Source organism: Fringilla coelebs (assembly GCF_963513975.1).
Source record: "Fringilla coelebs genome assembly, chromosome: 14".
In the NCBI taxonomy this organism is placed as follows: Eukaryota; Metazoa; Chordata; class Aves; order Passeriformes; family Fringillidae; genus Fringilla; species Fringilla coelebs.
Window position 1 is genome coordinate 2,942,737 of NC_140040.1, and position 143,595 is coordinate 3,086,331.

General features: G+C 44.8%; 3 protein-coding genes across 4 annotated transcripts; 1 reads left to right on the forward strand and 2 right to left on the reverse strand.

The window, feature by feature from the left end:
- Positions 1 to 52,048: 52,048 nt before the first annotated feature.
- Positions 52,049 to 60,346, reverse strand: LOC311159186 (uncharacterized protein). Its single transcript, XM_084215124.1, has 11 exons — positions 60,057 to 60,346; positions 59,231 to 59,365; positions 58,333 to 58,457; positions 57,998 to 58,066; positions 57,707 to 57,820; positions 56,879 to 56,994; positions 56,532 to 56,587; positions 55,126 to 55,178; positions 54,296 to 54,423; positions 53,587 to 53,743; positions 52,049 to 52,541 (listed from the first exon to the last, which is right to left on the reverse strand). Exons 1-11 carry the CDS (start codon positions 60,255 to 60,257, stop codon positions 52,454 to 52,456), a joined length of 1,242 nt encoding a protein of 413 aa, XP_084071250.1. The 5' UTR covers positions 60,258 to 60,346; the 3' UTR covers positions 52,049 to 52,453.
- A 4,957-nt stretch (positions 60,347 to 65,303) lies between these two features.
- ZDHHC7 (zDHHC palmitoyltransferase 7) lies at positions 65,304 to 86,349 on the forward strand. 2 transcript variants are annotated; one of them, XM_084215261.1, is made up of 8 exons: positions 65,304 to 65,444; positions 70,794 to 70,879; positions 73,104 to 73,432; positions 75,961 to 76,085; positions 80,434 to 80,530; positions 80,785 to 80,866; positions 81,992 to 82,122; positions 83,111 to 86,349. In XM_084215261.1, the coding sequence occupies exons 3-8, from the start codon at positions 73,121 to 73,123 to the stop codon at positions 83,285 to 83,287; spliced, it is 924 nt and encodes a 307-aa protein (XP_084071387.1). In that variant the 5' UTR covers positions 65,304 to 65,444; positions 70,794 to 70,879; positions 73,104 to 73,120; the 3' UTR covers positions 83,288 to 86,349. The 2 variants fall into 2 exon arrangements, with proteins under 2 accessions (XP_084071387.1, XP_084071388.1); XM_084215262.1 differs by having other exon boundaries at positions 65,440 to 65,530.
- Positions 86,350 to 88,765: 2,416 nt separating this feature from the next.
- LOC311159368 (hepatocyte nuclear factor 4-beta-like) lies at positions 88,766 to 113,372 on the reverse strand (the record flags this gene model as incomplete). The annotated part of the gene is made up of 10 exons (XM_084215415.1): positions 88,766 to 88,899; positions 90,055 to 90,168; positions 91,735 to 91,971; positions 94,701 to 94,853; positions 95,690 to 95,777; positions 96,423 to 96,578; positions 97,529 to 97,635; positions 104,801 to 104,895; positions 106,720 to 106,891; positions 113,258 to 113,372. The coding sequence occupies 10 exons, from the start codon at positions 113,370 to 113,372 to the stop codon at positions 88,766 to 88,768; spliced, it is 1,371 nt and encodes a 456-aa protein (XP_084071541.1).
- Positions 113,373 to 143,595: the final 30,223 nt, after the last annotated feature.

The window sequence follows — 143,595 nt, forward strand, 5'->3', positions numbered from 1 at the left end:
AAGGAGAGTGAAGAAATATGGTAGATTTTAGGAAAAATACACTGAGTATTTTTCCATCTTGGCCTGGCCCTGCTCAGAATGTGTGATTTTACTGGCCTATGCCAAAGGCTCATTTTTTGGGGGTTATTTTTGTTTATATAAAGGAATATATTTCACTGACAATATTGTAGCAGAGAAGGAAATCTTTTGGATGAGACACATGTGCTCAGTCACTGGGCATTACATCCTCTTCTTTTTCTTGCTTTCTATTCCTCAGCAAGCTCTGAGGGAAGCCACAACAGCCCTCATGCCAAAAACCATCTTTCCTTTTCTCTTTCCTGAGGAACTTTGAACTCTTCTCCAGGTCCTCGACAGCTCAGTCCTGTCAGAGGGGGGAAAAAAAAAAACCTTTAACAGCTTCCCCTGTGGCGTGATTGAAGGATTCTCCATTGGAAGAGGCGTCCTCAATTATCCCTCCGGGTTAATTGATTGACAGGGGCATTGTGAGCTCCCAGCTGGATGGACAAGCACCTGGATTCACCTGTGAGGGAGGAACATGGATCAGCCTGACAGCCTGAGCCCCATTAGCAGAGGAAGGGTCATTGGAGAAGCAAACTCCTGCCTTGTTCTCGCCGTGGCCGTGCCTCGCACGGTCCAACTCAAACAAATGTCCAAAGTGACATTCCAAGCATAATAAAGAGGTTTCCATATCCGTTGCACTCTCGTTGCAAAACACCCTTCAATAGAAGTGTTCAGCTAATGGAAAACCAAAATTGCTCGGGGAAAAGAAAAATAGAAAGGGAAGAAAGAAAAGGGGAAAAAAAAAAAAATCGTCGGTTTTTTCGACATCCTCTCTGCTTTCAGATGAGGAGGGAAAGGGGGATGTAGAGAAGAATGCAAAGAGCAAACATCTTAAAATGCCAACGAGGGCCTTTTGGAAGCTGATTAGAACCATTTGTGTGTGGTCAACAAAAAAAAAAAAAAAAAAAAAGAAGGGGGGAGTTTGCAGAAAATGGAAGGGAGACAACCTCTGCTCTGTTCTGAGCCACAGAACCGGTGCCAGCGTTCCTTCTGACTTTACAACTTCTTCTTGGCCTATCCTGATTAAAAATGGGGGCTGAGAGTGCTTGTTGAAAAACCTCCCAGGCTGTAATCCCAGCACGAGGGCAGAGGGAGACCTGCAGGAAATCATTCCTGGCTGTCTGGGTCACTTATCAAGCACAGCCAGCAAAGACACCCAGCCACAGCCAAAGGAAACCCAGGGACCTGCTCCTCACAAGGGAATTTTTCCTCATGTTCAGTGGGAAACAGGGAGGAGAAAACAGCCTCTGAATTACAGCTGGAGAGGGGAAAAATCCCAACCCCTCAAGATTTTCTGTTAAAAAAACTATAGGCATGGATGGAAAGAGATTTATCTACTCCAAACCCATTTTTCCTTCAGTGGTGTCTTAGGTAAAATGAAATAAACCAAAAGGATTGAATTTCACTGGGAGAATGACTGTGAGGTCTGCTGTGCAAGCCAGATTTTCCAACCATACATTTAAAAGCGGTTACTCAAGTTTGGGTAGGAGAAAAAAAAAATTTAAAAAAAAAATTAAAAAAAAAAAAAATACACTTACCCAATTTCCGAGCAGCCTGTGAATGGCGAGCTTGGGAGATGCAGAGGAACAGAGCCTGTATTTACAGCTCACTTGGGGATCTTTCCAAAGGATGATGGTGGCAGGACTGGTTTTTTGCTGCCCTCTTGACCTCCTGTGGGGGTTGTGTTTTATTTTTTGCCATCAGGGGCTTTAGAGAACATCGAATTCCTTTCCCCTTGAACGCTCCCAAGAAAAATGGGCAGCCAGGATGAGCTGCCAGAGGTCTGTGAGGTGCAAGAGCCACGAGCATTTTGAATTTTGGAGTGCCAGTGATCCACAGGCAGCTCAAACTGGAAATATCGTGCTCATGGTCAAATTAGCATCCATTATATCCACTATAAAAGCAGCAGCTGCTGACAGCACTGGAGAGGGAAACCTGAACTCCAGAAATCAAGGAATTTCACTGAGGAAGAGGGTTAGAAATGCAAGAGAGTTAAAATCTGAGATCTTGTGGAGCATCGATTTATGAGCTCCACATCAAACACGGGTGAAGGAAGAGATTTTTTTTTTTTGTGCTGTTGATTTTACCAGGCTTAAAGGAGATAATTAATTTGCCAAAACTTCAACCAAAAGATGAAGAATGAGAGGTTTGGCCTCCAGGGCTGGTGATAACAGAGTGGCTGGGTGCTGATACTGATCCAAGACTCAGACCTTACAAATGATCCATGAGTTTCTCTACATTTTTCACTAACGGTAATTCAGTGACATTGACTCAATATTGAACTAAAATATGAAATTATTATAATTAAATTATTAAATAATAATTAAATAATATAAATATTATTATTAAAAATCCTTGATGGGTGTGTGTCAATCTAGGAAAGCTCATGAAACTCCAAGAACTGGGTTTTATTTTGATCTGCTGAAGCAATTCCCCTCATGGCACCTGTGTCTCTGTGTGCAAACATTGCACTCATTTTTCTGGCTGGCTGCTTTTTTTCCCACCAAACCTGGTTTCTATATTTAACCTGACTTGCAGCAGCAGCAGCACGGATTTTGTTTTTTTACTGAATGTTTGCAGCTTTTTGGCATATCACAATCTCTTGGCACACCTAATGCTTCTAAATGGTGCTGAAATAAATCACTCCTTTGCCTTCAGAATCCAAAATGTTTTGTGACTGGAGCTGAAATAGTGCAGTTGCTATTCAGTGGTGCTTTAATGGTAGAAAACAGAGAAAAAAACCCCAAAATTTGAAAAGGAGACAGCATTCTTAACCTCTTTTCCATAACTCTGATCTTAATATATAAGAATTCAGCAATGGGGAGAAGCCAACATATCAAAAATAAGAATTGTCTTAATAAATAGAGGCAGATGGGACAAAGTTTAGCTAAAAATGGGATTTCTGAGCATGTGGGTAGTTCTGTTGTAGCCTTACATTGGGAAAGTCTTTCCTGAATTACATGGGAGTCTCAGATTTTAAGATCCCTCCTCTAACCAAGCTCCTCTAATGTCTTGCACTTGTTTCCTGAGGAGTTCTAAAAATAATCATAATGTTTGAAAATTGTCTGCTACCAGCAGAAATCCAGCAAGGAGAAATCCTCAATTTAGCAAAATGTATTGTTAATGCCTTCCTAATTCTAACAGCAGTGAAGGGAGGCACTGGATTTGCTCATGAGGAATATTTATTAACTAATTAATATTACTTTAAAAGTTTATCTGTTTATTTCCTCATTTTGGACCCTGGTGAAACATCCATTCTCCAGCACAGGAACTTTAGTTTTAATCAGAAGTGTGGGCAGAGCCTTCTGTTTGTGGAAGGATCCCCTCTCTCTGTGTGGGGTAGGTTTGCAAATTATTATTAATTATTATTCTTATTCTTATCACCATCACCATCTGATTAAAAATCCTAACCCCTACACATTGCTTCATGGAGGAAGACAGGAAAAGAGAAAACAGGGCTTCAGTTTCCTGAGTTTTCTCCATAATTCCCAGTGCTTGGGCTTTAAGAAGGATTTTCTGAGTTCTTCTGCCATTGTCCAAGAGGGCTCTGGTGAATTTGTGCTGTGGCAGGGTTCCCTTAATCAATTCTGGGAGTTTTTGTCTGAGATTACCCTTAAATTAACACCAGGTCCCTTCTTCAGCTGATAAGCAGCTCTCAGGAAGAAGGTACCAGAGCTTCTCTCCTTTTCCTCCCTCCTGAGGAAGGAAATTCCTCTTTGCTCTCTCCAAGGAAGTAACTTGATTTTTACAGCCCTAACATGGAAAACTAAAAGCTCAGAAACTTTGTTTTTCTGATTTTATTTTTATGGAGATATTTTCTCTCTCTTTTCAGCTTCATCAAAGCTGCAGCAATGCTCTGACAACCAATAACCTCTTCAAAAGGGATTTATTTTTTCCCCAGATTTTCTTGGTTTTGCTGATATGGGAGTGAGGAAAGAATTCAGCTGTATCTCTTTATCTCCACTGGAAGGAAAGAAATTAGACAGATATATTACAAGTCTTATCTTATCCCCTGTGTCTCACACATGTGTTATTGGAGGGAAATTTCAGTTCAGGGAACATGTGAAAAGTTAAAGGAGGATAAGGGTGCTCAGGGGACAGGGATGAGGTGGTGAGGAGAGTTTGGCTGCAGAGAAAATAAAAATTACTGCTGAGAAAAGGAAAGATGGAGCTGCCACTTCCACTCTTTTACCTTTTCCAGTCAAAAATAAATGCACTCTGTTTTTTCCCCTGACTTGCCAAGGGTGAAAAGGGATGCCTCTCAGCAGATCAAACTGGGGAAAAGATTTACTGCCTCAGAAATTCTGCAGCTAGGCTCACCTCTTGTCATGAACCCTCACAATGCAACATGCTGCTCTCTCATTTTTCAGTCCTTGGCTACAAAATTTAGCTTCTATTAAAGGGAGCTATTAAATACTAGAAAACAAGTTTTGTCCATTGTCATAATTCCATACCATAAAAGCCTCCACGCTTTTATATCTAAAGCAAGGCCAATACTGGAAATACTGTCAGGATTTAGATTATGGATTTATTCTGCCAGCCAGAAATACCCTAATCCATATCAATTCCCTCCCAGGCTGCAAAGTGTATCCCATACTCCAAGTTTGCTCTCCTAAGGACAGATTTCTTTGTTGCTGTTCTCTTTAAAGAGAAAAAAAATATTTTGCTAAGAGATATTGAAGTCAAGCCTCCGATGTTTTTTTGCTCACTTGCTGAGAATTCAAGAAACCTTATTACTGCTGAGCAGGGAGTGTCAGATTTAAACTGCAGGGCCGTGGAACTTTTAGAATAATTACAGACAGGAGCTTCCAAATTCACCTCCTTTTTAATTTTCTGTTGAATGTTTCCTATACTTCATATCGAATATTTCAGATAAATTATTCTGGTGATTAGAGGAAAGAGGGTGAGGAAGGGTAGAATCTATTTTAGAAATTAGGACATCACCTTCATGCCCAAACAACTTTAATGGTTTTATCTGGGGGGGAAATGCATTTCACATGAGTTCCCCTCCTTTATTGCGTTCTCTGCCGTAATGCAGAAAAACAACAGAAAAATTGGCAATTCTGTGATGAAGACAAAGAATTTTTCTGGATGAATTTTGATGAGGAAGGCTGAAGGAAATCGTTTGCTCCCAGCCAGGGCAGCAAGGGCTGAGGAAGGTTCCAGAAGCAGCAAGGGCAGGGTCGCCTTCCCCTGACCTTGTCATCTCATTAAAAGGGGGATATTCAGAATTCCATATTCAGCCCCCTGTGGACTCCTCTGGGTCTCAGCTTTCTGTCTCTGGCAGGAACTGGTACTGATGCCAACTTTTGCATTGACACAGATTGGAGTTGACACTGGCAGCGATTCTTTCCCAATAAATTTGACACCAGACACCAGAAATGTTTGCCACGAGGCGAGACTGTTCTCCAACCGCTCTCCATCCCACCAGTGCAGATCTCTCCTAAAAAAAAAATAATAAATAAATCTGTCAGCTTAACTCTCTGCAGCTTCTTTTGCTGAACAACACCTTCCTGCAAGGGGAAGTGCAGTGAGTGAGAGGTGATTGGGGAGTGCTGCCAGCCTGCAGCGGCACTCAGGGGAAGGTGTCGGCACCTGGGTGTTTACAGCCCACCTGATGCCGTGGCAAATGGGGTTCTACCGCCTGAGCCCACCCCTGGAAGCTGCCAGCTGCTGGCTGCTCGATCCCTTCTGGCTTCAGGAGCTTTAACAAGACGTTTCTGGTCTGTAATCAATGTAAACTTCCCATGCAAAATCTGGTGGAATGTCCTGATTCCTGGATAAAGCTCTCAGCGCCGCGTTTTCTCTCGAAGCACAATGTTCCCTGCTTCAGCCGTGGCTCTGGAAACGAGAGCAGCCTCCAATCTCTTTTTGCCATCTAACATGTTTTCAAACAGGATGGAGCTGGCAGGTGAGATATCAAATAGAGAGCAGCCAGCACAGCTGGAGTATTTTGGAATCAAAATGCATCCCAGAGCCTTATCGCCCTCGGCAGCGTCTCAGACCCACTCCTGTTGATACATACCCATAAGCTTTGGATTAGGTTTCTGCAAAGCCAGGAAGCTGTCAGCCTCAGCAGGACTGAGGCACAGGAGAAAAGTTATTTCCATGCATAAATCCTTCAAAACGAGCCCCTGGGTGTGTTCACACGTGTTGGTTTTAGTGTTATTGTCACTGTTAATAAGTGACCTAGTAATTAAGCAGTATTAAAAATATCTATTGGTTCTGCACTATATTTAGGCACAATTTATTGGGTCATTTGATTGGGAGACACAGTAGCTGTTTGATGGAGTTTTATTTAATATTTAACAAATTAATTTCTTTAATGTTTAACAGCATAGCCCAGCCTAGCATCATGGTGTTCACAGGTGTGCAGAGGTGAGCAAGGCACCCCTGGAAATAAAGATCCCAAATTCAGCAGTGATTCAGAAAGGAATCCAAGGAAGGGTCAGGAATACCGAGTTGTGTTTGCATTTGACTCTTGCAGGCTTTTGGGATGGGGATGGATGGTCAACAGTGTGTAACCAAAAGCCTCAGCTGCCCATGGTGTGGTACCTGTGGCTTCCCACGGGGATCAGGCTTCTCCCTGTGCCAGTGGAACCCCCAGAAATGGCTGAGTTGATGCTGTGCTCTGCCTCAGCCTCATCACACTTGACAAAGTCCCGTCCTCTCAGGCAGGTTTCTGGGAACAGGTTTGTGTTTGTGCCTCCTCCCAGGGCTCAGAGGAGTGACTGCTCCCCCAGCTCAGAGCACAGAGGCACGGAAACACCTGGAGAGCCACCAGGCTCCCCAGCAGTGATGTGTCCCCAGCACGAGCTCCTCTAACACAAAACTGACTTCTTTCTCCTGGGTCTCGAGCAAAACAAGCCAACACTGTGATGCTGTCCCCTGTCTTGACTTGAACCCAGGCCTCCCAGCTGCAAATCCAATAGCAAAGACCTGCTTTCTATTGAAAGCTGCCTAACTGGCTGCTGTTCCTGCTCCTCCAGCTGAATTTGCATTAAAGAAAGACCTGCAGTCCTTGGCATTCCCTGTCCTGCTCCACATTTAGCCTATGGAGCTGGCAGCTCTCTTAACGCCCACATCTGTCTGTGCTGGCCACAGCTGATTTATGTTTAATATCTCAAAGGCATGTGGTGCCAGTCCCACGTCGAGCTCTGGATTGTGGTGGTCCGTCTGTATTTGTTGAAATTGGGCCCAAAGAAGCTGGCTTGGAGCAGAGACTGCGAGGAATGCGAGCCAGTGGCCGTCCAGACAGCTCTGTCAGCAAGCTCAGGAAACTGGCTGAAAAATACTGGGAAGAGGCCCAGATTTCAAACAACCTGTGGAGCTCTCATGAGAACACACTGTTTTAAAACAGAAAGTTGAGTGATATTCTTAATTACAGATTTATTTTTTTTTTAAAGAAATGTTAATGATGGCCTTTGCCCTTACAGAACACGAAGCACGTTCCCCAAATTCATGGAACGAGTGCCCATCATCCTCTTGTGTGGACATTTCTTCTCTGTGCCCTGCACTGAGCATTCTTCATTCCCAGCAGAAATAAAGATCAGGACACTCTTGGGGGTCTCTCAGCTGTGGGACTTGTGGATCTTTACAGCAGCATCGGCCTTATAAAGAAATATTTGCCTCCATTTGTGACCACCACCACTGGACAGCTCAGAGCTGAGGGTGGGTTTGGCTTTTTCAAGCTGCCATCCCATAACCCAGAAAGCCACCAGCCCAAGAGTTCAGGTCCAAAGGGTTTTATCTCCTGAACTAATGAGCTCCATGGTCTTACACCAGGGACAGGATGACGTGAGCACAGAGGATTTCACTGAGCTCTGGTTTTAGGGCTCGAAATTGGGGGAATGGGGTGAAATGTAAGAGTCTGGGTTGTCTGCTGGATGATATAATGGTCCCTTTTGGTCTTAAAATATATGAATTTAGTGGAATCTGGCTCATTGAGTTGATCAGAGTTCAGCCTGGGAGAATGAAACACAGCTTTTAATCACAAAGAGGCACCTTGTGCCCTGCCTGGAGTTAAATTGCACTTAGATGCCTTCTCTTGAGAAATCTTCCTTGGGTTTTTTCCTCTTTATTTATTGGTCATGTGACTGGGTCAGCATATCTGGAGCTTGGGAAATGGCACAGATTTAATATTAGACCACAATTCGGTATATCTGTATATGCTGGGACAGTGTTCCATTGCTTTTTCAGGGCAGGAAGTGACTGTCCCATATCCTGACTTGCACAGAGCTTGCAAAAACAGGTCAGTGAAACCTCGGATTTAATTCATAGCTGGCTTGATTTTATAAGATTTTCTCTCCATTAAAAAGTACTTAGAGGATGAGTTTTACAACATTGAAAGGCACTGCTCATAAAATGTAAACTGGGAAAAATGAAAGTCAAACTTGGTAAGAGTAAAGTGTTTTATTTAATTTGAAAATATCGCATATGAATTAAAAGATTTTTTTCCCTGTATTTATAAACTGATGTTATTATTCCATATGTCAGCGCTCTACTTCTTTGAAAGTCAGTGATGACATTAGAAAGGAGAGTAAACAGAGGAAAACACATTAAAAATTAGCTCTTGATAGTGACTCAGGGTTTAATAGCATAAAGCCTTCCTTGTGATATTTGGTAGAGGCCAAAATTACGTGGCTCTGTCAAGCTGTAACTATCAGTGAGTTACACAGGAATTGTCTGTTAAATACAGACAAATACTGCTTCCTTTGGTCAGCAGCTCGGTGGCCGTGGTTTGTGCCAGCTGGCCTAGAAACTGTGAAAATTAACTTTACTGCTCAGTCCTGATTCTCTGGTAAAAGTGTGTTTGAAGAATAGGGCTGGGAGGGAAGGAGAGCATTTGGGAAGTTTCAAGTGTAATGAAAAACCAGTGAAACAGAGCCCTGGACTATTTAATATTCATATTTAGTTCGTCTTGATCCCCACAGGCTGCTGTATGGGCAGCATTAAATGCTGGCCTTGATGGAGAGCTCTGCACAATTTAACAAGCTCTGGACAAAACCTCAAATTACCAGTCCAGAACTTATAATAAGGAACTGCAAAGAACTTCTGGGGTCTGCTTCCTCTTTTTAATTACTTTGCTCCTTACTCTGCTGCTTCTGCAGGAAGTTTGTTCCAGAGCCTTTTGCTGCCAATGGAAATGCCTTGGTCTAAAGAGACCACCAAATTCAGCAAACTGGACATTAGCAGATCATTCATTTCCCCTCTAAATCCACAAATGCCTGGCTGGCCAGCATGTGCTGTGTAAGTCAATATTGCCCTTCATCCAGGGAGTTTTCCCTGCTCCCAGAATGTTTCCCTGGATGTATTCCCAGGGGACAGTGGTGTCCCTGCTCCACCTCTGCTTGGCTGAGATGAAGAGAGCAAGGTCCCTATTCCAGGGAACATCCTCATGGCTTCCCATAGAGCTCTGCCTTTTCCTCTCTTTTCCCACAAAATGGAATGGAATGGAATGGAATGGAATGGAATGGAATGGAATGGAATAGAATAGAATAGAATAGAATAGAATAGAATAGAATAGAATAGAATAGAATAGAATAGAATAGAACAGAACTGAACTCAGACTTGCAGAAATCCTCACTCTCATTCCCTCAACTTGCTATCTCTCAGTGTTAAATCTAATTTTTTTTTTTAATATTACTTCAGTCTTCAGGGTCCTCTGGTTCCATACACTGAGCCTCTTTTTCAAGGTTCAGGTCTCCAGAATAATTTGGATTTATTGTCTAATATTTTCTGAACTTTGGTGCTATGGCTCTTAAGGACACCATTTAAAATTGATCTGAAGATGGATCTTTGGAAATTGATATAAACTCCAAACCTTCCAGACAAGGGGATCAGCTCCCCTTTAGCATGTTTTGCTCTGGGTTTCCTCCTGGGTTACAATTTCCTCCCTTCTTCTCCATTTAAAACCAGTCTTCCTCTGGAGCCCAAGGTGTTGTTTAAAGAATGTAAAAAGATCAGGGAAAGGCTTTATATTAAAATTGCCTCAGATAAGCTCACATCACATTTTGCTTTTTTCTTTACCTCAGTGTCTATATTCACCCTTATTCTCTCCTTTAATTCCTGAAGTTTTCAGATGACCAGGAACAACTGCAGCTGCTCAGGTAACTCTAGCTGGAAGCATTTCTTTCTACCAGGCCATTTTTTCCACTCTTCTGGATGATGATATTTCCCTTCTGTGCCTGATTTCAGACACTGAATCCTCTGAACTTTCTTCCCCCCTCCAATGTGGGAACTTCCCACCCACTCATGAGCCCTCCAGCCTTTACCCCATGTCCTGTACACTCTTTCTTGCTGAAAACACATTCAGTGAACTTATTTAATTTTGGGAATTATGCTCAATTGCTCTCAACCCCAACACCATCCTCACTGCACAGCAAACCCACGTCATCTTTTCTGGTTCTCCCTTTATTCTCCTGGTTGAGGAACTTCTGTTGTTTATTTTAATATCCTTTGCAAGGTCTAACTCAGCTTGACTTTTGGCAGTTCTCACTTTACCCCTGTGCTTGCTGACCTCTAAAATGCAGCTTCCTTTGCAGATTCATCTCTTTTTCCACTCTTATCCCTGACAGACCCTATGGAGCGAGCCTGTGAGTTCCAAACCCTTCAGGCTTTTCCTCCCTTGTTTGCAATGTGAGTCCCACATCAGTTTTCCACTTGTGGTGCAAAGAATTTTCAAACATCCTGCAAGAACAGGTCAGCAAAAGCTTAGCTGGAGCTGCTTGCCCTAATCAGAGCCTTTCATAATCAGAGATCACTCTTTGAAATAAAATTGATCAAACAAGAAACCCTCACAGCTACAAATTCCGGGGGTTTTAATTCTGGGTTTTTCATTCCCTCTCTGTTTGGGTCAGTTCACAGTGGCTGAGGTTTTATTCTGATTCTCAATCTCTTTTTTCAGAAGATTATCTCTAAGTGCCCCCACCCCAAAAAAAAGAAGTTTAAAATGCATTTACTCTTTGTGATTTTATGGTCAAGGTATCTGCTGGTGATCGCATCCCAGGTAAAAATAGTTTGCTATTACTGATAGTGTTCATCCTCCATGTGTCTCCCATGTTCAAACAATTGCTTGTGGTATTACATGATCTAAAACCATTTCAGAAGCTTGAACAATTCTCTGAGAATTGAAGATAGGGCACTAATTTGAGCTTGAAATTGTTGTCGTGATGTCAGATAACAGGATATCCCTAAAAAACAGATCAAAGCACTGCAAGGGATGAACTGGAGTGTCAAAAAAATGAATAAATTAAACAACACTAGCACTGAACCTGGGAAGATCCTGTATTTATATAGCTGTTTACTTCCACAGGAACTTGAATATGGTTTAGAGAATAAATAAAAATACCCTTTAAATCTCTCACACACAGGGGTATAGCAAGAAGATACATAAAATTCTTGACTTCAGAGAAGTGAAGCAAAGGCTGTTTGCACTGAATGCAGGAACAACTTCCTTTCTTCCAAAAACCTTCCATGACATTTTCTGAAAGAGACTTCTATAATATTGTCTACGGGCTTATCCCTTCAAGGAGGTAAAGAAATGAAAGTTACTCATTTCTTGGGTTGCCTGAAAGCATTTTTCCAAACCATTATTTGACCAAAAATGAAAGGCTTTATTTAGTTCAGTGAGTTTTTCCAAAAGGTGTCTGCTTTGGTTGCCTTCATTTTTGATTAGGAGCTTGCAAGGTCTCTGCAATATTTCCAATGAAAACTGGGAGATGTGGGCTCTTTTAGTCATTCTGCAATTTTTTTTTGCATAATTTTGCTTTTGTGGTGGAATTTTGTAAATGCATGAGTAATTTTCAGGAAAAACAAACATTTCTTTTTCTTTTTTTTTTTATTTTTATTTTACAAACATCTCCCTGGGATAATAATGCGCCCTTGTTGAAATCTGGTACTGAAACCAGCTCCATTTTTCCTTCCCAGTGCCACCAGTTTCTCACAGAGCGTGGAACAAAAATTAGAGGAGCACGCAGCTCCTCTCCCACAGAAATGCCAAACTGCAAATGGAATGGAACAGCTGAAACTCCCAGCGAGAGGCACGAGGGCTGAGCTTGCACAATCAGGATTTCATCCTCTGGCACTATTTGTTTTAGGCTTGCAAAATCTGCACAAATATCCAGAGATTGTATTTATTCAGCACCTCCGCCACGGAAGGCCGTGGGGGCCTAGAGAATGTGTTCAGGAAGGGATTAGAGCAATTATTGGTGAAAAAATTCACCAAAAAGGGGAGTTTGGATGTAATATCTGGTTTATTTAGTTCCTGGGCTGCTGGGAGCTGGAAGGACAAAGCAGGGAAAGGATCATTCTGTTCTTGTTCTTGTTTTTAACTTCTTGTCCTTAACCAATAACTGCCTGTTACTAATAGAGCACCATGATGATGATTGTTGTGATTATTACAAATGATCCGTGTCTAATTTGAATTTGAAAAGTAACTGCATTCTGCTATAGCTCCAGATCTATTTTCTCATGTCTCTTGCAACTCTGAAGTCTTCCAATCCAGACTGGCTTTTCCAATCAAACATAATTTCATCAGGAAAAACAGATTATTTCAATAGCAGGCTGGATTGCCTCACAATCCCATTCAAAATATCTGGTACTGTTCATGGGAAATAAATCACTCAATCATTACTCAACCATGGAAGAATTTGATGGAGACCCTTCCTGATTTTGATGTCATCTAATCATTCTTGGAAGTCACCAATGAAGGACTAGATCCCACAGCTGTTAATTAACTCATTCCTTCTCTCTCATGACTCCTTTACTAATTTTCCTTCCAAGAGATGCTCTGGGGGGATTTTCTCATTGTCCATCTGGGACAGTCATGCTATCATCACTTGATTTTCAGCCTTAATTGGCTGGAGCTTGGTCTTGATGATCTCAAAGGTCTTTTCCAACCCAGGTAATTCTGCAGTTCTGCCATTCTGTAAACATTAGTATTGGTGAAATTTGTTAGGATTGTGACAAATCTCTTATTTTTTAAAAAATTCTCCTTAAGTTGGCTTTGAGAAACAGTTAAAGATGGTGGCACATGTGGCATTAGTGTCTCGTTCTTCTTTGTAGATGAGAAGTGAGTATTCAACAAGAATTAAATTCACTGAGACACAACTAGAAAGTTTCCACCAATGTTTTCTCAGTTTACTTCAATTCTTACAGTCCCTTACAAAGCAAAGTGTTTAAGGCTTTATTTAGATGCTGAAATGTGTTGGCCCAAATGATTGCAAAGTCTGATTTCCCCTTCTTAAATTCAAATGAATGCTCACAGAGGTATTTTGCATTTTTTCCCATATGGTGCTTGGACAAGCAGGCAGGGCAGCAGGACAGTTTGCTGCAGCCACAAATAAATACTGCAAAGAAGGTTCCATGCTCTGGACCCATCTTTCACAGGGGCAGAACATTTGGGGAATGGGCATTCCAGCAGATTTTGGCACCAGGAAGTAGCAACAGTGCCATGGGAGCTGCCTGGTTTTGGCAGTAACCAATTAATGAACATCAGCTTAAGATTTATTTATGCAAAGATTTCTATCTATATTAAAGCAAAAATATTTAAGAAGGCCCATTTAAAATAATGGTCTTTCATGAGCAGAACTTTGCATCATTTTTTAGTTCATTAGGATTTTTTTGGTGCTAATTGTTTGGTTAATTAGGATATTTTTAATGCAGTTATGGTAAGTTTCCTGGACCATTGCACAGGAGACATTAAACTTTGGCCTTGCTGAAAAAAGCAAATTGTTGGTCAACAAACGTGATGGCAGTGGGCTCACATATGCCATCCTTACTCAGGTGAGTTTTCTGCTGGCTCCAAAGAGAATTTTACCTTTGGAAAAGAAGAATTAAAACTTCAGGATCAGGCCTAGGGCTGGTCCCAAACAACACAAAGAGTCTTTTTGGATCACTGTCTGCTGCACTTTCCTGACACCATCAGTATTCTGCATCCCCTCTATGAAAAGAGAGAAAATCTTCCAGAAAATTAGAGATTTCTTTAATTTTTTTGGGGTCTGCTGTGCCCAAAGCATGTCAGACCAGTGGCTCTTGTGCTCTACAACCAGGCAAGGGGCACTCACTGCTTTCCTTCATTAAACTGGAGGCTTTGGTGGGCCGCTGGAAAATGAAAAAAAAAAAAAAAAATTAGGAAAGGGGCACTGGAGAGGGGAGGGCGAGCGCGTGAGAGAAGCACATGTTCACGGTGCCTGTGTATGAACAGCAAGCTTTCTGGCCTGACATTTATTGAAAAAATAGATCTTACACTGTATCCACCCATCACCTGTTGAGAAACACTGACCCCATTACAGGGGTTGGATTTACACTGGCTCTGTATAACACCCTATAAAGGAGGCCACTGGTGCAAAAGATTAAAGAATGCTGTTAAGTAAGTTGTTTTATTTCTTTTGAGACCGAAAGAAAGCTGCAAAGTGAGAGAAAGCTTTCCTGGGTTATTTACTCTTCATTACCGGGGATCTTGAAGGGCCTTGTATAAACTGCTCCAGTCGGGTCATGACAACACTTTATAAGGTGCAAATGTTGGGGTGGAGCCAGCGCTGCACTGCCGGGGAAGGGAATGGAAAGGTCCCTCCCGACCCGATGGAAAGTCGGTGCTAATAAAAGCTCAGGGCTTTGGCACGGCCTCCCAGGCACCGGGGGCCCATGAACACCAGTTTGCACCAGCAAAGTGCCCCTCTGCACACGCTGCCCTCGGTGGAGTTTTTCCAGGTGAACTTTGTAAAGTCCTGGTTGGAGCTAAAAATCTCATGTTTAAGGGCTGGGGGGAAAAGAAGGGGGAAAAAAACCCCAACGTGTTTTTTACAAGCTGCTGTGTAATGAATAGCCCATTTCAAGGAATGTGTGAGTTCCTATTAGGGCTCGGTGAATGCTGCAAAATGTTTTCAGTCAATGTGTGTCCCAGTTTTCAGACAAATGGCTTTCTGTGTGTTTGCTGCCTTCTGCTCTCTGCCTTCCCAAATCACCTGAGGGATCTCCTTCTACCTGGGAAAAGGCTGAGAGAGCTCACCTGCCTGCTGCAGTGTGGGACAGCACCGTGCCTGCCTCCCACCCCTTTTTGTTCAGTCAGCTGGGAACCTCCAGCTTTCTGGGGCCAAGCAGGCTGGAGGGTGAAACAAGGCTTCCATAGGGTCGTGAACATTGACTGAGTAGCTACATCCAAGCTGGGAGATGGAAGATTGACCAGGTGATCCAGCCACAGACTTTTGGGGTTGCATATATTGCCTTGGGACATCCTCAAAAGCTGAGGCATCTCAGATTCCACACGGGATCTGTGTGAGACCCTTTTCCTTGGGAGTGGCTGTTGGGGCCAGGGAGACTCCTGAGGAGATCCCAAATAACATTAAACAGCCACGTGTGGCTTAAGCCCTTTAATCACCCTCTGACCAAAGGCTGGAAATGTGGGGACTCCAAAAACCCCAGATGAAGCAGACAAACAGAAAAGGGATGTGTCCACTGCTCAAAAGAGGAAAATGCAAAGGAGACACAGAGGCAGGAGGTGTTTGCTGTCACCAGCCATGGTGAAGGCTCCTCAGAGCAGTGAGGACCCTGGTAAGAGGCTGTTTTGCTCAGCCCTCATTCATCACTGCCTCAGAACGAGCCCTTTGCTTTGGAGCAGATACAACCCAAAGTCCAAATTCCTTCTTCTATTTTCACGTCTGTCTGAAAAAAAAGATTTGAACCACAGCTACAGAAACGCTCTGGAGAAGTGGGAAAAGCAGCTCAGGAGCCTCTGGAGGTTCTCTGCTGGCTTTGGGATGTCTCATGTCCGAGCTATGACACGTTGCATCAGAAGGGGCACTTTAGGCAATGAGTTCCTGTTCCCCCTGTTGGCCCTGTCCCCAGGCACTCCCTGGACATGGGCAGGGATGGATGGATGGATGGATGGAAGGATGGATGGATGGATGGATGGATGGATGGATGGATGGATGGTGGATGGATGGATGGATGGATGGATGGATGGATGGTGGATGGATGGATGGATGGATGGATGGATGGATGGATGGATGATGGATGGATGGATGGATGGATGGATGGATGGATGGATGGATGGGTGGATAATGGATGGATGGATGGATGATGGATGGATGGATGGATGATGGATGGATGGATGATGGATGGATGGATGGATGGATGGATGGATGGATGGATGGATGGATAATGGATGGATGGATGGATGGATGGATGGATGGATGGATGGATGGATGGTGGATGGATGGACGGACGGACGGACGGACGGACTCTGGGCAGCAGATGTCAGGGTGTGAGAAAGTCTCCATTTATTCAGCTGGCCTTTGAGGACGCTTCTTTCTCATCCCACCCTTTCCACAACTCTGTTTGGACACTAACATGATTTTTGTGTAGGAATAATTCCTTCAGGAAACGGACTGTGAATGAGACCTTCTACGAAAAAATATATTTTTTTTTCTTTTTAGATCCTGCAGGCTGGGAATAGTCCCTTATTTCCCAGGCAGGGCTGTGAGGCTGGCATGTGCTCTGCATTTGCAGCAGGCAGAGCAGCTGCACGGGGCTCGAGGAGCTGGGCTCCTTCTGTGTGAGCAGGACTGAGCCCTGCAGGTTCAATTACCAGACCTTGGAAATGCACCAAGGCCTGACGATCCCCAGGCTTGTTTAAAGGAAGGAAGGTGGCTTTTGGAGGAGAACTGGACCTGCCAGGGTCTGAACACAGCTGGGACACACAGTGAGAGCCTGAAAAGTCTGGAACCTGTGCTCTGATGGCTGCTGAGCCAAGAAGCCCCATGGCTGGGACAATAAACAAGCAGGAGTGGGCTGTGCAGATGATTGCCTTGTCTCTGGGTTGTAAAATCCACATGCTTCCCAAGTCACAAGCTCCAGCATTTAGCTCAGAGGTCTTTAATGAAGGGCATAATCGGAAAACAGCTTCGCAAAATAAGAAGAAATGGGATTTTTATTTTAAAAAATACATCCAACAGCACTTTTCAAATTCTTAAGGGCTCATTTAGTTAAAAAATCTTTCCATATAGTAATTTCACCTAACTACCATCTTAAACTAATAAAGACCTTGGCTTCTGGGATCAAAGGCTGGTGCTTCAAACGAGGGCAAATTCCCTTGAAGTCCCAGCTCCCAAACACACAGAAGGCCAGGAAAGGTGAGCCCTAGGAGAGCTGGTGGGGGAGACAGACCCATCCCCACCCCCTTCACCTTCACCTGGAACGTGGGCATGCTCCACTCTGGCTTCCACCATCCAGATCCAGAAGAAATTCCAGGCTCTTTGCTGGCTGCTGTCAGCTGGACATTACTGCTCCCATCCTCCTCGTTAAGCCTCTGTGTTTTGGCTCCCCAGGTCAGAGTAAAACATCCTTGGTTGCTGATGGTTGAGGACTAATTTGAGGTGAAAAGTCCTGAATAAGGACTTTTCCACCCAACAACTTAAATTCCCCACTCTGGCACTGCTTCTTTTAGAAGAATCCCGTACAAAAACTGGATTTTGGGATGAATCGACCGAGCAAGAGGAAAAACTGGCTCGCCAGCTGAATTGTTGTATCTGTGAAAGCAGCAAAGGACTAGGAGGGGGCAGGCAACGAGGGAGGAACAGAAATATTCCGGGATGGCTGGGAAATGCACCATTTTTTTATTTATCGACTCTGTTTACTTTAAAACACATCCAACTGGAACGCTAGGTGCAGACATAAAAATTAAAATAGAAAACATCCTGGGCCAGCCTCTTGGAGGATGCAAATTGGCATGGGAGTTCCCATGGCTTCCAGCACAGGCTGGGAACAGCTGCACTCCCGGTGAAGGCAAATCAAGTCAACTCCACCACTGATTTTGTGAGGAGAGGGAAAGGAGGGAGAGAGGGAGATGAGGTCTCTAAGTGCTAAATTACGAGGGGCATGGTGGCTCTGAAGGAGAGCAGAAAGGAAGGGGAAGCCAAGGCAGGTCAAGGAGCACAGGTGGGCTCCAGATCCGAGCCGTGCCACGGCTTGCTGCCATTCCTGGGTGGTCCAAAGGTGTAGCCCCACCGAGGGCTCGTTGCTGTAAACCAAGCCCTCGCCTCCTGGACGTGCCATGGGCTCAGGGGAAGCGAGTTCAAGTGGGGTCAGCAGAAAGAATACGGTCGTTGAGTGGTAACAATGCGCGCAAATTACCAACAGATCGTGGAAGGCGGCCCCGGTCTGGGAAAACGCTGGAAATAGGGGGGGAAAGTACAATTAAACTTCATCTGCACCAAAGGGGATGTTGAGGGCTTGTCTGAGGTCTGTGTGATGCTCGTTGTGTGTTGTTTGTATGATGTTGGTAGGAATAATCTCATGTTTTCTCATGGTGTGGATTAATTCCTTCTGGAAGAGACAGAATGGCTGGTCCAGGCTGGGATGGAGGGCTGAGGGGCACCAAAAATGCCTTCAAATCCATGGGAGTGATTGCAAATGATCAGATCCACAACTGAAATTATGTTTTCCCTCTCCTCAACAGGCAGGAATCTCCAGGGAGACTGGAGATGCAGAAAGACACTTTTTTTCTGCGGGAGCCTGGAGTGTAAATCATGGTTTAGTCCCATCTGGGCAATTCCCTCAATTTATACATGATTTCCTTTCTCCTAGCAAGTACTTCATGCTTGCTGTGGGGTGCTGGAGAGCTTTTTCCCAGGGAATATATGGACTTTCCTGGGTTACACACCATTCCATAGGTGCAAGACTGTGAAGAACTGACACCCAAATGTTCCTTTCCCAACTGGAGCCCCTCTAGTTTTTATGTTGGAAAGGCAGCAGATAAACACTTAAAACTGAACAAAAGGTGTAAGAAATAGAATGTTTGCTTCAAAAAATCTCAAATTAAATTAGAGTCAGCTCACATTTGATCAGTTTTTCCTTTTTAACACACCTTTATTAGCTGAAGAGAAGAGCCAGGCGACTGCCTTTGCAATAATACTGTCACAGAAACATGCCCCAGTGAACTCTCTCTGAGATAACATCTTCAATAATCCTTCCACAGTTAAACAAACAGCCAGAAAGGAAAACAAGAGCGAATCCAAATATTCATTTCTCCCTAGCAGTTGTGTTTTTGGGAGTGGAATGGTTCTGGATGGAGGCTCCTACATATGGCTTAGTTAATGGGTCGTGATAGGAGCGAAAACCTTCCTAAAGAGGAATTTAAAGATGAGGGCTCAAAGAAGAGCCTTTCTTGTTGTAATTTATGGGCTGACTGCTGGCTTAAGGAATGCAAATAATCCCCAACAGACATGGCTGACATCCACTGACATCCATAGGAGATTTCTTTGGGCTGCCCAGAGAGATGAGAGAAATGCAGCAGCATCTGGTAGTGCCTTTAAGGAAGCCATGAGCTGAGGAAGCGACTCACATTTCTCTGATTTTATTAGTATTGGCCAAATCTGGGAGTTCTCACCTAGACTTTAATTGGCCAAAATGTCTCTTGAAGGCAGTTGGAATTTGCCTGGGTTAGGAGTTCCATGCCAGCTGAAAAAGGTCTTCAGGACTGAACCCCACTGCCCTTTTTCGTACCAGATGCTCTGATTAGGTGTCAAGAAGCCCCCCCAAGGCCATTCATAGCCAAGTGCAGGGCTCAAAGCTGAACAAGCACTGTGGCTGACCGGGAACAATATTTTCCCTTGCATCTGACCACGATTAGAGAGAGAAAAGACGACAGAACCATTCCTAAAAAAGCGAAGCACAAGCAAAAATTTAGATGGAGACATCGCCAGGCCTGCCAACACCATTAAGAGCACTTATTCTCCTGTTTCATCTCCATTTCTACCATTTTATGGGATTAGGGTTTGAGTTGGAAGGGACCTCAAAGCTCATCTCATTCCAACCCCCTGCCAGGTCTATCCCAGGTTTCTCCAAGCCCTGTCCAACCTGGCCTTGGGCACTTTCAGGGATCCAGGGGCAGCCACAGCTTCTCTGGGCCAGGGCCTCACCACCCTCACAGGGGAGAATTTCTTCTTAATTTTCCATAAAACAACATTTTGACTTATTTTGGTTCTGCATGTAGCAATAGTTTGGTGTCCTCCTGGAAGCCATTCTCACCTGAGATTTGGGGGCTATGGAACATGGTCAATAATGAATCCAATTTGATAAAATTTAGAAAGAAAAGGCTTTGGATGCTTTTTGGACTTGCAATGGATGTTTTTTAAGACCTTTAAAATAATGATTAGTGCGGTCTCAGCTGCACTGAGCTTATTTCACTTCAAAGCTTGACCTAAACAGCTCTTTGGTGGTTTAGACTTCAGAATCATTTATTCACCCCCTATTTTTTTCATTTCCCTATAAATTTTTGTTACAAAAACACCAATGTATGTGTTTTGATTTAAACAGCTGAAACGCTGGTTAACATTCATTACTTTAAATGGTTGAGGCTTGTTTAGCTACATGGAACTTCCCCTTTCTATGGAAAGTTGTAGGAAATTAATAAAATGGTCGTAGTTTAGGCTGTCTAAGCATATAAATATTGAGATTTGGGTGGTGGTTGTGTATGAGTGTGTAGGCGCACACAGATGGATGGATGGATGGATGGATGGATGGATGGATGGATGGATGGATGGATGGATGGATGGATGGATGTGTGGGAATGAAGAAGAACCTTGGACACACTGGGAATTTCTGAGCAGCATAACTGATAGGCCATTTTTCTTAAGAGTTTTATTGGGATTTTTTTTTTTTGGCTAAGGTGTGAAAATTGGCAGCTCGCTGCATTTTCTGATGGACTGCTGAAGATTGGCTAATTAGAAATCATGTCTAATTCCAAGTCAAACAAGCTGAGCCCACTAAATCTTCATGGGATGTTTGTCTGAAATGTTTCAGTGAGCGCTAACGTTTGCAGAAAGAACAATATTGTTGATCCATGTTCACAAGTCCAATCCACCACTTGCTATAAAGCAAAAATAGTATAAAATTCTCTTTCTGTGAGTGATCAGTCTTCACACTCCTTCCAGGCAGGAAGTAGAGCCCAAACCATACGATTTGTTTGTTATTTGTGTAAGTGGTAACACTGATTTAAGTGCAGAGCTGGCTTTTTAGCAAAGGTTGGATGGTTTATTCAGTTTCCCAGCTGGGGTGATTAACGTTAAAGGATTTCCCAAAGGCCCCAAAATTCGGTGATGCACCAGAAGCCCCCCACCCTCCTCCCCTTGTCATTCAACAGCCTCCTCTGCATTTTAACAAGCACCACACCGGGGAGGCTGAGGACAGAATTTTGGCCTCGTTTCCTCAAGCTTATTAATTTCAAAGTGCTCTTTTACTAAATACACACCGTGGGCTTCATGAATCCACATTCCAGCCCCAGAGACCGGGTAGAGAGTGAAATAATTTTCCCCAAAGATGTGATGGAAGCTCCATAACTCAAACCAGGCAAAACTGGTGAGCACGTTGGTGCAAACAGAGTTCCTTTGGCAGTCAGAGCAGAGGGCTCAGTGTGCTCTCGTGCACCATTACTCACCCTGTGGTCTGTGAGCCACTGGTGGTCCATGAGGCATCAGAACATGGCCCCAGAGATGATGGAAATGTCTTTGTTGTGTTTTTGTTTTTAATAAAAAGGCACATTCTGAAACAAAAATAAATGAAAGGGGAGAAAATGTGAGCCCAGAGCACTTAAAACTCACCCTCGTTTTTATTTGGTTATAAAGGAAAGGCCTCACAGCAGCACCACACAGGAGGAGCCTTGGATTTTACATCCTGCAGTAGTCTGTGGATTAAAGGATCGTGGAATCATGGATTATCTTGGGTTGGAAGGGACCTTAAAGATCATCTGATTTCACCTCCCTTCAGGGACACCCTCCACTGCACCAGGCTGCTGAAAAACACTCAGGCAGCATGTGAGGATGAAGACTGGAATGCCAGAAGCCTTCTCCTTTTGGGAGTGATGGCAAGCTTTCCAAATGAATAGGTGATATCATTCCTCATTCCTGTGTCCTATCAGATGTTGATTGTAACCCCATCTCCACTTTGGGATTCAAGAGCTCTGCTTTCTTCCCACCACAGCTGCCCTTCCTTGCCCTGTCACTCTACATGACTTCTTTTGCCTCTGCTTGTAGCAAAATCAGGACTGTTTTATTGAGAGTCACATTCTGCTACTGGTTTGGGGACTGACTAAACGATCCAAACCCTCTGCAAATGCCTGAGAGGCTGCTGGAAGGTCTCTTCCAATCCTGCTGCCTGAATCTCCCATCCAACACAGCCCTCAGTGAAATGAATGCTGCTGGTTGAAAGGTTTTGGGTGAAATTCTGGATTTGGTGTGCAAGGGATGGGCACCAGGAAAGATGAGGTCATTGCAAAAACCAGCTTTGACAATTTGCATTTTCCTACAAGGAGACAAAAAAAAAAATTCTTCAATTGTGACACTACCTGGATTCATAATGGCATCACAGAGGGGGTTACCCTAAAACATTTTAAGGATGACAAAAGGCTTTGAGTGAAAGCAGAGAGGGCAATTCTTTGCCTCTGAAATCAGCTAATTTTTTTTCCATGTGGAGACTGAACCCACAGAGAAAGAAACACCCTTATTTTCCCCCTGTGAACATTTTGCCAGAATATTGGGAATATCACCCATTGTCTCACTTCAGAACTGCTGGATTCCTTAGGCTTTGAACATCAGCATGACTTGAAAACGAGAGTAAAACGTCTGGGATTTCATGGCCACCATGGGGCCATGCTGAGGTGGCCTCAGAGGCCATCCACATTCCCAAGATGTGTGGTCTGTACCATGCAGGCTTGGGAATGCTCTTTGTGCTCCAAAATTTAGCCTCGAGCCTGCTTTATTTACCCTGACCATTTAAAGCACTATCTCTTTTTGAGCGTGGCCGTTTTTTACCGATTGTGGAGATCATTATTTGCACAGTTAACTGCTCTCCCTTTCGTCCTTAGCTGTTTTTCTTATATACATATGAAGTGCTTTGGATCCAGCAGAGTTCATAGAGTACAAAGACTTGTGCTGCAAAAAAATATTTGCATTTCGCTCCTATTCAAGAGAAAGGTCAATAAAATAAAGCAAGATGAGAAATCGTGGGGTGAAACGTTGGCCCCACCATAGTCAATGGGAGTCTTGCCACTGCCTTCAGTGGTGGCCAGAATTTCCCCCGTGTTGCCTCAGACATGGTGAATGACTCCTTTCTGTCCACATTTTTCAAGCCTTAGGAGGCAAATGGAACAGAAATAAATCAATATCCCAGCAGAAATGCAGATTTCACCTTGTCCTCTCTGTTTCTGAATCCATAAAACATAAATTCCGGGCAAACTTTGATCTGTGCGCGTTTGACTTCGATTTTTGTTATTCCTCCGTTTTTCAGGAAGGCTGGCTTTGCAGAGGCTGCCTGGATGGGCTCTATAGGTGGAACAACCTGAAATGCACAGCATTCTTAGAAGATGAAAGCATCCCTCATATAGATCCAGGGCTGGACAGGCTGTCTGCTGCACACAGTAACAAAGCCTGAAACCAGATTGGCCTGGTGCCTGACACAACACTCAGATCTTCCCTGTGGCTTTTTACTCCCAGGGAGAGAGAGCAAAGGAATCAGCGGGGAGACCAGTGGAAATCGTGGTTTGACAACATCAAAGAGCAGCTTGGACCCTATCCTTACAGAGAGAAAAAGGTTGCCAGGATCCCATGAGCTGGCTGACTAATAAGTGAAGTGCTGCCAACGCTCCCATTCAGGATGACTTGGGGTGACCCACTGAGTGATGGCCACTGCCAGTGGAAGAAGTTCACAGAGAAAAAGCAGGGAGATAAAGAAAGATACCCAAGCAAATGGAGGGATTTGGAATGCATAGGAGCACAGGGGGAATCTGCCTCTTGGATCAGAGCTGTCTGTGTGAGTAGTGAGGTCAGCAGCGACTCCCTGAGAGGGCATTTGCAGCTTCTGTCCCCTGACAGAGACACCGGGGTGTGGTGCCATTTGTCTTGTCCACGCTGCTCAGGGCAATGGACAACCCTGGGGGAAGGAGGAAAACACATGATTTATAAACCAGGATGGCCAGAGGTACATTTACACCAGGGCTCGCTGGGGGTCAGCCCCTGCTCGTTATTATAAATGATCTGGGGTTCCTTCATGGAGACCAAGTCCCAGGGAGGGCTGAGTGACTCGACTTGCAGGGCTGTGAGAGGCAGCAAGGACAGCTTGGGACAGCCCAGGACACCCTGGACCAGGAGAAGGGACAGGCAGTTGCTTTTGGGCAAGAAAAGATATGGTGACTGCTTTTTGGGTGAAGAATTACTCACAGTAGATAGAAAACATTTTCTAGTTCTCCAAAGTTTGAATAATCCAGAAAATGGTTGAAGAGTGTTGTAATCTTGAAGTTCATTTTCCAAAATTAGATGTTCAGAGGGATGTGATGAGCAGGGAGGCTCCTGGTCTGCTGCAAACCATTTTTCCTTCTGCTAGAGCTCAGTGGAGAACCATGGAATCATTAAGGCTAGAAAAGACCTCCAAGATCCAACCTTAGAGCTATCACCACCCTGCCAACTCAACCACAACCCTCTGTGCTGTGTCCACTCATTTTCTGAGCATTCCCAGGGATGGTGACTCCACCACTTCCCTGAGGACCCTTTTCCATTTGCTCCGTGGCTCCTGAATTTCAGCTCACTCTGAACAGCATTGCCAGACCTTGTTTTCCCCAAGCACAGCATTAACACCTAAAAAAGAGGAATTATTTTAGCCCCAGCCACACCTGTGGCAGCTGGGTCTTGTCTTTAGCTGGACCACTGGGTGACCAAAGCAATGGGGAAGGGGAGCTGCTTCCAGCTTCCCTGGATTTTTGGCAAATCACCTCCCTGTGTTTCCATACCTCAAATTTTTTGCCCTGGCTGTTTACACTGTCAGCTCTTCAGAGGGTTTTGTGTAGCACCTTCTGCAACAGGACCCTGATCTCTGCTAAAGCCTCTGAACGCCGCAGGAACACAAATAGAACGAGAGCATTTATCAAAACTTACAAAGGCAACTCTCTGTGCTTTGATTTAAAGTGTGTAAAATGAGTCTTGGAAAACATTCCTCCCGAGGAGCTGAGGATTCATTAACAGCAGGGTGGTGCTGGGAGCCCTCAGCACCCACTGATTCCCAGCAGGATTGGCTCTCACCAGGAGGGATGCAGCCAGGCACTGGGTCTCACAGGACACCACAGGTCTCCTTGCTTTCACTGGATTTGCTTTTCTGCACCAAAAAAAGAAAAAATCAAAAATTAAGGGGCACAAAATGCTGACATGTTTAAAGAGATGAGGACGGGATAGTTTAGCATCTTTGAGGCTTGACGTGCTTATGGCTAAACTTAAATCTCCTCCTGCATATTGGATTAAAAACCAATTAAAAACCACCTTCAAATCTGAAATCAATGAATCAATTTGAATGGATGAATCTCCTCGTGGATGGAGAGGCTGACCACAGGGGTCAGCTCTGTCCCTTGATTTTTCCACCACAGGCCCACAGGGAGCCACACTGATCCGTGGGGAGGTCAGGTGTTGACAGCCAAGTTCCCAAACACCATTTGGCCTGAATTTCTCTGTCAAAGCTACAGAATCATGGAATCTCACAATGGTTTGGGTTGGAAAGGACCTTAAAACTCATCTGCCGTGGGCAGGGACACCTTCCACCATCCCAGCTTTCTCCAAGCCCTGTCCAGCCTGGCCTTGGACACTTCCAGGGATGAGGCATCACAGCCTCACCTCTGCCAGGGCCTCACCACCATCACAGGAACGAATTTCTCCTCCACATCCCATCAAAATCTACCCTCTTTCATCTTAAAGCCAAGCTGGAGTTCACTGTCTCAGCTGGCTCAGATTGCAGAACACAAGAAGGGAGAATGGCTTTCCAGCTTTTAAGCCAGGATAATTTGCTTGCTTTATTTTTATTTTATTTTATTGTAAAAATGGTTTAAATCAATCAAGTCACTCTTTGGAGTTATAGACCTGCAATAAATCCTGGTCTGTTTGGACTCAATTTCCGAATAATTTTTTTTGCCAAGCACCCTAATAAAAATGGATTAATTTAAAGCTATGTGGAGAAAATATATATATAGAATTTTACAGCAGCTATTTCTTTAGCTGGACTATGCTTTTCTTGTATGCATGTTCGAATCATTAGAATGGCAATAAAAAGAACTGGTAATTGCACTGCCTGTAAAAAGTCATTAGACAGGAATGGAAATTTATAAAACCCCACAATTAATGGTAGATGAGTCCACACACACACATACACAGATGTGCTCGAGAAAGTACTAATATAGAGGATAATTTGGAATTTAGGTGAGGAAGGGGAGTTCTCTGAGGTTTAAATGAGTTATCTTCTGGCAGTCTTGAGTTGCCTAAGAGTCCTTAAAAATTAAATTCTCCCTGTACCATCACCAGACACATCCCTGCAGGAGATTCCTGGGTCAGGAGGAACGTGGGGTGTCTTGGGGTGGAAAAAAGGGTGCCCCACTCAAGTGTGGAACATCCCACCCTGCAAAACTTGCTGGATGGGAACTCCCACATCCACAGCATCTCCTAAAAGATGGATGGAGGAGTCCCAGTGAGGAGGGGCTGTGCCATTTCTCTGGCCAGCCATAAAAACAACCTGCCCTAATTTCTCAAATTAACCTTGCAATAATGATGAATGCCAGGGCTTGACATTCACTGTCCACAGTCTTGACCACTGGCTCAAAGCAGGGACAGCAAATAAACACTCCTGGCTTGGGACAATCCCTGTCTCTGCTGGGATCCTGCAGGGGCAGGTGATGGGAAACCTGGAGCAGCCTCCCCTGGCCTGGGAGAGGAAGGTGGGAGCTGAGCTACGGGTCTGGGGAAAGAAGAATGGGTGTCATCCCTGTTTGAACACTCAGCTTCCACCTCTCCAGAGAAACACGCTCAGGACGGGCAGGGATGTGCATTTCAGGGAAGCAGAGATGGGGTCCCGTCCCCTCGGGGTTACAGCACACACGGGAGGTCTGGGCTGGGCTTGATGAGTACGTGGGAAGCAAAAAGAAAATCATCCCTCCTTCACTCAACCATCACAGTGCAGAAGAATTGTTCTTAAACTTGTGCTTTAAAGGCATTGTCAGTCCTTGAGGTCAGTTATTGAATTTAAAAAGGAGAAGCAGCAGATGCTCGAAAGCTGAACAGGGGGATCATTTACATGCTCAATTCAAAGGAAATTTAACCAAAAAAAAAAAAAATCAAGCTTCAAGAAAAATAATCTCAAACAAGTGAGATTTTCTTGCCAAATTCATTCAAAGGATATTTTCCCCCTCCTATCAGCTGCTCATGTATCCAAGGACAACGATCCCTTCCCCTTTTCAGAAAAGCCTTGGACTGACATTTGTTTATAATATCTTATTAGAAATTACTAAAATATTTTCAGCATAAGACCCAGGGCACCAGCTCATCTTTCCTCGCTGCAGCAATGAGCAGCCACTAAGGCTCGACGTGTCGGGCTTCCTGTTTACATCCCCAGATGGCAAATTAATGTCTGCTCATTCCTCCCGTGGATTAATCTCCCCTTTTCCCACATCATCTGCAAATGAAGCCCAGATGGAAAGAATTAGCTCGAAATCTCCCCCTCCTCCTGCCCACCCTCCCTGAAAAAATGTTGGGAGAGGGGTTTTGGTAGCACTGATTACGCTGCAAAGTTGTTCAGCGGTTCCTTGAGTCTGTTGGAATCTCCCAGTAGGAATACAGGGTTATTCTGCTGGTGTAACACAGCACATAGACATTATGCTATCCTCTGCTCACAAGACCAGGGATGCTGAAAAGAAACCATGGGAAATGTAGAAAACAAGTAGCTCGAGACTGAGAGACACTAATCCCAGCTCAGTGAGGGCAGGGAAGAGGGTTCCCAACAGCAGACAGGGGACTAAACCTGCTCAAGCCTCCCTGAGCTCAGCCTGGTGCAGATCACCAGCTCTTGCACTGGTTTGATGTTTCTGACACTGCTCTGGCTGGATATGAGGTCCCAGTTGTGGGATTCAGCTTTTCTCTGGTCTAGAGAGGGGGTAATTGAGAGGTGTTTTAAAAACTTTTGCTTTATTTTTAGTCTTATTTGAAGGGTGAGACAATACAGATGTTATAATTCACACTGTCACAATCAGAAGCTATTTTCTAATTACAATACACTATTAGTGGTTTTGATTTATCAACTTTTACTACACCGTGTTATAAATACCTTAAAAGTAATTATCTAAAATTACCCCTTATAAATCTTACTATAATATGTACATCTTCTATAATTCTATTTCTCTAAAAATATTTAATCTATTTTTACAAAACCATCTTTTAAAACTGATTTCTATTTCCATTTCTCTACCAACAACACCTATCCTCTTCCATAACATTTCTAAATCGACATTTCTTAAATTTACATACAAATACACACCATATAAAAACTTCTAACAAATTTTAAACATTTTCTACAAATCCATTTCCCACAAGAGTCTGTATTCCTTATTTTTTGAAGGAATGCCATGTGGTGCCTTTTGTAGGCAGTGGCTCTGAAAGCTTTGGATGGATGTCCCTTGTGGCACCCTGGCCAGGTGACTGATGTCACATCAGTGCCATCAGCTGTGTCCAATTCCCACTGGAATTTAGGGAATTTATGGCACTAAAATCACCCATGGATGCCTTCCTTGCACAGCTGGGAAGGGAGGAACTGCACCATGAGCTGTGCCCGAAGGAAATGGGAGCAGGAAGGGCCATGTCCAACCCAAACCTAAGTTCTTGTGCCTCTTATTAACTGCCTTATTACCAATATTAATTGGTAATTGGTAATTAATACCAATATTAAAATATTCACACCTGCCTTACCAGCAATATTCACCCCTGTCCACGCTTCCAACACATGCCTGGATCTCTGAAGATGATGGAAAATGGCCTCAAGTTGTGCCAGTGGAGTTTCAGGTTGGATAATTAGAATAATTTCATGGCTGAAAGAGTGATTAGGCAGTGGAAGAAGCTCCTCAGGGCAGTGTTGGAGACACCACCCCTGAAAATGTTCAAAAGAGAGCAGAAGTGGCACCTGGTGACACAGTTCAGTGGGAGTGGAGGTTTCTGTTGGAATTTTGGATGATCCTGGGGGTCTTTTCCAGCCCTACTGATTCCATGATTTCATGATTCCTGGTGCCCTTTTCCATCATCCTTTGATGATGGTTGTGCTGATCCAACCTTTAAGGCTGGGGATGTCCCACAGAACGAATTTTCTGCAATCCCAATTTTTCATGACCAGCTCCTGATCATCCCTTTGGGAAAAGCCGAGGCTCTGCTTCCAGAAGGACTTTCCCACCTGACAATGGATTTTTCCCTGACTTGTGCAAACCATTGGGAAAACTCATCCAAGGGAATTAATTAATTAATTAATGGGAATTAATAATGGTCCAGCCTTGCCTTCATCCCGCTCTACTGAAAGCCAAACCACAGATACACTTATTTTAATCCTCAATTATGAAATGACTCCAAGGAGTTGCCAGCACTGGGGAACTCTGAAACATTTCAGACACGATGCCAACAATTTATTTTGAATTTATTTATTTATTTTATTTTTATTCTTTTTTCATTTTATTTGCATGCTGCCACATGCCCTGAACTGCTCCTGAACCTTCCCAAATCCCAGCAGCAGAGCAGAGTTTGGATCCCAAGTGGAAGAAATCCATGTGCCAGGGACTGAGCTGAGAGGAATTAAGCCAAGAACCTAAAAAAGTGGGTTTGGGTTTTACCCCATCATCTTCTTCCTGCAGAGGTTGGTAAATTCCATGGGGAAATGGCTCTTGAATGACCAGGAAAAGTTGGAAGATCAGCATTAATTGTAATGAAAATGACAACATTTTTAAAAGCTTTTTTACATGGGTGATTTTGGAGTTATTTGTGTTTTTAAAATTTTATTTTATGAGCATTTTAATAATTAAAAATGTTATTTCTCTGTTTGAGTGCAAGTGGTTTATGTCGAAACAATTTTTTACCTTCAGAAACACCCCGCTGTGTGGAAATAGAGAAATTCCTGTGGGCATTGAGGAAAACAGATCTGAGCTGAAAACCAAATGAAAAATGAGAAGAGAAATGAGAAAATGAAAATTATCCAAAAAATAAACATAAAACCAATTTAATAATGATCAGTGACCTTTAATGTTTTTTAAAAAAGGAGAAAATAGCTAGAAAATTATAATGTTTGCAAGAAAATTTACCATAAAAATAGTCATTTGTGTCCCACTAAACATCAAGGTAGGACCCAGTGGAGAGTTCATTATTTCCCACCCACAAATGCTTTTTAAAAAAAAGGATAATAATAATAAAAAAAAAAGACTTACAAATTCAGTCTGAGCTAATTGTTCAAGGAAACAGAGTTTCCTCCAAGACTGATAAATCCCACAGGCTGTTTCAAACAACTGGGCAGTAAATCACAGAGAAGTGCTGGGACATTATACAATGAAATCAAAGTGATTTGCAGAACCCTAAATGTTTCTTCATTACCCTTAATCCTGCACCATTAAAGTAACAAGGAACTCTGATAAGGTTTGCAGACAGTGACAAGGCAACAGGAAAATTATGGGCATTTTTATTTCAGGCATTTTCTCTTAGTGCTTTGGGTTTAAAATATAATGAAATATTGTAAATACTTTTATGAGGTTGTCATAAAAAACTGTAATGAACCTAAAACTGTGAGCTTTGTTGGAAGTTGAGAGCAGGACTGAGTCATGCTGCTACCCTGGATTTAAAAAAAAAAAAACAACCAAAAAACCTAAAAACAACAGAACATTTTATATCTTAATATGAATTTTGCATTTAGAACATTAAAAAAAAATAACAAGCCATTTCTGTTCAGTGGCAGAGGGAACATATTTAGAATATAGAGAACTAAAACCTAAGGGTTTGTAATCAATACAAAGAAGTGAAAAAATAGTTAATTCCTTAAATCCCTGATGTCATTAGGACTTTTTGGCATAATATATGATATAAATATAGGTTACACCTAACCTCTGTCAGGTGTAGACATGTACAGAATGATTTATAACCAAGGGGATATATACGATATATGATATATGATATAAATATATATATATGATGTAAATATATATATATATGATATAAATGATATAAATATAGGTTACACCAAACCTCTGTCAGGTGTAGACACGTACAGAATGATTTATAACAAAGGGGATGTTCTGGCAGGGAGCTCATCCCTGGTTTTGGTGACCTGTGTGTATGGATGGGGTGAGAACAAACATTTGCTGTGCTCACTTTATGCTGCAGAATTAATGACACCTGAGCCAACATCTGCACCTGCATGGAAGCACAGAGCCCCAGGATGGGCTGGGTTGGGAAGGACCTCAAAGATCCCCCCAGTCCATGGGCAGGGACACCTTCTGCTCCAAACCCCGGTGACCAACCCCGCCTTGGACATTCCAGGGATCCACGGCAGCCACGGCTTCTCCAACCTGTGCCATGGCCTCCCCACCCTCACAGGGAACAATTCCCTCCCAAAATCCCACCAACTCTTCCCTCTGGCTGGTTGAAGCCGTTCCCCTTTGTCCTGGCTCTCCATCCCTCGTTCCGAGTCCCTCTCCGGCCGGTTTTGTCTGAAAATGTGACACTGGAAATGTGTCAGGACACACAGGGAGCCATGGGGAGAAATCCAGAGCACCAGGCGTGGCTGGATGAAGCTGCAGGGATCACTTGCTGCTCTATTTGGGGATTTAACAGCTCCTGTTCTCTCATTTTCTCCCAGGAAATTGCTCAGCTGGGGTGACACTCATTCCCCTGAGCCCAGCCGCTCGTGCAGTGACCGAGAGCAGCTCTCCTTTCAGCTGGGCAGGATTTGAAGGTTTCTCTGTTAAAACAGAGTTTTTCAGGAGTGTGGATGATTTTCTGCATTGGCAGGGCTGCCCAGGGGGGTTTGGTGTCCCCATCCCTGGAGATGTCCCAGGAATGCCTGGAGGTGGCACTCAGGGCTCTGGGCTGGGGACAAGGTGGGGATCAGTCCCAGGTTTTCTCCAGCCTCAGTGATCCTGGGATCCTGTGCTGAGGTCTGAGCATCTCTTCCACCTCAGGGCACCTCTGACCCAGCCCTGCTGCCTGAGCAGAGCTTTACCTGCAGGGTTTATCCACCACCCACTCCCAGGGCTGGGAACACTGCTGGAATTCTTCAGGAGTGGACTGAACGGCCCCAGTGCTGGTGAGGGGTGGCTGGGAGTGCAGCTGCTGCACACAGCCATAACTCACTGCTACCACTGAGCTCGCTGCTATTTATTTACTGAGTTCAGCCAGCAGACTCCAAAGTGATTTAGATGTTCCTCCAGATAAAAACAGCAGAGTTGTCAGGGCTTTTTTGGGTTTTTTTTTTGGGTTTTTTTGACAAATCCAGCATTACATCAGCAACGGGAAGGGAGCAGGCAGAGAGGGGGAAATGGCTTGGGTGTCACTGGGCACAGTTGGGTCTTTCTGCTGAGCAAAGAGCAGGAGGTTTGACTGCTCCTCAGGCGTGCCTCTGGTTTGATTTTAGCCCAGAAAAGCAGACAGTATAGGCATGAAGGGACAGGGGAGCACACTGGTGGGATGCTGACAGTTCTCTGAGGTGCCAAGTAAAAAGAAAAATAATAAGTGAGAGCAATCAAAACAAGGCAGGCTCTGGGGAGAGGCAAAAAAATCAATTCCTAAAGGGAATAAAAAGATCACTGTCAGAGGATGACAGGAATTCCTGATATGGGGGATTTAGAATAAAGGACAGATTCCTTTTTTTCTTCTTTTACTTAAAGGCAAAATATACGTTCAATCTGATGAGCATTTTTGAACTTTGAACTCTGTGACCTTTGGAGTCTCTGAAATAAATCCTGGCCAACTCAGCAGAAATGGCAACAAACAGCAGAGCTGCTCCCTGGGGTGCCTTTGGTCACACAGCCCTGGCATCATTTGGCTGCATCCAGCAGCAGTGCTGGCAGCAGCTCCTGGGGACGGACAGACAGACAGACAGACAGTGGGCAAACTCTGCTCCCATGCCCCCAGAGCCTGGGGGTGCAAAAATCCTCGTGGATTTTTAGAGGATGATCCTGGCATTCTGGCAGGGCTGCTGGAATTAGGCTGGGGAGGCAGAGTGGGCTTTACAACAGACACCAGAAAAGTCACATTTCACCCCAGTCTGCAATTTTGGTTCCTCCTCCAGTTTGCCCAAGTGAGGTTACAGCACTGGAGGAACAACAGAGTGAGTTACACCGAGATCTACAACACCCAGAGCCATTTTACACTAGAGAAACCTTTAAACCCTGCCCAGCTGAAAGGAAAGCTGCTCCCAGTCACTGCACAAGCAGCTGGGCTCAGAGGAATGACAGTGTCACCCCAAGTGAGCAGTTTTCTGGGAGCAAAGGAGACCACAGGCCACGGTTTGGAGTGACAGGATTATTTTCTGAGCAGGGTTGGCTCCAGATGTTCAACCAACACAGGGAGGCATCGCTGCCTCAGCATCCCCAGAACCATAAATGACAGAGAGCTCCTTAAACCTCAATTTCTGCCAAAGGCTCAGCACAAGGAAAGGGAAGAGAGGGAATCACAGAGAGCAAAGCCCTCGCCTCTCCTGCTCTGATCCTGGTGGAGCAGTTCTGCCTGGAGGAAGGAAATTGTGCTCACAACATCTCCTGGGCTTTACTGCTCCTCCCTACCTGTCCCGGGGCCTCATACAGTATAAAATAGTGCCATCTACTGATGTGTGTGAGCAGCTCCTGGGTACTCAGAAAAGCTGATTTTACTGCTTCAAATGTACTCATTTTACCTGGAAAGCTGATTTTTCTATCCCTTCATCATTGTATTAACTCTCCAACCAGGACCTGCTGCTCCAAAGGTACTAAAGCAGCTGCAAACTCATCCTGGAAGAAATTATCCCAATGTTAGCAGGGCATTAAACCTGCAGGTGTCCATGGAAAGTCCCTGGTGAAAGGGCAAGGATATTGTGCAGCTCTGGATTTTCCTCTGTGGAGCACAGGGAGGTGTCCTGAGGAATGCAAAGGGGGTGAGCTGTCTTCAGCAGTGCTCAAAAGTCATGTTTTTGTGTTGTTAGATGCAGTGAAATCCTTTTTTTGGGGGGGATTTAAGACAGGAGGAAAGACCTGAAAGGAAGGACCAGATTCAGAGAGATGCAGCTTGAGGCAGTCAGGTGAGAGTCTTAGAGAGAGAGGGGGAAAAATCCTTCTTGGGGGCTGTGGAGGAGAGGATGTGACATCTGTCAATTGAGGCACTTTAGAGAGAGTCACCTCACAGAGGAAATATTTCCCTGCTGGCTTAAAAACAGGGGAAAGAGAGAGTGATTTCCCTGGTTTGGAGATCTGTGGCTGGAATCTGCCAGTGTTGATATCATTATTCTTGGATCACACCAAATTTACAGGGGAAAAATGAGACTGGCCCCAAGGGGGTAGAAACACTCAGAATATTTTCACATTTTCACTCAGAATATTTGCTCACAACTGCTCTACTCACAAAAACCAAACAGGGGAGCAAACCAGTGTGCAGGCTGGGAGAGCTGGGGGTGTTCAGCCTGAAGAAGGCTCTGGAGAGAGCTCAGAGCCCTTCCAGGGCCTCAGGGGGCTCCAGGAGAGATGGAGAGGGACTGGGGATGGAGGGGCAGGACACAGGGAATGGCTCCCACTGCCAGAGGGAGGGATGGATGGGAGATTGGGCAGGAATTCCTGGTGGTGAAGGGCTGGGATGGAATTCCCAGAGCAGCTGTGGCTGCCCCTGGATCCCTGGCAGTGCACAAGGCCAGGTTGGACACTGGGGCTGGAGCAGCCTGGGACAGTGGGATCTGTCCCTGCCTGTGCAAACCCAGGGCTCTGGGAATATTTCTGTGCCTGCTCTGGGTGCCCTGACCCCAGGGCAGCACTGACTCTGACCCTCACTCATGGAGAAAGTTTCCCAGACTCCAAGACTGGAATCCACAAAAGTGTGAAACAGATTATAGAGAGCAGTGTGGGTGTGTCACTAGGTGAGAAATTGAGGGTTTGGGGTTTTTAGTGTGTTGTGGATGGGAGCAAGGTGGAGGGCACAGGGGCTGCTTCTTCATGCTTCTTCTTCCTTCTTCTCCATGGGTTTGGGTGGCATTTTGTAATTGGGCAGAAAAGTCCCCAGTGCAGCTCTTTGGGATCAGTTATTGGGTTAAAAAGGAAAATAATTTAGGTGTCATATCTTAACTGGATAGTTTAGTCTTCAAAGACCTTGTACCAAGAGATAGCTCACCATTTTGTGCCTTGCTAATGAAAGGCTGCAGGACTCATGGTTGTGAGGCTGTTTCACTGATAAGAAATAACAAACACCTGAGTCCAAATGTGAATTACTGCCTCAAGTGCCTCCAGTGCAGACCCAGAGAAACCCCCAGTGGGGACCCCCACACCTGCCCATGGCAGGGATGGGATGGGGTGAGTTTTAGGGTTTATTCTGTTACTCTCCATGGCTGCTCCTCCACCCCAGCAGGCTGTGGCTCCCTGTCCAGAAATCCCCAATGAACCCCTGTAACTTTCCACTTGCCAGCCTCCTCCAGGAGGATGTGCCAGCTCTTGATTACAGCCCGTTATCAGATCCCAGCACCGGGATTTTCCCCTCTCCTGTTGTTTTTACGACCAGGAGAAGTTGTTACAACCTTGATTTTACAAGGCAGTGCTGGCGGCCCGGCCCGGCGGAGCGGGGTCGCTGATTGCCCTGACTTCCCTGCAGGTATAAAGCTGCTGATTTATGGCAGGGGAAATTCATATTAACCATAAATATCTTAATAAGTGGCCATCTGGGAGAGAGGGCAGGCTTTGGATCCAGCCAGGACTAATTGCTGTTTAATGGGCAGCATCTCCAGCACTGTGTAAAACAAAGCTTTTGGCAGGGGGTGTTGCTGAGGTTACAGAAAGGGCTTTTCATCTGCCATGGAAATGTGGCTGCTGCTCTCAGCTCACTGCTCCTGGCCCGTGTCCCACAGGAGATGATTGTCCCAAATTAAACACAGAGATTCAGGCCCCACGCTCAGACATCACCTGGTTTTCCATCAGCGCTGCTGTGATGCTTTAAGGTTTGTATTTTCTGTTTTTCACATTCTGTGCTGCTTTAGTGAGTGGGTCTGGGCTCACATCAGGGGATGCTGAGCTCTGTGCACAGAGCAGGGAGACAAAACAATTCCTGCTCCAGCTGGGCACCAAGGACAAATGAGCCAAATCTCAGCCCAGGAGCACAAACCCTGTGGGCTGCAGAGAGAAAAACAAGCAGGGTGGGACTGCAGGGGCTGGAGCTGGGATGGGACAATGAACTGCAAGGTGCAAATGGAGCAGAACTGATCCCAGGGAGAGACCCCGTGCCCGGCTGGGCATTTTGGGACCATTTTGGTTCATCTTGGGTTCATTTTGGGACCATTTTGGTTCATCTTGGGTTCATTTTGGGACCATTTTGGTTCATCTTGGGTTCATTTTGGGAACATTTTGGTTCACCTTGGGTTCATTTTGGGACCATTTTGGTTCATCTTGGGTTCATTTTGGGACCATTTTGGTTCATCTTGGGTTCATTTTGGGACCATTTTGGTTCATCTTGGGTTCATTTTGGGACCATTTTGGTTCATCTTGGGTTCATTTTGGGACCATTTTGGTTCATCTTGGGTTCATTTTGGGAACATTTTGGTTCACCTTGGGTTCATTTTGGGACCATTTTGGTTCATCTTGGGTGCATTTTGGGACCATTTTGGTTCACCTTGGGTTCATTTTGGGAACATTTTGGTTCATCTTGTGTTCATTTTGGGGCCATTTTGGTTCATCTTGGGACCATTTTGGTTCACCTTGGGTTCATTTTGGGACCATTTTGGTTCACCTTGGGTGCAGCCCTGGCTGGGCTCTTGTGCTGCCCCAGGTGGATCCATTGAGGAGATCCTTTGAATAAATCCTTACTTTATTCTGTAACTCTGCCCAGCCTCTGTTCCAGCTCAGCCTTCCCAAGGCACCATCTGAGCCCCTCCTCCAGGTCCCAGGTCTCCCAAAGGGATCTCACATCTCCCAACTCCAGCATGGCAGTGGAAACTCTGATAAAGGCTCTCTGATTTTGAACCTTTTGTGCCTCCCTGCTGCAGAGAGCTCACAGGTACTCACAGGTAGCGTGATGCCAAGTTGGCACAGGAGGTGGGAGGTGGGCACTGGGATCCTGTGGGTTTCTACCCAACCTTCCTGCAGAAAATGGGAATTGTGGAGACTTCTTGGATCTGTGTGACCCCTGCCCAAAAGGAGATGCTTCTCACCAGCTCCCCCATTGCTTTTTCATTCCCAGCCCAGGAGAAACCACTCTTTGGCCAATGTTTTATCCCAGATATCGACCTCCCCCTCCTCTCTTGAATCAGACTTCAAAGTCACCAAACCTCAGCAGCACTTGCACTGCAGGGGGAGATAAATGACTCCAATTCTCTTTTTTTCACACAAACCCCACAGTTTTTGGTTCACAGGGAGCTTCCATCTGTGCTGCAGCCTCTGCAGAGCCCTGAGCCAAGGGAGCCCCTCAGGGCTTACACCCAGCTAAGGCATCAATGAAAATAATAATAATAATAATAAATATAAATGAAAATAATAATAATAAACAATCTGCCTCGATGTGGGAGCTTCCCCAGGGATTTTGGGATCAGCTGAGGCCTGGCAGGCAGCACTGCTCAGGTGTGAGCTGTGTCTCCTGCCTTTCTGTTCCAGATCATGATTAGGAGAGAGTCCTGTGCAGATGTGAGTGATGAGGAGACACAGAAACAGTTCAAAGGTCTGGCCATTTCCCTGCTCAGCCAGGATATTTGATGGAGTGTAGCTGAAAACATTATTAAAGAACTCAGCTGGTTTAGCACAACTCTTCAGAGCTCTCTGAACCAAGGTGAAAACAGCTTTCTGCTGATCTTCCCTTTCCTCACTTCTGATTAATTTAAAAGCAAGAGCTATGAAATACTTGCTGTAATTTTTTTTTTTTTTTTACCTCAAATTTAGACTCAAGTTCTGGAAACAGACTACAAAAATATGGTTTGGGTTACTCATGGTACCTGAGCTATAGACACTGACAGAATTAAATCCTGGGAAAATTCCCTATTAAAGGAAAAAAAGAGAAAAAGAACGTGGAGAGCAGAACGTGGACAAGGCATCAGGTTTCTTTAAGCTAGTGGCCAAACACCAAGGAATTGGGCAGCTCTTGTGGAAGGTGACAAACACTTTATCTCCCAGCCCTGCTCCTGTTTCCCATGTGTTCCTCTCAGCTGTCCTGAGGCCAGGCAGGCTCCTGGAGGGTCCATCCCCAAACACAGCAGGGCAATAAACAAAAATTCCCTCAAGTTGCCCCTCCTGTTCCATGTCTCTTTTTTTATTGCTTGTCACTCAATCCTCACTCAGCACTCTTGACTGGAGTATCAGTACTGACACAGCAGTGTGCTGGCTGCAGATAAGTGGAAGTGTTTGGCTGTTTAAATCCCCCCAGCATCACCCAGAAGAGTTTAGCCTGTCAGAAGCTGATGGGGAAATTGCTGCATTCATCACCACGAGGTGCAGAACCAGCCTCTTCCTCAGCCACCTGGAAAAATAAACCCCAGAGCCACTGTGCCTGGCCCAAATCAGCATTTCCTGCAGGGATAGCAGTGCCTCACCCTGCAGCTCTGCTGGCTGGCACGGAGTAAAAAGCAGCTTTTTCAACTCTTCTGGATTCAGGGTGCAATGCAGGACATCAGCAAGCCCTGAGTGTGGAGACTTGTTTGTGCTGAAGAACATTTACTGTGCCAACAACCACCCCTTGGATGTCATCCTTTGGAACTGGAAGTGAGCACCTCACTCCTCTGCCTGGGATTTCTCCAGTGCACTTGAACATTTCCCTTTGGCAAGCAAAGCCACTGCGAGAGCACCAAGGAGAGAAATAAATCCCCAGTGTGGGCAGGGTCTGCTCCATGGTGTCACACTTGGGAAGAACCAATTTCTGCATTGTTTTCAGCAAAGACACTGCGAGAGCACCAAGGAGAGAAATAAAATCCCCCAGTGTGTGCAGGTTTGGTTCCATGGTGTCACACTTGTGAAAACCAATTTCTGCATTGTTTTTAGCAAAGCCACTGCGAGAGCACCAAGAGAGAAATAAAATCCCCCAGTGTGTGTTCCATGGTGTCACACTTGGGAAAAAACAATTTCTGCATTGTTTTCAGCAAAGCCACTGCGAGAGCACCAAGAAAGAAATAAATCCCCCCACGTGTGCAGGGTCTGTTCCATGGTGTCACACTTGTGCAAAACCAATTTCTGTGTTGTTTTCAGCAGCACATTCCCAGGTGTCACCTGTGAGGGTCTGGGTGCAGAGGATGCCCCAGGGGACACACACAGAGCCCATCGTGTGCTGGCACAGGGACTGGGAAGGGGAGGAGGAGGAGCTGGGACTGGGCAGGAGGGAGCTGGATTTCACAGACAGGGGAGGAGAGGTGGAGCTCCAGGTGCTGCAAGTTCCATCTTGGACATGGACCAGGCTCCACCTCAGCTGGGTTTGCTGCCCAGAAACTCTGAATATTTCCATCTCTCTTATGGCTTTGCAGCAGGACAGAAAGGGGAAAACCACCTTCCCCAGCCAAGACAGAGACTGTTCTTAGGTACATTCCCAAATCCACCTCTCAGCAGAGCTGGGGGCAGCTTTTCCACACAGTTCTCTCCACCAGCTTCTCCTCAACCCCACCCAGCTGTGCCTTCAGCTCCTCTGCAAACCTCACCACGTGTGCAGCCCTCTCCTTATTCTCCTCTTGGGAATAAATCTGACCTGAGGAATTGCAATGATAAATGAAGGAGCAGATTCACTCCTAGGGGGAGTGGGAAGGGCTCAGCTTGGCAGTGAAACACCAGGCAGGTGGCACATAAATTTCTGCTGAGTGTGGAGATGAGTGGCAGGCAGTGTCAGGGGCATTAACACCTCCCATCAGGTGTAATTATTCCAGGCTGGGGGTCGAGAGGCATTTCAAAAACTCAGAGAGGAATCAAAGCCTGGGAGGTCTGTGGGAGCCATTTCAGGAGGCTGTAAATTTTATTTTAAAAGGAAGAATTTGGAATTGCATAAACAGCCAACCTTTTCCTAACAAAGAGTTCAGAGTTTTGCATCAGCGTTTGCCAGTGATCAAATCCCTTCTTGTATTAAAATAATGGTGAAATTCAGAATTATGTGCACATTCCAGAGGGGAAAAAAACCCCTTGGTAAGATTAAACACTCACAGAGAAAGTCTCTTCCCACAGAAAAGCTCATCCCTTGAAACACAGGGAGTGGATTTTGATAAAGCCCATTTGCAGGTGCTTCATTCAGACCAATCACTCCTGTTCCAAAGAAATGTTACTCACACTACAGACATTTCCCTACTCCTGGCCACCAGGGCATTCAGAAGCAGCCAGCTCATGGAAAACTCTTCTCCCAAACAACAGGAAAAGCCAGCAGCAGGAAAAGCTCAGCTGGCAGCGAGGGGGAATTGTCTGTGCTGGATATTCCCAGCTCAGGACAGGGCTCTGCACTCCTGTTCTACACCTGCACCCAGGGCAGGGCTCAGGGCAGGCTCTCAGACCCCTCTGGGCTGTGGAAAGGTGTTCTGGGGCTCAGTGAGGAGCAGCTCAAAGCTGGCACCATTCCAGCCAAACACAACACCCTACAATTCCCATAAAGTCAGATATAACCAAGGACTTCTTGGCTGTGACCTTGGAGGAGTTGAGCCTCCATCTCTTGGAAAACGGAGAAATTTCCCCTGGGAAATCCCATTTTCAATGCCACCTTTCCTTCTCTTTCACTGCTTTTTCTGGTATTTAAAAGTTGTCAAGACTGGGGATATTTCCTGCCAGATTACAGCTGACTTTGTGAGAATATTCTGCCAAGGTGTGCAGGGCAGAGGGACTGGATGTTCACAGGAGCAATGGAAAACAGTTTGTTTATCCAGAAAAAAATGGGAAATGGAGACAATCCTTTGCTCTGAAGGATCTGAAGGATGATTTCTGAAGCAGTTCTATTTAGAAGTGACACAAAACCTGTTTGGGACAGGAGTGAAGTACAGGAGCTCCAGGCAGCAATTTGACCAGTGTTTAATAAATACACACCAACCAATGGCTGGTGCTCAGAGATATTTTAGATAATAATAATAATAATAATAATAATAATAATAATAATAATAATAATAATAATAATAATAATAATAATAATAATAATAATATCTACTTTTTATATAGGATTTTAAAAAAACCCTGTTTTTATTTTTCCCTTATGAATTTGCAATAAGGACAAAAACCAATCACACCCTGACACCTTTGGTGCAAGGACACTGCTCCTCTCTGCTCTGACCACCACCTCTGTACACACCAGGGAAATTCCATCCATTCCCTCAAAGTCTTCTGGGCTTTCTTCTCTTGGAGTGAGGAATCACAGAGAGGATCCACAGACTTCTCTGTCCTTCTGCAGGGCTCTTATCTCAGTTCCTTCACTTCACTTCTGCCACATCTTTGCCTTTTGGCATCTGCAGCCCCAGAGGTGCCAGCTCAGGGCTGCAGCACCACCAGATACAAAAATCTGCATTTTTTTTTAGTCTCCACAGCCTAATTCCTCAATGCCAAACAAAATCCTACCCAGTTCAGAGATCACTTCTCCAAACACCAGCCCCCCCAGCTCTTGCTTTCTCCTCCCCAGCCTAGGACAGCAATCTGGCTGCACTTAAAACACTTTGCTTCCCATCTTTTATCCCTTGGAAGGGACTGGAGAGGTTTATTGCACTCTGTGATCTTATCACAGCCCTTGGCAGGGAGTGGGGTGTCCCACAGAGGCTGGAATTGCACCGTGGTATCTGTGCAAGGGCTCCCTTCCCATCAGGAACAGATATTTCTATTATTTCTATTTCTATTTCTATTTCTATTTCCATTTCTATTTCCATTTCTATTTCTATTTCTATTATTTCTATTTCTACTTCTATTTCTATTTCCTTATTTAATATATCTATTTATTTATTTAATATGTTTTAGACAGATATTTACCCCAACTTTTCCAAGCCATGTTGGCAGTTTATTTCTGCACCAACTGGTCGCTGGGAGATTTTCATTGAGTATTTATGAGGGTTTAAACCTATTTTGCCAAATTGAAGGTGATGTTATACAACACACTGAAAGCTCTTCCAGCTAAAGGCTGTTGGGCACTCGTAGAGCTCATGGCAGCTACAGCAAAAAGAAAATAATCTCCTTTTCCAGTTATCTCTGTCATGAATTGTCTGTGCTTGGGTTGCCCTGTGTATCAGCCCCCCATGAAATAGGTTTAATGGCTGAGGAGCAATGCTGAGAAAGGAAAAAAAGAAATGTGAAAATGATATTCTCTCAATGTGTTCAGCACTGCCAGGATGTTTATATGGGGGAGGACATCATTTCATGTTTTCCTGAGTGCAAATTCACCAGGATTAAACACCATGAGTTAAACCCTTGTCCGAGGGAGGCCAACTCGACGCTGATTTACACCTGCCCAGGAGTTAATCCTCTGAATCCAGCATTAAAACTCCTTGAGAGAAATAAACCCAACAACAGCAACTTGTTCTATTCAATAGCAACAATTTAAGAAAGAAGAAATAAATTAAATGATACGTGGAGGGGGAGAAAATCTTCCAAAATCAAAGCTCAGGGCAACGGCCAAAAAGAGCCGGTCTCGTTTAGGGGCAGATGAAAGAACATGTGAGTTCAGCATGATGTCATGGCTGTTTGTGCACTTAAACGGCCCTTTATCATCCACCAGACACAAAATGACTTCCCAAGGCTCCCACTGGACGGATGGTCTCCCTCTGGAATAAATGTTGACAGGTTTTATATCAAACCCTTGATCATTCCCAATTCCCGGCGCGGCCGTTCGAGCCCGTGATTAACAACCTCGCCAATCTTATCTGCTCGAAAATGAGAGGAGCTGGGTTTGTTTCCTCCAGATTAGGGTTCAGGGCTTAACAACAGGAAAATTGCCTGCTGAGCTCACTCTGCTTTTGCAGAGCGGCACACGAAAATGCGGGGCCAGAAAAGAGAATTTCCGAATGCGCTCGGCCTCCCTATCACAAAGCAAATAAGATACTCCAGGAGTGGTGATAACGCTGATTCCTGGAGCCTGGGAGCAAGGAATTGTTTGGTATCAGGCAGAATAGCTGTGAACAGAGAGATAGGCACTCGTAGGTTTCAATTCAAGAACTAATTGGCTGATAAGATGTACCGCGAATAAAAATAATGGCCGGCCTCAAAGTTCCTGGTGGTTTGTCAAAGTGGAATGGGAAACTTGAGGGAGAGCAAAATGGGGCAAGGATTTGGGATTCCAGGTCTGTGGTTGGGCTGGATACAGGTCATAGACAGTATTGAATAAAAGTGGGAGAAAAGAGAAAAAAAAAATTTAAATCCACCACTACCCCATTTCTCCAGGCTTTCCCTGCTGCCTGAAAATGACTTTTATTGTCATGCTGGTCTGCAGGACAAGGACAAGAATCAAACAAAAAGTGGTGTCAGAATTAGGCAGGTCTTGAAGTTGAGCAGAGCAACCAGCTGAAAGAAATTCCTTTAAAATCTACTTCAAAATCCACTTAAAATCTGCACAATGTGTAAAGCATTAAATAGGATATAAAGCATTCCCAGCACAGTTTGGGGAAAGAAGAGCTCACTCTGAATGCAAACATCTTCATCCCACTCTCCAGTTCCCACATTCCATCTTTGCACCTACAACCAACGCTACAAAGAAGAATTTAAAAATATTGCCAGGCCTTTCCCCTGCTTGAAAAAGGGGCAGAGAAGAATTAAAAAGGAATTTTTTCTCCCTGAAAAAAAAATCAGAGTACTCAGCTGAAATACATTTGGTTTTCAGCACTCTGGCACGTTGAAATTTTCCTGTGAAATCAAGCGCTGCCGGCCAAGATTTTAATTTATTTTTGAAATGCAGCTTTTTGTCCCAAATGGTCAGTGCATTTTCTCCTAAAAGAGCTCAGAGTTATTGCAATATTAAAAAGAAAAATTGCCTTTGCCTTGCACACAGTGGGCTGGAGATAAGCACGGAGGGCTGAGCAACTCCTTAATTACCTCTCCTTAATATGAAATTCTTTGTCTGCCTTTAATTTTACAGCACTTTCATGCAAGGCCAGGGAGGAGAAGTAAACAGAAATTTCTCCTTATGCTTTTTGTTAAGTGAGAACATCAAGGGCCACCAATAACTCACCCAAGTGAGGAAAGGATGGAGCTGGAAAATGAGGCGGATCGCGGAAAAAAATCAAATAATCTCTGTGGAAAAAGCAATTTATCCCCACACTGGCAGATGGCTACAGACAGGGGATTTGGGGATAAATCTCATCTCCTAGGAGTCACCTCCCAGGGCCTGGGCACCACCAGGTTTACACATTTCTCAGGGAAAAAAATCGGAGTTTTTTAATCAATAAATAAAAATTTAGTCGCTGTTTTAATTCTTGTTTGAGTGTGGTGAGTGTGAACCATTGAACTCCCCCTGCCAGCCCCAGAAATGCTCAGCAAATCCCAGATTTCTCTCTGGTTGATGGAAATTTTCTGCTTTGTGACAAAAAATGGGCATTAAAATGGAGGGGGAAAAGACTCAATAAATTGATGAATCTTAATAAGTTTTTCAGATGAGGAAAAACCCACCAGATTCCAAATAATTTACAGTCAACAATAAATACAGAGGGATGAAATGCAGTGCTGCTGGTTTAATTCTTCCTTTCCTTCCACATTTATTGTCTGATAAGGCAAAATAGTAAAAAACCCAGACCTAATGTGAACTGAAATAATTTTTCACTGCCAAACACCACTCCAGAATGCAAAAGCCCTAACAAAATATTCAATTGAGGACAAGGCAAAGGGGGTTAGTGGGTAAATATTTGAGATATTATTTGCTTGATCATCCCTTGTAGGAGTGGAACCCACCTTTGTGTCCCCATGGAATACATTAATAACCTGGAATGCAGTTATGTTACATCCTATTATTGGTCTATTATTAATACATTATATTATAGAATGGAATTATATTCCATTCTATAATATTTTACACAATAATAACATGTTATTGTCTAATTGTATCACATAATAAAAATTGTCATTACTATAATGTAATATAATAATGATAATTAAGGATTAAATATGATGGTGATGGTGATGATGATGATAATGATAATAATGATAATGATGATGATGATGATGATGATAATAATAATAATAATGCAATAGTAGTATTTGTAATAATAGTAATAAATTATTGGCAAATAAATACACTTTATGCCTAAAACAAACACGTCACATGAAGGAAGGAAATGTTTGTCCACGAGAGGTCTCTAGAGCCCTGATAATCACAGGATATTCTAATGGATTTGGTGCTCCTGCTTTGAAATGAGACAAATGTTTGGAATTTCACGTCCCCTCACCATCTCCTTGGGTTGTCCTCTCTGGATCTGGCACATTTTGGGCTCCCTCAGCCAGAGGAGGAGGAGGAGGATGGATGAGGGCAAATGTCTCCAGGACACAAAAAATCCCCTTTAGCCCTTGGCTGTGAGAGCAGGTCAGGCAAAGAGCAGCCTGAGGGGTTCTGGGATTTGGGGATTCTCCTGCTTGTTCATCCCAGAGGGAAAAGGAATTTTTCCTGGTCAGCACCAAGTGCCACTTCCTCTTGTCCCATCACTTGTCACCTGGGGAGAGGCCAACCCACACCTGGCTGTGCCCTCCTGCCACAGAGCAATGACAGAAATGACACTTTTACTCAGGACATTCAGAAATCCAATGAAATGCCATTTTGGTTGCACAGTTCACAACATTTCTGTTGAAGTCAGAAGCTCAAGAATGGCCAGATGTTTACAGCACAAACACTTTTATAAGTAAATCCCATTTCAAGAAGAATCAATGAAACAAAGACAGCCTGGAAGTATTTATAGCTGATAATGGAGACATTGGGAAAAATCTCTGGAGAGCCCATTCCCACAATTTCACAAGTTTATGTTTCTTGTCTAAACAATAAGCTGCAAACTGCAAAATATCCCCAATATTCTTGTGGGATATTGGATCTTCAGTCTCAGTGACGGCACTTTTGAGTCCAGGTCAGATTAAATCCAGGCTCTGCATAGCACTGCCCCAAAATACAGCTCCTTGCTGAAGAGCTGGAGCCTTCTCAGCTCCTGGGGATCCCTCTCACTGCCCTGCCACCAAACACCAAGGAAGAAGACACATTAAACCTAAAGGAAAAAGCAGAGTTTATTTATGGGGGTCTCCATATCCCTGTGCTAGTGACTGGGAATTGCAAAGGGAATGAATGGAGGAGCTGGAGGGAAGATAAAAGTTGGAATATGATGGATTAATGCTGGGTTTGCCACTTTTGAAAATTCCAGCCATCACTTTTGGCTTGGCCAGCCTTGGTGACCATTGAGCCTCACCAAAGGATGTCACGAGGAGAGCAGAATTCTGCTTGAAAGGAGCTTTAAGGAGGAATAAAATCAGTCTGCACCTCTTCTAACACACATTCCAGCAATCCCCTGCCACAAGCAGGGCATTAATCTCCATACCTAATACCTTGGCAAAATCTTCCTTGGAATTTTTCCTGCTTGCCTCCCAACCCAAAAATGGAAACATCTCCCTGAAAAACAAACAGAGAGTGCCTGAGAGCAGCACCCCCAGCCAGGCCTGGGTGAGGGGGCTCCCAGAGCCCACCCCAGCACAGAATTCCTTGGATCCACCCCCGTGGAGGCTCCAGCAGTCCCAGGGATCTGGGCTTTGAACAATGAATGCCTTAAGTGTGGTTTTCAACTTTTTTTTTTTTTTCTCTCTTTTCTGATTTGTGGACCATTAAAAATGTTCCAGCGGGGACACAGGATACCCTTTAAAATATGGAGATTTCTGTGTAGCACATGTGAACTCTTCTTCCTCACTCCCCTTTCATGGAGCCCCAGGGAGCTGCTGGAAATGCTGGCCCTGGGAGATCAAACAAACTGGGGGTCTGTGAATCAGACAGGAGAAACAAATCCTAGAGGCAAGGTCCTGGAGGAAACACCCTCTGGAGTCATCAGAGAAGACAAATTGGAAGTGCTTAGTCTCAGGAGGCTGAAAGGGGAGACAGAGAAACATCCCAGATTCCTGGAAAGGGAAAGCAGCATCCTGGAGGTGTGTGCCCAGCACATCCAGCATCATTTTTTGCAGTCACAGTTTTAACCATTTTACTAGGGGTGGTTGCACAGCATTTACAAGGAGGATCTACAGTGGGTGCTGCCAGGTTCCATTTACAGGTTTGACCATATTTGGGGTTTTTTTTGCAGACTCTCCCCCCTTTTTTCACCTTGTGTCCCACCCCAAGAAGCTGAAAGGCTGCTGTAGGTCTGGGCAGAGCCCAGGAGGGGCTGTGAGGAGCAGAGAGCAAGCTCTGGGGTTAACAGTTAAAGAATGCTGCTATAGAATTGGCCAGACAGCCTCTTCCCCAGAGCTTTCCCGTGGGTAAAAGGCAGATCATAGCTCTTCCCTCCCATGAAAGGCACTTTGATCTCCCTTGATGAAATGCTTGATGTATTTGGGGAGTTTAGTGTAATTGGCTGTGATGGCTCAGGGCTCTTCCCCATCCCCTGAGCTCCTCTGTGCTGGGGTTTGTTCTGAGAGCCTCACACGGCTCCTCCGAGTGCACTGCAGAGCAAGAGCAGCATATTTATGGCTTTGGGAAAATCTCTGAAGAGATCAGTTCAAATCCTCCTCCTGCCCCATGAAAAGCATTTTGTGGGGCTGCTCTGCCCTGCTGGGAGTCCAGCCCGTGCCCTCAGAAGCTGCCTGACACGTCCAGTTATGAATTGCTCAGCGCTGTCTGCTGGGATTTATTCTCAGATCTTTGGGCTGAGCATTTTGTCAGCCCTGCTGTCACCACCGAGGGTTGCCAGCCCAGCAGAGCAGTGTTGTGGCACCAGTGTGACAGGAGAGCAGAATGTTTCTCATCCACAAGGAGATGCACAGCTCTTACATCAGCATTTAGAAAAGAAACTCTTCTTTTCTCACCTCTCGGTGAATTATGACATTTCTTCACAACTATTGTGTTGGTGCAGAAAGTCAGGTAAACAAGGCTATATCTGCAAAGTCACTTATTTTGTTAATGCAATGGAGGAAGGAAAACATTCCTGGCATTATGGTTTTATCAGCTTATAAACATGTGGGAGAAGCCTATTTGCCTTAGAATAACAGCAGGAACAAGAGTGGGAAAGGAAACACTGGGATCTGGATGCTTTAGTAAAGACAACCAGCAGCACAGCCCATTGTGTGACCTCACAGCTTTTCCCTCCCCACCTCTGCAAAACACTATTTAAATATTCTTAAACCTGATTTTATGATTAATTTTTTCATTCTTTATCAACCACTTACCTAGCCCTCTCTCAAAGGACATTTAGGAGTGACAAAAGCAACAAAGAGCGGAATTTCCCGTGCTAAATCCAAAAGGGAGGTTTGAAGGTTAAAAAAGGTTGTTCAAAAGGTATCAAGTGTGCATAATACGTGGCAGAAGGAAACAGTAGTGAGCCATCACCTGGATCTCCTTCTGCAAACCTATTTCTGACCCCTGCAGCAGCCACAAGAGCCTTGCCAGCCTCTGATGTCCCAAGGGCTGTGACAAGGACTTCAGCCACGAACCCTCTCCAGGTTTATTGTGCCCAGGGCCATTTCTTTGACCAAAGCATTTGGGGTCAGCACTTCAGACACGCTGTCCCATGCTCAGCTACCAAGGAATGCAAGGGGACATTCTGGCTGAGAATGTCACTCCTGCTTTCCCTTCTTTATCTTTCCTGGAAAAGGGGACAAAAACGTGACATGCTGGGACGTGTCAGATCTGCATCTCCACCCCCACCCCGGGGATGAAGAGAAAAAAAAGGTCATTCCCCCCACTCAGCACATTTGGAAAGTCTCTCTGCACAGAGCAGACACCTCCATCAGTGACGTTATTTATAAGAGGGCCGAGCAGCTCGTTAGGCTAATTGCTCCTGGAGGGATTTAACTCCACTGAGGGAGCCTGAACAGGGCTCATCTGTTCCAGGGAATTTGCTGCCACTCCTCCCTTTGATTTACACCTCTCGTAAAATTTTATGGCCAGATTAGAATGAACTTCACTTGCACTACGGTTTAATAAAAGTTTTTTTTTTTTATGCTGAAGAAAAGCAAAAATTAATGGGGTAACTAATTACAGCTTTAACGGGGAGAGGAAAATACCTCAAAAGGGGGGAACCAAAAAGCCCCCCAGGACAGATCCCCTTGGAGACTTTGCTGCAGACACCTGAGCTTGGAGGCTGTTGGGAGAGCAACAGTAAAAAAGTCACGTTTTAGGGAAGAAGAGCAATTCTGGATGGAGAAAGAGCAATGTGGGTTTTTATGGCAGATGTGAAGGAGTTGGGGTTCCAGTAAATGGGAGAAGGGAGTGAGCAGTTATCAGTCACTCTGGCTGGAATGTCTTGGAGTTATTTGGCTGCTGAGCACGTTCTTATGGAGGGGAAAAGTCCGCTTTGGAAATAATCAGTTGCTTTGCAGAGATAATTTGGCCATACAGTGCATTTCTGTTGATAAATGACAGAGCTCCCTGGGCTACACTCTGCTTCACCAACTGTAAAGCTACAACATAAATCCAAACAGAAAAAAAGACTTTTTTCCTCCCTTTCTTTCTGCCAGTGAAATACAATGTCACTGAAAATGGCCTTTATAGCTATGCTGTGAACACATGAAAAATTGCAAGAAGGAAGGAGAATAAATAAGCACGGTAAAATATTTACCATTCTAGACATCAGTAGCCAGGGGCAGATTGATGGGAAATGCTCAGTTCAGGGCTGACAGCCTTTAAATGACCTCTTTACCAGGCCTGAATCCTGAAATTCAGCGTGCAGGGAGCTCCAGGGGGAGGTGCAAGGGTTTGGTGGGAGCATTTTACCGTGACAGCAGCAGGAATTACAGGTGCTCCCTCCTCCAGATGCTGGGAAAGCAGCTCATCCCAACCAGGCTCCAGCTGCCCCCCTTCGTGCAGATCACATGCTGCATTTCACTTCTGGCCGGGGCTCACCTCCATTTATTGCTTTTTTGGCTCAAAATTAATGCTTTTGGGCTGCAGAAGCACTTCCCAAGATGGATTTTTCCACTGAGAAAGGAGCCACAAGTGAAGGACCACTTCATATGGTCAAAGCGTGGGGCTTGGGAGATTTATTTTAAATTAAATAAGTTATTCCATCTGTCCTGGACACAGGCTTGCTCTAAAGTAATTTGAAATCCAGCGAGAAAACCCCCACAGTCAATTATTTCAGTCCTTGGAGCTGAAATACCCTACCAGTAGTTCATCACCTGGCAAATAAACCTGCCAGCTCCAAACTTTATTAATCATTTGCTGTACCCTGCTTGAACTTTTCCCAACTGAACTCGGGAGTGCTCTGATTCTCCACCCACTGGTACCAAAAGAAACAAGAAGAGGACAAAGGGAGAGTGATGAAGGCTTCATCTCTGCCTCCTCCACTGCAGGTACATGAACTTCCAGTAATGTGGGGAGACACCTGCCTTTTCCCCAGTTTCTGGAATTTAGGAAATAGCCAGACCAATCCCTTCCTTGATGGGATTTTTTTTTTAATTTTTCGCGTGGACAGGGAATTATTTTTATAGTGATTTCTCAAACTGTGATTCCAGAGTCATAATTAACAATTTTTTTTTCATACTCTACATGCTCTGACACCTCCAAAACCTTGCTTTATTATGTGCCTGTCTTCCACCTTCTAAAAGTTAATGTTTTAGCCTTGAAGAAATAAGTGAAAGGGAAAGAGATGACAAGAACTCCACAGAAAAAAAGGAACAGATGTTCCTGAGATCATAGCAAAACAAGCCACACACTTAATAGGAACAAACTGTGATGTATAACATCATTATTTTCCTAACCTTTCTAAAATTACCTATTTGACTGATTTCTGAGGTGTAAAAAGAGCCATAAGGCCTTCCCTCCTGTCAAAGTACCATTGTCTGGAGAAATTTAGAAGCTCCCTGTTTCAGCACCTCGAGACCACGAGAGCACAGACAGATTTAAGACATCTTTGAGTTTGTGCAAGGCTCACAAGAATGTGGCCATTAATACCACTGTAACTGGAGAAGGGTTTGCAGAGGTGCAGCTAAAATCCAAAGCTCTGAACGAGTGCCAACCCCAAAAGAAATGCACCCAGGAGTCAGCTTGGCTCATCCAGGGGTCTCTGGGATGGAAGGAGGGGCACAGCACCTGCACCTGTTGGGGTGCAGCTCAAGGGCAGGAGTGCAGAACAGGGATGGGGTTAGAAATTAGGGAATTAGGGAATGGGAATCTCGCACAGCTGCAGGAGGGGGCTGATAAAACCAGCATGTCACAGCACATCAGGCTTGCAGCACCCCACCATGTTCAGTGACACATCCCAAACTGGGACATGGATGTCATACATACATGTGGAATAATTTTATATTCATGCACCCATTCTGCAGAAAAAGTTGTTGTAGCAGTAAGTGTAGGAACTGCCTCAGAAAGGAAAAATTCTTCTTGAAATTCTATTAAAATCTCTTCCTCTGTCAGCCTAAGCAGGGATTATAAAAACACAAAGTTATGCACCCAGATTTCACTATTTTCTGAAATAGAATGGTGGTACTATTCTAATTATAAGGTATCTTTCCTTAATTTCTCTTCTCCACACTTTCCACTTAACTTTTTTTTTCTTTTTACATGTTTTAAGTATGTTTAATTTTCAGTAATTAATGGCAAGATGCATCTAGGTAGGGAATACCTACCTTGGGCCAGTGACTGTAGTGGATGCTGTGGTTAATAAGGCACCTACAAAGGAATGATGAGGAATTCTGATCCCTTTCTAAACTGGATTACCAGACCCTGGCTTCCCTTCAGACAAGGGAAAATCGTGTTTGTACCACTTATTTCACTGGCCATTAATGCTATTCCTAGAGGACACCTCATTTAGATGTGCTTGCTCCTGCTCCTTCCACTTCATGTTTTACACAGCCACAGACAAAACTATCAAATCAGTGCAGCTTCCTGTAACAGGTTTTTCCCACTTTTTAATGACTGTAACAACCAGAGAGTTCAGAAATACACAGTTTTTATTTCAAAAACAAATCTGAGAGAAGAGAGGAGCTGCTAAATTGGGTCAGTGATCCACGTAGCCTGGGGTCCCAGTCGTCACGGTGGGGAGCAGCTGGAAGTTTAGGAAAAACAGCAAAGGACAGAGCATGGAATGATCCCTCCCAGTGCATTCCTCCTGCAGTCAGACTTCCTTCAAATTGCCTCCAGACCACCCTGGTTAGCAACCACTGAAAGCTGCACTAATAAAAATAGATCTCATTTCTCTCCAAATCCTTTCATACCCTTGACCTCCCCAGCATCCTGTGACGAGCTCTACACTCAAACCAGGGCTGTTTTTTGCAGGGAACTACATGTTTTTGGAAAGCTGCTGCTTGCTAACATTGCTGGGATGAGCTTGTAGATGATCATGGGGGAGAGGCATCAGTGGCAGGGTCAGGTCCTTCTGTCCTGGAAGCAAGCTGCAGGTTTGGAACCGGCTGGGCGGCCTCGTCCCTGCGGGAAGAGCAGCGACGCTGAGCTGGTGTCTCGTGGGGAGGAGGCAGAACAACACCCCCACCCTTTCATTTGTCCCATGGGGTTGATTTGGGAGCAGATATGAGGTGGAGCTGACAGCAATTGTGTCAGCACTGCCAAGGGAAGGATCCCTGGGGCGGCTCCAGAGCCGGCGGGGCTGTCCAGGCTTGCGGAACGAGCCCGGTTTGGGTTTTAGCCGAGGCTTTCCCTGCTGGGTCATTTCCTCCACCAGGCAGGTCTGGACAGCCCAAAAGGGGAGGGAGCAGGGACCTGGCAGAAGCTGCAGGTTCAAGTTCAACCAGCAGGTATTTTGCACTTTTGGCCCGTTTGATGTGCTTTAAGTATGTCTGGTTTTAGGAAGGAGCTGAGGTCTCCATCTGCTGAAAGTCATTTTTGGCATTTCCTCTAGCAGCCAAGGATTAGTGTTTATTTTAAAAAGCAAACAAAATGTAAGCAACAAAATTTGCCTTTTTCTTTCATGAGAGCAAAGACTCCATATGGAAAAGGCTCCAGGGAAAGAGTGACAAACACGTGGCAGGAGGAACAGCACTTCAGTGAAAAGGGAAGCACATTCTTTGTGGATATAATTTTGCCCCTAACAGACCCATTTCTGTGGGGATTTTCTGAACATTTATCAGTCCAAATAAATCCTTGAGTGAGCAAGTTTCACCCTGTAAACTGCCTCTGTTTGGGGTGAGGGCTCTTTATTTCTATAATGGGACAGATTTTCTAAATAAAAGAGTGTCCAGAATGGAGCATCCTACAACTCATAAACCTACATGGAGACCAATAGAAAACCCACATAAACCCATACAACAAACAAATGGCTGCACCCATGAAAAGCTCGTGCAATTATTCCTTTTCAAATAATATAAGAGTGCTTGTCAACTTAATGAGCAACTTTTTTTACATCAGGTAAAAAAATCAGTGCATTTATGCTTCAAGTATCTATGGAGTTGTAAGCATACAAGTCAATACAGGAGGATGGGAGTTTTTTACCTCTTCTTGCCTGTCATTCTTTTACCTGTAATAAAATTCAACCAGGCCCCAGCCTGGTGTTAACCCATTGAGTTGGAAATCTGCAATGCACTCATGGAAAACTCCACTCCCTGTCAGGCCATTGTACACCACGGGGCAGGCCTGCTTATCCAGAGCTGCAGAAACATCAAAGCTCTTGCCACCTTGCAGAAGAGTGAAAAGGAAACAATGTCACCAAGTTTCAGTAGTATTTTACCTCAAAACAATCCCCATATCTTTTATTTTTGTGTATGGGGTTTTTTATGCTTTTCTGAAGAGTGATAGTTCTGTCTGCTTTGTAAATCAAATAAAATGATCAACCATATTTCCAGCTGAATCCACCTCAAAAGAGATGTTCTGACACCCCAAAAATGTGGAAATCACTATTTCATGTGGATTAGCACAAACAGGATCTGTAACTCTCCCTCTGGAACCTGTGGCCCTGACCCTGCAGTGGGCACATTTCACCCAGGACGCACCACAACTATAATTTAATTTAAGCAGGGAAGTGCCCATGGCAGTGGGGTTGGAACCAGAGGATCTTCAAGTCCCTTCCAACCCAAACCAAGACTTTATGGCTCTGAGTGGATTTCTCAGGGTGTAATATGATGCAATCCCCAGCATCACACAGAATCTCACTGAACAGTCTTTCCTCCACTAAAGGAACTGCAGGCCAAGAAATGAAGGCAGAGGCAGCTGGACTGTGTTGAGCTTACCAGCAGTAAAACTGACTCCATACTCATCCTGGATAAGCCCATCCTCAGCCAGCTCAGCCAGGGAGGCGTTGGACCACTCAATGCCAGCCTTCCTCCCATCAGGAAAAAACACATAACCTACAGTGAGGCTGAAGGGGAGAGGAATGCAGCAGGTGTGAAGTTCAGCCAAAACTCAAATGCACCAAAACATTGGCAGAGAGAATTGGGACTGTTCAGCCTGGAGAAGAGAAGGCTCTGGGGACTTCCAAGAGGGGCTTTGGAAGAGGGTCTGGAGTGCCAGGATAAGGGGAAATGCTCCCCACTGCCAGAGGGCAGGGTTAGATGGGATATTGGGATGGAATTCTTCCCTGGGAGGATGGTGAAGCCCTGGCACAGGGTACCCACAGAAGCTGTGGCTGCCCCATGTCTGGAAGTGTCCAAGGCCAGGTTGGATGGGGCTTGGAGCAACCTTGGAGCCAGGGACATTGGTATTTAACCCTCTGGATGCAGAGAACACCAGTGAGCAAGGCAGGGCTCCTGTGGAATGCCCCACTACAGCAGGGGCCTTCCCAAACAGCTGGGAGTGCCCAGTTTGTACCTCTAAATCATCCAGACAGACAGACAGCTCCATCAGCCCTCAGCAGCTGAAGGGACAGGAAGCAAGGGAAGGTGAAAGCTGTCCTTGTGACTAACTGCAAATGAAAAACTGGGAGCAGGGAGCATGAGGGCGTGGATGGAAATTGGGCAGGACAGGTTCAAAGCAAGAATGTGCACACAGGTGTCCTGCAGAGCGGCTTTTGCCACCTCTAAGATGAGTGGTTTTAGGAACATAAAGTTCTTTGGTCACTTACTGAGTTGTGGTAGCTGGCATGTTGATAACTGTTAAATGTGCTGCAGTCCCATCCTGCAAGAGAGAGAAAGAAAAAGCAGCCAGAGTTGTGCAGATTCCTTTCTGAGGGTGCTTCACTGGCTGGACCAAGAAGACACTGGATAGAACTCAGCCTATGCAATGTGCTATGGCTTCACACTTTAAAATCCTCTCACTACATCTGCCATGAAAATCTGGCTGCAAACAAATCCAGGAATATAAACCAAACACAGTCAGGACAAATTAAGGACAATGGGAACAACAGAAAGTCCACAGCAAGAGGACATAGGAAGGAAACAAAGCCTGCAAAGAACAACCAAACTGGTGTGCTTTGACCAGACTTTTCTAACGTGTGTTCATCTATGTCTGGGAGCAGCACATAGGGAAAATGCTAAGAAGGAACTGGAATCTCCTGGTTTTACTAATTTCTCTTCCATCCTTAGGTCTGGACTCTTCATGCTCCACTTGGGCTGCTCTGAGGCAAATTTAAGCCTCCTCTGATGCTATAAATGTACAGACATGGGGTAAGAGGACTCCAAGCTTCAATCCGCAATAAAATTCTTAATGAAGTCAGCTGGCTTTTAATTAGGGGCAGAACAGCCACAGTCACTTTGAGTCTTGAAAAACTGGACAACAGGGAGAGGTTGGTTATACACACTGTGGTGCCAAAGCTCAGTCTTAGTAAAAGATACACCGGCACGTGATAAATCAGGATTTGCACAGAAGTGGGATTTTCCAAGCTGGGAAAAGATCTTTTATTCTGAATTCAGTCTAAACCCCTGTAATGCTGCCTATAATAGAGAGTTTTGATTTATGCCTGGCTTGGCAAAGGAAATGCCTTTTCAGAAGCATCTGCTGGGCTTGGCTGGCAGCTGGCAGGGCCTGCCCTCAGCATGTCCCTGGGCTGTGTGCTCCCAACAGCCACAGCTCTGCCTCTCCCCCACGCAGCACAGCAGAGAATTATGGCTCAGCACAGGCAGAAATATCTGCTGACTGCTGTCATGAAGGCTTAGGATGCTTCAAACACCGCAGGCTTCCCATTAATGGAATCAGCTCTGCAGCAGCTCCACGGAGTGCTGGGTACTTGCAGCAGCTGAGAATCTCTCCTGTAAAGCTGCCTGCCTAATTTTTCTTGAAAGAGCCAAAACAAACTGTTTCAAGTTATCAAACAAGTTTTGCTTCAATCAGTGTAACAAAATCTCAGTTTTTACACACACAGCTCTGCTTTTGAGAAAGAGCAAAAGCTCTCAACACTAAATCTGAGTTAATGGTGCCACCAGCGAGAACTTTTGATGTGCACCATGGATGTTCCCAAATCCTTATTTCTGGATACTTAAATGTGCCTGAAAAGCTCAGAAAAACTTCCTGTATTGCCATGTTAATACCTACTTCAAAGTGTGCCAAAACCATGACATAACGGCGAATGTCAGCCCAGTTCCGGACACCTGCAAAAAAAGAACAAAATCCCCTGGAGTTTCACCATTCCTGGGAAATGTGAACTAACAGCACCTGACTTCACAGCAACCTTTCTGGATAAAGAAATATCCAGTAATTGATAACATGGTAAGGAATGTACGTCCCCAAACCAGTGGTGGTATTTCCTCTGGAATGTCTTCACTTCATGCCCAGGCATGGAACCGGTTATTTTAACAGATAATCCTTCATCTCACTGCCCTGCCAGTGCCAGCTATACTGAAGGCATTCCCAAGGCAGGGAATTCTTTCCAGTGCTGTTACCATAGGAGTGGCTCCGAATGCCTTGGAGGGAAAGTTCAGTTTTCCCAGAATTTTCTATTTCAATCTCTCCGACAGACCGGCCCCACTGCTCGTGTCGGAAATGCTGCTCCCTTTGTCTGGAAGAAAACAAGGAGTGGGTCAGCACAGGCAAGAGCTCCAGCTCTCCTCAAGAAGCCTCAATGCCAATCTGATGGATTCACCCCCCAAAATGAAGGACATTTCAGAGCATCTGGACCGTGGCTATCCCAGGTTTTACACATCACTTATACATTTCCCAGTTACTGTTACATAATGAGACACCTGAGAATGAAACAGCAGCAAATTCTCACCCTGAGAGGATATAAAATCACCCTTTGTTTGAAGAAATGCTGGGCTGCCAAACAGCTGCTGCTTAGAACTCAGCAGGTATCACCAAAACACAACATTATTGATATACATAATTTCACACCATTGATTCTCATATTTTTAACTCTCCAGAACTTGTATAGTATTTTAAACACCCACTTCAGCTCCTTTCTCATAGGATTATATTCCTTTTTTAGCCATATCTGGACCATTGACTTTGGGAGCTGCCTAAATCAATGGAAACAGAAAGAATAAGAAATATTCCTGATGCTGAGGGTTTCACTCAGACATCAGGAAGATCCCATCTGTGTGCAGGATCCCCCAGGTGTGGTGTGGCACTGAAACCAAGAGCCATGTCCTTTATTAGAGCACTTCAAATTAATCCTACCTTCTAAATGCAACTATAACACACACCAGACCTTGAACAGAACTGTAGAAAATATTATTATCAATCCCAGAAGGTTAATTAATCTTGTGCCTCACTTTTTGACCTTCTGGAAGAGCTCGATGGTCCAAGGCTCCTGGGCTAAAGCACGAGCAAATGTGCTGGGGTTACTGTCAACATTAAAGTTAAAAACGTCTGTGGAGTTCTCCCATCTAGAAAGAGAGAGGAAAAAAAAGACATTATTAGCATTCATCTCATACTAGGCCAAGCTCTGCCCTTGCTACTTTGACAGAGGCAATCTTTGTATTTTATTGGAAAATTCTGATTTTTGCCATTTTAAATGAGCCATGAGCTTACTGTACATTCCAAAGCAAAGATGAAAAACTTACTGCAAAGAGAATTTAACTGGTACAAGTTCTCCCTCCTCTTCACTCCACTGCTGTCTGTAGGATCCTTTCCTGCAAGGCAAAGCACTATAATTTTATATCACTCCTAAACAAGCAACAAAATGTTTCTTGCATGTTTGGAATTGGAATAGAGGAATCTATAATGCTCTACACCACCAGATTTATTTTCATTCCTTAATAATCAAAGTGTTTTAGTTACCAAACAGCTTTTGGTTCAAGCTGGTTAAATTTAAAATAAATGAAATATATTTCCAGATAGTGCTGAAAAAGCCTTGGTTTTATGTGTAGATAAATGAATTTAGGGAGTGCTGCAGTACCTGAGTAATCCATCAAAATTTATCTTCCAGCACATTTGGGGCTCCAAGTATTCCATAGTGAGTCCTCCTCCACTCCAGATCTCTTTGGATTCATCTCTCACCATCATGTTTGGGTGCTGTGGGTGCTAAAAAGAGGAAACATTTCAGGAAAAGATTTGCTTAATTCAATTGTGAGGATGCCACAAAGCAGTCTTGTTATACTAAATATGACTAAAAACCCAAAATAATGCACATCAATCCTCTCTCTTTTTTTTCTCCTATATTCTCCAAATAGGATTTATCCTGCTTTTTCTGGTCATGGCTACTTAGTGAAAGAGATTTGTCAATATAAAGAGAGTTGAGTGCAAAGGGATTTATGTCAGGTCTTCTCTCCTTCTTTACTATGTAGCCAGGTCTTAATAAAAAAATAAAATCCTCAGGCAAAAATCTGATTAATGATATCTGATTAAGCTTTCTTTTCAGCAAGAATGAAGCAGATGTGCATAAAACTCCCTTAAAGCTTTCTCTTCTCTTTTAAAGAGGCAATTCCAAATGGTTTTTCAAGCATGAAAATTAAAAAAAGGGGGAAAAACCAACCATAAGCATAAAACAGAACTCATCAACCATGTGCTGCACCTGATTGGAAAGACTGGATGCTCAAATTCCTCCTGGCGGATTTAATAAGGCACATTTTAGAAACTGTTCTGTTTTGGGCAGATTATGGAGAATGAGTGTCAGACCCTTCTGAAAAAGGAACATACCCACTGCTCTGACCAGCTCTACCACTGCCTTTGGACACAGCACTGGTGCCTTACTGGTGTGAAGATGCAGAGGACAAATCTTGGTTTGGGATCCCATCACAGGTTCAAGAAAGGAGTTAAGCCCCGCTCCTGAACATCACCCCACATCCAGCACTTACTTCAAACTCGCCTATCCCATCCAGCCTGAGGAAGAGCCACATCTCACAGAGGCCAGCGGGACGTCGGGCGAGGCGAGCAATCACAAAGCTCCTGTTGGTCTCTGCAAAGCCGGTGAAGTACAGGGAATCCAGAGCCTGGGGAAAGGGAAATGGATTTCAGCTCCAGCCGGAGGCAGGAAAGGGAGGAGAGACGGTCAGCAATCCTTTGTTTTCCATAGGCTTCTGTTCAGGGATCAAATTTTGCTTTCACTTTTTGTATTTCATAGCAGGCACCCCGAGAACAGCCAGGCAGCTTTAAAAGCAGCAGTGATACCTCAGCCAAAAGAAAGGAGAGCTCAGAAAAAATGGAGTTGGATAGTGAAGGGTGCCAGGCACCGGGATGCAGGGAACGGGAGCACCTGAGGAATTGCCAGGGGGATGCAAGGGCTGGAATGCAGAGGATGCAGTGGGGTGGAGGCAGTGTAGGGCCGGGGAAGTTTGAGTCCGAAGGGGAAAAGGTGTTCTGAGGGAACGTGGGGATACTGAGGACGGGTGTTCCAAGACCGGGGGGACATGGGCATGCTAGGGATGGGAGTTCCGAAGCTGGAGGAACATGGAGAGGCTGGGGATGGGAGTTCCAAAGCTGGAGGAACATGGAAAGGCTGGGGATGGGAGTTCCAAAGCTGGGGGAACGTGGGGATGATGCAGGAGATGGAGTGCCAGGGGAACAGGGAGATGGGAGTTCCAGGGATGTGGCACACAGGGATGCCAGGCTATGAGAAAAGGGTGTCGCAGAGGCGGGTCCCAGGGAAGGGGGTCCCAGCACCGGGGGTCCCGGGCCACTCACGTGGGGGTCGGCGCGGAGCGGGCGCGGCCGGCGCGGCTCGGCGGTGCCCGCGGCCGCTCGCTGCCGGCAGGCTCCGAGGCAGAGCAGGAGGCAGCCCAGGGCCCAGCGTTTCAGCGGCGCCCAGGAGCCGAGGGCGGCCGCTCGTCCGGCCCCGAGCAGCGCCAGCAGCGCCGCGGGCAGCAGCGCCAGCAGCGCCAGCATCGCGGAGTGCGCGGTGCGGGGAGCGGGGAGCGGGAGCGGAGCCCCGTGCGATGCGGGACGCGCTGCGGAGCTGGCTCCGGCCGCCCCCAAACCCCGCCTCGGGGCCGCTCCCCGCCGCGCCCCGGCTCGGATCGCGGTCATTTCCGCGAGGGGGAAGTTGGATTTGCTCGGTTTAGTTACTACGCATTCCAAGGAAAGTTCAGGCAGTTCTCCTGGAAGGACACTAGAGGAAACCCTCTAGTGATGCGGGGTGCTAGGCTCTCTTCCCCAACTCTTTGCTGCAGATCGCTGAAGGACAGTCCGTTTAAGATTAGAGATATTAAATAAATGGGAAATAAATAAATAAAGGGTGGTGAAACACTGACACAAATTGCCACAGAGGTGGTGGATGCCCTATCCCTGGAAACATTTGGATGCAGCTTTGAGCAACCTGGTCTAGTTGAGGATGTTCATGGCAGAGGGGACTTGGACTAGATGACCTGCAAAAGGATCCTTCCAAATCAAGCTGTTCTGTGATTCCATGATTCTGTGGTTCTGATCCTGTTTCATTGGGCTCTTGGCATCAGTGGGCCCTTCTCTTGCTCCCACTGCCAGCTCCAGCCAACAGGCAGTAGCCCATTTCACTCAAGGAACCAAAAAACCCCACCCACAGCAGGCACCTCAGCATCTCTTCAGGTACCATTGTAGGTACCATTTCTAGAAGCCATATTTTTGAAGGCTTTTGGCTGGCTGTACAAGAGATCCTTTTTAGTCCTTCTACAATTAGCATTTAGTCTCATTTCCCTGCACTGAAACAAACCCAGCCTCTCAGGAGAGGTTGAAGTGCAGCCAATCTCACTTTGGAGAAAGCTGGGGCTCTCAGAACCCGGGCTTTCTTTGTCTCCTGGGTGTTTAGACTCCCTGTTAGCTCTCCAAATGTCTCAGCAGATTCCCTGTTACTTGCAAAAACATTTATTGTGCATTTTTCTGCCTTGTTTCAATTGTGCCTCTGTTTGGTTTTTCAACCACCTCTGCCCTGGTTTGTGTTTAATGGATCAGTGCTTATGGTTCTTTCGATTTTCTTCTCGGAATGTAACTTGTTTTTAATAACCTCCTGAGCTCTGCTGCTCCTTTTTGCCCTTTTCCCAGTTTGTCCTGATACTGATATGCACTTACATTGCCTCAGTGATCATGTTTCTGCTGTTCCCTCAAAAGCTTTTAGTACCTTAGATGTTCCTTTTACCTTCTTAAAATGGTTCCTCAGTTTTTCACAGCTCCCCTTTTCTGAGACCAGGCCCAGCTGTCCTGTGATGCTTTATTGCTGTCCATGGGCCACATCAAATTAAAAGGAGAAGGGCAGAAGGCACCAGAGATTCAGACAATGAGGTTCAGAAATTAATTTCAGTAAATCACCATTGCTTCAGCCAATATTGAAGGAGCACATCTTCAAGTTAAGCACCTAGAGCAGGCAGAGAGCAAATAAGGTTGTTTTCCAGAGAGTCAGAGGGATAATAAGGTGTTTTCATACTTCAGATTGTGCTGTGGAAGGATTGAGAACAGCCTGAAAGAAAGAGATGTGTCACAATGTTATCACCCTGCACCTGCAGCATGGCAGATGTGGCTCAGCCCACAGAAAGGCTGCAAAGGGAAAGGATTATGAAAAACAGCTTTTCTTTTTCACTAGAATCTGAAAACATTATTGACACAAAGCAAGAGTCAGTGGGGAAAGATCCACACAAATGACAAACCTTTGAGACTTTACAAACATGCACAGAATTAAATCCTCCTCTGCCCGAGGTGGAAGGGGCTACAACAAATGACAGATTCTTCTAAACTCGTTTTTTCCCCAATGCAACCCATGAGGAGCTTTGCTGCCCTTCCCCAAATTGCTAGTCCTTACACAAACCACTTGAATTTCAATATTTGCATGTCTGAGGGGAGGAGAAATGGGGTGTGATTATTTCATGCCTGATGTGTGAAGCACTCCCAACCTCCCCCTGAGTCTCCCCAGGCCACGATGAAGGCATTGTGTGTGTGTCCCTATGGAATCTGTACCAGAGATAAGCTCCTTCCTTCCTCTCAGCACAGGACATGGAAACAATTTGTTTTGTGCCACCTTCTGTTTCCACATTTCTTAGGTAATTTGTTTGAGGGCTTGAAGTTATCTCTGGCAAACAATTTATCTTGGCGATGTTATTTGTGGTGGAAAGGGGTTCCAAGCCGTCAGGACTTGCAGAAGAACCAGAGTCCTGGGGATGTTTTTAGCGTGACAACACCAGCTCTCTGTGTATTGAAACAAGTCTAAGAGCTGCTCCACGTGTTCAGCGAAAAATTGGGGAGGAAAATACTCAACTGATTTGTTTTTAAGATCGGGAGGAAATCAGGAATTTGTGACAGCACAGTGCTAAAACACAAAGAAAAAAGAATGCTGAATTTAAGGATTTCTGTTTAGCATAAATTTAAGCTTCTGTATAAGGTTTTAAGTATCTGCAATATCGCTAAAAAAAGATGTCACAGCGCCTAACTTTTTGTAACTCCTGGAAAATTCTGGTATCTCAGCCAGCCTGAGATAAAAAGCACAATAATGGTCGTTTTCTCAAGGGTTAAACTCACTGTAATTGAATAAAAAATAAGGGAATATTATTTTGTTTTCATTTTTATTCCTGCATAAACAACATAATAGTTACATTAAGGAAAACACCGAGGGAGAAGGCAGTTTTGCAAAACGATCAGCTCTTATGATTTTGTGTCTATAAATATTTACATAATTACATTTGAATAGCAGAGACATTGGCTTAGACAAATTTCTTTTCATATGTGCAACCAGCTGTTGGGAAATAGAAGAAAATATGTCAAATCAAGCTTTTCAGAAGTCCCCAATATTTCAGCACAGAAGAGGAGATGTGAGCAGCTGTATTTTATTGCACTTATCAGCACACAGCACCCTTGTGCACTGGCTGCCCGTGTCCCACTAGATGGTGGTCATGCTACAAGGAAAAAAAGGATGCAAGAGTGTGCCCGAGTTGTCATCGTTTCTGTTTGTCATCCTTCAGCCTTTAAATTTGTTTTAAAAATATCCTCAGCTCCCACACTGCAAGGTTTGCTGCTTTGCCTCTACTTTTTGAGCCACTGGGTCTGTATTTTTCCTAATACACAGTGGGAAATCCTGGATGAGTGTCATATAGTATTTCCATATCAAATAATTTAACTATTGATGTTTAGGCACAGGGAACAACTGCTGAACGTGCTCCTGAATTAGGTGCCAAATCACATTCCTGAGGCTCTCAGGAGTGAAATCATAGAATCACAGATGGTTTGGGTGGGAAGGGATTTTAAACCTCATCCCATTCTCCCCCCCTGCCACGGGCAGGGACAGCTCCCACTGTCCCAGGCTGCTCCCTCCAACCTGGCCTTGGACAGTGCCAGGCATGAGGTACAAATTAATGAGGGACTGTAATGGAATATGACCACAGAAATATGTGTAGACATAAAGCAAAAATTCTTCATGGAGAAACTTGTGAAAAACGCCAATCCCTTGTTTTTAAAATTTCAAAAGTTTAATAGTAATAAAATGGTTATAAAAATAGTAATACATGTAGAGTAATAAAAATTTGGACAATTAGGATTAGAACAATATGAGACAAAAAACCCAAAGAGTTAGGGACAGTCTGGGTACCTTTTCTGGGCAAAATAAGCCCGAAAAAGGGACCCACGTTAACAGAGGATTAACCCTTAAAAGCAATAACATGTTGCACATTCATACACCTCATCCATGATGCATAAATTCCATTCAAACAAAGGATTCTGTCTGGTCAGTGTCAGCTTCTTCCTCTGAATCCTGACGGCGTCTTCAGGGATGAGCGAGGCAGGAAGAAGTTCGTTTCTTCTGATAACGGGGCAATAAATTCTCTTTCTCTGAAAGATTTAGGTGTCCTGTGGCTGCTATCTTGTTGTGAGTACCTCATTCCTCTCTTTAAAAAAAGTATCTTACATAGCATAGTTCCTATTTTAACATTATGTTATAACCTAAAACTATATTTAACACACTTCAGAAAATTAATATAGCATAACTTTCTAACGTAACACGTACAATACTCATTTTAATATTTGCGGAAAGCCAATCATAAGATAGGCATTTTTCACAAACTGAATACCCACTGCCTCCGTGCTGGGTTCTTGCAGGGGCAGGGTGATGTCCCCACCTGCAGAGCTGCACAGCGGGCACCTGGAGCTGCTGCAGAGAGCCCAGAGGAGGCTCCGGGGTGATCAGAGGATGGAGCAGCTCTGCTGGAGGAAAGGCTGGCAGAGCTGGGATTGTTCACCTGGAGAAGAGAAACTTCAAGGTGACCTCATGGCAGCCTCGCAATGCCTGAAGGGAGCCCGCAGAATGATGGAATGGGACTGTTTATACGAGCCTGGAGTGACAGCACCAGAGGGAACGGCCTCAAACTGACAAGAGTACGTTTGGATTAGATGTTAGGAGGAAATTCTCCCCTGTGAGGGCGGGGACACCCTGGCACGGACTGCCCAGCGAAGCTGCGGCTGCCCCATCCCTGGAACTGTCCCACGCCAGGTCGGACCCTGGCGCACCCTGGGACGGCGGGCGGTGTCCCTGCCGGTGGCAGGGGTGGGACGGGAGCATCGCTGCCCTCCGTGCCCGCTCCGTGAGGGCGCTACGGGTGTGCCCGTGCCGGTTCTGCCCTCCGTGCCCGCTCCGTGAGGGCACTGCGGGTGTGCCCGTGCCGGCTCTGCCCTCCGTGCCCGCTCCGTGAGGGCGCTGCGGGTGTGCCCACCCTGCGCGGCCCTCCGTGCCCGCTCCATGAGGGGGCTGAGGGTGCGCCCACCCTGCGCTGCCCTCCGTGCCCGCTCCGTGAGGGGGCTGAGGGTGTGCCCACCCTGCGCTGTCCGCCGTGCCCGCTCCATGAGGGGGCCGAGGGTGTGCCCGACCCCAGTCCCGGCCCCGGCCCTGCCCTCAGGGCAGCGCCAAGGGCGCTCCGCCCGCCGCGCCTGCGCAGGGCCCCGCGCGCGTCCCTTCCGCCTCCCGCGGAAGCGCCGCCTCCGCCGCTTCCGGGATCCTGCGGCTCCTCGGGAGCCTCGGGAGCCGCGGGCGCGGTGGCGGCGGGCGCGGAGCTCCAGCGGCCGGGGCCCGGCCCCAGCGCCCCACCGCGCCAGGGCAGCGCCGCCGCCGCCGCCGCCGCTGCTGTTGAGGTAAATCCGCTCGCGGTGCCTCCCCGCGCCTCGGCGGGTCCCCGCGGCAGGGAGCGCGGTGGCCCCGGGAAGGGCGAGCGGGGAAGGTGAGCGGGGCTGAGCCGCCTCAGGCCGGGCTGAGCGCGGGGCTGCTGTGTGGGCGCAGGTCGTGGGGTGTTTCTGCGTCTCCTGTCGCTTTTCCGCGTTATCTACACCCCCCAAAAAAATTAAAAATTATCCACCGGCAGCTGTGGGCAGGAGCGCGGCCGTGTCCCGGTGCCCCAGCGCGGGTGGTGCGGAGCCCGAGCTGCCGCCGGGGGAGGCTGAAGGGCAGCGGGCAGGGCGGACTCGCACCTTCCCGGCCGTGCCCTGCCGCCTGCTCCGGGGAGTTCCCCTGGTTTCTGTGCTTCTCGTTTTCCTCATTTCCAGGAGGGGAGAACGGCGCTTGCAGGAAGTGGGAATGCAGATAGCTCTCCAAGGAGAGGGTGGGTTGGTGCAGCACGGCGTGTGTGTGATCTGTGCCGTGAAAAAGGGGATTGGGAAATCACTGGCTACTTTTTGTACTGAATATCCACTCGTGTGATGGTATCGGGATGCAGAATTACAGTGATGTAACTGTTTGCTTTGCTGGAGACATAATTAGGTTGAAGTCGCCGTGACTGTTCACATTAACAGACTTAAATTAGCTCTTTTGAAGTGAGTGCTCTCTGGCTTTGGAAATTTGCAGATAAAAAGGAGCCGTACTGGTTCATTAGGAGACGAAACTGATGTGAAATTTTAGTGGTTTGAGATTAGAGTTAAATAGCTGAGATCTCTTTATGGCTGAAAGGAATTGGTAATACTTTTATCTCTCTAAATACTCTATCTCTCTACTTGGTTTTCCTTTAGCGTAGTATATTTTGTATCATACAGATCTGATGATTTCTTTTTTATGCGTTTTATGAGGGGTGAGAACTTCTAAGGAAAGTGAATTGATGGAATTTTGCAGCCGTTGAATGGCTGAACATGAAGAACATAGAGGAAATATGAGTAACATTTGAAATTAGGAACAATTGAACATGAGCAATATTTCTAACAAAGGCTTGAGCATTCCTCTAATGATTATTGGAAGTTGCTAGTGCGAATAGTTTGACCAATAACATTATTTTTTGGAACCTGAGAAGAAGAATCACATGGACGTGGATGTGGATATAATAGCTAAGATAAAAATGTGCATGCCAGGTTAATATCATAGAGCAATCACTGTGTGTGATACCTGAGCTCTCTTCAGTGGAGTGTGAGGATAGAGCATGCACTGATGAATGAGAAAATTAGAAATAAAAAATTACTCTCTCAAGTAGGATGTGATCCATGCAATTGCTGTTGGCAAAGAGGTAAAACTTTGAGCTTTCACGTACCAGTGTTGATATTGGTGTGAGCCTGCAGCCTTGTGGGGTCAAATCTGAATTTGAGCCTGTGGCCCTGTTCCAGAAGAGGCAGAAATCAAAGCCCAGCTACAGATTGTGTTCGTGTCCTTCTCAGGTGAAGGTTGTTTAATCCAGGAGCCTTTTGTCCTTGCTGCTGTACCCAGTGAACTCTTGGTAGATCAGATAGTGTTCTTTGCTGGGCAGCAAAGTCATGTGTAATGTACTTTCTTTGACTTTCACATCTCAGGGTGAAAGTTGTGTTATTGAAAAGATATCCTGTTGAACATCTCTGGTATTACTTTGTGCTTTTATTAAAGTGATTTGGTATCATAAATCTATTCCATGTCTTATAGCAAAGCTTTGTAAGACTTTGTATAAACATGCATTCTGAATACATGCAACGGGGTGCTTTCTTGCATTTTTAATAACGTCTTTTACTGTGAATTCATTTCTGGGTTTTGAGGATGTTTATAAGGATGCTACTGGCATAAATCATACAAATGGTTTGGGTTGGAAGGGACCTTAAAGATCATCCCCTCTGGGAACATCCTCAACCAGATGGGACTGCTCAGAGCTCCATCCAGCCTGGCCTTGAACAATTCCAGGGATCCAGGGGCAGCCACAGCTTCTCTGGGCACCCTGTGCCAGGCCCTCACCACCCTCACAGGCAGAAATTCATTCTGTATATCTAAACTAAATGTCTTTTCTTTCAGTTTAAAAAAAGACATAAGTAATCAGATGATCAACTTCCCAATAAGACCTTCATAGTCATGCTGAAGTACTTCTGTATACTGAGGAGGTTTAGAAGCAGCACATCCCTTTTTCACAGCTGGAAAGGAGTAATTCCAGTGTTTCATGATGGGCTGGCTTAAGGAGAATTGTTACAGCAGCTTGAAACTTTGACTCTATTAAATGTGTACTTAGTGACCATTCTCAATGTGTGCACACAAATAATCTCACATTAATTCTGTGTTCACTGTGACCTGTCCCTCTGTGCCTGCAGGAGAGCAGAGATGAGCCAGCACAAGGAATGGGCTTCAAGGCATGAAGGGGAAATCCAAGAGATAAACATTTAATATATTGTAAGAACAACAGCAGGGTTTTGGAGGGATGGTGAGCTGTGCCACTGAGCATGGATTTGAGGATAAGTTGATGGTAACACTGCAGGGTTGTGTCATGGATCTCCATCACAAGTTATTCCAGCTTCTCCTCTCCAGAGCTGTGTGTGTGCTGTGTTAAGGACATCCCAGGTTCCCAAATTGCTGGGAGGGTGGCTGCTAGACCAGTCCCTGGAAAAGAATTAAAACAGCCCCAGCTGACTTTTTAAATGCCTTTGCAGCTTGGCTTGCCTGGATCTGTAATGCAAGTAGGTGATTCTTCTAAATGAGACATGACTCTGTGCAGACATTATCTGTAGATATTTATCTGTCAGCAGTGCACAGTCCAAATTGCCCATGGGTGCAGGAGGAGCTTTGACTGCTTGGTTTGTTTAAATTCCCAAGTTCCTGGAGTTAATGTTTATGCTGTAATCTCTTAGGGAGATTACAGGGCTGTAATTTTGATTTGCCCCCAGTGCTCTGCTTCCAGGTGGGATTTAAATCCATTATATCTAAGTGCTGCAGGATTATTATTCTAATATGCAATATGTGTTGGTGTCTCTGCAACTATGTAGAGCAATCAGAAATGTTGAAATAAAGGCATTTTCTTTATTGTGGTACCACTGAAATGGAAGGAATCTTAGGAGCTGTTCATTGTGTAGCTTCAAGGAAAAGGCAACCAAAAAAATTTATGATTTGACAGCTGATGGATTTTTTAGCCTGTATATAAATTCTTACTTGTTCAAAAATTTACAGAGATTTACAATTTACAAAAATTTACAACAATGCTTTTCTATTCATCCTCAAAAGTAGCAGGGAAAAGGACTGTTCTCAAGCCTGAAGTGCCTGGTTTTTTAAAAATTTAATTACCAGTCCAGGGGCCTTGTGATACAATTAGTTGTGTTGTGTCATTTGTCTTCCTAATGCCTTTTGCAACCTTCTTCCACTAAACCCAGTGATCTTACAAGGCCATCTTTCTGGTGATCATGAGTTTATAACATACCTTCTTCAAAAGTTGTTGGTTTCTTTTTTTTTTATTCCGATAGTACATCTGCATTTTAGACCTGAGTTTCAGTACCAGTGAGGTGCAGGTCAGATGAGATATTCCCAACCTGGAATTTCAAGTAACACCTAAGAGTGGAACAGGGTTGGGTCAGGTTTAATATAACCACGTGTGCAAACATAACATTGGGCATGAAGCATTGAATAATTGGGTGTTATCTTCTGGTGCTAAATAAAGATTTGTACAAGGTCAAATTAAAAACTGTTGCTTGATGTATTAGAGGTTGAAGTGTAATGCTTTGCCCTTTTGTACTCTAAGTATGCAACAAAGAGTAAATTTGGGTAGGACAGGCATTGAAGCAGATAAATGAAGAGCAGAGGGAAGCTGTGAGCATCTCAGCGGGGATGCTGAGCTCTTCATAAAGGGAGAGCTTTCAAACGTTAATCCTCTTCCCCTCTCAGGGACCCAGGTGGGGGCACTGGTGTGGGCAGCTGGGGAGGAGAAGGAAGGGGCAGATCCCATGGGAATGCCTAAGTCCATTATCCCTGCAGAGCTGAGCCGAGGGGACACTTGCACATAAACCAGGAACTGGCGAGGCTGTGACAAACACAGATTTTGCACAGGATTGCAGTTGGGATTAAGGTCTGACCGAACAAATCACATCTCGTCAGTGAACTCTCCAGGAGCAGTTGCAGCTGATGGCTGTGAGCTGAATGTTTCACCTGCAGAGGCTGAGTGTGCCGCTGCCTGTCATCCCCAGCTCCCCATGGGTGGGTGGCACTGCACATTAATGGCACACACTCAGTCTGTCTGCTCCTGTGTCTCTGCTCAGATGCCACCTCAGTGACAACTTAATGGGTGTGCATTTCACAATATTGTGAAGTTTAAGGAACGTCTAAAAGCTTATTTGTAAAGCAAACCACAAAGCAATCACAGCTTCCTACAGTGGTAGAGAATATAAAGGGGGTGGTTTTAAACTAAAAGAGGGTCAGTTTGAGTTTGATATCACAAGTTTTTCACAGTGAGGGCGGTGAAGCTCTGTCAGGGATGCCTCATCCCTGGAATTGTCCAGGCTCAGATTGCTTGGGGGTTTGGAGCAGCCTGGGACAGTGGGAGATGTACCTGCCCATGGTAGATGGTGGCACTAGGTGACATGTAAAGGTCCCTTCCAACCCAATCTCTTCAATAATTCTGATATGTTCGTAATAAACATTTGCATTACCATTTGGTCTTGCAGTGGAATGTTTGAGTTTGTTTAAATAAGGTAAGAGACTTCTCCTTTTCAATTCCCCTTGAGCTGGGAACATTTGAAAATGGGTACTGAAGGAGCTCCACCAGTAATGTCATGTTTGGGGTATCTATTTCTAACAAGCTGGTTTCAGAAGCTTTTCAAGAAAGTGACTTTGTATTTGCTGTAGCTCAGTAATGTCAGAATCCTTGTGTTACTTTCAAAGTATATTAAGTTAATTAACCTTGCAAATAAGTGTGATTTCCATGTCACAAAATTTAATTCAAATAAATAGAATGAAACCAATGAAGAAGAAAACCCTAGGTGCTTCTTTAGGCAGCTTTAACCAGACAGCAATTCAGGCCCACACCTCTTCTGTTCTCTTCCCCAAATAGAAATGAAATGCAAGGTTCTGTGCTGCAATCCTGCTCCAAGTGCCATGTGGTGATTTCCAAAAGTTAACAGCCAAGAATGTCAAGGTTTCAAGTACCTGGTTCTGTAAATAAAACACAAACTTTTCCATTGTAGCTACATGCAGCCTGTTTCAGAGTGCTACTATTGATGTCTGCTCTTTGTATTTAACAGTGTTTTCCGGGTGCAGCTTTGCTAATGAGTTTTTTGGTGATGTCTTTTCAGATTACATCAGACATGACTATGTGAATAACCAGGGATAAGCCAAAGGCAGGACAGGATGTCAGAATAACATACAAAACATTTTTGAGGTATTTGTTTTGTTTTGGATTTCTTTCATTGTGCTAAAATTTTTTGGTTGTCTTTAAGACATTTAAGCAAAATGAATGCAGTAATTCTGTGCCATTCCATACTTTAAACATTCCTTAAAAGTTTTAGAAGCCCCTTTTTTATGAAGTAATAACTGATTTGCATGGTTATCTTCCTGTTTCAACTGCTAATTAAGTATTTTTATGGCACTTAAATTTTCTTGACCACAAGGGCTGGTGATGTCCCAGAGTGCTATTGGACTTAATTGGGACAAACTGTAGTTTTAACTCTGAATATAAAGAAAGATCAGGATAATTTGAACTGGGTGAAAAGAGGGCCATGTTTAGGTTAAGCTTAAATTATTTTTAAGGGAGATAAAGTTCATTCTTTCCTAAGGTAATTTTCTAGTCTGTGACATCTTCATCCTTGGCTTAGCAGCTGCATTCTGGTGAGAGAGAGGAATTTTGTCCAAAAAATGTGTGAACAGAAAAAACAATTTAACTCCTAGAAATTGTAATGGATCCAAGCAGCAGAGCTGAATTTCAGTTTGTTCTGTTCCACAAGCAGAGAATGTGTCCTTCAGACACCTCACAGTGTCCTGGGAGCTTCCCAGCTATTTTTGCAGTTGCTCTCACATCTCTCTGCTGCATCTGCATGTATTTATTTTCATTTCTGGTTTCTTGGATTGCTCCTGCCTGGATTTCCTGGGCAGAATGTGTTATTCTGATTCCTGATAAAGAGTTTTTAAAGGGTTTAGACAAACACAACTTCATCAAACACCATCTCAGTGCCAGTGTCTTCACCTGGTAGTGGTCACTTGGACCATTCTAGTGGAACAAAGTGATCCCATATTCGAGGTCTTGGGATGGAAATTGAAACTGCAGTGCCATAATCCCTACAGTCATGTATAGGCTGCCATTAATAAGGGGGAAAAGGGAGCCCTCTGTGTGCCTGTCATAAATCAATAGAAATGCTTTCAGGTTTCTCTCAGACATGGCCTTTAATAGCAGGAATCAATATGATTTTTAGAACACAGTATACTTTTAAAGCAGCAGGATATTCTTGAGGCCTAATGTTTAAGCTTTAATTTGTCTCCAGTTTGTTGATAGCACTTCAGTTCTGCCATTCCATATCTTTCATTGGGAGAGATGTCTGGAAAATAATTCTGTTTTCATGAGAATTGTTAAGGCTTCATGTCTGGTTTTTACTCCACATTGGAAGGACAACAAAGACCTTAAAAGTTTTCATGAAATTAAATGAATTAATGTGTTCTTTGAAAATCTGATTCATGTAATCTGTTGCCATGTTCATTTAACCAGAACCATTTGTTTCCCTTAAGTTTGGGCTGATCTGAGACTGTTTGATAAGTTGTCCAATAGATCTTTTGTAACAGGCTCGTGGTTTTTCCAAAACAATAACATTTTTTGTCAACAAATTTAGCTGCTTTCTAACTGTGTTGTTTGTTGTGAGCAGTGTATTAGAACAGCTTTATTTCCATCCTGGTTTTCCATTCTCCTCTTCCCTCACTTGCTGGAGCAGAATGAAAAGTCAACAGTCTGGTGCCATAATTTGCTGTTTTCAGAGAGACATGAGCTGTAATTTAATGAAGACTTTGCCATTTTAGTTTGAGATAAAAGAGAGAAGTTGAGTTTTTAGCAGAAGAGGAGGAATGGTTTATAAGCACAGCATGATGGAAATGAAACCAGTCTAAAACCCCTTTTAGGCACTGAAGTTGCATGTTAGTGGTGGGTTAACCCTGGCTGGACACCCACCAAAGCTAGTCTGTGTGTCTCTCTCAGAGAGGGGAGACAAAATACTAAAAAAAGTCTTGTGGGTCAAGGAAAGAGCAAGAGCGATCACTCAGCAATTACCATCACAGGCTTGATCTGGGGAAATCAGCTTAATTTTTTACCAATGACATTAGACTAGAATAATAAGAAATAAAAACTAAAAACAAAATCCAAACAAAACTAAAAGCAAACAAACAAAACCCCTAAAACCAAAACCTTGAAACCTGTCCCCCCTTCTTTCATATTCACCTTGCTGTGGTCACAGCACACAGAATTGCTCAGGTGTCGATCAGAAAGGATCCCAGTTCTGTTTTGAACTTGAACATGCTTTATCTCCCAGCAACAAAAACCCAGAGCCAGCTGTACTCTATTTCCTCATTAATAATTAATAACAGTGATGATGATGATGATGGTGGTGGTGTGTTTGTCCCTGCAGGGCGAGCCCAGCAAACCATGCAGTCATCAGGGCACCGTTTCCGCGATGTCGAGCACCACCCGCTCCTGGCCGACAATGACAGCTACGACTCCTCCTCCTCCTCCTCGGAGGCTGACATGGCTGACAGGGTCTGGTTCATCAGGGATGGCTGTGGCATGGTCTGTGCCATCATGACCTGGCTCCTGGTGGTCTATGCAGACTTTGTAGTGACTTTTGTCATGTTGCTGCCTTCCAAAGACTTTTGGTACTCCGTGATCAACGGGGTTCTCTTTAACTGCTTGGCAGTGCTGGCTCTGTCGTCACATCTGAGGACTATGCTGACTGATCCAGTAAGTATCCAAGAGTTCCTTGGCATTGGATTGTCCCCTCCATCTGCACAGAAGTTTGGAGAAGTCTTCTCCTGGGAAAAGTAGTGTTAGAGTCAAAATCCTCATATTAGATTCAAAATATTTGTGTTAAGAGTCAAAATGCTTGTGTTAGATTCAAAACCCTCAAGGTTTTGATGATACCTGTGCTTATCATCAGGATGGTACCTTGACTTCTCCTGTTACTCTATTAATGAAACCATAGAGGAACAGTCAATATAAAATTTATTTAAGTGCTAGACTCAAAAAAATCAGTAAAATATTACTCCAGATCCTGAAGCAGCTGATAAAGTTTAGTCTTCTCTGTCCTCATTTTTCTTGGTTTTTTTTCATCAGATTTACACAAAATCAAAATTTGTACCTTCATCCTTTTGCATCTCTTGAAATGCTCCTGTTTGTGGCACATGGAAGAACTTTTAGAGGTGGATGTGCTGCAAAACCTCAGGCACACTTGGCATAATGGAAAAATCACTGTCCCATGTGATTCCTGCATTTTTGTCTTTGAATATTTGGAGTCAGAGGGAAGGGAGATTTAAGCTGAACACACATTGAAGTAGTGTAGGTGTAAGAGGTCTTGAAGTGCTCATTTCTTAGAACTTTTACTCCTCAAGATTTCAAGTGATGAAATAGTTGATTTTATACTAAAATCTATTACTATTTTTAGGGAATAAATCTGGGAAAAGTGGGGTGAGGGGAAAAACATCTATTTTCTCCAGATTTTTGGAGAAAAATGAAGATTTTTCTCCAGTAGCAGTGTATAGAGAAGTTAAGAGAGCATTCAAAAACTCAGCAGGGTGTTGTAGTTAATGATTTTCTATGTCTTTGATTTAGTTCTGTCCACACCCAGTGATGAAATATCACAACTTCTACAAACTGACAGATCAGAGAGTTAATGGTTTAAGGATTTATTGCTTATAAATATGAGCTGGTAAAACCGGGTGTCTTCCTAGACCTGTGGTATTTTTTATGATCCAAATTGAGATGAGTCACTGCTTTTTTCCTCCATTCCTTTCATGCTGACTCCCAGAATGGAAGACACAACTGTGTGATAGAAACTAAAATGAAAGACATGAACTGCCTCAAAACTCACGTGAATTAAATTTACTCTTGTAACTATAAAAATAGATTTTTGGTGGCTGGTTGTGACTGTGAAATATGTTTTTGAAATAGAGTATATTTTTGTCAGCAAAATGCTTGAAGGCATGGTCTGAGGTTCTGATCCTTGTGGCAGGTGAATAGGGGAATGTGAGATGTTTACACCAAATAGTAACTGGAGTAAGAATGTTCAGATTGCAAAACCCACCTCAGGAGTACAACATGAGTGTTTAAGGAAGTCTCTGTGTGCCCCTGTGAGCCCCTGGTCAGGTTTGAAGCACCACTCAGCCAAAAAGCTCACCTGGGACGGGACCTGGGCTGTGTCTTGGCCAACACAAACACAAATTTATTATTCCAGGCCATAGGTAACAAAAACTCCCTGCCTCAGCAGAGGGGTCTTTGGCAGTGGAATCTGAGTTCCTGCTGGCTTCTTAATTCTTTCCCAGAATTTCTTAAGGTGTCTGTGTCAAGTGCTGATGTTGCCAGGGGGCTTTTTTGAATGAGAATTAATTGTAGAGTGTTGCAGTTGGCTTAGGCTGACCTGCAGAAGGCTCTCCCTGTGTGAAGGGAGTGCTGACCTGGAGCAGTTGTACAGAAAGGCCACTTGGCTGTCACATCCCAGTTTGTTTCACAATCACTTCCCCTCACAGATAAGGCTTTATCTCCATAAATGAGCAGGGTGACAATGATGCTCTCCATTATTTTCTCCTTACTAATCCAAATTTAGATCCCGATCTCAGGGTGCAGCTCTGTAATAATCAGATCAGAGAACTAATCACTAAAAGTTAATTTCTTTTCCCAATCAATTATTTTTCTTTTGAATCAGTTCCTTCAACTCTTTACCACGAAGCTGCACAATAAAGAGTAAAGAAGCCAGTGCCGGTCCTACTAACAGTGTCCAAGCTAAAAATTTTAGGAAAAAGAAAAGACGGTTCTCAGAAACTTGGGGCAGGTGGTTAAAGCCTGGTTTCAGAGAGTTTAAATAACATCTCTCAACTAGTTGCTGATTTAACTTTTGTAGATGGCTTGGCCCATTAATCAAATGCCACAAGAAATATTCAGGGTAACTCCTCAGCAAATGATGGGCAGTGCTTGTATCTGCAGGGTAAGATGTGTCTCCCTCTTCATTTCTGTGGGCTGGTGACAGGATATTCTATGAGAATGAAGCTAATACTTGGCCAGAGATGAGTCTTGCTGGAATAAAGCTGAATTTGAGGTCGAGCAGAGGTAATTTATTCATTTGGAATTGATTCTGGCTTATAGCAGACTGGCTTTGAATAAAGGAACTTATTTCAGCAATTATCCTGAGGTTACTGGTATGAAGTATATGAAATGTATTTTTAAATGCTCTCATGCCATTTAAGAAGCTTTTTCTCCTCTAATTGAAATGATTTCAGGGGGCTGTGCCCAAAGGAAATGCCACTAAAGAATACATGGATAATTTGCAACTGAAACCAGGAGAAGTGATCTACAAATGTCCCAAGTGCTGTAGTATCAAACCTGAGCGTGCACACCACTGCAGGTATGCCAGAGTTCCTTAAAGAGTTCTGCATTTGGAGGCCTGGAATAACATTCCTGATATTTGTTCATTTTTTCCCCCCACAAATTTCTTTTGGTATCCACTAAACTTACAAATTCCTACATTGCAGAGTATTTTATGAGTGTAATGTACTATGGCCAGAAATGACTGTGGATGAGGGGAGAGAAGTAAGAAACTCTAAGATTTTATTACAGTAACTGTGCTCTGGTGTCTTAAATAATTTTGATCAGTGAATATCTTTTCCTGTACATCATTCCAGTTATTGTGCTGTGCTGTGGGTAATGCAGGGCAAAGAAAAGAATCTCTGAGAAATTTCTGAGAGGAGCTGATTTAAGAAGTGACTCCTGCAGTCTTAAATGAACAAAATTTAGAGTAGTTTAAAATGATTACTTTGTGTCATCTCTTCTTTGCAGTGCATTTGAAGTTATATGTGAATTGGCAGATTATTTTCCCAAAGTTGCATGAATAATTGGTTAAATGCACTTCCACTTACTGAAAATCCATTTAAATAAGGACAGACATGATGATCATGTGAACTAAACATGCTATGGGAGAGATAGTAAATGTATATTTTTAATTCTCGATCTTTAGAGTTTTCAGGCACCGTAGAAATGCCTTTGTAGAGTTTATTGTGTGCCAGTTGAAAATAGCTGTGCCTGCATAATCAGGGCTTACATAAAGATGCAAATGCTTCTGGTGGCTCTCTAGGTGTGGGGAGTGATGTGTGTTGAATTGTGAGAAGTACTAAATTGAAATCTCTGAGTTAGTGCCTGTCAAAAGAACAGAGCAGAGTCTTGTCAGGACTCAGATGATTCTGGAGCTTTGTGGGTTCTAAATTAAAAGCCTCATGTGTGTGTCAGTGCTCAGTGCTACGGCTGAGAAGCTGCTCCCATTTATAAATACTCAGCCTTGGCATGGAGCTCCTGTTCTTCTCTCAGCTCTGAGTGGGATTTTGGATTTGGAGTGTGAAGGAAGAAGTTCCATGGATAAACAGGCGAGGATGGAATGGTCTGCAGATGCTTTGTGCGTGCTTTAGGCTGGCTTTGCTCAGGTGCAGATCCCAGGGCTGCCTTGCTGTGCAGGGATGCTGCTGCTGCTTTATCAGCTCAGGAGTGCTCATTGGAGGATGGCTGGGGGTGGAGGCAGCACAGCTGCTCCTGGAAAATCCCTGGGGATCCAGGAGAGCTGTGCAGTGCTCACATGGCCTGGCTCTGTGTCCATGAGGGGCAGCTGGGAGCCCCTGCAAAGATGGGCTGGATCTCACTCATTTTCTCATCCCATATTCAGAGGCTTTGCAGGTATCTATGGAAAGCATTTCCCACATCCTCGGTCCTGGTAGAATTTGCTAATTTGGAAGGAGCCCTAAGTGAAAACATCATCTGTTGAAATACATATTATAGAAAAAGAGCTGGAGTGTCAGAGATCCTGGAGCTCAAGAATTTGAGCAACATTTATTTTTAAAGCAGAGCAAGAATGGATAATGTCTGTGATAAAGGAAATACCTGATATTTTCAAAGGGCTTTTGTTTTCCCCAAGCACCTATTTGGGGATCTTACTTTGTCTGTCTTAGGCATTGTTTTAATCCTTGATTAAATATTTTATCTAACGGTAAAGGAGGCATTTTGGGGCTTGCTCGGTGCATCCGTGGCTCCACAGAATATCTGAAAGAGAAAGCCAGAGCCTGAAAGTGTTGTGAGGCTGCTGTCATGTTTTTCTCAGCAGCTGGATTTCTGGTTTAATTGTCTTTGTTTCTGTTAATCTGATTCTTTGCCTTCAATTTATTACTACAGGAGTTTACCCAATAGAAAAAGGGTTTGTTTGATTATGCTGCCAATTTTTTTTTATTGGTTTGCAAACCCATTCCAAGGACATTAAAAGGATGATCTAGTCCCGAGCATTTAAAGTGGCAATTTGCTGATAGAAGAGGCTTGAAAATGGAAATTGAAGTTGGTTGCTGTTGGGAAATACACTCAGAGAGCCACACTGCATGTTTTCAGTAGTAAATTATTAACAGAAGAGACTCTTATGATGTAGTTACGAAAATTGTTGTGCAACACTGCAACAGAAGTTCTTTTAAGGAAGAAAAATCTTTTCATAATACACATCAGTGATGGGGAAAAGAGCAAGAACCTTTTATTTACAGCTAAGCATCTCTGAATTAAAGTGATGCAATCAAAGTGATGTTTTAGTGAGCAGTTAACATTTTCAGCACAGGGAAGAGCCCTATCCTGCGTGAAGGGGATTTCATTTTCACTGAAGGAGCACAGCTGTCATCATTGCTGCCTGTTCTGAGTGCCTGTGTCTGTGTGTGGGGAGCCATTACTCTGAATAAAGTCACTGAGATGTTTCTGCCAGGCTCCCAGGGAATATCTGTTATCCACACCTATTTCTCTTTAGTCTTTCGCTGTGTCTTTCTGAATGTTATCTTTGGCATTCAGGGCTGTAATTGCACCTGCCTGAGTTCATGGAGCAGCAATTCCAGGCTGGAGGAGAGACTTTCCTCCATCCAAGGGTGCTTGTTCTGTTTACTTCTTTCTTGTGAACATTCCTGGGTGCAGCTGAAGGAGGGATTTCCCCAAAATCCAGCTTCATGAAAAGGAATAAAATACAAGGGATGGGGTAGGAAGAAGGCAGGACCACTGCTGGAAGCATTGCTGTGAGATTGTTGGTGGGAGATCAGGAATGAAGGCAGGGTTCCAGATATCTGAGCTCTTGTGAGAGCTCTGTGTGGGCTTGTGAGAAATTCTGAATGAGCAGAATCGAGCCCTGCCTACCTCACATCCTCCAGCCTTCAGCTCAGTGGAGCCTGGGTAGGATTTTACTCAGCACTTCACATTAATATTGCTTTTTAGAGTGCTGGCATAGATTCTGTGGCGCATCAGGAGCCTTGTCTGGTTGTGGTACTCAGGGAAATGAGAAGCTGAACTTGCAGGCAGCATGGAAAGTCTTTTGAGGAGCCTCCTGAATGTCTCCTCCTGAGTGATACCCACTTTTCCTGCACCAGAGTGTGGTTGTGGTGTTTATCTGCTATTGGGATTTTCACTTGTATTTAAAAAGTCATTTGTAGCAGAGGATGAATCCTCTTTAATGTCCACAAAACAAGAGGCAGGGGGAATGTAGGGGATGGGTTTTGATAGCCCAGAGCAAAAGCAGCTTCATTTGGGATTCTCCCCCATAACCTGTACATGATGTGTTCTGCCTCATGCTGAATTACTTTACAATCATACAAATGTGACAACTTAAAAATTATTTTCTGCCTCAGAGCACTGATTTCCCCCACACCTCCCTCTTTTGTCTCTCCAGTGACAGTCACCCAGCTTTGTTTTGTGGTTTGTCACTGCAGCACTTGTAGATACCACATGTAAGTCAGCCTGTGTCAAAAACAAAGGGGTTTGAATAGCAGTCCCTGCATTTTTTAGGCTTATTTGGCTTGGTGACTGCTGAAGTGAAAATGTTTAATATTCTGGATATTCTGTGGGAAAATCTGGAGCACTGAGTGTGTGGCTGTCTTAAGTACAAAGCTGGGAAAATGGAATATCAGCATTGCTTAAGCTATTGATTTATGAAGGACTACAAAAGATGTTGCAACTGTTTAGTTTTTGGTGTGTAATTTTTCATATTTGGCTGCAGAACTGAGCCCTCTGCTGCTGTATGGCAGATGTAAAATGGAGTTATTGGAGCATTTCTTTGACTTCTGTGGACATAATCTTGACTCAAAGCTGGGCAGGAACAAGTGAACCAGCAGAGAACAGGAGTATTCAAGCAGTCATGAACAAGTAGCTACTTGATAAGTGCTGGTTATAGTTTCAATATTTGTGTTTTCTCTTGAGGAAGTGAGGTTTGATACGCTAAGCTGTGCTTTAGCTGAGATTTTGATTGCATAAATTTAGAATTTTATGGCTGGTTGAGACCTCAAGAGTGACAGTTTCTCTCTTGAAGATGTGAATTTCTTGGGTTTCTTCCTATCCACAAGCAAAATTTACAACTTGAAAGCCTGTAAAAGTGAAATATTTACTTTATCTAAAAAACTTCTCCAGAAGGGAAGGGGTCTTATTAATACTGAATGAGAGAGAGCTGAAGCCTTGCTTGTTCTGAGCTGCAGGTGTCTGAAGTTTGTGAGGAGTATTTTATGTACACAGTCCATTTTGGAGCAACCAGAAGCTGAGTTGTGAGAGGGAACAAACAGTTTCTTAAAAAGAAATGCAAATAAAATCCCTGTCTGCAGTTTGTCAAGAAATATTTCAGCACATCATCCTGTGAGCACTGGCTGCCCTTGGTTCTGCATTTCAAATACAATTTCTCAGCAGAAGCCTCTTGTCCTTTTTTCCAGTATTTGCAAGCGATGCATCCGAAAGATGGATCACCACTGCCCGTGGGTGAACAATTGTGTGGGGGAGAAAAATCAGAGGTTTTTTGTTCTGTTTACGGTAAGTGAGCAGCAAGAGCAGCTTGATTTTAGTCTGAATTTTCCTTGATTATAACAATTTAGGCTGTGATTACTGAGTAATGGCTTCAGGACATGGTTGTGTTGTTAAATTGGGTGGGGTTGTTCCTTCTGTGCAGGGGATTTCTACCCATATTCATTTTAATTTTGTGCTGTTGTTGCAAAGTTTCTTCTTCAAAGTTTTGCTGTGTTTTATGCAGTGGCAGTGAGTGAAATGATGCTGTCTCTTGTTTGCAGATGTACATAGCCCTAATTTCAGCTCATGCTCTTGTACTCTGTGGATTTCAGTTCTTCTCCTGTGTCCGAGGGCAGTGGACTGGTGAGCAAATAAATACTTAATTTTCATTGTCATAGTCTAGTAGATATTAGGGAAAAGTCATAGCATTCCTATTTTAGTCCCATCTTTCAATGACATCCTTAAAACATTTCAGATCTGTTTATCCATCACTGTCCTCTCCCTTTCTGGGTTTTTCCCTCCCTTTCCTTCAGTCATTCTCTGTAGGAGCTGTGGCTGTCAGGGACATTCTCACTCCCTTTACTCACAGTAGTAATTCACTACCTGTGTAGTAGGAAGGAAACTGAGCTGGTCCTCAACCACCTCAGCACTGCATCACCTAAATCTGGGCTTTGTGTGGGAATGGCACCTGAAATTTAAACAGATTTCTCCCTCATTCCATTACTGGAGTCAGCTGTGGGGCTCCTGCAGAAAGGAAATTCCCTGAACTATCCCATTTTTTTAAATTTAGGCTTCTGGCTTGTATTTCTTACTGTTCCAGTGTGCCAGAGCTCATTCTGGTCTCGTGCTTTTGGCAGATTGTTGATGTGTTCTTTTGGTCTATGAAGCAACAGGGAAATCCATGTGATTTTTATTTTTTTTTTCTGAGTATTTCATTAAATGGATGGAATCTTAGAACTTTGTTTTACTTGAAACATTCACCTTCCTGTGCACTATTCCTGTTTAAATATAATTGAGCTAATCAGGTGGTCAGAGGCTCTCCAGAGATGTGTGAGGCAAAACTTGATTACTTTGTGTGGAGAATTAAAATAAAAAGAGTAATAAAGCACTGACAGCCAAGTGGAACATCTGTACTAGCAAGTCAGGGCTGACAGTGGGGATGGTTTTACAGCATCTCTCATGCAGGAAGCTCCAAGCTGCTCTCTCAGGTGCAGTTCTGAGTTCTTCACTCACCTCATGTGGAAACATTTATTTGGTAGCCTTGAAATCCTGAGGCAGGATTGCAGAAATAGTTACCGTGTGCTTTATAGGAAGCCAGAAGTGTTACTTCCATAAAATTCTTTATTTTCTTGATCAGCAAATAAAGCTGCTACAAAATCAGAAGTTTGTTTTAAATGTGAAATATTATTTCAAGTGCCAGACATGTAGGACAGGCTCTATAATTTGCTGTTGGGTTTTTTTTGTAACTACAATATCTTATTTTCACAGAGTGCAGTGACTTCTCCCCACCTGTAACTGTGATCCTGATGATCTTCTTGTGCCTTGAGGGTTTTCTGTTTCTCACTTTCACTGCAGTCATGTTTGGCACCCAAATCCACTCAATATGCAATGATGAAACGGTAAAAACCTTGACTTTTTTGTATTCTGTAAAATTTATTTTGGGAAGATGTGATTAGATGTGGTTTTATGTGCATGAGGAGGGGCTCTTATTTCAGAGAAAGCTGCAAAACTTCAATAGTTCATCATTTTTATTTTCTGCACTTGGGGGAAGATTGGAATGGTTTACTAGGGGTTGCTTTCCAACAGAAGTTCTTGCACTATTTGCTTTTTTGACATTTTGTAATTTGGATTTAAATGATAAAGAATGCAAAGCTTCTGACTTGAGGTTTGACTTTCCCTTCTGAGCTGGCACAAATTCCTGCTGGGTGCCACAGGAAGTGTCTGCTCAGGTTTACACTGAAAATCACTGTCTCTCACCTCACTATGATTTTATCAGAGGATAAAACAGAGTTTGGGCCATTGGCTCCCTTGTCCTTATTTCTGCAGTGTCACACTTGGAGAGAATAATTGCTTGGAAACATAAGGAAATTGAATCCTGTGACTGTTCAATATTTTCTCATGTTTAAAAGTATATTTGTGTAGTGAGGAGTAAGTGCAACTGGTAAATACTGAGCCTTCATTAGTGGGAAGCACAAAAAATGACCATCAAAATAATGCATTTGGGAGAGTAATCCTGTCTCCAGTAATTGTGGAGAAGGAGCCTTATTGTCTGCTTTCATAAATTGAGTAAACAACTTGTAGTGTAGGATATTGCACGTGGATCCATCAGCTTTTCTGGGATTTTTGTTTTTTATCTTGAGGGGGAAAGAGATAGAGATACCAACCTTCTTGTATATATTTAATGTTCTAAATCTTCTTCCCTGTATCCACAAGGCTAAAACAGTTTCTAACTTGTCCCTTAATAATTAATAAATAACAGTAAGCTGAGGAACAACACAATGAAACAGCACAATAAAAATGCAAGCCTGGTTTTTACAGCCGGGTTTTATATTAGATTAAACTAAACCTTGGACTTAGCAGTGCCTCCCTGCCTGTGTTTATTTCCAGGAGATTGAGAGACTGAAGAGTGAAAAGCCAACGTGGGAGCGCAGGCTGCGCTGGGAAGGGATGAAATCTGTTTTTGGGGGCCAGCCCTCCCTCCTGTGGATCAACCCCTTCGCAGGATTTCGCATCAGGAGACTTCTACTGCGAGGGAAGAAAGGAGGACCTGAGTTTTCTGTTTGAGTCTAAATATGCTGGAACTTGCAAGAATCCTATATAGTATTTATTTTGGGGCCAGAGAAGGCTGTCTACATATAATCTGTGACCAGGTGAAACTGATATCAGACATTTGCTTGTAGCAAGCAGAGTTTTCTACGTTTATTGTCACAGACATCTCATTAGTTCTGAGACAGGAACTGGATCTGCCATGATCTTCACAGCAGGATAAGCACGTGGTCACACTAAAGAAGCCAAATGTTGTCATGCTACTGTAATTTATTTTCTGAGATTACATCCCCATTTTTTGTTAAACCCTTTTTATTTGATAAATGTCTGGGGAATTACCTGTGTGTTTTTATAACGAGTCTAAGTCCTTGGATGCAGTTGTCAATCATTAGGAGAAGCATTCTGGTGGAAGTTGATCTCCAGTGAGACACAGCCTTCTCAGTCTAGATTTCAGGGAGTTGTGCTTTGTTCAGTTCTCCTTTCTCTTCCAGCTTGTCCTGATAAGCAGAGCTGTCCCTGTGTGTCCCACACATGGCTCATATGCAGGTGCTGCCCAGGGCTGGTGCCCAGCACAGAGGCACTGTCACACCCTGCCCAGTGTCTTCCCTAAAGCATGGCCTGTGTTTGGCAGCCTCCATCCCATCTGGCATTTAGGGGAAGGCTGAATTATCCTTTGTAACCTGGCTGGGAGCCAAATCCTGCCCTGGGATGTGCATTTCCAGTTCCTCCTGCTTTGATTGCAGAGGAACTCAGGTGCGGACTGTGCAGGGATGAGTGGCACCAGTGTCCTGCTGTGTGAGGTGACAGTGAGTGGACAAACTGGGGGTCATTCACAGCAAACACTTTGTCCTTGTAGGGCCTTGCTCTGCCCCTTTTTTACTGTACAGACCTTTCATAGAGGGAAAGCTGTTCATGATCCCTTGGACAAAGACAGCAGAGAAAGAGGCAACTTCCCTCCTTTCTCAAGTACAGCACATCTTAAATGTAGGAACATCTGCAATAGAACGAGTTCTTTTGAATTTAACTGTTTCCAACCAAAACTACTTTGAAGAAACAAGAGCAATATAGATCTAGAACTGCTTTATGTGGGCCTGACAAACAACAATAGTGCTAAGAAATGTTCATAAATCTGCAAGTAATGAAATACGAGCTGCAAGTAATCAAAATCCAGCTAAAAGTTGATTCTTTAAAAATGACATTTAGACTATTTTTTGTATTATTGTTAACCTATAAATTACTGACCATTTAAAGGATAAAGCAGGAGCCTTGATGCATAGCTTGAAATCGTGCCTAGAAAGTAAATAGCTCCCTGTTTTGGGACTTGCCTTAAAATTGTCCTGTTCTTGCTTTTGCTCAGCCAGTGGCACTGGTGACCTGTCCCACCTCAAGCAGCTCAGAGCCCTGCATTCCAGCCTTTGTGCCCTGCAGGAGCTGTTTCCTTTCTCAGTGCCCTGCTTCTCCATCTCTTCGTGGCATCCTGATCCCAGCTCCATCAGTTTCTGTTCCATGGGGTGGCTGAAGGCACTGAGGGATCCATTTCTTGTCTGTGCCCTGTGAACAAAACTGTGCAATACTTGGGGGTGTTTTCACTTTGCTTTTGGGGGAGGGTGGTGGTGTGGAATGCTGGAACCTTCCTAGATGGAAATCCACTGGAATTGCAGTCCTGTGAACAAAACTGAGGGGGAAGCTGGAAGTTCCACAGGATTCTGTGCATATTCACTTGCACACCTTAAGGATTGGGGAGAAAAAAAAGGTGTCTGGCTTTGTCCTGAGGCTCTTACTGTGTATATTGTTCAATGAGAAAATCACAAAATAGCACTCCAGGTGGTTGGACCCTGTGACTTGGCAAATGTGTGCGTGTGAAATCCAGTTTACTCAGCTTTTCAAATCCTTACCTTGTAATTTTTTTTTTTTTATGTAAAAAAGAATAAACTAATGAATTGAAGTCTTAGTTGATTAACTTCTCTACATGTCAGGGGTTTATTTTTCACATAGATTGAAGCAGCTTCAGGGAAATAGTCTTGAATCCTTTGGTTCGTAATTAACTCATATTTATATTAATTAACTGCTCCAAATTAAAGAGGTTCCTCTGCTTATTAAGAATTTTAAGCTACACTCTTTTAGCCCTTCTTGGTCATTCCATTTTCTTCATCCTCTGGTGTAGTTGCTTATTTTATTATAGAACCATGGAGTGATTTACATGGGAATGGACCTTGAAGCTCATCTTGTTCCCACCCAGTTTGTCTGAGGTGAGTGGGAAAACACTTCCAATCTGAAATCTCACCTCAGTATTTCAGCCTTTGCACTCCTAGGGAATCTGGGATAAACACAGGTTTGAGTCTCCATTTTTTCTGTGCAAATGTTGGATTTTTCCTCTGTTTCTGCAGCTTCTGGAGCAAAGAGTTCTGAGCCTGGAGAGCAGCAGGTTGGGAGTGTCCACCCCAACAAGGGGGAGGAGGAGCAAATGGCAGGAAAGGATGGGGAGACTCAAAGCTGTTCACTTCCCCTTTGCAATAATTCTAAAAAACACTTGGAAATATTTTCTGTGTTTATATTACACTCTAATGTTTCTGTGGAGAAAAGAGCTCCAAATCCATGAACACAGACTTTGTGCCAGTGCTGCTGATATTTTGGAGCAGGTTAATGATTTGATTATGTTTATGTGTATTTTAAGGAATTGTTTGTTTATTCTCTGAAGGCAACAGACATCCCAGCAGATGGATCCTGCCAATTTATCTCCTTTTTATTTTCTTGTTTAATTTCTAGTAGTAATGTCACCATTGTTCCAGAAATCCTTTCTGAAGTCTTGGACTTAGCAAGAATTCATTTATGGATTTCTTTATGCCTGTCCTGTGCAGAAATGCTGAATTTCTAGAATTGTTCTGCTTCTCTCTGTTGGCTTCAGGCCCAGTACTGTTGGAGAAAGAAAATGGCTTAAGGGGTTTTTGAGATACAGAATCTGGGCTGTAAAATTATTCTGGAATCTGTTAATAACACTAAAATGAAGTGCACCAGCATTGGTTCTGTATATTTATTTCTTCTGAACAGGGTTACAGGTCAATTTTAATTTTAATGTGGTTGGTGCTTCTTCATTGATGAGATTGATAATTTTTTATTCTGCTTCTTTCACTTAGTCTTTTTTTTGTGTGTTCTGAATATCTTTTAATTGCTTTTTCCTGTCTGTGTTCCAGTAGCACATCTGCTCCTGTCCTGCACTTCACTCTTGTCACCCCCAACCAGAGCCCTGGAAATTATCCAGCAGGCATCAAAGCAGGCACAGGCTGCTTTTTAATAACAGAAACAAAACTTTGCACCTCCAAAATATTTCTGCAATTTCTCCTTATATTATAGTGCAGCATAAAGTTAATATTGGACCCACATTCAGTGTTAAAGATGCCAAATATTAGAATTGGCAAGGAAAGGGATAACTCAGAAATATTTAAGATTTTCTTACCTGAGGTGCCCCATTCTGATAAGTAGCTGGCACCTGACAAGGGAAATATTATTAAATGATGGCTTTGAACCTCTCTTGTTAACATAACCATGATTGCAATAAAATGGTCACTTGCAAGGTGTGTTTGCATAAGAATATTGGTTTAATTGGAGTGGGGTTTGAGATAGGGCAGCCAGAAAGATTCACAGCAAAACCCTCTACTTTGGGCCTTAATAGAGTGAATTATTGTTGCTGCAAACTAGGAGCTGAGTCTGATATCCACTGGTGCACTGACAACTTTATTTTCTTCTTAGTTTGTGAATTCCATCAGTATCCAGTGAAAGCCAGGCTTTGCAGCCAGAGGTGATTCTTTTGAATGAAAAATAGATATCTGTATTGGAGAAATCAGTGGAGAACCTTGCAAACTTGGTTTTGAATTCAAGAAAAAAGGCAAGCTGTCCGGATGAAATACGAGAATATGGAATTTATTTCCCCTATAGATTTATTTTCTTACCATTAATGAGTATAAATGTACATTTAATGTCTGGAAGAGGAATGGAACGGAGCTGCTGGAGGCACTGGAAGCAGTGCTGGCTCAGAACAGTTGCATCTGTCATGCAGCAGGAATGCCTGCAGTGGAACCTGCTCTCCAGATAGAGCTGTTTCAAATCAGGCCTATCAGCATAAAATGTCAGCTCAAATTCATCAGAGGCAGGAGAAAAACAAAACATTCTGATCCAGGTGAAACTCGAGCCGCTCTCTGGGGCTGCAGATGGCGATGCTGAACTTCCCCTGCTGCTGGAGGTCCTGATGCTCCTCCCGAGTTCCCCTTCAGGGGCTGGGGTTGTGCTTCCTCCAGCTGAGCAGCTCCAGGGGCTCCCCAAAGCCCCTCTGGGCTCCTCCAGCTCGGCTTTGCCATCAGCAGGGAGGGGTGGGTCGGGAATTTGTGCACAGGGTTGGAACCAGGAATTCTCCATCGTGTCCCAGGGCTCAGGATCCTCATCCCTCGGTGGCTGTTTGGTAGAGGCTGGTGCACAAATGAGCTTAGGTTTCGTGGAAATCTGATAATTTGCTTTTTAATAAGGTCCCATTCATTCAAATCAACTCCATAGCACAATGGCAGCACTTTGGGAGCTCTTGAGGCTGTGTAGTCATCACTGGGCTTATTTAATTTGTTGTTGAACTGCTGATTAAATTTTACATTAAGGCAGAAGCACCTTGTTTTAAATACAAACCCTTTTTATGAAAAGTGGCTCACAGACTTGCCTGTTCCTTTTCTTGGCTAATTTAGAGGCGCATTGCAGACATTAGAAAGAAACACAAAACTACAGAAAAATCACATCTGTGTACTGGGAAGAGGTATTTTGGGGCACTTGCTCCTTCCAAAAATGTTTGCAGGAGATAACAAGCAGGGTTTGGGATAAGTCAGCCTTGATTTGGGGTTTACCAGAGCAGCAGAGAGAGGCAGAGATCTTTGCTGCTGTCTGGTGTTAGATGTGCTCACAAAGCAGAGCCCATTCACTGGCTCACAAATGGACTCAGGATGTACTGGAAATGATGGAAGATAGCAAAATGTTGGCATTTCTGTTCATAAAAAGGAACTGGACAGCATTAAATGTTGGCTGCCCTATTGGGTGGAATAAGGCTTTGGCCTTCTAAGGATTGTGATGATATTTTTCCTAAAGCTTAGCAGGAGAAATGGGAGTGCAATTAATGAGATTTGTGCTGGAATAGACCTTTGGATCCCAATTGCTGTGTGCACACAGGGTTACCAGGAGCTGTGCAAGGCACCGCTGCAGACAGCGAAGGCTCACGAGCCGCGGTCACAACCACCGCAGCCCCAAAGAGCCGCCAGTCCTGGCCCTGCTGAGGAGGGCACCCACCCCAAAACCCCAATCCTTGTGCCGTGGGGTGCTGCTGGGGGCAATTCCCTGCTGAGGCTCCTCTGCAGGCTGTGCTCACGGGCAGGGAAGGGCCAGCTGTGCCTGGCCTCTGCCTAGAGAAAGGTTCTCTGTCAGCACGGATCCCACAGGGCTCCCAGCTCCTCCTTCCTCCTCTCCCCATCAAATCTCCTGCTTGGACATCGCTGTCTGAGGCAGCAGCTGCACCACGGTGCTGGGCCCGGCGCTGGAGCCCAGCTTATAGTCCTCACTGGCTGTGCTGGCAGAAGGAGATGGAAGGGATGTCTCAGGAGAGGCTGTGGGAGGGAAGAGAAACAGAATTAATGTGGACGTGGATGCTGCTCAGCAGAAAGCAGCAAACCGTCCTGCAAACCCAGCGGCAGGAGCTCGGGGGATCCTGGCACGTCCTTCTTTCCTGGTTTGTGAGGAGGCACAGGGCAGACTGGCAGGCATGGACCAGTTCTCCTCAGGGCTTTCCATTTGTGGAATAGCCCCCAGTGCCTTTCAATCCTTCATCTCCTTGTCAGAGATGCAGCCCCACTGTACCTCCTCTACAGAGCACAGCATTTCTCTCATCTCCTCTGCTGGAAAGGGGCTTAAAAGCTAAATAAAAGCCACTTAAAATACATGATGCCAACATTGATAGAGCTGAGAAACAGCAAAACACCCTACAGGAGGTCAATGACTGTACCTGGCAGAGGGAGGCTGTGAGTACAGGCCATTGGGATTGTTAAATTCCACCTCCTGCTCTACTTTCCTTTTTGCACAGCGTGGTCCTACAGGGGATAAATGCCTTAACCCACCCCCAGCAGTGCCCAGGGTGATTGAGGATGGGCTTGTATTCAGGTCCTGTTGTTTGGCACTGCCACAGGGAGCTCCTGCCATAAAGAACCATCTGTCCTCCATTGTGGCATCTCCCAGTGCTGCCAAATCCATAGAAACACCCAACCTTGATTTCTAGCCCTTTTTTTTCAGCCTTGTGTTGTTTCAGTAACATCTCAAAACCCCCCTGGGTCATGCTGCTACCCAGGATTAAAAATCCTGGGTTTAGGATTGCTACCTAGGATTAAAAACCCTGACTTCTCTTTGGAATCATGGAAAGGAGTCAGCTAGGGGGGGCTGTGAGCCCCGATTCCAGTGTAAACACATAAAAATAAACTTAAGGAACTTAACTAAACTTACATTTACTTCAACAGACTTAAAGAACTTAAATTTATTTTAAAGAAGCAAGTAAACATTTTAAATAAATAAACTTTTAAAAAATAAATAAAATTTTAAATAAATTAATTAAATAAATAAATAAATAAGTAACATTTTTTTTTTTTTTAAATGAGCTGTGTCTGCTGCTATGTGTTCCTTGGCTATGCTGACACGAATGATGTATATAATGTAAAAATGGGCTGTAAATAATGCAAAAATGGGCTGTAAATAACATAAAAAGGGGGACATACGGTCTGGAGCAGTGTGGATCACAGAGGTCATGTTGCTCTGCAGGACATGTCCTGGCAGTGGTTCCAGGTTGAGGTTGGGAGGTGCTGACTGGTACTGGAGATCAGCAGAGGTTCCTGCAAGCAGAATCGGGAAGAGACATCATTCCTTGCACGGCTCCTGACGAGATGCTCTGGGCTAAATCTTTTTCATGCCGAGGATGTGGAAGAGCTCTGTGGGTGAGGGTTAATGGCTCATCTGTGCTTCCTTCCCCTCCTCTCAGCCTCTGGCAGTGCAGGAGCAGCCCCGGGGGTGTCTGGGCTTTCAGCTGCTCTCCAGCTGCTCTCCTCTGCCTGCGGGTGTGTCCCCAGTGCTGCTCTTACCCGCATTTCCCATAAAGTTAGACATTTTACATGTTCCTAACAAAAGATGTGTTGTCTTCCTTAACCTGCCTCAGGCTGGAGGCCTAAGTTGAGTCCCACACCACGGAGGGGATCCTTTGCTATGAGTCTCACCAGATTTCCAGAGCTAGGCTGGAAGGAATGGCTCTGGGGTTGGACTGGAGCAAGAAGGACCCTTCAAGCTGCAATTCATCAAATGGTTTTGCTTGGAAGGGATCTTAGAGCTCATCTCATTTCAACCCCATGCCATGGGCAGGGATGCCACCCACTGTCCCAGGTTCCTCCACACCTGGAACAGTGACTTGTTTTGATTTAATGACCAATCACAGTCCAGCTGTGTTGAGACTCTGGAGAGAGCCAGGAGTTTTCATCATCATTCTTTGTAGCCTTCTGTATCCTTTCTCTATTCTTTAGTTTTAGTATGGCATTCTATAGCATTCTATAGCATTTAGTATAGCATTCTATAGCATTTAGTATAGCATTCTATAATAAATGTAATATAATGTAACATAATATAATGTAACATAATATAATGTAACATAATATAATGTAGCATAATATAATGCAACATAATATGACATAATATAACGTAATGTAATGTAATATAATATAATATAATATATATAATGTAAGGTAATGTAATATAATAAATATAATAAAATATAGTAGTATATTATATTATATTATATTATATTATATTATATTATATTATATTATATTATATTATATTATATTATATTATATTATATTATATTATATTATATTATATATATAATATATTATATTATATATTATATTATATATTATATATAATATTATATATAATATTATATATAATATATTATAATATTATATAATATATTATATTATAAATATAATATATTATATTATATAATATTTATGTATTATTACATGTATAATATACAATAATACAATGTATTATTGTATATTATATATTATATAATATATAATATAATATATAATATAATATATAATATATTATAATAATATATATAATATATTATATTATAAATAGAATATATTATATTATATAATATTTATGAATATAATATAATATAATATAATATAATATAATATAATATAATATAATATAATATAATATAATATAATATAATATAATATAATATAATATAATATAATATAATATAATATAATATAATATAATATAATATAATATAATATAATATAATATAATATAATATAATAATTTAGCCTTCTAAGACCATGGAGTCAGATTCAATCATTCCTTTCCAACGACCCCAGAAAACACCCCGCTCCTACCTCCCAGCAGCATCTCCTGCAGCAAGCTGTCGATCCTGGCCACTCCAAAGAGCTTGACGAACTGCACCTGCTCGATCATCTGCCAGGTGATGCTCTGCAGGGGCGGCAGCAGCAGCAGGATGTCGCTGAAGCGGCCCCGCGAGTCGTACTGGCGGTCGTTGATGTAATCCTCCAGGTTCACCTGCACCTGGAAGCGCATGTGCTTCACCTTGCCCGGCTCGCTCAGCCCTCTGCAGTCTGCCACGGGGGGAAATGCAGGTCAGTGCTGGCCTCTTGTCCTAGGGGGACCTCATGATGCTTGTATCCCCACTGGTGGGTTCTGGTTTAGGGCAAATCTGGGAGAAAACCTCCAGGAAGCAAACCCACACGGCCCCTCCCTGCAACTGGTTTGGAAGGATTCCTCGGGGAGAAGTGGAAAGAACCTGTTTATTTACCAGGCACAGCAGCCCCAGCACACAACATGAACAATACCAGGTGACAACACTCTTTCACCCTTTCACACTCTGTCACTGCTCTGAAGAGATGACAAATCCAGAAAGTCTCTCTGGGGTGGTCACTCTGTTATCAGTCCCTCCAGAGCTGGGCCAGCTGCTGCAGCCACAAGGTGCAAACTCTCAGTGTTCCCAGGCCCCAGTCCAGAACAGGCTCGAGTGGTTCCAAAAAAGGGAAAGGAAAAACAGTCCAGGGAAAAATTCTGCTTAGCTAAACTAACTAATGAGCAGGAGCAAAAAGCAAGAGCAAAGCAGGAGCAAGAGCAAAGCAAAAAGCCAAAGCAGCACCATGTACTGCCCATCTATGTGTCCCACCAGCCGTGGGGGAGCAGGCTGCTAACAAAAACAAACAAAACTTTGCTCTTCAGAGCCAGTCTTGAAGGCACAGAACACAATATCCAGCATAAACAGAACACACGAATGGGGATACAAACATAATGTCACCCTGGGACAGCTGTGCAGGCAGATGTTGGCCTGTCAGGCACTGGGACAGTGAGTAGTGGGATGGCAGGCTCTCACAATTAAAAAGGCAAATATCCTGTACATATGTTAGGAGAAGTTTTATAGATTTATAGCTGTGTTTTACCCCATTGAGTTGTTATCAGGGGGTGCCCTGGGTTTGGGGCATTTGGGAGGGTGGGATTGTTACTGTGGTAACAGCTGACCTCCAGTCAGGATTTAAGGAAGTAAACTCCACCACTGGAGAGCAGAGAAGGATTTGATGGACAGAATTTTGGGAGGGGTTAAAGGGTTAAAAGGTGAAACCTCCGTTGTGTGGGTGAGCACATGGTGGGAAAGATCCTCAGCTCCTGGCACTGTAATATTCTATCTGTCCTCTGCTCTATGTTTTATAAGGCTTTAATAAACCTTTCTAAATTTTTGGAGGTGAGTATAATTTCTCACAGGCAGGCTGTATGCTGGGAAAAGCATGAGATGGTGCAAAAGATGCACCAAAGCAAAAGATGAGTGATGCTCTGAGAGGTCTCCAAGATCAGCTGGCAGGTTGGGCTGCCACTGCTTCATATCTCACGTGGAACAGGGAAACAGTGAGGGGAAACAGTAATTGGAGGAGACTTTGAAGGGAAACTGTAAGAAAATAGGAGCATGCTTCACATGGATGTGTCTGCTTACAGCCATTAGTGAGGGGGAAAAATTTAGAAGTTAAAATATTTATCCTCCCAAGGAAACTGGAGTTTTCCCCTGAAAACTCTGAGTCACAACTGCCACCACTAGATGCAAGGAGTTTTTGTGCCTGTGTGCTGTGCTTACACTCGCTGCAGCATCAGGTTCTTGTCTTGCTCTCCTGTCTTTGACCTGTGGTCAAGCCTTTTTTTCAAGGACCACTGGCCCAGCTGTGCTTCAGCAAATAAATTTGTCCCTGGGTCAGGTGAAGTGTTTGCATTTACAGCCTCCCACTCCTGCCTCTGCTGCCATCTAAACCTGAGATTTCTGCATCACTGCACCATTTCCTTCACTGTCTGCAAGGAATCCACAGGCACCCCATTTTGGGGAGTGCAGTGCCAAGAGATTAGATAAAGTGGTTGACAAATGATTGTGTGTCAGCACCAAGCTCTGGGGACATTCCTGCTCGTTAGCATGGATCAACTTCACACTCCCTCCTTCCAGCTGAAACCTCAGCCCCTCATTGTCACATTGATCTAAAGCTGCACTCTGATCAGCTGAGAAGGTAATTTGTCAAAATCAGTTGGATGAAAGCATCCTCCCTTCACAGCAGGCTTTGGTGAGCCAAAGCTCATGGAACTCCTGGATCTTGACTTTGAATCAGTGAATACAGCAAAAAACCCCAATAATTAATGGATGATACCCTGATTTCTCCATGCTAAAAGACAAAAGGGCATTGTCTGGACTTGGGATTGTTCTCCCATCCCCCTGAGCTCCAGGGAGATACCCACTGGAACCTGGGCCGAGGCAGAGCCCCCCGTGCTTCTGGAATAAACACAGCAAGCTTCAAAACAAACTGGTTTTGAGCTGTATTTCCCTGTTCTCCATCCTGTGGATCAGCCCTGCCCTGGGTTGCTGCTGGCTTCCAGCAAGATCCATTAGCAGATCCCTGATATTTCTGGGCCCTCTGTGGTTTTTCTGATGATGCTCTCTGGACTCTGATGGATGCTCCACGTTGCTGCTTGTTTGGCTCTCTCTGCCTATACATAATTAATACAGCCATGTACGTCCTTAATGATCATCTCCTGCATTTCAGGCTGATGGGCTTTCCCAAAGCCAAGCTCCTGCAGCAGCCAAACTCCTCCAGAGCCTGCAGAGCCTTGCACATCAACCTGGCTGGAGTTCACACTTGCTAAAGAGTGAAACACTCAGGAATTGGTCACTTCTGCCTTAAAACTGCACTTCTGACTATTCCAGCACGGGCAGGCTGAGATGCAGAGCTGCCCCCGAGGGGTTTCCCTGGATTTTGGAGAGCCCCCAGCTGCTGTGCCTGGCAGGCAGAGGGAATCTCACCTGGGTCAAAGAAGATGATGGCTTTCAGGCAGGCGTACTCGTTGTCATCGATCTGGATGTCCCGCAGGGGCTTCACCAGCTCGTCCAAGATCCTGGTGGCCACACGAGCGATTTCCAGCTCTGGGCAGTGCATTGGGATGATGAAATCATTCCCTGGGAAGACAAAAGGAATTCCCCATCAGGTCTTGGCTCTAGCTCTGCTCTCATCCAGCAGTTCCCTTACAGCCCCAGTGCCGTTTGCAGCAGTTTCCAGCCTGCAGCTTTGTGATCTGATCTGAGAGAGAAGCAAGGCCCAGATCTCATCCCCTGGTGCTCATTTATCTCAGCTGCACGTCAGTGCACCCACACTGTGCACACAGCCTGCTCTGTGTTCTGCTCTGCTTTGCCCTGTGTTACATCGAGCATCTGCTTGTAAGCACTGCTGCACTGCTTTATTTTTGGTTTTCTTTTCTCACACAAAGTTATCCCTCTCTCTTTTTCTTTAGTGTGAAGATTTTAGGGTCAGTATTCTCATTTTTCCGAGAACAATCCCACCTGTGGTGGAAAGCACCTATTTTCCTATGAAATAATAAATAATAAATAATAAATAATAAATAATAAATAAATTGAGAAATAAATAATTTTCATTTTCCTATAAAAAGAAACACCTGTTTGCACTGTAATTTTTAATAGACATTTCCGATAAGTTTCCAAGTATCTATACCCAAATCCCTCATTGCTTGGGCCTTGGCAGTTTCAGGTACAAAACCAAGGCAACCCAGTTGGAGATGCCATTTAGATCCTGGGGATTTCTCATCCTCAATTTCAAAGCAGTGAGGCAACAGTTACAAAAATCCCAGTGGATTTACTGGCTCCTTTATACTCCAGCACTGTGTCTCCACCCAGATGTGCAGCCCAGGAGTGCAGAGGGGGTTCCAGGGATGCAGAATGCTTGGGAATGACTTGGGAGGGGGGAATTATAAAAGCAGGAGTGTGTTTCACTGCCTTACCCAAGAGCAGGAAATCAGTGTATGGGATGGACCTCTTGGCTACCCCAAGGAGCAGATGTTCCCCTGCGTGGGCTCTGAGCAAGGCAACCTGGAGGTGGCACAGGAGACAGAAATAAGATTCCATTGGGAAAGCAGAGCTGAGCTGCTGCTGTTTAATTTGGTGTTTGCTTAGGTCTGGCAGATCTACAGATAAGGTTCTGTTCAGGGCTAGGAAATATCAGTGTGTGTTCACTTTGAGAAGTGCTACATCGTGGCAAACTAAAGGAGAAGCTGTTTTTAACGACAAGAGCAAAGAGGGGCTTTGTGTAATTGGAGCTCTTAGGAAATAATCAGATTCTATATTCAATTACTAGGTACCACTAAAGGCAAAATCAGACCTGCCTTGTAATTCAGAACTGCTGAGCAATTTGAGTTCTTTGGGAATAGTCAGATTCTATATTCAATTATCAACACCAGTAAAAGCAAAATCAGAACTGCCCTGTAATTCAGAACTGCAGCAGTCTGACACAACCAGAATTTTTTGGCTGGATCTTTTGCAGGTTGGGCTGACCAAATCTATATTTTGAGGGACTTTGGCTACTGAAGTTATTTTTAAGTGGCCCTTCTTTCTCTCCTGTTGTTGGCACTCTGCATAGGGTGATCTGTATGTTAATGCCAGATTCTCCCGAGGAAGTCCAGCTGGGAATTCCTTTCAAAGGCACTGGAATCACTGGGAAGGGCCATTGGGTTTTACCTGGTCGTCGAGGGGGAGCTCGCAGAAGGCTGGGATGTATTTTGCCCATTCCACCAGCACCAGCAGCTGCTGCTTCATGGATTCACACACATCGTTGATGGTGGCAATCTTCTTCATGGCGATGTCTGTGCTGTGCACGGGGCTCAGGGATAAATACTGGAAGGGAAAGAAAGCAGTTTTGGCCGTGTCTGCCCGGGTGCAGCGCCGTTTGATCACCCTGCACAGCAAGGGCTGATTCCCGAGGAGGAGTTCTGCTGTGCCTGGGCACTTTGTGCTGGGCTCTGTCCGACTCACAGCCCACGGAGCAGCTTCCACGAGGTGGTGCTCAGTCCCAACACACACCCAGCCCTCCTCAGGACAAAAATCAGCGTTTCCATTCCAGCCCTGCGTCTCAGCTTCCCACCAATCCCTCCTCCCAGCCAAGCGCATGAAATGCATCCAGCTTTTCTCCCCCAGGTTGCTGTCATTGCTGATCAAAAACTGCGTTTCTGATCTCTGCAGGGCTGTGTGGCAGGGAGAGGGTTAAAAGCAATAGTTTTTGAGAGGGAAGTGGGCTCATTGCTGCACGTAATGTGCAACATCTGGACATGTGTTTCAGGGGGGAAAGGCTATTTGCATAAGAACTTAAAGGATGCTCAGGGTGAAATTAATGCTGGGGCATGAAATAAAAAAGCAATCGGCGTCAGCTGAAGCCCAGTGGGTTTACTCACAGTATTTTTCTGCCCTGATAAAGAAGTTATGTGCAAAGATACAATCAACCATGGAATATTATATTCAGAGCAGGACAGAGTGCAGCGAGGAAGGATAAAATTCTGGGTGAATGCAGTGAGATTTTAGGCTGGGGGAAGGGGGGACCTGGGCTCTGCAACATCCCTCAGCCCTTGGAATTTCAGCTTCCTATCTCCCACCAAAGGTGCATCTGCTCCCTGAAGGATGTATGGCCTCGATAATGGATTTTTTCCTCTCTGCTTTTGGACATTTTGCATTTTCTTCCCTGTGGGTTTGTGCAGGAGCCATCCAAGGGCAGAAAAACCATCCTGGTTGAGCAGGCTGGGATTGCTGAGGGCCATGGACCTGTCTGGGGGGGCTGTCCCCACATGTCCTACCTGCTGTGCCATGGCCTCAGCCTGGGTGAGGATGTTGATGGAGAGAGAGCCATTGTCCTCATAGCTGCTCCTGCGGATGCTGATCCTGTCACGCTCGTTCTGCACGGCTGGAAAGAGAGGGAAGGGCTTGAGAAAATCCCAATGGCTGTGCCAGTGAGAAAATCCCAGTGCTTGTGCCAGTGAGAAAATCCCAATGGCTGTGTGAGTGACAAAATCCCAATAGTTGTGCCAGTGAGAAAATCCCAGTGCTTGTTCCAGTGAGAAATCCCCCCCAAGCAGTGGCTGCTGCTCCTTGTGGTCCCCAAACAGGAGTGATGGGGTTTTGCTCCTGTAAGAGCCTCCACTGTGGCTGGATTTGGAATGAACAGGCTCTGGGGAAGAAAAGGCCACTTCAGAGGGAGAAGACCAAGCACAAGAGGGAGGTGAGGCCATCTGGGGGTCAGAGCAACACCCACGGGGGATTTGCTGGTCCTGCTGGATTTGATGCAGCTCAGGGGGAATTTGGGGGTTTGGTGTCACCTCTCTCCACTGGCAGTGCTGGAGCCCTGGCCTTGGTGCCCTTTTGTGCCAGAGATGAGGGCTCTGTGCTGAGCTCCTGGGTGCCCCTGGGGCTGCACCTCTCCTCCTGGCAGGGCTGGAAAAGCATCCCCTGATGCCAGCTCAGAGCAGCCCTGGAGTGTCCCCCACCCCCGAGGGGGTGACCCCAGGGGACATCACCACTCCTGGGGCACAGAAAGGGTCACTCCACCAAGGAAGCTCAAAGGAAAGGAAGTTTAAATCCCCCTTGAAACCATTCCCTCCGTGTTGCCCATCACACAGGTGATTTCAGCCAGCCTGAAACCCCAGTGACAGCAGTGACACATGGAGACAGCACCAAGGCAGGGTTTGTCACCAGCCCTGCTGCTGCAAATCCCTGCTGGGAACCAGCTCTGAATCCCAAAACAGCAGCACCACACACTGCAGGGACACAGCAGAGTGAAGGTCAGCCCAGAGCTGGGCATGCCATGGTGAACTGGGAAAACCACACTGATTTTTGATCCTTCCCCCTGCAGCACCAGCCACATCCACCGTGCTCCATCAGCCCTGCTCAGGGAACAGAAGGCATGGATTGCACTTCAGCAGCTTATTTTTGCAACAGCCTCTGGGAGCTGACTCACCTCCACTGCAGCCATCGAGTGCAACAGCAGCAGAGAGAAAAAAGAGAATTTCCATTGAACCCAAGCTGGTTTCAGTGCTGGTTTCCCCCCCAGGCCCTCCTGCCTCTGTCCAGCAGCTCGGGGCTGGGGAAGGAGCCTGAACACGCTCAGGGTTCTCCTGGCAGCTGACAGACAGCTCAGCAAGGCACTTGTCACGTCCCTGAAGCAGGGGGAGCGGGCAGATTCAGCATGTGGTGACAGGGCAGCACGTCCCTCCTCCTCCATGCAGCAATCCCAGCCAGATTTCACTGTATTTGGGGTAAAATGACTCAAACAGAGCTGCCAAAGCACGACTCGCTCTGTGCTTTAACCCCTTGGGTGCAGAACACCGGGGGTTTGTCTCCAAAGTGGCCACTGGAGAAGATTTCTCCAGCAATTTTTTTCCTTTCTGCAGAACCAGCAGAGTTATTTTGCCATCATTCTTTTGAGTCTTTGCCTCGCTGCTGGGCCTTGTTTTAGAGCAGCAGGACCCATTCCTGGGAATCCATACCAAGGAAAAAACGTGGGCAAATCTCAAGGTGATTTGCTTTGCACACTTTGGGGGAAGGTGTTTCTTTCTGCCAGCTCACGTCCAACCACGGTTCTGTTTTCCTACCCAGCCTCTGATGAGGGGCCAACAAAGCAAAAGGGCAGAAAACAAGCACCAGTGACAAAAATCAATGCCTGCCCTTATCAACAGGAGTGCAGGGTTTATTTTCCAAGATCTGGGGCTCAGCCTGGCTGTCAGTCAGGATCAGCCTGTGGGGATCTGACTTTGTACCTGCATCCATTTCCGAAGGGTGCCGCACACAAACACATCCCTGGGGCATTTCCAGGCTGTGGACACTACAGAGAGGCAATTTATCATCAATTTACAGAAAAAAAACCAGCTTTTGGGAGGCTCTGCTAACCCTCCTCAGACAGTGTGTGAAGGGAGGGTGAGCCTGAAGGTGAAGGTGGTTATAGGAACCAAAATCCTGGCACTTGATGGGTTTTACTGGCCCCCCCGAAAGGTCAGTGGCAGCATCTCAGGAGAAACAAGGCTGACCCCACCTGTGTCATCACTGGCTGTTCTGTCAAATCCCCAAACACCTGGACTGGCATTAGTGCTCCCCCTCATGCTCCCAGGGTGTGCCTCTCTGCCTGCCTACAAGAAGAGGGACAGGTTTTGCCTTTCCAGTCGAGTTACACGTGTGATTTTCTGTAAATCCTGCAGTGCCAGGCAGGCCTGGTCCCCAGGACAGACTCCTTTAAGAAGCCTCAGCCTGTTTTCCACCCCCCAGCCTTTTTATGGCACATATTTCAGTGCTTCCCTCATGCTCTGATAAGCTCAATCTTCCAGTGCAAGTGGATGGTACAGAGTGACTTTCTCAAGGTGATTTGGGTGTTATCTCTGAAAGCACCCAAGATGTGATGGAATTAGATACAAAGGGGAGTTAATGTTTCACCTGCCACAAAAATTAATCTATTACTGTGCAGGGATTATATTGCTGTATTTATTGTGTTTGTGAAAGAGAAGGGACAGGTCACTCCTGGTGAGGCAGTGGGAGTGCTCCAGGGACGTGCTGGCCCTGGGGGTGCTGGGCTCAGGGGTGATCTTGGCTTTGCTGCCAATAAAACTCAACAAACCCAGTGTTGCATCCCTCTGCCTCCCAGGGACTGCTATTTCCAGAAGTGCCTGGCAAAATCTTTGCTCCCTGGGTTGTTTTTTTTCCCTTCTCTGCACATTCCCAAAGCCAGAAAACCCCACAAAGAGCCACCCAGCCCTGCAAGAAGGGACAAGAGTGCCCAGGATGGTGGCCAGGGACAGCGTGGCCCCAGGCTGGGCTTTCCCCCAGGGAGATGGGGCAGAGTGATGCTGGTGTCTCCCTCCAGGGATTTGTCCCTGCGTGTCCTGGCATGGGAAGAGGATGGGAAAGCAAACAAACGCTCCCTGTGACGCAGGGCAGCCCTGGAAGGGTTCTGTTCCTCTGAGCAAGGCTGGACACTCTGCCTGCAGCCCTGGGACAGCACACTGGCTCTGGGGGACTGCAACAAGCCCCTGCTTCCCAAACTGCTTGTGCTCACTGCCACGCCAGCAGGGCCAGAGCCTGGGATGGGGAACCTGCAGGGAGTGCAGGAAATGCTGGGGGAGCAGCAAACCAGGAGCTTTGCACAGCAATTGCACAGGTTCCAGCTTTGGGAATTACTGTTTCCACCGTTATTCCACTAAAACCAGCCTCAGTTAATGCTGGAAATGTGGTGATGGATGGCACAGAGGGAGCAGGAGGAGGGCAGTCCCTGCCTGGTGCACTCACAGTGTTTCTGTGTTCACTGACAGATTTACTCCTCCTGCTCCCTGATTAATTTATATCCACAAATAATCTTTTTTTTCCTGAGCTACCTGGGATTTTGTAGGTGTGGTGTGTTTTATTTGCAAATAAATCCCAATGGTACATGTACATTTAATCCTTTCATGGGCCTGTGGGCTGATTTATGACTACTGAAGGTAGAGAAGATCCTTTATCTTTTCCATCCTTCTTTGCAATAAACTGCAGCCCCAGCATTCTGAAGGCTGGCAAAAGAAATGTACAAACAAAAGGTATGAAACAAGATAGAGGCTCTGCAAAGCACTAATAAAACTGTCCTATAAACCTGTCCAATCTCACAATAATAAAGAAAGCCTCAAACCCTCCCTCAAACACTCCCTCCTCCTTACTGTAGCAGAAGTGATATAACAATTTTTTTTTACTTCTGCATAAAACCAAAGAAGTTCATTCACATTTGTAAATTACTTTGAAGGGGATGAGAGGTTAAATATTAACCCCTCTCTTTTTTTTTTTCCCACCAGCAAGCTGAATCCTGACAGGGCAGTGCTGCCCTTTCAAAAGGCTCCCAGGTTTTCAGGCACTCAGCTCCATGTGAGGAGATGACCTGGCTCACTTGAGGAATCACACCCTGCTGATTTATTCCAGGTTAAACATGATCTCAGGGTGATGCTAAAAATAGAATCCTGCTGTTTCCTTTGGGTGTTTGAGTACCTGGTGTTCTACTGGGGCACTGATGCTGCAGTGAGCAAAAACCTGTCTGGTGGCATTGTGCAAGATTACAGAAATCCTCTGAGCCAAAAGAGGAACTCAGCCAAAAAAAACCCCAAAACATCCAGACCCCCCTCTGGCACAGCCCCAGCCTTAACCCCAGCACAAGAATAAAGGAGTGAATCTCCTGTAAAAATCTTAGCTCCTGATCACAGAGGTGTTTAGGGCATAAAAGGGTTTTTTGTTCAGGCAAGGCTATCCCTCCCTCCTCATCCTAAATTAAATGGTTGTTATTAAAGGGAATTATTGATATTGGGATAGGAGTGATTCTGAGTGAGCTGTTTTCTAGGAAATCTGGGAACTGCACTTTCCACAAGACTCAAGTTTTGTCCCCTCCCTGCTCTCATTGGTGCTGATGGAACCTGGATCCCACCTCAGTTCCCAAGCGTCTTGTGGAGGGCAGTCTTGGTCCTTGCTGAAAGTAGGGTCAAATTCAGACTGAACAGACAAAGCCATCTAAAGATCAACAGGTAATTTTCTCAGCCATTCCCTGGGGAGCCTGTTCAGTGCCCACCACTCTCTGGAGGAAGAACCTTTCCCTAATATCCAACCTAAACCTCCCCTGACACAGCTGAAATCCGGCAGCCCCAGGCAGATCTGGTCACCATGTAGCTCAGGTATTTGTTATGGTTATTTCTTTAGGGAGAAACTTCCCTTCTACCAGGCTACACAGTTCCTTTTAATTCCTTATCCACTAGAAAAGGTTCCAAAAGGGGTGGAAAAACAAAAAAAAACACGAAAGAGAAAAAGAAATATCCAAACACGTCACATCGCAACTTACAACACATGAAGATTGGGGGAACAAAAAAAAAAAACCCAACAAAAACAATCCCTCTGGCTCCAAAATTCCCGTTTATCAGTGCGTTCTGCCAGGGAACAGCCAGTTCTGCAGGCTGAGCACACAGACGCCGAGCAGTGGGTCAGTGGGGCACGGCGGGGGTGACCCCACCCCAGGTGTATTGTCCCAGCCAGCCTGGGAAAAGGATCGTTTCCAGCTCCTGCCCCTCTGCCGTGGATAAACAACGCTGCTGCCACACCCGGGAAACTGCCTGCCGTTAGAAGGGCTGGCCCCAAGGAATGTGCCAGGGAAGGAGGGCTGTGCCAGGGCTGGGACACAGAGCGTGGATGTCACCCTGCCACCTCCCAGCACCAAGCCCTGCACGCTCCAAACGATTCTGTGCAAACATCTGACCGCTCCAATAGTGCCCCATCCCTTCCCCTTCTCCCCAAGGCTTTGCAATACTGTTTAATATTAATCTAGAACCACCCAAGAGCAAATAGCTGTGTTCTTTTTGTGCACACAATTGTGCAAGGACTTTTCTTGCCCGGTCCTGCACATGTGCTCGGGACAGAGCTGTGGTCAGCTAAGCTGATTTCTGCACAGCAGTTGCTCAAGGTGCTTTAAAAATCTTCCTTGCCAAACACAGGAGCGTTTTCCGAGCACACAACCTGACTGCACTCATAAAAAAGTTTCAAGGAATGTGACGATGTGGAACTTGAAATGAGTCATCTCCCATCAAGCTGCACTCAGTGATGGAGGCATGAGCCAAGGTTTTATAACTTTTACCATAAAAACCAATAAAAATCATGCTTCAGCTCAAAGAATAGATCTGATAACGAGATCTCAGCCTTTCCAAGCAGGGCAGTTTGCTGCATTGGCAGTTGGCTTTATCCCATCTAGAACTGACCAAATCAGCTTCAATTTTGTCTCTATTAATTTGAGCACTATTTGTTTTTCCATCTGCTGTATTTACTCCATTTCTCCTAAATTAAACCAGTCGGCATTTTTGCTTCATCCATGATTTATGCCAGGTTTCAAAACACCCTTCTTCTCCAGGAAAACATATGGTCAGAACATGGGAAAGATCATTTAATCACCAACAAAACCTTATGAATTACCAGAAATTGACAGCAAATTTTCCCTTGGGCTCAGTGGGGCCACAATTCCACCCCTTGGGTCAACTTGGTGACACGGAAAGAAACTTTCAAGCTCCTTTCTAACTCCCTCATCTTTTAGCTGCCAGTGGGTTGGGAAACAGCACAAAGGAAGGGTGAAGAGTGTGAAACCATCACCCAGCAACCGGCACCTTGGGTGGGTTGGGCCCCCAGTTTGTCAGGCACTCGGTGGACAAGGAAAATCCCAATAAAACAGGATCATCCACGCTCTCCCAGTGAGCAGAGCTGGACAAGAGCTGTGGTAGAGCCCAGAATTCCCCAGGGAAGCTGCATGCAGGCACAGGTTGACAGAAATGGCTTTTTTTTTTCAGAGCATTAGGCACTGTGACAGCATTTCCTTCAGAAAGGGCACATCCTGCTGGTCACTGGCACCCAAACCTACAGCCTTGCTCTTCCTCCATGCAGATGATGGGAAGTGCAATAAAGGTGTTGCCCAGTGTGGGGTTGGCCCTTCAGTGCTGCTGGTGGCTCCACAGTCACCCTGTCACCAGCAGCACGACCCCAGGGTTTTGTTCAGAGTCGTGTCCCCTGCTGGGGTACAGGAGCCAGCATGGGGGACACAGCAGTCACCCTGCTCCTGGAGCTCTGCCCGTGCCCTGTGCCGAGGAGGAGAGGCTCCCACTCCTTCAGGCTGCACCTTGCCCTTGCCTGCAGCTACGTGAGCATCAGCTGAGCCAACCACGCCACCTGAAGCAGCAAACTGATGGCGTTTATGAGAGTGGAGGTGGCAGATCCTCGCTGAGATTGGCACAGGTGGGATTAGGGGTCACACCAGTGGGTGTGGAGAGAGGAAATTGCTGTTGTAGAGCACTTAGAGACCAAATAAGCCCTGAGGAAGCCCTTCCCTTTCTCAGGACTAAAAGACCAGCCTGACAGGATGGGTGAATGATGTCACTGGGCTCTCATTGAAATAGAGATAAAATGGCAAAGGGTGTTTTCAGCTGCAACAAAAAATGCAACCATCATCTCTCCAGCCAGTGCTGCTGCTGCTCCCCACCCTGCTCTGCAGTGGAACTGGGCCCAAGACAGCAGCAGGAAGTTTGGAAATGTCTCTTTGCACCCACCTTCTTTCTTCATGCCAGCTCTGAAGCATTTCTTCAGCCTGCAGTACCTGCACTGGTTCCTCTTGTCCTTGTCGATCACGCATTGTCGGTTGAACCTGGGAGGAGATGGGGAAACACAACATGAGCAGCGCCCTCACCCTGAGCAGCCCCAGCCACAGCCCCAGAGCTCCCTGGGCTCCACACTGCATGGTCCTAGAGGAGAGTCAGAGGTTTGCCAGAAATGGATTGAATCAACCTTGGCTTGGCCCAGCTCCTCCTCTTCCCCAGCGCTGCCCCTCCAGCTGGGAGCTGCAGACCACCCACCCTGCAGGCACTGGGATGGTTTTGGCCATGAAAACATGACTGTGACTCAAGCTGTGCTTCTGTGGGAGCTCCATCTCCCACTTCCAGACAGTTTTTGGGTGTTTGGCGTTGGGGTTTGTCTGGTTTCACTTGTTAACTATTCTATGATTTGCGTAGAAAAAAACGCATCAAGCCCTTTGGGTGTGCAGCCTTGTTCTGGGGCCCGTGGCCTCCCAATTCCTTCTCCTTTCCATGGGGATTTAGGAGCCCTTGTGCTGTTCCAGGGGTGGCCCACACAGCCTTCTCAGCTCTCCCCATGGAGGCTGAAACAATGGAAGGGGAATCTTCCACGCGGAGAGAGATGACGTGGGCTGCTCCAGGACCATCGGGTTGTAAAAGCCGAGGAACTTTCCCAGCCTGGTAAAAAGCCAAAGGTACAAAAGCCCTTCCAGAGGAATCCATGTCTGCCATAACCAAATAAGGGCTTGCACACAAGCTTGGCTTCAATGCTGTGGATCTTCCCCGAGCTGCCAAATCTCACAGAGATTCACGGATTCCTGGGGAGAGGCAACAGCTCTGCTCCCAGGAGACCGACAGCTGGAATTTCAAATAAACCATTACAGAGCTCATCTCCTCCTGCAGGAATCCCACAGCTCGTGGGATGGGCACTGTGCAGGTGGACACTGCTGTCACCTCAGTGTCTTCCGTGGCTGGTGTGTCCTGGAGGGATAAGGGCACCAGGAACATTCTGAACAAGTAGGGTGACTCGCACAGGAAAAATTTGGAGTGCCCTTGGAGGAGGAGAAACTTTGGAACAGAAAGAAAACTTCCAGGTTTTATCTAGAGATGAAGGGCTTAAGTGTGTTGAGGTTTGGGATTTCTTTCCACTTTCCACCGTGCTAAAATAAATATCATTTTTCTAAGGTCAATCAAGATAGCAGCTTTGTAACTGGTTCCCTCCTCCTGGCAAAAAAAAACCTCTCTCAAATGTATACCTGTGTGCCAAAGTGGATGTGAATCATCTCTGGTCCACACATATTTCTCAGAATATTCATAAAATCATCACTGATAAGTCAGTGTATGTAATTTATTGTATTTCAAAACAAGGAGGGAGAAGCTGTGAGAGGGCTTTGAAAGGGACAGATTCTTGGATGTCTGTTGTTCTTCACCAGGAAAAACAAGAAAGATGAAATCTCTGGAGCTTTGGTCCTTTGCCACTTTGGCTTCTCCTTGCTGGGCTGTGACGAGGTCACAGTCTCACTCCACACCCAGTGTCTGAATTTATGTATTTTACACATCAGTCAAACCTCAGGTTTTAGGTTGGACTGGAGGATCTCAAAGATCTTTTCCAACCTAGTCCATTCTGTGGACTGTGAGTTTCCCTCCATTCTCAGGCCTTTCAGTTTCCCTCAATTTACCCCGTGGGGAAATCAGTGCTGGCAAATTCACTCAGTGGGCAACAGGAGGGCTCAGGGTCCAAATGAGACAGGGCTGAATTTACTCCTTAAAAACCAAACTGCAGTGCTGCTGGTGGCCTTCAGCACGACACCTTGACAGGTGAGATACAATCCCTTGATCCCAACCCCAAATCCCTTCCCACATCAATCCCATTTTGTGTTAATGCCGAGGCGGGGTACCTGCAGGAGTAGACGTGGTTCTTGCGCACGCTCCTCCTGAAGAAGCCCTTGCAGCCGTCACAGCTGGACGCTCCGTAGTGCTTGCCAGTGGCTCTGTCCCCACAGATGGAGCACAGGGAGCTGACCCCGTTGGGGAGCAGGTTGGGGTTTGCTGACTCGGCCGCCACGGCCTCTGCGGGCACAGAACGGGACAGTCAGAGCTCCCTGCCACTGGGATATCTGTGAAAAATCCCTTTGCCAAAATCTTTCCTCCTAAGAAGCTGGGAAGCTTCAGCTTCTCCATGTTTTGCTGCTCTGAAATGTGATTTAAAGAATTGTTTACCCAGCATGTGAACTGGTTTAATTAATAACCAATCACAGCCAGCTGTGTCAGACTCACTGAGTCTGTCACAAGATTTTATTATTCATTCCTTTCTAACTTTCTGATGTCTCCTTCTTCAATTCTTTTAGTATAGTTTTAGTATAGAAAATATAATATAGAATATGATATCATATCATATACTATACTGTAATATATTATAATACACTATACTGTAATATACTATAATACACTATACTATAATATACTATAATACACTATAATATACAATACTATACTATACTATACTATACTATACTATACTATACTATACTATACTAATAAAGCAGCCTTCTGAAACATAAAGTCAAGATTCTCATCTCTTCCCTCGTCCTGGGGAACCTCAAACACCACCACAGAAACCTCTGAATTTATACTATAATATACTATAATATCATATACTATACTATACTACATTATACTACACTATACTACAATAATAAATATAATATAATATAATATAATATAATATAATATAATATAATATAATATAATATAATATAATATAATATAATATAATATAATATAATATAATATAATATAATATAATATAATATAATATAATATAATATAATATAATATAATATAATATAATATAATATAATATAATAATAAAGCAGCCTTCTGAAACATAAAGTCAAGATTCCCATCTCTTCCCTCATCCTGGGGACCCTCAAACACCACCACAGAAACCTCTGAATTTATGGTCATGCATTTCCCACAAAATCAGCTCCTTTGCTCCTGGTATTGATGTTTTTCTTCACTTAAATGATCAGAGAGATTTCAAGCTGCATAGGCCAAACTGCTCCTGGGAATTTATCAATTATCACTGCTTTCCTGGAGAGATGTAAAGAAACCTCACTTGCATGTGAATTTTTTTGGTTTTGAGGGATGGGGAGCCACCTCCTCAACGAGATGCCTGGAGAACATGGTTCAGAGCTGGTCTCCACAGAAGAAAATGGAGAAAAAGCTCATTAACTTGAATAAATAGAACGCAGAGAAGAGACAGCAGAGGCAGAAAGGATGAACTGCTTCATGCCCATGAGAGAGGTGCTGAAGATGAAAGACTGCTCTTGAGAGCTCCTCTGAGCTGGAAGGCAGAGACAGCAGCTCCACAGGGATCCTTTCAGAGGAGTCTGGTCCCTCCTCTGAAATTCTCTCTGAAGAGGCTCACTGCTTTCCACCAGAGGTGTGCGAGAAGATCAGATTTCTAAATTAGGGACCTAAATTTGGGTGATATGAACGCCCTCTGTCATGTCCTTCCTTTGGGGCAGGAATAGCTCTGCCCCTGCGTGCACACACTGCTGAAAACTCCCCTTGGAACCTCTCCCTCTGCCCTAGCCACCATTGCTGCCCTCTCAATCCTCCTAATCTGAGGCACAGCTTGGGGAAGGAAAGGACAGGAGACCCTTGTGAAGAGGGCAGCTGACGGGGTTTGAATCTCCCCCTCTGTTTGCAGAGCCAGAAAGTGACTGCAGGATGATTTTATGAATTTATCACGCCTCTGGGAACATGTTCTGTGCTCCAGGGGAGCACATCTGATGCTCCAGTGACCCCAGAAAACTCCCTGGGACAAAGCACACCCTGATGGGTCTCTGGGATGGGACATGCTCCCCAAAGAGGTGGGAAAAGCTCAGCTTAGCAGTTTCTTAGAGAAAACTAGAGGAATTACCACCTGATCTGCCTAGAGAGAGCTTTCTAATCCATAATGCATAAAAACAGCTCTGGGTAATCCACACACACAATATATACAAAGAGAGAAAGCCAACAAAGCTTTAGCTTTCTAAAACCTGGATAGCTTCTTAGCTAAGGCTGAGACTAAGATAATTTTAGCCAAGGCTTCACTAATGCAAAGTTCAGATTTCCAGCCACCTCCTAAAATGGCTCTTTTGGTCCATATTCACCTTCTGGGGCATGGAGGAGTAAATAAGTGGGTTACAGCAAGATGGGAGCAACATGGCAAGAAAGAATGACAGCACCAAAATCACTCCTAGGTCATAATGACAGGAACTGAGATTTGCCTCTTCCCAAATTCTGTGTAAGATTCTCCCAGCCCTGACATTTGTCAGGAAGTGATGCTTGGGTCCTTTGGGAATATTGTCTATGTCAGAGGTATTTAATGGCAATTTAGGTTGATTTTTTTTTTCAATTATTCTTGATTTTGTATCACTTATTAACTTATATAACTTAATAACAGAATATTCCTTGGAGGATAACTGCAGAACATTTGGGCATCTGTTGCTCCATGCATTGTTGGATTCCATTTTAAAAATATGCACAACCAAAATAAAGATAAGGCAGCCAATTTCCTCTTCACTCCACTCATGCTTTCCCTAGACTTCAGAGGAATCAAGCCAAGGTCAAAGAGTTTAGGTCTCCAACGGAGCCTTCATCCAGGACCAGACTGCAAAATATTCCTGATGCTGGGAAGGATTTACTCACCAGAAAAGACTTTATTTCCTTTTATGTGAGTAGGACGTGAGAATCTGCTTGCTGATATAAGGAAGAAATTATAAATATAAGGAAGAAATTATAATCTGGCCTTAAACCAGGTATCCCTGGGGGGGAACCATCACCACTGTGTGTGTGAAGGCCCTTTGAAATTAGCAAACCAAATTTTGCCCTCGTGGTATCCATGGGAGCCCAAACAAAACACCAGTGAGCTGGGTGGCTCTGTGTTAGGGCAGCTCCACAGCTGAAAGTTCAAACCCTGGGAGGGAGCCACGTGTCCTTTTCAGCTGAATTGGCTGAATATGAGCAGAAGTTTTAACAAATAAAAGGAAAGCCCTAATCCAGAATGCTCGTTAATTATGATCACCATTTTTAATTACAAAATCCTGTCACCAGCTAATGATGGGCTCCAAATGAGAATTAGCTCAGGGAAGAGCAAAGCACAGCTGATATCACAGGCACCAGGAGACTCTTTAACACGGCTTTCAAACCTCCCCAATATTTGGGTTTTTCCTGGACTGATCTCTGTGAGGAAGGAGCAGGATCCCTGGCAGCACAGTCAAATCTGCTTGGTGTGCTCCATCCCTGTTATATATAATTAAAATATATATAGAAAATATTATTATAATTTTTTGGAGTTATATCTAATCAGTGTGCAGACTGGGAGCTCCCTAAGGCTGAGAGGAGCACCCAGTGGCTTCCCCAGATTTGAGATCAGCCAAGTTCACAACTGAAATGCACACAAATTTTCTGGTACCTCTGTGTGTTAATCATTGTCTAACCAGGGCTGAGATGATAATGCCAGTTTTACAGTGATAAGAAATGACACTGAGGATGTTCTCATCATACCTGACTCCTGCACTGCTTTTCCTTTCAGTTCCTTCACTGGCTCCAGCTCTTCTAGATGCACATTGTAAAAGAGAATTGTCTTGCAATACTTTCCAGGGTGGCTTTTGTCTACCAGGAAACCCAAGTTTTGGTGCACATAATTTGCAGTTAACAAATCCCCAAATTACATGTGCTGGGCTAGAACGTGGAGAGATCACAAGTGTGGGTTTGGGGCTTGAGCACACACAGTCAAACTCGGTGCCAAAGCCAGCATTGTGAAACCTGTACACACAAATGTAGGGCAGGAGGGGGTTTAAACCCTGGCCACGTGCAGGTCAGCCTCTTTCTACATCAGCTTTTAGCAAATAGAGGAGTTTTTGAGGTATGAAACATAGCTGTGATTTAGTGACCCCAAATCCTAGAGGAGCGATGGTGGAGGTGCTGTTCCAGGCACTGGAGGGGTGGGAAATCACTGCCCAAACATCTCTGGTGGCTTTTGCAGGGTCTGAACTGGGTCAGACTCCTGCAGGGCTGGGAAAGATTTCACCAACCCCGTGCCAGGGTCCCCAGGATCAGTGTGGGGCTGAGGACAACGAGCACCATCCTGGCAGAACGTGCTCCCCAACTCTCCAGTGAAGAACTGGGGCTGCATTGCTTCATCTTCACCAAAATGAGACAATTCTGACAGCCATTAACCACTCATCAAAACTGAGAATATGGGTTGTAGTGCCAGCCAGGGTGAAGGAAATAAATTTGTACAGAAAGGGAAAATTTCTGCTGCTACAACACACATTTCACATAGGAAAGACAGAATTAGCAGGGATTTTTGCTCCTTTCCTTTTGACAGTTTTTCTATTTAAACCTCAAATTTTTCTTATATCACTCCCAAAAAGTGTTCTATTCTTTATTTTGAATTAATCTTAAAATATTTGGCAAAAATTATGAGCTATTTGAAGGTGGAAAATCCAAAATACATATCTGGGCCAATCTCAGAATGACAGCAACTTCATGAAGAAGAAACATCTAAGCACAGGAAGTGTTCCACAAAATTATTCCACCCAAAATTTTGATGAAATAATGTTCTGAAGAAGAAAAGAGTTGGTTTCAAGAAAGCATGACCTTATTTGAAAGTATTCCAATTTTCACTTTTGGAATTGTTCAGAAGGTAAGAAACTGCACTGAGTCCACCAAAATAAATATTTCATCCTTTCCTGTTCATGTTTATAGAGGGCAAAGCTGTCATCATTTAGTAGGGAAAATGCAGATGAACCTTAGGAGAGATACGAGCAATCTGAAAAAAATACCTAAAATGAGGTTGTTTCTTGGTTCTAAGAAATTTTAAAATATTTCTGAAGCTGCAAGGAAACTGTGATTTTGAATTACCTCAGGGGACTGAACTCAGCTGGACAGCAACAGATTACCATGCATGGCCATTTCATGTATTTTTTGAAGTTATTTTTACAAACGGTAGAGAAGGACACTTACCCAAGACAAACAAGCTAATTTCAAAGCAGCTACTTCCCGAGAGAACTGGTTAGTCATTAACAGCTAAACAAATAACACAATACCGAGTTCGATAAAGTTCAGAAAAAAACTCAACCTGTCAGTTCTGCTGTGTGAATCATCAGAGAGCCCAAACAGGCATTGGTGGTTCGTTTACAAAATTATATTGAATTTTGGGGGAATTTGTGCTGCTTCAAAAAGTGAAAAATATCCCGTTGTTCAACGGGAAGTGACAAAGAGAAACATCTGTGTTAAGTGACGTTTCTGGAGTAGGATGGGAGGTGGAAAGCTTTCTGCCAAAATAAGATCCAGTCTAGCTGGAGCTTACAAAAATTAAATATATTGAAAATCCTTGATTTGGGGATAGCCAGAGCTTTACAGAAGGCAATTTAAAATTCAAGTTCTTTTGGGCCTTTTAACTTTACGTGTCCCCTGACCTCCCTCCAGGCCTCACAATAATAAGTCTAATCATTTTATATTGTAGGTGATAACCCTACTGAAACTCTGATTTCTTTTGATGAGCCAGTTAATGAGCAAAAGTGAAAATCCCATCTTAATTTCACTAAGCCTCTTAACAAATTAAAAGCCTGCCAAAACTCTCCAAAGGGATCGCTAACGCCCGAATCTCATTCAGCTGCACGATCGGTTTCATGCAGGATGACCAAAATGCCCTTTATTTTTACACAGCGAGCAGTTGATTTCACAGGATGGAGTTCACTTTTTGCCAGAGTACTTTTGACTGCAGAAAAATTAAATCCCCACACAAAGTGCTTTATTCCTGCGAACCAAGCGGAAGTCTTGGCGCATAAACACTCCCGCCTCCCAGCCCAGTCCTTTGTGCCCTAAAAACTGTTGGACCATCTTGGTAGCCAGAAAAGGAATACAAAGCTAGCAATGATTTGGATATTGTTCCTCAGTTCAAGTTCCCAAGACCAGCTTGAACAGGGCACACGGTCATGGACAAATGCTGTTTGGGCCGACGTGTTTTCCTGAGGATTAAATATCAACTGAAGTCGTATACGGGAATGAAACACACATTTGAACGAGAAATATTGGCAATAACCCCTCTCCTAAGCAATACAGCAGGACAAACCCAGGGAATGCCATGAAGACCTCTACCAACAACTGCAAAAACCCGGTGGGCTCTTCAGGGCATGATGCTCAGCCCAACAACGAAAAGAATAACCCAAAAGAATAACCCAAAACGGGACCGGCAAGCGAAGGGGTCGCGTTTCAGCCCAAACATCACTAGGGATACAACAGAGGTTGACAGGTCAGCTGCTTAAATATTACCCCTTCCACCCTTTGCCCCACAGCTCCCACCAGCCTTTCCTCTGCGTCCAGCTTTACAGCGAAAGTGGCGCAGCTTCTCCAAGAGAAAACGAACAAAAATCTCACCGGTGTTACTGGGGAGCACGCGGAGGTTGTCGAATTCCAGCATGGTATAAGAGGAGTCCAAGGAGTCGACATAATCTGGCATATCCATGTCCATGATGGACTGACAAAGCTTCATTATTACTTGACAACAGCGAGGGAAGAGGCAGAAACAGCCCCGCTGTCAATCACCAAGGTTTCCTCTGCAGAGAGAGACACCCCGGTCCTGGCGATGACAAATCATTACCCAGCTCTGCCCGCAGTCCCTCCCCGTGCCAGAAGAGAAGGGACGAGGCCAAACCCTCTGGCACAGTCCCCTCCCTTCCCGGGGTGCATCTCGCTCTCTGGCTCCTGATAAGGTGATGTAGATAAGGCCTAGGCTCAAACGCCTTGGATTGCATCTTCGGGTCAATACGGCAGCATTTATGGCTGCTCCTGCACAAACATTTTGAGAAGGGCTGAGGAGAGGCCGTCACACACATGTGTCACTGTCCCAGGGCTGAGTGGTCACATCCAGTCACCAATTGTCACCTTGCTGGCCTACCAGCCCTTGGGGAAAAGAGCAAACGGCGTCACTCGAGGCTGGTGAGGACAATAAATCACTGTCCCACCGAATGAGGACCATTAGGGCAGGTCAGCATTGGGAACTTGAGTCATTTCCATGAGACACCACAGTGCTCACACCTTGAGTTGCAGCTGGAAGGGAAAATGAGGCTTCATTCATGCCCTAGGCATGGTCTCACCCTGCTCCAAAAGCAGAGGTGAGGTGGAGGAGGTGACTTCCACCCACCACCCTCCATCCCTCTCACCTGTGCCTTCCTCCTCACCCCAGGCAGCCCTGGTGTCCCTGAGCTCCCTCTGGGGAAGAGCTGGGCTCTGCTGGTGAGTTGTCATCGTGGAAGGTTTCAAAAGATGGCAAATGGTGAAAATGGAAAAGGCTGGGAGGACTGGGCAGAATCCCCCACAGATGTGTGGTGTTGCATTTCTGGCTGGCCCATGCCTGGTTTTTCTGGGAAAGGTCTATAGTAGAGAAATTAAATTCCATTTTTTCCCCTACAGCCCCATGGTGTTTGGTCTGGTTTGTTTGTTTTTGTTTTTTTTTAATTTACTGAATTTTACACAAACCAGCTTTTTCGATTTACTGAATTTTACACAAAAGTTCTTTCCTTGTTAAGGAAAGAACATGAGCTGTGCTACAAAAGGCTGGAAATAAAACTCATCCATGCAAAGCCACACAGCTTGGAGTGACTGGTTTATCCCCACTTTGATCTTCCAGATGCCCTCCCTGACATAACTGTTCCCTCTCCAGTGCCGTGGTTTTGTGTCAGAGGGTCTTTCCTCTCCATGAGCTGTTCTGAGAGATCCAGGTCAACATCCTGTTGAATCTGGAGGAAGAGAAGAGTTCTTGAGAAACAGGGAGACGTGTTGCCAGAAAAGGAGTCTTGGCCAAAAGGATGGGATTGCCAGACTGCCTGAACTCTCACTGAACCGAGGAGCAGGCCGGCCCCAAGGATCCCAGCAATCTCCAAATAGCAAGAAATACTCCAAAATCTGAGGGTTTTACTGTTTTCATTATACCTATTTGATTTAACCCCCATTTCACTTTTTGTTTTAACATCTTTTTCCATCTCCTGGGGCTTTACAGCGGACATTGCAAGGGGTTAACTCTAGATAGGCTTTTCCTCTATAAAGACTGGGTGTAGAAACTTTTAGCTTTACTGTCTTATCGTTTCTGGGAAATAAAATAATTTCATGTGCCATATTTTCCTTTTCCCTCTTTCCCTTTTTAAGGACGTGTTGTAACCAGTGGTGCACAAATGACTCCTTGCTTAGATAAGACATTATGTTTTTATCCTTGGACTGTGCCCCAGGCTCCCAGTAATGCCAGCATCAGCTAAGTTGGGATCTGATTACTTGTTCTTGCCTCTTACTCAATGTCAGGCTTGATTATGCCCATTAATCTGGCTGGTTGATTTTTTTTTTTTAACTGAGCTGTGGGCACGATCCTGCCTGATTGTCAGCACTCTGCCACTATTACAGCAAGGTTTTTTATATTTTTACAATTCTACAATTTTTTGGGGGGTGTTTTTTGTTTTTTTTACTGGATTTCTCACCATTAAAATAGCCATTTTGGTATTTATCAAGATTTTGGGCAGCTGTGGCTCAGAGAGGAGAAAGCTGGGCTCCTGCCCTGATCCTGTTGGCTTTAGAGATCTCTCAGTGTTTTCCATCTCTCAGTCTGATGTGAGGGTCAAGGATAATTTCCAAGGAAAGTTGTGGGATGAGGATGTGCTTGGACAGTTTTCATTCTGGGAATGACAAAAGGTTATAGAGCAGCAGGACCAGATTTCAGCACCACATCCACACCGATAATCAGGACTGACTTGTGGAGGGTGGAGTTGGAGGGACAGAACGTGGCATTTGTTCCAAACAGATGTCAGCACCCTGCTCCAAACCACTCCAGCAGGAAAGCAGCCCTGAAGATGGACAAAACCTTGCTGAGCTTTGGGCAGTTTCTTCTTTTTCCTCCCCCTGCTTTCTTACATCCCTTTCTGAGCCACAGCTGCAATCCAGCCAGCACCTAGTCAAGGCTGGATGTTTTATCAACATCAGGAGAAATCAAACTCACCCAGAGGTGGCCTCACATCTGCTGAGCTCCCTGTGGAGTGGCAGTGAAGTGACAGTGGCCCAGCCAAGAGCCAGGAATCTCCAGCTGGTTTCTTCTGCCACGATCCAGCCTGGCAGAGCAGCCAGGGAGGTGGGAAGAGAGCTCACACCCTTCCCAGACTGTGGCCACGGAAAGGATGGATTTGGGAAGAGGTTTGTGAGGCTGGCCAGCACTTTGTGCTGAGACACTTCCCAGGGTGCCCTCCCTGGGTGCTCAGGCATTGACTCACCTGCACAGGCATCCTGGGTGGATAACAAAAGGCAAAACTGGCGTAACTCAACCTTCCCAGTTTGGAGATGGGTGTCAATCCTCCTCCACGTGGACATAATCCTCTTTTCAATGTGTTTTCCATTGATTCCTGCTTTGACTCTGAGGCTGGACATAGCTGGAAGGTGCAGGGGAAAGGGGAGAAGGGAGAAAGAACCAGAGTTAAGTTTAATAAAAATAATATGAGCCTTCAACGTTCGAGCTCTGGGAATGAATCAGTGTGGATTCTCCCGTGTGAGGGCACAGGGCAGGCTCTGAAGAACACATGGAACCAATGAGACAACACACTTATTCCTAGAAACAACACTCAGGTGCTCTTGGGAACGCTTGTTAGACAAGATGAAGTGCAGCAAAGATAAGGACACTTTGATTGATTAAGAGAGAACACAAAGTACTGTGGGCAGGGCGTCAGAAATAACATTTCTTTGGCGAGGTAAGCGCTGGGGGAAGATGTTTGCGAGCCATGGAAGCTGCACATCCGTCTCTGGAGGCTGATTTTAATGGAAAGGAACTCAATGCTGCATATGGGGAGAGGTGTCTGAGAGACTGGAGCTTAATGGAGGACTTGTTGGTATGCAAAATGGTGAGGCAGAAGTCACTAAATGTATTTTTGGAACAGGAGTTTTCTCCTTTTATTCATAGAAAGCCACTGAAAATCTCCTACCACTGTTGTGAAATTTCCTCTGACTGAAATGCAGCAATAAGTGTAATTTTGTGAACTTGAAGAGTTTAGAAAAAGTGTTTTTATGCAGTAAGCATAAATCCATCAATGACCAGGTGGTTCTCAGAAGCAACACTAGCCATAGTATTACCTACCTGGACAGGTGGTGCTGGGATAAAAACAATAATTTAAAGACAGAAGGCAGCAAGGCCCTTTTCTGGGTAATGTATAATTAGAAACAGCGTGCTTCAGGCATTATAAACAGTGTGAAATCATATCCTTAACATGAAATTACCATGGCAGACATTTCAAGGTTTTCTAGAGCAGATGTTATTAAATCAGCTCCCTCCTTTCCTGGGTGCAGTTTGATATTTGTGATGCACTAAACAGCAAAAAAAGCTTCTTTCCATTTTCAGGTATTTCTTATTACAATGAACATTACATTTTTACATGTTGTGACCTCTTGTTCTTCCAGCTGTTACCTCCCAAAAAACTTCTGTCTGTGTAATGATTATTCATAAATAAAAATAATTTAAGAAACTTCTGAAGTCCAGTGATGGACAATGACCTGATGGACATGGGAGAGCATCACCCATCATGCAGGAGGATGGAGGGGAGAAAAACCAAAAAAACCAGGACCTTCACCTCCTTTCTCTCCAAACAAACTTATTTGGCTTTACTGCTGCCAAACACCTTCATTTATCATTTACTCATTTTGCTTTAGAACAATGAGGTTAGCTCTTACATAACAACCCTTTGGAGTAAATAGAAACTTATGCAAGCTCCAGTCACTATGCTGGAAAAAATCCTTTACAACAAATTTAAACAAACAAGCAAACAAAAAAATAAAACAAACCCTCCAAACCACGACACCCCCCAAAAAAACCCACAACAACAAAAGACCAAACCCAAACCAAGTTAAAAAACCTTTAGGATCTCTTCCCACCAGGTTGGAATGATGGATTCTGCTCTTTACACACTGCCAAGTACAAATCTCCCAGAGACCACCCCCCCTGCCAGCAGTGACTTCAGGCTGGCTAATTTGTGAAATTTGTGAAATTCCCAGTTATTTCACCAAATGTTCAGCACAGATGAAACCTGACTTGGATTTGGGGAATAACCCTGAGATGTTTTACATTTTTCTGATGACCAAAGGTCAGGCTGATGACTTGCTCTGTCTGAGTTCACTTAACTTTTGTTCTTGGCTGCAGAGCACTTGGCCAGGGCCAGAATTTCAGAAGCACAAAGGGCTCCCTTTGATTTCCAAATGGGAAGAGCCTGAATTTCAGCCCTGTTGGGAAACGGGAGCCCCCACTGGGAATAACAACTGGATTTGCAAAGAAGTAGCCACAGGTCACTGGTGATTTAGAAATAAATCCCCTTTTGTGGACACCTGAGTGAAATCTGATTAAAATCTCATTTCCCTTACGTGGCGTCCAAGACCTTTTAAAAATCTGTCCCTGCCTGGCAAAAGCTTTACAGCCAACACCTGATGCCTCCATGCACCAGTTGGAATTTCTCTTCTTTGTTTTCCATAAGCAGAAGTAAATTCTCAGAAATAAGAAATACCTGCAATATTTTTGAAAAAAAAAAATCATACTTTTCCTCACATTAACAAATACTTCTATCAATAAGGATATTTCAGAGGACTTTTGTCTTTTTTCCCTTCTGGAAAGAGATCAGCTGATCAACACTTGAAATAATTATGGAAAAACAGGAACAAACATTGTTGGTTTCGTTTGTAATTGAACTTTGAAGTTCACCGAAGGGAAGGCAAATAAAATATTTAATAATGAACAAAATTAAAAGTACTAAAAGGGTAGAAACAAAACATTTTGGTTCTTATGTTTGTTTGCAAATGTTAAACATGGTATAAGCTTCTGACCCAAGTTTGGGACCCTTGGCAACATTTTAAAATTAAAGTTATGTCCCAGGTAACAAAACTGACAGATTTGGGGGAACATCATCCTCTGTCTGAAAATTTAAGAATTTCACTAGAGACCATATCTGGCACAATCAACTCTTGAAAACAGCAACTTGTTTGTGAAACTCCACCAAAATAAAGACAGGACTTACTTTAATGAGTTTATGTTGTGTTGCACACAATGAGATTTTAGCAGTGTTTCACTCTAAGGCTGGGAATGTCCTTTTCCAATTATTTCCTACACAGATAGCAAGATTTTCCTAGGCTGGGCTTAGAAAATCCAAACTCAAATAACTGCAAGTGTTTGGGAGCTCTGCTCCATCTTGGAACAATCCATCCCAAATTCCTCCAAACTGTTGGTCTGTCCAACACTGAAGAGAAACTGGAAAACACAGCTTTGGGATTTGCTGTCCAGAGAATCAAAACATGGGGAAGAAATGATAAAATAATCAAACTTCCATTTTTTCTCCTCATTCTCCCCTCACTGCCCTTGGGATGAGTGGTTTCCACGTGTTCATCCAGATTTTGTCAGTCAGGGAACCATGAGGATGCATCAGAGCCCCTTCCCCAGATCACCATCACTCAGTCACCCTCATGTTCACCATCCCAAACTAAGATTAAACATGGATTGGAAAAAATCAGTATCTCTGCAAGCCCTGAAGAAAAATTGGCACGCCATAGGATTGTTAAGATTGGAAAGGACCTCCGAGACCACCCATTCCCCCAAGCCCACCCCTACCCCACGTCCTCACGTGCCACATCCACACGGTTTTTACATCTCTGCAGGGATGGTGACTTCACCATTCCCTGGGCAGCCAGTCCCAACACTTGATAACCCTCTCCATGAAGAAATTTTTCCTACTATCCAACCTCAGCCTGCCCTGGCTCAGCCTGAGGCCGTTTCCTCTCCAGAGGGTGATTCATCCCAAACTCAGGTGTCCAAGGGACCTCAGAGGAACTGCACATCGGTGCCAACCTCCCTCCACGGAGATCACAGGCAGTTTGGGTGACTCTCACTCAAACTTTATGGAAGGTGAAGTCACAGAAGATAAACTCCCCCTGCCAAGAGTGAAAATGACACACGGGAATTAGGTTGGGTTCCTCCACCGTGGCTAAAGCAAATAGCAAATAAATAAATAACAAGGAGTAAACAGCAAACAGCTAATAAATAAAAATTAACAGATAAATAGCAAATAAATAGCAAATAAATAGCAAATAAATAGCAAATTTCCCAGCCTGAGACAGGGCTGGCAGCAGCAGAGGAGAGAGGAGCCAGGGAGAGCATTACCTCACCCGCTGTAGCTGGAGTAGGCATGGGACTCATCTGGAGCACTGCGCTGCCTCCGGGCAAGGTTTTGGCTTTTCCTGCTGCAAACACAGTTTGGTCAGGAGCAAGCAGCCTCGAGGAGAGTATTTGCTGTGACTCCCATGTCCCCTGTGAGCACCACTGCTGCCACCTCGAGCGTTTTCGGTGTTGACACTTCTTCAGCTCTGCCATTCGCTCAGCTGAGGAGAGAACAGAAATGCCATTCAGGCCCCAGCTCCAACGTGGGAGGTTGGGAGTGCAGATCCTTGCCTTGCACTGGAAACATGATGAGTGTTTTATGTTGGTGTTGTGCTTTCTATTTTAGGGAAGGAACGCCTTTGTTAGGTTACGAGCCCTTTCCTAGCACATAAAGCACCGTTTTTTCAGGGCTTCTTCTACCACAGTTATATTCATTTATTCTGATCTGTTATCCCCCCACAATCCCAAAGATTAACCCAGGACTTGGGTTTTGACTTGTATCTTACAAATTCCTAGTTCTGGGTTTAAAAGCATTTACCTGGTCCCTTGTTTTTCTTTTGCATTTTCAGATTTCTGTGGTGGAATCTGGACCCAGTTTGCTCACAATGAAGATTCAAATGTCACCAAAATTCACCTTTTCCAGTTGTAAGGCTCTTGTTTTTTGTAGACCATTCCCCTCAGTGTCTTCACACTGTATTTTTGTTTTATGAGATGAACCAGCAGATTGTATTTCAGAGAACCACCAAGAGTGGGCTGACCTTTGACTGTGATCACAGAATCATCAGCAGATTTACAGTAAACTGAACAACGTTCCTTCCAGGAAAATGAGGCAGCATTTCTTGGGTAGTTTTGATGTCTGGGTGTAGTTTTGACTTCTGTCTCTGTCCCCCAGATTTTCTATCTTTGCCATTCTTCGGACAAGTTAATAATTCAGGACAAAGATGGAATTCCTCCAAAATGCTCCTTTCAGTGTTGCCTGCTGAGTAAACTAAGCACAAATATAAAAATTTCAGAGAGAAGGTAGACCACTCAAAAAGAGCCAAGACAAAACCCAAAGGTTAAGTCCATTTTATCTGCAGCAATCCATTATATATTTGCACATCTGACCTTGCAGCTCGTTCACACACCAAAACATTTTGTTGGAGCTCAGCATCAGGATAGAAGGGAGAAGTCTTCAACCAACATTTTAAGTGTTCTGGAGAAAAACTTTCCATTTCTGCAGGGAACCTGAAAGCTGAAACAGGCACAAACCGAAATAAATATTGATTTTATTTTTTAAAATGATGGATTATCTGAAATGTTTATTGTATTGAAATTGAGGGGGCTTTGGAGTAAACATCTATGAGTTATAATAGCATCAAAGGGGGAGAAGTCAAGAAGAAAAATGAGAAAATCTGCCAGAAAAGATCACAGAATTATAGAATATCCTGAGTTGGAAGGGACAAGAATCATTGAGTCCAAGTCCAGCAAGTTGCTGCAAAGAACTGAGGCACAATTCCCATTTTATCTCTGGAGTTTCAGGATTATGTGTTCATCTCTTGGGGAGGGCATTTGGTGATAGAACAAAAGGATTATAGCTTTAAACTACAAAAATTTAGGTTTAGATGGGATATTAGGAAAAAATGCTTCCCAGTGAGGATGAGGAGGTCCAGAGTGGGTGCCCAGAGCAGCTGTGGCTGTCCCTGGGTCCCTGGCAGTGCCCAAGGCCAGGCTGGACAGGGCTGGGAGCAGCCTGGGACAGTGGGAGGTGTCCCTGCCATGGCTGGGGAGGGAATGGGACGATCCTCAAAATCCCTTCCAACCCAAACCATCCTTCATAATCCAAAATGACAAGTTATTTTTAAAGTATTTGAGGCAAATTCAGACAGATTTTCCTTTCTAAAAGATTCTCCCCCCGCAAAAAAAGGCACAGACGCACTGACGTGTGGAAAGATGCTTTTCATGACTTTAAATTGGAGAAATTACTGTAAACATCCAGCTATATTTTCCCCATAATACCCATTTTTGAGCACTTCAGTCTCCTCCAGACTGTCTTACTCATAATTGCTGCCCTCCTGGTGGGTGTAGCAAAAGCAAGTGACTGTTTGCCAAGTGACAAACACACATCTCCAAACCCCTGAGCCTCACAGATATTTTCAGGAAGCTGTAACCCCTGATAAATCTTTGCAGACCACTGAGATGAATAATATTTGTGGATGCATTTTTGAGGCTGCCATAGTGGAGAGGTATTTGTGGCTGTGGGCTTTGCCACTCACATGGAAAAGTCTGCTTTCCCTGCATCCATTCTATAGGCTATATTTTGCACATCTGCCTTTAATTAGAGCCATTTCATATCTTCAGGAATATGTGCCATCAAATGAATCATTTAGAAATTGGAGTTAACCAGCAAATTATACACTCCTCTGGTTTTTTCATTCATGAATTGCCAGTGTCAAAATTCCCTCAGGGCAGAGTTTTTAGCAAATCTGGTGAGCCCAAATGTATGGTAAATGTCACAGGATCGAGGAGGGGACAGATCAGACCTGCATTTTTACACTATAAACCTATTTACAACAGCTATTTTCCCACTGACACATGGAATAACCCAATCTCTGCCCTCCTGTTTGTTTGGGGTTTTCTCCCCCAGATATTTCAGGGAAAAGGGTCTTAAATTGTGGAGGAGCTCTCCAAGCCAGGCTTCATTTCTGATTTCAGTGATGCTTAGAGCATTACATGGGGTTGTTATTCCATGGTCCCTTGCTGAAACAGGTCACTGTGGCCTCCCCTGTTAAAAGCTGCCTGCCAATTACATTTTGCTCCAGGCCAGAATTCTGCATAAAAAACACCAATGAATTACTAGCAGAGAGAAAAGGCTCTTTGTTGCTCTTATTTGTACTTGAGCAGCACTTAGGGGATGGGAGCTCCCAGCCCAGGAGCTGCTCAGAAAAAAGAAAGAAACATCCCTGCTGATAACAACTGCAGCAGACAAGAGGTGAGGAGGAGAAGGAAGAGGGAAACCAGAGCAGCTCAGTCCCATGTGCACATTTTCCCCCTCCAAAAAAAGTCACTGCATTGTGAGAATCACCCAAATCTGCCCTCACTGCATGGAGGGAGTTTAACCAGCTAATTGTTCTAATTGAAAAGGAGCTGATCCACAGAACTGATTTCACCATGAAAACAAGAAAGAATGGAACAATCCCTGAAAATTATTCAGCAACATCTCATGAGAGATGTTCATGGAGTCTCCATGAACTCAGAAACACCATCACCAAGGACTGGAACAATTTCCTTTTGGCCTGAATTTCATTGATGGGTATACAAGGCATATATAAAACAAATTAGCTGTCACTCTGGAACTCTGTTTTCCCAATTTCATACAACAGCTCATCTCATCTTTCTCCTGGACATCTCCAGCCTTGCTGCTTTCTTCCAGTCAGGACTTTCTGACTGGCACTGGCCCCCAGGAATGACAACCAGCCTTGGAGCCACAAGCAATTTACACTCCACACTTGCAATATTCTCTTTATGCACTTAGGTTTTGGCCCATTTTTCTCTCTAGAAGATTATGCAATGCTAATTACATTCTTTTTTTTCCAGGAGAGTTGATAGAAACACATCCAAATGCATATTTCCCTAGGCAATAGCCTGCTTTAATAAATTCTGGTTGCACTGGAAATATTTGTATTCTAATCTGTAAAACAGAGATTAGGCAAAAGTTCCTAATATTGCTTAAGCACTTCAAGCCAAGAAACAATTCCATTGTACTTTAAATTATACATTTGATTTTCATGTCATTCTAAAGGAGAATAGATATATTTCTTCCCCAAATGTATGTTCCAGTTGCATATTCATGAGTTTAGATCAAGATATTAAGAAAATAACCAACATTTGCTATGTGCACAGCAGGTGACACACCAATGCATGGCTAAACCCCACATTGCTGATCAAGTGCATTAAATGTTTTTGCAGAAATCCAATCCTTGCCTGAAAAATAAATCCCAGACAAGAGCAATAAGGATAAGGGGCTTTCAGAGAAAGCAGTACTTGCTTAGGCAAGATGGATAAATTAAATAATGAAATCCACACCTCCATAAATTAATTTTTCTGTGCTCTCTTAGCAGGCAGATCCACAGACATTGTGATAATCTAGACAACCAGATTTAGTTACTGGATAACTTATCCCAGTAAGAAATACCCACAATTTAGGGGGAAATCCCCTCTCTTTCTTCTATGCAACAATCAGCAGCGCTGAAACCAGCTCACCTAAAGCAGGCTTATTCTGGATTTACCATCATTCTGAACAGAATCTCTCCCAATTAAACCCACCCAGAGCATCAAGAAATCCTGCTGGTAACACAAAAACCTTTTTTTTTTTTGCTTAGTTTGTTCTCAATTTTCAGCAGCACAGCAAGGAATAAATGGCAGCCATGGATACCCTGGGGAGCGAGGAAACCTTTCCTGGCTCAAAACTTTGAGCACCAGATATCAGCTTGGCTTGGCTGACCGAACAAAACCCACTTTAAAAACCTTTGATCGAGCAGTAGATGGGATGCCCAGGCTTTCCTCTTGCTCCAGGTGGCAGCAGAGATGCTGACTCACCCAGCAGAGCGTTTATTCTCCGCACCTCCAGCGGGGCTGCTCCCGGAGCCTGGAAGCAGCTTCCCCCTGGGATGGAAGAGAAAACCCAACAGAAAACACAAGGAGGGGGTCAGGAGCGCGTTCAGGGTGTTCCTGGCGTGTCCTGCCCGGCTCTCCCCGCAGGAGCAGATGATGTTTGCACAGCCTCCTTGCAGAAATCGCTTGTCTCCAGGCTGCAGCATCAGGGAGACAAACCGGAGGAGTATCCTGGAAAAGGAGGAATGGGTGATGTGAAACAGATGTTTTCCCTTAATTGCTTCTTGCAGAGGCAGCCCAGTAAGTAATCCACCTGCTGGGCTCCCACGGGGATAATTACTCACCCCGTGCTCCCAGCCAGCTGAATTTATGTTTTCCCTGCCTCGTTATATCCACCTCTGCCCAACAACGTGCCCCAAAGTGCTGCACAAGTGTCACTCTCATACAAATACCCATCTCCTTCCTGCCCAGAGCAGCTGTGGCTGTCCCTGGATCCCTGGGAGTGCCCAAGGCCAGGCTGGACAGGGCTGGGAGCACCCTGGGATGGGGGAAGGTGGATTGGAACAAGAGGATTTTTAAGGTCCCTTCCAGCCCAAACCATTCTATGATTCTGCAGCTCTAGGTACAGAGCTAGAGTGCTTTCAATGAGTAGAGGTATTTTCAATGTTGCTTAGGTATGGAGATTCACATGGCAAGGAGGGTTTTCCAGAGAATCTGGAGATGCTAATTAAAAATAATACATGTGAGGGGAGAGCTTCCCAATCAATCACAGCAGTAAATAATTCAGGTCTGAAATCCCTGCTTCTTCTAAGACCCCTTTTGTAATTGGAAGTGATCAGAAACTCACAGTGAAGGCTCCTGAATATCCAGGTGATGTTAGTGCTGATTTTTAACTTGCTCACACATGGCTGTTCTGAGTCACATTCAGCACAGAGTTGATAATCACTTTCCCCAAATATTTCAAGGCTTGCACTCAAAGGTGCTGCTCAGTGAGGAGAGGAGCCCTTGGCAGTGAGTTCTGATCATGGTTAACATGCAATTACCAGTTACAAAAAGTTAATTGAACCAAGAAAAACAGAAGTTTCAAGGGATCTTTGAAGGAGGGGCAGCCCATGTCCCCAGTGCTCCCAGAGTGGGGCTGGATCCTTCTCCCTGCCAGAGGAATTTGACTTTGATGGAGTGGATGGTGCACAAGTGATGGGAGCTGAAAAATTGTCACTGACTGGACTTGATAGGGCTGGAAAGAGAACGTGACCCGAGCTCCAAGCCTGGTTCTGCTCCTCGTTAGCACAGCCTTCATCTTTCCTTCTTTTCCAGGGAGCTACTTATTTCAGAGCCTCAGGCAAGAGCCAGCACCAGCTGGAGATAATTTAGTCCTACTTCACTAATGTTGATGTCTCTGGATTTAATATTGGCTTTTCTGGAACCCTCCTAGGGCTCTCTGGCTTGGCAAGGTGGCTCAGGTAGTTATCCTGAGCATAATATTTTGTCAACCAAGCGGGTGCAGATCTATTTCAAACACAAAACAGGAATCTGCTCATCCAGGGCTAACAGAGCTCCCCAAATCTTCCCCCTGCTGAATGCTCAGCAACCCTCAGCTCTGGGGAACATCTTCAAAAGGCTTTCAGGCTTAACTAATGCCTGCTGGAGGAACACTCAAAAGCAAAATGAAGTCCTCAGAGGGAAAATCTGGAGAGATGGATGTGGATGGATGTACTGGGAATGCAGAGAGCAGGGGTGAGCGTTGAGCTTTGTCAGGGGGGCCACCAAGGGCTTTGCTCAGTGGAGGAGGCATCCAGGTGCAGCCAGACAGCCCCCAGAGCTCTCCCCATGGCTCCTGGGAATACCTGAGCCAGGGGGATGCCTTGGGAAGGCTGAGCTGGAACAGAGGCTGGGCAGAGTTACAGAATAAAGCAGGGATTTATTAAAAGGATCTCCTCAATGGATCCACCTGGGGCAGCACCAGAGCCCAGCCAGGGCTGCACCCAAGATGAACCAAAATGGTCCCAAAATGGTCCCAAGGTGAACCAAAATGGTCCCAAAATGAACCCAGGAGGAACCCAAATGGTCCCAAAATGAACCCAGGAGGAACCCAAATGGTCCCAAAATGAACCCAAGGTGAACCAAAATGGTCCCAAATGAACCCAAGGTGAACCAAAATGGTCCCAAAATGAATCCAAGATGAACCAAAAAGGTCCCAAAATGAACCCAAGATGAACCAAAATGGTCCCAAAATGAACCCAAGGTGAACCAAAATGGTCCCAAAATGAACCCAAGGTGAACCAAAATGGCCCCAAAATGAACCCAGGAGGAACCAAAATGGTCCCAAAATGAACCCAGGAGGAGCCAAAATGGCCCCAAAAAGAACCCAAGATGAACCAAAGTGGTCCCAAAATGAACCCAAGGTGAACCAAAATGTTCCCAAAATGAACCCAAGGTGAACCAAAATGGTCCCAAAATGAACCCAAGGTGAACCAGAATGGTCCCAAAATGAACCCAAGATGAACCAAAATGGTCCCAAAATGAACCCAAGGTGAACCAAAATGGTCCCAAAATGAACCCAAGATGAACCAAAATGTTCCCAAAATGCCCGGCCGGGCACGGGGTCTCTCCCTGGGATCAGCTCTGCTCCATTTGCACCTTGCAGTTCATTGTCCCATCCCAGCTTTAGCCCCTGCAGTCCCACCCTGCTTGTTTTTCTCTCTCCAGCCCACGGGGTTTGTGCTCCTGGCCTGAGATTTGGCTCATTTGTCCTTGGTGCCCAGCTGGAGCAGGAATTGTTTTGTCTCCCTGCTCTGTGCACAGAGCTCAGCATCCCCTGATGTGAGCCCAGACCCACACACTAAAGCAGCACAGAATTTGGAAAATAGAAAAGCCAAACCTGAGGCATCAAGGGGACCTGAGCAATGGCCTAGGGAGGAGCAGGGAGGGAGCCCAGACAGAGCAAGTTTTGAGAAGAGCAGACAATAAAAAGCTGAGGCACGCCACAACAGCATCAGCTCACACCCTTGTGCCTGGGGACAGGCACAAAGTCCTGAGCTGAAATCCCTGGCAAACCAGAAATCCAGAGGGAGATTCAAGCATTGCCCCTTGCCAGACTGGCCATGGAATATTCTCCTGCACTGTTGCTCCTCAGCTCTGTCCAGGGGTGTTCCCAGCCTGGTGTTTCTCTGATTTGGGACAGAGGGACACCAGTGATGGAAAGGAGATCCCAAATGTGTCCCCATCAGTGCTATAGACACCGTGGGTGTTATCCCAGGAGCAGGACAAAGGAAGGCACAAAGAGACTGAAGAAACCTGTGGGTTTACAGTAACTTTAGTTTACCAGGCTCCCCTCAGTCATGTCCAGCAAAACCAAATTTAAAACACCTTTTTGCTTTAATTTCCAGCTGTTCAGTTGGATGCTTGCCTTGCACATGGGTGTGGTGGGAAATGTTGGTGTGATATATGTCACAAACAGAGGTTTTCCTTCAAGCCTCTCAAAATCCCACCTGTTTTATCAGTGGCTGCTGTTACATCCAGTTATTTATGCAGGTAACTGCAGTCCCATTACTTGCCCAGTGGCATGGAAAAGCCCTGGAATTAACCCAGCAGTTTTGGTGTCTGCAGTAATTGTACCCTGCCTCCTCTTTCATGAAGAGAAAAATTTGCTACAATACTCAAGATAAAACAAATAAATCCAATATAAAAGCCCATCTAATTGAATTAAATGAAAGTAGCCTCTCAGACTGCCCTTTCTGTGAATCACATTATCTTCATGTTTACTGACTCTTTGACAGGAGACTAAATGATCCCAAATTTTATCAGAATAAATCAACTAAAAAAAAAAATCCCCTCTAAAAAGGACAGACGTTCTTAACAGTCATCTGGAACAGATTATTCCTCTCCAAGTAGCATTGTTGATACTGAAAGTGTTGTAAGAATATCCTTTTCTAATGTGGTTCTGCTGTGGCTCCATCCATAATAAAACCAGTCAGTGCCAAAAAACCCACTTAGCATGACAAGCTCCCCAAAACCTGGATTATTTGTGTAAGACTGTGATTTGACTTTCCAAGCTCTGTGATCCGATGAAATTTCTTTTCATATTTTTAAAGGAGACCAAAGAATGAGCATCACCTATTCTGGGGAAATGTTTTTGCTGAACCATACACCCTCCAAGTCCTTGTAAATCCCAAATGCCACTCAAGAGAGATGGAGGCTGGAAATCAAAACAATTTTCCCTGTTTCCAGCCTTGTAAAGCCTAAAATAACTGCAGCTTTTTTATTTTCTTGAGTCTATATTGTCAGCTGAGCAGTATGGCTGCATTCAAAGGCTACAACAGATAAAGCAGAATGTATATTAATCTCATCAATGAAAAATAAATTTCAATCAAAGAAATTTACCTTTACACCAAGATACTCATAAAAATCCAATAATACTGAGGGCTCAAAAGGGAGCAACTGAAACAAAACTGCCCAGCAGAAAGAACTGAAATACCATTTTTTTAAGCTCAAATGGATAAAAGAGTGCTCTGCCAGGATCCCACTAAAAAACATCTCCACTTCTGCCACCTCACAGATATTTGTGTCTCATTGCCCAGCACGTTTCTGTCTCAAGCCATTAAAAAGTGATTAGGGACAGAAAGATGAGGACTGCAATTCCCTATGAAAATGGCATTTAAAATTAGGGAAGTCCTGTGATTTTCACCCTATATTTTCCTTTTCCCAGTGCTCACTCGCTGATGTATGATCTGTTCCTGCCCTACTTACACAACCTCAGTTTCTCTAGATGTGCACCTCCATGGTCACACCAAAAAATAGTTATTATTCTTCAAACTAAAAGCTCCTCAGAACTTCATGGGGGAAAAACAAGCAAAACAACATCACAACAGAGCCTGTTAGATGCTGGGCATGACCAGTTCCAGCTGTTCTATCAACCAAACACTTCCAAACAATTTAGCCCAGAGCAGCAAATCTCAATGAAAAACTGATCAAAAAAAAAAAAAAGAGAGAAAGAGGGGATGAGAAAAGTCAGAGCCACTTCAGAACTTCTTTGAAGTCTCATTCTGCTGTTCCCTGAGGTCACTCAGCCCCAGTGCCATCCCTGGCAGAGGATGAGGAGCCCTGGGTGCAGCTCTGCATTGTTGCGCGCCCGCGCGGGGAGCGGAGCGAGGAGCCACAAACCCAGCCAGCCTCTCCTGCCCACTGCTGGGACAAAACATGGCTTGGAGACACAGCAGGACCTGGGCTCCCCTCCCTCCAGCCCTGCCACCCTCGCTGAGAGCCAGCTGGGAGCCTTTCTTCCCGCTCTCTTTGTTGTCTGTGGTGCCCGATAGCAGAGGTCCTGCCAACCTACAATGGAAACAAGAGCTGTGCCTTTGTGCTCTGTCTGCCCAGAGATAGGGCAGTCATTTATGAAGCCAGCATGCAAAGGGCTTGCCAGCAATGTCAAAAGCAAGTTTGTAATAAATTACTCTTTCTGGGGCACTTCCTTCACTTGCCAGTGGAGGAAAAGCAAAGAAAAATGACAAAGAGCCCCTCTCGTTTCCTCCAGACAACTGTGATTTATTACAGGCGAAACAAGGAGGATTCCAAAAACATTTCTGCTGTAAGGGAAGGTAACTCAATCTCCAGCAAAAATAAACAGCCATGTTTAAATAAACCTTCTGAGAAGTGCTACTGCCCTTTTCCCTAGGAATTGGGGGACCATTTCTTCGCCCTGACATTGTTCTGCTGTGTGAGACGCTGACCCAGGGATCTCGTCTGGTTTGGGTGGCCTGCTAAGTCATCAAAGGATAAAAGGCAGAGAACAAAAGGGAAAATAAAAGTATTATGAGCTGCAGCTGAAGTGCCTGACAGATGTTGGGTGGTTTGTGGGAGCTGCCTTCCATCTCAGGGCTCACCCCTCTCGCTGCTGGTGGGGAAGGGGTGGGATGGGCAAGGTCTTTCCCCAGCACACCACCCCAGAGGCCACTGCTCAGTGGTTTAGGGACTTCCCCCAGCTCTCCCATGAGCAGTGAATTCAATAAATCACAGCAACACTCAGGCCCCATACCCTGTGAGGATCCTCACAGACTTTAGAGCTTTCAGCAGAACCAACCAACCCAAGAACAGCCTTCCCATGGCTCAGAGGACAGGATCCATCCCCTCTGCACTGACCCTCTCCAGACCTTTTTCTCTCCCTGGTGGGAAAGGTGGGAAGGTTAAATCCCACCTTCTTTCCTCCCCTCCCGCTTTGGCACCATGATGGCACATTTCCCAACACAACCAATAGAAGTGGGTTAAAAGAGCTTGGGAACAAATGCAGACCTTCAAGAGAAGCCAGGTCATGGGCATCCAGCCTGGCAAAGCCTCTGGAGAGATGCATCCACCTGCCCAGTGGCTGAAGTCCTGCCTTTCCTCCTTATCACACACGCAGCAGCCCAGCCTCTCAGGGCGTGATGTGTGAGCCTGGCTGTGCTCCCCAGAGCCCTTGCACAACCCCAGGGATTTACTGCCCCACTCAGGGTGATCCCAAGGCACTCCCTCTGCCTCCTCTGCTGCTGGCCTTGCTCTTTGCTTGACTTCCTTATTCCAGAATCGCTCCTGAATTAACACGAGCGATTAGGAAAACTCGCTGTGGGAATGTCAGTCCTGTTCTCCCCGCTGAGATAAGAGATGATTAATGATACCAGGCAAGTCAGCCACACATCTGCTTGGGTCTGTGCATCTCTTACATCAGACTCAGGGTGGATTTTTTTCTTATTAAGCTTATTGTGCTTAAGAAGCTCATCAGCAAGAGGAAGGTAATTAAACCAGCCTTTTCTGCCCCACTTTTAAACTAGCAGGGTAAAGGAGAGGGGGGGGAAATAGCAAGACTTGTCTTTATGGATTTCTGTGATGATGAAAAGGCTGGCAAGGATAATTTATGAATTAACAGTGATCTGAGCTGCTGTGGTCAGCTGAGAACAAGAGCTTGCCCACTGCTCCAGGCAAACCAGGCAGGGTTAAATCCCTGAGGAGCCCAGGCAGCTGGGACATCCTAAATGCAGAGCAGGCAGTGCTGCCAAGGCTCCAGCCCATGGAGACAGCAGGATACCTTGGCCCAGGCTCCAGAATAGCTGGGATAGAATCAGGGAGCTGCTGGCCAAGAGAAAAGGCCAGGGGAAGAGGCATGCCTGCAGCCACAGCCTTGCAGGAATTGGGTGCTGGCTCCCAGGCTGTTATCCATCCAGGGCTGGATAAACACCCTGAGAGGAGAACCACGGCCCTCACCTGCTCGTTCAGTGCTAGAGGAGTCACCTTTGAGGTGTGGGGCAGCTGCCTTACCCCTGGGCCAAGAATTCCTCCTGTATTCCATGCCCTGGTGCCAGCCCTTGTCTCTGTGGACGGCCACGCTCTGGCTCAGCTCTCAACCAACTCTCCAGACTGAGCTCTGTGACTAAAAACGCTTTGGGAGCACCCTCCCCTTGCAGCCAGAGGCCTCTGGAGAAGACAGACAAATGGAGGAAGGCTGATGGTCCCAGGATGGGAATGAAGAGATGGACACCTGTGTCCCTGCCCCACCTTCCCCCAGGGGAATGATGGTCAGCTTGCCCAGAAACATCAGCAGAAGGGACATTCTGCTGCCCCAGGAATCTCCTGGTGGAAATGGAGGTGGATTTTCAGGGGCTTTCTAACTGGGCAGCAAGCCAAAGAAGGGAAGAGTGAGGATCTATATTTTGAACTGAGACACGCTGAGCTAAACCAGGATGGAGCAACATTTTCCATTGGTGACTTCAGCCCTAAGTGCTTAAACTGTCTGCCTGGGAGACCCAGATCAGGGAGACCCAGATCATCATAGCCTGCCTGGGACATCCAGCTCATCAAACCCTGCCTGGGACACCCAGCTCATCAAATTCTGCTTGATAGACCCAGCTCACCAAACCCTGCTTGGGAGACCCAGCTCACCCAACCCTGCTTGGGAGACCCAGCTCATCCAACCCTGCTTGGGAGACCCAAGCAGCTTGCAGTGAAAATAAAACACTTCAGCACAAGGTGTTCTTTGAAGTACATACCTGTAAGCATGTGTTGTTGTGATCTTTTTGTATCATTTCCCTGATTGATTAGAAATGGACCTATTAAAAAAAAAAAAATAGGATCTTCAGAGTGGTCAGGAAAGCCCACCTGAGTCGTGTTCTCTGGCTTCTCAGCCTGGGCTCCTGTGGTGTGAATTGTGTCACACATTCTAATACAACTTCAAAGGAGACTCTTGAAGAACTCAGAAACCACCACCATAAACTGACTGACAGAGTATTTTAAGAACTATTTTAACAAGTCAACTCAAATACCTTTCAGAGACAGATACAACCCTGAACTGCAGGGCTTTTTTCTTTTTTGTTTGTTTCCCCATGGGATAGCTAGTTTTATTCCCCCAAAAAAACTGAATACTTACACTTCTGATCCCTGTCCTTTCTGGCAGCTTTCCCATTTCCATCATTTGGCAGCACAGCAAGGATTAGGAGGCTTCCTGATGTCCTCCTCCTCCCTGAAAAAGAACACATGGCTGACGTAAAGGTCTTGATTTTAATATCTGGGCACACAACCAGTGGGGATCTCTCACCTGCTTTGCTGTCACTTCTTGTGCTTTGCCTGCCTCACTGACCTGACAAAATGCAGTGCCAATGGAACAGATTTATATCAGGGAGGATTCATCCTGGAAAGTAGGATCCTCTTCCCATAAATATTCCCTGCTTCTAAGGCTGTGGGAACACAGCATGGAGCTCCTAAAAGGGAGAAGAAAACAGAGGAAAGAAAACACCACATCTGCCAGGTGACAGCTTGGGATTTTGCTGGATTGGTTGAAACAGGGAGCACATCCAGGTTATTGGGAAGGTTTGGTACCTCCTTAACATTTTTGGGTTCAAAAAGTTCCTCTCAGTCTGGGCCTTTTTGGGCAGGTGACCACAGAAAAGGTGAATGGAAATCCACTGGCTGAGGAGCGTGCATTTGCACCACTAAGAGATAAGGGGCAGCCATAAAAGAGCTGTAAACCAATATTTCATATCTGGTCACACCAGTAGCCACAAGCAATCTGTGACACTCTCACGTGCCTGATCCGTGACATCTTTTATGACTTTATCTGCAGATTTCCTCAGACCTGGAAGTGTCCAAGGCCAGGTTGGATGGGGGTTGGAGCAACCTGGGATAGAGGAAGTGAGAAAAAATGGATTTGTAAAGAATTCCCCAAACCTGACAGAAAGGTCACACGGTTTTGCACATCTGTGTGCAAACACTGAGATAAGGTGTGCTGATTTAGGAAGGCCATGGAATAGAGATGATATTGTTGAGAGAGAGATTGAACTAGAAAGAAGTTTTAGTGAGTTTCAAAAAGATTAGATATTTCAGAGAATTAGATGCATTGTAGTAGGGAAAAAATATAAGTTATTTGTGTTAGAAGAAATAGTGTGTCTCACTATTCATAGAGACTGATAATGGAGTAAAATCTTTTAAAATGCCTCTCAGTTACCCCAAATCTATAAAAACTAAAAAAACCAACAAGGAAGGTGTCCCTGGCCGTGGCAGGGGGTAGAACAAGATGAGGTTTGAGGCCTCTTCCAACCCAAACCATCCTGTGATTCCATGATATTCCCATATCTGAGCACTGAGGGTGTTTCTCTACAACCTCAGGAAATTAAGGCAGCCTGAATAAACCTGTGTCTGCCACCAGCCAGGTTTCACAGCATCATGGAATGCTGGACCCACCATGGGAAAGGCAGAGGTGTGGAACTGGTGTCTGTCTCAATAAATGCTTCATACAAAGCAAAGGCTCCACACCTGAGTCAAGACTCAGGTAGGGTCTGCTCCCAAATTACCTCACCTCTGCATTCCCACCTCCTCCAGGCCACTCCTCAGGCCTGCCCCTGATGGTCTACAGGTGATGCAGCCTTCTCTCATTATCCTATTTCTGTCCTTAAAACTTCCATCTCCTCATCACTGCCACATTTTTAGTAAATTTAAGGGCACAGGTTTGTTTTGTTTTTTTTTTTTTTTTTGCTATTTAAGAACATTTAATGATGGAAATTTAGATTTCCCTGGCAGCTGAGTACGGGTTTGAAGCTGTAAAATTTAATTAAACCACTAAAGGAGGGATAAAATAGGACTAATTGTTGTGCCCCAGCTAAAAGTAGCTTGGCTGACATCACCTGGGCAGCAAACAGAAAACCAGGGAGCTCCACACATCTCCCACACTTGGCTGCAGACTTTGGTGCAAGGAAAGACAAACTCCCCACTGACCTGGATGAGTCTGTGCCCTCTCCACATCAGGAACAAGGACATTAAAGTCTCTCAGACCTGTCTGACCTTGAGGGTGACCCTTCCTGTTTAATTTGACTGCCCTAAAACTTGGGAGCAGAACTGCAATTTCCAACTGGTAATTACTTGGCAAGTAAATAAACTACAGCAGTGCTGGACCCTGAAAAGTTAAAGTACCATGTGAGCTTTCATTAAGTACTTTATTCATACTTGTTTTCTAGAGAAAGCCTCCAAATTTGCATTAAAACAGAAGAGTCAGCAGGAGGAGAAAGTGCAAGCTAAGTGCGAGATATTTCTTTTGCTTTCAGTTGCTGCATTAAGGACAAGAAGCCAAGAGGAAAATATTAAATAAACACTAGGAAATCCTAAGGTTTTGCTGTTTCATGACAATTGTTTTCAGATGGACAGACATAAAATAATCCCACATCAAACTGACTGTGTCTGACACGCCTGCCACCAGGTATGGTCCAAGAGAGGCAGATATGGAGGAAGCGGTGAAAGGGAGGATAAATCATTTCGCCAAAACCCACTCCCAGTTCCTCCAGTCCATTCCAGCGACTGCTGAGGGTTGTTAACACCCACACCTCTCCACTCAGTGGTGTTTGTCAGGACTTTCTTCCAGCAGCATTCCTGAAAGGTCACCACTGGCAGCAGCATCCTGCTGTCAAACCTGTCCCCAGACACCTGCAGAACAAACTGGTTTGGTTTTCCAGCGAGATCAGGAGCTGGGCTGGGCAGGAAGATGCTGGGGGTAGGACCTGAATGAGGAATTTGTGTTGCTCAGAAGCTCAGGGAGTTAAACCACACTGGGATGGCACCACCAGAGAGGTGACACTGCCACTGCCACTTCTCCTCTGGGTGCAGGAGCCCCAGGCAAGGGCATTGCCACAGATCCCATCAGGTCTCTGGAGCATGGAGAGGTTTTGATAGCTCATGGAATGGCACCTCTGAAGTGGTTCCATCTCTGGAAGGGAGTGTTTGAGCAGCACTTGGAAAATGCAGCATCAAGCTGAAGCTGTTCAAAATTAGGAATCGACCTGGAGGAGCTAATTCAGAGAGGGGTGTGAATTCCAGTAAATCACAATGGATGTCAGCATTCCTGTCCCTCACAGCTGCAGGAGGGAAAAGCCAAGTTCTGTCTGCTCCAGGTCATCTGTTTCAAGACATCCAGGAAACAAGCTGCCCATGAAGTTGGGCAGGACACTCAGCCACTGAATTCCATCCTGGAGAACAAACAATAAGGAGAAGGAATTTCTTGCCTTGCCTTTCCTGAAATCTGAACTGCTGTTAACCAGCCCCGTTGAACAGCAAACCCACGATCCCATCCCACACAGTACCTCTGGATTCAGCAGAAGGAAACCTGGGATTTTGGGATTTCTGTCTCCAGAGAGGTGCCCCCTTCTGCCATCCCCAGCCACGGGACACACCACAATTGATGCTTGGTACCACAGCCCTTCAAGGAGCGAAGGAAGACATTTCTCCAAGATTTCTGTCTTCCAGGAATGAAAACATAAGACCAGATTTACTCACAAGTTTCTTCCAGGGGTGGCAAAGAGAAGGAGAGTTGGAAAGCAGGAGCATTTCTAATAGGTGAGGTCCCTTCTGAAAGGTTCACACAAGCCCTGCAGTATTACCACAGCTTGCACTGAAAATTTCCTTTTAGCAATGAAATTTAAGGCTGAAATCTGAGCTCTTGGGACCCTGGTAACTTGAATGCCACAACAAAAACTCAGCTCTACACCTGCTCTTTATTATTCATATATGAAATATGAAACATGAAATATCTGGGCAATATGAGGGTTGAAGCTACATGACTTTTAAGGTCCCTTACAACCCAAATCATTCTATGATTTATGAGTTATTAAAATTTGAAGTTGCCAGCAAAATTCTGCTCTGCAGGCAGCCTTCATGAAAACCTTCCCCTTCCATTGCCCTAACTGTGCTTGGAGCCCACCTGGCAGACCACCTCTATTCTGGAATTTTCTTTGGAAGTTCACGGAGCTTTTTGGAGCAGAGAGTGGCTCTTTTGGCTGGGCTGTGGACAAAACCAATCCTGTGCCTCAGTAATCTCCTCTCCCTGCAGGACATCCTCGTTATTCCAGCTCCTCCATGGGATGCAGGAGGATTACAACCCAAACACAAATCTCTTTCTGCCTGCTGCATCTTCCAGGAGCCAACACTGGCACAGATGACTCCCTGCCAGTTCCTCCCTGAGCAGACCAGCAATTTAACTCCCTTTTTAAAAGGAACAAACTGGCTTTGGTTTCCCCTGGAGTTAGAGCTGATTAAGCTGGCCCTCTGCTCTTCACGAGGACAGCAGTGACATCCAGCAGTGACATCCAGCAGTGACATCCAGCAGCACAGAGTCACCAAGGAAGATCCATGCAGAGCCAGCTGCCCAAAATAAGTTCCAAACCCTCAGTTATTGCCCTGGAACACATGGGAAGAGTTTAATGAATCTGAGAAATTCTGTGGAAGGGAGAGCTGGAGGGCAAAGGCTCTGAGCCAGTGTAAGAATTTGAGCATTATAATGATATTAATATTTATTATAATTACATCAGTAATTGTACTCAGGGAGAGGATTTCTACTTCTTTTGTGTTAGATACAAAAGGTAGATTTCAGTTTATCTGCTTTCAATCACAAACATCTCTAAAATGACAAAACCTTCAAGGCACAATAGATATCCTATTTACAGATAATTTCCCTAGAGAATGACATTTTTACCTCCAAAAAAAGCAATTAAAGAGTATCTGTCCAACCAAACATCATCTCACCTCTGACCAGCACACCCTTCCTCTTGGTGAATCCCCTACAAATCCAATTTGGTGCTGTGGAAACAAAGAATTATCCCAAACCATGTCACTCTTTCTAACTCAGGCCAAACAATTGCCATAAAGATTTCAGATATCCTAAAGCTGAAACAACTCACTGAGCTACCGAGTGAGAAAAGATCAAATGAAGAAAAGATGAGTCTGGCAGTATGATTCAGCATCTTCTCCTAGAAAGGAAATAAAATAAAATAAAATAAAATAAAATAAAATAAAATAAAATAAAATAAAATAAAATAAAATAAAATAAAATAAAATAAAATAAAATAAAATAAAATAAAATAAAATAAAATAAAATAAAATAAAATAAAATAAAATAATCTGCCTTTCAGGGTGTTTCTTTTTAAAGCAAACCCAGAAATAACTCCACTTCACCCTCCACTTTTGCCACAGCACTTCAGAAACATAAAGGTCCCTCCAAACCGAGGTGAGGTGCTGAGGGCAGAAATAAATAGGAGGGTGTTAATTGCAGTGTAAACATCAATCAAATAACAGCTCTGGGGTTGCCAAAGTGTCACTGGTGAGGGGCAAATCTGGTGACAGCAGCAACCATCAGCTGAGGGATAAAACCACGAGGTGTCCCCTGGAGGATCCTGGAGCACTTGGAGGGACTCCCAGGACACCCCAAAAGGTCTCAGTGCCACGGATGCATCCCCCAGTGCTCTTCCAGCTGGGCCCTCTGCCAGCACGTGGCTGGAGTCCCACCAGTGAAACCACCAGCAATTTCTCCAGGAAGATTTAAATATTCCCTTTTTTGGGGGGGGTTGTTTTGTTTTGTCTTGGTTGTTTTGTTTTTTGGGGTTTTTTGTGGTTTTTTTTTTTGTTTGGTTTTGTTTGTTTGTTGGGGGTTTTTGTTTGTTTGCTTTTTCTTTACAGCTGGAATTGCTCAATAAAAGCTTTGCAATGACAGAATGCCTACGGGGAAAAAAAAAAATTCTGCCTGTCCCTGGCAGGACTGAGGGACCCTGAGCAGCCACCAGGGCTGGGAGGTCCCTGCATCTTCTCCCTGTCCTCATCCCCATGTGCAATTCCTTCAGCAGGGCGCTCCTTCACCTCTGGCTGAAATTCCCTGGGGCAGCAATCCAGCCCTTCCCAGGAGCAGCAGGTTCAGGGCTGTGGGGATGGAATCCTTTCAGGATGGAATCCTTTCAGGATGGAATCCTTTCAGGGCAAACTCCAAACTCACTCCTGATCAGAGAAGTTTTCAATGGAAATCTGATTTTTGCAGTGAATTATTCATTTTTTGGGAAGGGGAGAGAGCCTCACTGTGGCCCCACTGGGAAGCCTGGCCAGAGACACTGGTTGTTTGCTGAGGCACATCCCCTTCCCATCCTACCCTATTTTCCTTAAAATAACTCAGCCAAGCAGTAATTCATGGTTATTGACTAAGCTATAGAAAATCCCAGGGGAATCAGGGAGATAAATGGCCTTTGGTTTGCCATAAATAGGAGGGATGGAAACAGAGCCTTTATGCTGCCTCAGGTCCTGCCAGGAGGGTTTGCAGCTCCTCTGCAAATCTGTAGGATTATATTGCTCTGTGCCTAAAAACATATTTACACTGGGAACAACAGGCTGGGTGGGAATGGCACTTTTTATACCGACAAACCGCTGGAAAATGAAGTCCTTGACAGAATTTTTGCACTGCAATGAAAAAAAAAAAATAGAATTTAGGGAACATAAAGGCACACGGACTGACACTAATATTGGTGAAAATCTCTGGCTTTTTTGGCAAGTGTCTTTCCAAAGCAGCTCCTGGTTGTGCCCACCTTCCTGCAGCTCCAGTCTGCCCAGTTTGCTCCCTGTGGAAATGTGGTGCTGAAAGGGCAGGTATGGGGTCTGACCCACTTCTTCCCTGCTCATTTATTTTTTTCTGGGTAATCTCAGACTCTTCCAGCTGGGGAGGCTGTTGGAGCAAGGTTAATTCTATTAAACACAGCTGCTCCTGGGGTTGTTTAGAAGATGGGATTGCTGTTGCACGAGCAACCCTTCATGCTTGTTATTACAGCCTTTACTTTCCTTTTAAATCCACTGATTGCAGGCATAAAGGGGGATGATTTCCCTGGAATTGCAATTCCACAGTTCCTGTGATCAGCACCAGCAGCACATCATGGGGGCAGGGCATGTGGGAAATCGTACAGGTAAGAAGATTTTTAGAAAGTTGGAAAAGGAGATTTTAGAAACAGCAGAGAAAATAGAGTTGGCTGCAGCTGCAAAGTTTGAGAGTAGAAAAATTACAATAGAACAGAAAGCAAGGACATGAAACAAGAGCTTGAGTTGTAGGCTTGGCTGAGATAGACCTTAAAAATGCAGAAAAATATGCTTAGCGAGATAGTAGAAGGTTTTAAAGTTAATAATGAAGTATTGTGTATTGTTAATAGGAAGAAGACAAGCAAGCATTGTGTGAAGCAAGAGTATGTGTACTTCTGGTAACCAGCTAGAGCAATCCCAGGAACCAGCAGGAACAATCCGAGTAACCAGCTGGAACAATTCTAGTAACCGGCTAGAGCAATCCCAGTAACCAGCTAGAGCAATCCCAATAACCAGCTTGAACAATCCCAATAACCAGCTTGAACAATCCCAATAACCAGCTAGAACAATCCCAATAACCAGCTAGAACAATCCCAATAACCAGCTAGAACAATCCCAATAACCAGCTAGAGCAATCCCAGGAACCAGCTAGAATAGTCCTGGTAACCAGCTAGAACAATCCCATTAACCAGCAGGAACAGTTCCAGTAACCAGCTGGAGCAATCCCAGTAACCAGCTAGAACAATCCCAATAACCAGCAGGAACAATCCCAGTAACCAGCAGGAACAATCCCATTAACCAGCTGTAACAATTGTTGCTGGCTGCCGTGAGCTGTTCCATCCTTCTGTTGTCTCAGCCAGGCAGCGAGGCTGATGCTGCAATTAAAGCTGGAGGAACATCCCCCAGCAGTCCTGTCCTGCTGGTGAAATCAAAGAATCCTCCCCAGCACGCTGCTCCCCATGGGTTTGGTGCCCAGGATGTGTCACAGCCCCACCACAGCAGGTCAGATGAGTTCAGGTGACACCTGCCACACCTTTGGGGGGTGACACGAGGGAACCACCCTGCCCAGCCCCACCACAGCAGGTCAGGTGAGTTCAGGTGACACCTGCCACACCTTTGGGGGTGACACGAGGGGACCAGCCTGCCCAGCCCTCTGCTGTCACCTCTCCCAGCAGCAGCAGCAGAAATTCAGCAGGTACCAGAGGAAGCAAATCCCACCCTCCCGGGGCAGGAGCAGAGTTCCAGGAGCAAGAAGAGCTGCAGTTTGTTGGTTGTCAGCACTGATTCATGCACTCAGCCTGGATGTACATCAAATCCTCTGCTGGAAAAGCAGGATTAGTCATTGTTTCCAGAAAAATACAGCTTGCAGCAGACACCACAATGTATCTCTTTTCTTCTGCAGTTACTCACGCAGTTATTACTTACAGTCTTGGTTGGCGGATTCGAAAAATTCAAACATGAAATTAATTATGGCGCTCATTAATTCCTCTGCTCCTGGACAGAACCTGCACAGACAAAGCAAAGGCTTTGTCTGCTCTGACGTGGCTGAGGGGTGAGGGCTCTATTGCTTCTTTATGGGGTTGCACATCATCCCCCAAGGAAAAAGGGTCAACCTTTCCCCAGGAGAGAAAGAAAACCTTGGCACGAGGGCAGGAAACACTTCGGGTTTTCTTTTTCTGTGACATCCCTCTCCATGAGAACATTTGCCCTTTTCCCTGGGCAGGGCAGGCAGAGTTTTAAATCCAGATTTCAGCTGTAATCCCTTTTTTGAACGAGCTGCTGCTGCCCTTCACCAGGACTGCTCTTCCTGCCACTGGTGGCGTTTATTTGTCATGGCTGGGGCAGAGGAGAGGATGGAATCACACATATATCCATTTCTAAGAAAGGCTTTTAAAGCTCTCCAAGATGCTTTTCCTCTAAGTTTTCCTATGGATCATCTGCCAGACCACCAGCCATGAGGCACTATCGAGTGTAGCAGCTCTCTGTTATTTTATTTATTCCTCCAGTTGGAAATAATCAAACCTTGCTAGAGCTCTGTGGAAAAGCAGGCTTGAAATATCAGTGATGTGTTAGGAAAGGAAGGGGATTGTCATCACATAATTATAGGCAAAATTATCTTTATGCCTGTCATTGCTGCCACTTTTCCTGGAACACCACTGGAAGGAAACCAATTTATCTTAGCTGAACTAGATACCAATACCACCTTTGCTTTCATTGCTGCTGGACCTCTGTATTGGTTTTTTACTGTATTTTCTGTCAGTGCAGCTAACAGAAAACAGTGAAAATGTAAAGATTTTCACAAATTCTAAAGTTTAGGATCATGTGAGCTCCTGGACCCTGACAAACAAGCACAGAGCCACCACTGCCATGGCCAAACCCCATCTCTGCAGGGAAGGAGACACTGCAGAGACCATTATTTTATAAATACCTGCCTGTTTCCATAACTCTTGGCTGGCTTCCACTCACACACATTTTGCAGACACATTTGACCATTTTCCCTGCCCATCTCAGGGGCTGCAGCCATAACAGCTCCATGGAGCATCACTTTTGGATAACAAGCTGTGACAGACTCAGTGAGACCAGCAGGAAGAGAGGTGAGTCTGTTATGGAGATCTCATCCCTGCCCCGGGCTGGCTGCTGCCAGCTCAACATTAAATTTGCATTTTCAGCTCACTCAGGTGCCTTGGAAAGGCCTCTTGGATGGGGGACAAACCACAGGAGTCTCAGCACATTTGGGCATTCAGCTGGTTCTGGGCAGCTGGGGAGAGAGCTCTGTTTGCTGCCAAGGAATAATGCCAAGAAAACATCTGGAGTGATGGACAGCTGAGTGGCAGAGATAATCCAGTCCTTAAACCACCCTCTGCTTTAAAATGCAAAATATTCAAACACAAAATTTCTCTAAATGCCTCTGCTGCCCTTTTTCTTGGTGATCTAGCCCAGAAAAAGTCAATGATTTCAAATAGAAACTCAAAAGTGTAGGTCTTTTCTTTCACCCTGAAGAATCTACAGCTTTAACTAGATGAGGGAAAAAGACAGGAAAATGAACAATGTACAAACAAATACAAACACTTCCTGGGGAGAACAGGACTGGGAAGATTTGTCAATGGTGTTAAGAGAGGATTTGAAGGAAAGGAGAATATACAAGGTAGAACAGCTGTCAGGGAAATGAACTGAAAGCATTTCTCCCTGCTGTGGAAAAGGATGTTGGACCTTTGCTGGAAAACAGAAATTAAAACAAAGGAACTTTTGTTTCCAAGCTGTGTCAAAAGAACTTTGCCAGCTTTTGACAATCTTTTGTGGAAAAGGTTGTGGCAAATCCCATGTGAGGAGAGGTGAGAGGGCAAAGGAGAGCAGAGGGGCTGGGGCCAAAGCCATTCCTGGGGCAGCAGTGAGGAACAGCAGGTGACAGCAGGAGGGGTGAGCTCAGTGATATTTGTGACCCCTGGTCTAGGGGTTTTTATCTTTGGAGTATAGAAATTGTCTGAATTCCTCTCTTTTTGAATTTTAACATGGGAGTTGTCCCCACAGCAACTTTTCCAGCAGCTCCACAACAGGCTGAATTCCCCCATGGAGAGATGCAACATCCCACAGGGAAATTAAAAGCAGGGAGGGACTCATCAAGCACTTGGCTCTTTGTGGCATAGAGAAAAAAGGGTCTAAAATCCGGCTTTGGGGGTACCTGGCTGGGCTTTTCTTTGCTGTTTAAACCCCAGCATCAAAGCAGCACAAGGACCAGAGAAGACAACAAAAGTGCTCCTAATTGCAGGGATTGGGTGCAAAGCAGGGAGAGGATGCCCAGGCAGTGTTGGGGCTGCTAGAAGGAGCAATGTGGAAAGGCCAGGTTTAAAGCAATAAA

What these genes read in the sequence shown, in the direction of transcription:
- ZDHHC7 (XM_084215261.1), top strand. Translation starts at nt 73,121, where the DNA reads ATGCAGTCATCAGGGCACCGTTTCCGCGATGTCGAGCACCACCCGCTC. An exon ending in GAGCGTGCACACCACTGCAG is followed by an intron (nt 76,086 to 80,433) that starts GTATGCCAGAGT and finishes CCTTTTTTCCAG; the next exon opens with TATTTGCAAGCGATGCATCC. An exon ending in TGTCCGAGGGCAGTGGACTG is followed by an intron (nt 80,867 to 81,991) that starts GTGAGCAAATAA and finishes TTATTTTCACAG; the next exon opens with AGTGCAGTGACTTCTCCCCA.
- LOC311159186 (XM_084215124.1), bottom strand. Translation starts at nt 60,257, where the DNA reads ATGCTGGCGCTGCTGGCGCTGCTGCCCGCGGCGCTGCTGGCGCTGCTC. An exon ending in CGCTCCGCGCCGACCCCCAC is followed by an intron (nt 59,366 to 60,056) that starts GTGAGTGGCCCG and finishes CCCTTTCCCCAG; the next exon opens with GCTCTGGATTCCCTGTACTT. An exon ending in CATTCGGAGCCACTCCTATG is followed by an intron (nt 56,588 to 56,878) that starts GTAACAGCACTG and finishes CTTTTTTTGCAG; the next exon opens with GTGTCCGGAACTGGGCTGAC.